Source organism: Salvia hispanica, chromosome 2, assembly GCF_029641045.1.
Source record: "Salvia hispanica isolate PSC_SH4W2 chromosome 2, Shi_PSC_v1, whole genome shotgun sequence".
Classification (NCBI taxonomy): domain Eukaryota; kingdom Viridiplantae; phylum Streptophyta; class Magnoliopsida; order Lamiales; family Lamiaceae; genus Salvia; species Salvia hispanica.
The window spans coordinates 25,496,240-25,608,695 of NC_142693.1; the positions used below are offsets into that span (position 1 = coordinate 25,496,240).

Genomic DNA, 112,456 nt, shown 5'->3' on the forward strand with positions numbered 1-112,456 from the left:
CTCCAACTCACACAATTCCTTTTCTTTCTTTCTATCTAAGAGCTTCGGCTCTTACAAACACTCACTCTTCCTTTCTCTCTACTATGAGCTACGGCTCATTCTCTCTAAATCTCATTCACTACATTTCTTTTTTTTCTCTTATGATTGATCTTACAATGAACACAACTAGACTATTTATAGGAAAATATTTGCTAGCTATGATATACATATGCACTACGTCACCCACTTTCTGTAGAAGATAACAAATGTTAACCACTAAATCCACCTCCTAGTGATCAATATGGTACGTGCCTTTCATGTATCCATGAGGAAACAAAATTTCATCCACATATGATAAGTAGGTGACGCACCTACTTCATCACTTCCACCAAGCCTTTTCTTAATATTGAAGTAATTGAGTTTAATAAACTCAACAATAGTGTCATTAAGTTTCGAATTTATGCATTTCCCCTTATACTTTGTTACAATTCTGTATCTCACCCTCTTCCTTCAAGAATAACGAGTATCAAACTTGAATTTAAAAGCATTACTATTATTTATTTACATCTTTATCATCTCTTACTCCCTCATTCCAATCGAATATGACCGATTTCTTAAAACGAATACAAGATTTTATGCAACATTATTTTAAAGTACGTAGTAATGTTTTCATGTTTATAAATATAAAATATTATTTATGGCATATTAAAATGAAAATGTGACATTTTCACGAGTATCAAATGAGTTTTGTATGAATTTGGGATAGACCTAGGTCGGGTCGAACATGCATCGTCGACTGACTCCACTATCAATCTATGGTATTGGAAACTATATAATTAAACCTCTAACCCTATTTTATCTCTTTGCTCCATTTCTACCATTCTCTGTTGTGCGATTTCATTATTTAACCTAAATGGTGGCAAACGACGTCAGCAAGTAGACAACGACCTTCTTCAACTAGCAAATTCCGATCTCATCATATGTTATGAAACCCTATATAATTCCTTTTATATTATAGACATGTTTGAGTATTGGGTTGATTACATCTCACATCTGGTATCCAAGATATGGTATATATCCATTTTGCGTAGCTCGCAAGTTATTATGTGGAGGCATAATTTACTAAAGGACACTGGAGATAACCGCTGATGTTTTTTGTGAGGAAAAGCACGTTCTTCGTCGTATAGCACGATTTATAGTATTCTTTGAATTTAAAGCTATTATGACATATATTTATTAAGCGTGCGACTTAGATAACGGCTATGAATTCATATGAATAAAACAAAATATTTTGTGATTATAGTATTTTTTTAATTTTTAAAATAAAACTTATATTTTTTATTGATTAGTTCTGTTGATGTGTTAATGCAATAGTTTTTTTATTATAATTAAAGAGAATAATTTAATTGTTCAAAAATTAGGAATAAATATTTTGAAAGTTATATTGTGATTGTACCGCTGCCATAGTCCTACCTGTATTACAATTCAATAAATGTTAAATTATTCGTGAAAAGTCCTCCAGTCTTGTCTTTTTTATGAGTAGTTATTTGGGGATGAGAAGGAATCATCCTCTTTTATACTGTAGCAAGAAACATTTATTACAATTTTCATTTATTGTTCTTAGTTTTCCATTATACTTTATTAGTTGGACTAAATTCAATAGTTTTGGCAGCTTATAATCATTTTCAGTTATTTTTTAAATGCGATTGTCATTTTATAATAGTTGACATTTTTTTTCATTTAATCGACAATTTCCATGAGGGAGAGAAATAAAAATAACATTTACATAACTTTCGAATCAAGGATTATTTTCTATAATTTGTTTGATTAGATTGGCGATAATATATAGAAATTATAAGAATTAAAAAACAAATTTGATAATATACAATGACAATATATAATAACGTATATGGAAATTATAAGAATTTAAAAAGAAACAAATTTGATTATATACAATGGCGAGTTAGGATTTCCACGATGGGAAAGATAAACCAAGGCTTCACAAATTTAATAGACGCGAGGTAAAAAATTAGCGGATGAATAAGGGAGTATCGACAACGTCAAAAAAATCATGAGATAAATACAGATGAAGAGATAAAGTATGATATAGAGAAGCAAGAGCCGACGAAGATTGGCAAATATATATTGTAGGGGGGAGGGGAAAGCATAAACTTAATGATTTGAACCGACTCTAATTTGCTAATAGTGAAATCACGATTGATACAACAAATTATTAAATTTGTAAATAAATAGTGAAATTTCTAATTTATCAAAGTAATTGTTGGATAGGCTGACCTCTTTTACTACAAATTATTTAAGTAATGTTAATATATTTTCTCTTTAGTTTGTTCAAAAAAATTATCTATTTTCAGCAAAATATTATTTCTTCTCTCTTCTAATTAAAATATTAAATTATATTATACTTTCGATTTTAATTTAACAATTTTATTTAGAATCTCATGATACATAAGAAAATGGTCATTTTAAATAGACAGATAAACAAGTCTATATATTAAAAAATAAAATCTTCCATTATGTAAATTATATCAGTATAATAAAGTTCATATAGTAATCATTTGTCATACGCATATCCATTCAATTCAATGAGTACAATAATAATTGCAAAACATTTTAGTAGATTATGTATTTAAATAACGAGTTATATATAATGAAGTAAAACGAGGTTGATTGGACCCAGTGGCAAAGTCACATACCCCATCATTTTTATCTGTTAGTATATTATACATATATATTTAGTACGAAAGAGTAGTGAGCAATTGGTTATTTGTCTACTCTATTGTTAAGTTTTGGTAATTCTCTAGCTTCATAAATTTCTAAATATTTGTATCTTAATATAGTAGTACTATTTAAATTATTGCTTTCTATTTTATTGTGATTGTGAAGTCCTTTCATTATAGATAATAAAAAATTAAGCAAAGTAATATTATACTCCCTCCATCCCATAATAGATGTCACACTTTCATTTTTAGTCTGTCCCACAAAAATTGTCATATTTCTATTTTTTGAAAAAGTTTTCTCTCACATAAATATAAAAATTATATTTTCTTTCTCTATTTAATACACAAAACAAAATCTCCTAAAATCTCATGTTGTCCTACAAGTGTGACATCTTTTGTGGGACCGAGGGAATAAAATTTAGCAAGAAAAAAGTAATTGTTTAGTAGTTAAAGAAGAATGTTATTAATGGATCAGTTTTCCTCACAATACTATTGGCGTTAATGTTATGCTACCGTTTATATCGGAGCGGCTTATAACGATGACGACACCAAAAATATTCACAAAGGTTTAGAATAATTTGGGTCCCCCAATATTATAATCCTAGCTCCGCCACTGATACGACCGAATTAAAAAAATCATATATCTTGAACTAATTAGATTCGTGACAATTAATATACAAATGCATACAGACGATAATTTATTCAATAATATAATTTACATATATTATTTACATAACAATTATTTTGAAATTAGGACTTTCATATAAAAGAAAACAAATCAAAGATTACGTATGGGGGCATGTATATATGAAAGTGACTGTCGCATGTGATGTGAGTCAACATGTCAAAAACAAAAAATGAAAATAATATAATAGTAATAGGAGTAATATATAATGACAAAAAAAAATTGAAGAATAAAATAATTTTTGTGCAGTAAAAGGTTTTGATGAAGTTCGAGCGATGCAATTTAATGCCAATCCGTTACGAAACCTCAGACCTACTTTTATTTTATACTATCAATCATTTAATGTATCAAAATTAACCACAAATTTAACATGCAGGATAAAATAATAATAATAATAATAATAATAATAATAATAATAATAATAATAATAATAATAATAATAATAATAATAATAATAATAATGATGATGATGATGATGATGATGATGTTCGATTTATAATGTTCGATTACCTAGTATATTGTGACGATTTATAATGTTCGATTCTCAATATCCTACTCCCATCGTACCAACTAAGATTGACGTACTTTCATATTTTGTTTGTCTCAACCAAGATGACACGTTTCTATTTTTGGTAACTTTCTCTTTCAAATTAAATACTCAAACTCTCTTTTTCTCTCCATTTAAGACTTACATAGCTCTATCTTATTTTTGGCAAATAAAAAATATTTTTTGTGAACTGAGGAAATATAAAAAAAAAATAAAGATACTATTAGTGTTCATTTGTAAAAATTCAAGAACCATTTATGCATATAATACAATTATTAGATGTTAGAATTGCTCAAGCATGTTTGTCAAAATAGCAATATCGTTGTACACCATTAGATCTTTTATTATTATTATTATTATTATTATTATTATTATTATTATTATTATTATTATTATTATTATTATTATTATTATTATTATTATTATTATTATTATTGTTATTGTTATTGTTGTTGTTGTTATTATTATTATTATTATTATTATTATTATTATTATTATTATAGATAATACTAATTTAAATTATAAAATTTCATTAAATTACGATCAGTAAAATACAATGATAAATTATGAATTTTCATTTCGTTTAATTATCACATCTGAGTACAAATGATAACTATAATGATATTTTAAACATGGTTTCTTAATTAAAATAATAAAAAAATGAAAAGAAAGCAATTTGCAATCATTTCGAGCATCACCAAATGACACGAATTTATATTCAAATGACAAAATTGACAGAGTAAGATACAGTATATAAAACATCATCAAACGGCCAAAATTTGACTAAATTTGTAAAGTGAATAATATTATTATTTAAATAATATACTGTGTTAATATATTGAGATATTATAAAGTGAAATAAACAATTTTTATGATTATATCAAAATAAAAAAAAAATAGATATTTTTGAAAATGAATGAAGTATTATTTGAGAAATAAATAATTCTTGTATTGGATCTTCTTTCTCTTGGATTCCACATAATGCCCTAGTTATTGGGCTGGAAGCATAGGCCTATTTTTTATAATCAAAGCCCAATATATAAAAAAGTACGAATTGATCAATGTAAGAAAAAGTCTAATAATTAGTAGACAATATAAATTAAATATGCTCAAATTTAATATACATTTGATTTATTGACAATTTATTTGCTAATTATTTCTAAATATACCCATTTATAAAAGGTACGTTTATCTAAACAATTTCCTCTAAAAAGTTTGCGAATTGAAAGTCAATCACGTCCCATTGATATATGCATTAAATCGCATACATATTGATTTGTATATGTAATAATTCGTTAATATCCGTCAACTGTTTGTTACACCTAATTGAAAGCTGGGAAGTCTGAAGGAGCAGAAGGTGTTTGACAAATCTTTAAGAGAGGTATGAATTGCCAACAAGAACCACAAATACATTAATCTCATTTATGATTATACTTATATGCACGTGCAATTACACTGCCATCCATTTTCTGATTCAATGATTTATCTGAATTCTTAGCATTGATTATGCTTTATATTTTTATTTAATTATAACTATTATTGTGCATTGCAAAGAAGCATATCTAGTCTTGTAAAATCTCCAAATTCACACATACACCAACATATGGATTGATCTCCTAAGATATACTATTACAAAACACAATCAAAACGATGGAATTTCGAGCACACAAATAGAAACACACATTGCTAAAACCAAAGTTCACACCACACCAACAAATTACACAATCAACCTCACTGATCATGATGATGTCTCCTAAGCCCATTCCTCCTTTCTTCTCTTATTCTTACTCCTTCTTTCATGTCTTCTTCTCCTTCCTCTCTCAAAGAATATCTTGTCAGCAACCTCTTCTATCTTCTCAAAGTATATTTCTCTCAAGTTTATGAAACATAGCAGTGTCCATGCAATGCTTCCGAATCCCACAACGTAACCAAACGCAGCAAACACATATTCCCACTCAATCTCCTCATCTTTTGGTTCTGAATCCCTTGATGGCAATGGACCGGTTTGATGAGGGTTGTTGAAACTTCCGTTGAGTGGGAAACCATATAACCCCGTGTTTCCTTCAAATGAATCTGTCGAAAACATTTGAAACTGAGTGCCAGTTGGGATCAGTCCACTTAGATGATTGTATGACAAGTTCAAAACTGAAAGGAAAGTGAGTGTGGCAAGCTCCTCCGGTATTCTTCCGATGAGCTTGTTTGAAGTAGGGCTGAGCAAAAAAACCGAAAACCAAATATCCGAACCGAACCAAACCGAAATTTTGAAATTCGGTTCGGTTTTTTCGGTTTTTCGGTTCGGGCGAAAAAAATAACCGAAAAACCGAATTATATTTTAAATATAATATTATATATATTTATTCTATTAATTTAATATATTATATCATATATATAATATATATTCTTTTAATATATTTTATATATATTTATATTCTACTAGTATATATAAAATAAAATAAATTATACTCCCTCTGTCCCATTAGAAATGCAACGTTTTCCTTGTTGGGTTGTCCCACTAAAAATGAAGCGTTTCCTAAAATGGAAACATCACTCTCTCTACTTTTTCCTCTCTCTTACTTTACTATCTCTTCATTAACTCACAAAACAACACTTGCATAAAATCTTGTGCCAGAAACCAAATGTTTCATATTTATTGGGACGGAGGGAGTATATATTAATATAGGGATGTAATCAATTGCTAACTAATTATCAATCCCAAATTGAGACCAATTTTCAACCATTAGATTAGAAGATCTTGTGGTTAATATAATGCCAAGTGTAATATATTTTAAATTTAAATAATTATTAATTAAATTAAAATGGTATTAATGTCAAATCCTATATGTAGTAATTATAACTAACTACTTTCTCTCTCCTCAAAATCATCTCAAATCTTTAAATTTACGTAACTCTCTCAATTTAAATTATTTTTTCGCAAAAAATATATCAAATTAAAGATAATTTAATAAGGATTCCAACGAGATCTCAATTGCATATGTTCCGACGATGTTCGGGTGATGAAATTTGATAAATTATATTTCAATTTTCGTACATGTTGATAAGCAGCTATTTTCAACAAATACAACAAAAAATCTCAATATATTGTAGGCAAAATCTCAATATTATGCATGTCCTATCTCAATAAAAATGTGTTGATATTTTCTTGTCCTTATGTTGATATTCTAATGTCATATTGTTGATATTTGTAATACACAATGTTGATATAAAAAAACACTCACGAAAATTATCATATGATAACATAATGACGATATTACCTTTTTGTTGATATTTTGTCTACTATTTATTGAGATTTTGTGAGCTTTAATCTCATCCACTCATTTTAAAATCCAATGGTGGAGATTTAGTCTTGATTTTGGATTAGGGTGCTATAAGCATTAGAATAGGACCCTATTAATATATACTATATTTTTTTGGTTTTTCGGTTTTTTTGAAAATTTCGGTTTTCCGATTTTGTCCGGTTATTAAAGTTTGGTTTTTAGTTTTTCAGTTTTTCGGTTCGGTTCGGTTCGGTTCGGATTTTGAACTAAATTTGGTTTTTTGGGTTTGGTTCGGTTTTGGCGAAAAACCGAACCGAAACTCGAATGCTCACCCCTAGTTTGAAGAGAGGTCGAGCGATCCAAGCTCTGTCAAGGCACCCAATGTTCTTGGGATTGCATCAGTGAGAGAGTTGTGTGATAAGTTGAGAAGATAGAGTGAGCTTAGATTACCAATTGCATTTGGTATTTCTCCTTCAAAACGATTGGAAGACAAATCAATGGATGTAAAGTATGCCAAATCTTCACAAGCTTAAAAAATTATGTCATTTTTGGATACCGAAGTATATAAATTATGAGACATTTTTGGATAAATGTCTCAAAAGACAAAATCGATCATTTATCCTTAAAAATACTAAACTCAAAGTCGACATTCTTGTTATGAATATTTATATTATCAACTAAGTACTATGTATATACTGTGTTGAAAAGTATGAGAAATGAATAAAGTAGGAAAGATAAAGATAGAGTAAAATAGATAATGGAATAAAATAAGAGTGGTTGGATATTTTATTTTTTGTTAAAAAAAAATGACTCAACTTAGTTGAGACATCCCAAAGAGAATACAAGTCAACTTAGTTGAGACGGAGGGAGTATAAGAAATTTAGAAGTATCACATACTCCCTCCGCCCCTGTAACACCCCACTTTTTCGAACCCTAATTTTCGAGACATAAAATTTTTGCATTAAATGCTATGAAGTATGTGGATTAAATTATGAGTGATTTATTGCATGATTCTTTGTGACCTAGTTGCGATATGAAGTTGAGTTTGAGTTGAATAGTCAAACTTGTTGATTATATGACGTGGCTATTGAATAGTCAATAGTGTGGAAAATATGACGTGGAATTTAAAAATGGTGGATTTTGTGTTGCGATTATGTGAATATTTTGATGCGGGGTAGAATATATCGTGGCGAATTATTTCCTAGGGGATGAGTGAGATTAAATAAGATTTTCATAAATATCCTACACATATTATAGGAATTTTCGACCCTCATGATTTATTGGAGAGGAATTCTATTTTTTATGGATTTGATTATTCTCTTGGGATATTTATCAAATTAAATCCAAAGTCCGATTATTCCTTATTTCCTCTATGAAATTTTCGAAACCCACTTTATAATATGGAGATTTTCGAAAATCTCCTATTTATGGGAGAAGGAATTATTTTATTATATTATTTGATTCCTTATTTATTCTCTTCCATAAATAAATATAAATATTCTAGCATATCTAAGAAGATCTTGCCATATCCTATTTTAATTAGGATTTTAATTTGAATCCTTGTGGAGAGATTCAAAAATCACGCCACTTTCCTACTTTTATTAGGAGATTTATTATTTTATTCTACTCCGTGAAATATCTAAATTAAATTATAGGCTAATTAAATAGCCTAAGAATTCGAAATCCTCTTATTTCTCACCAATATTAACGCCAATCCCTCCCCCATATCTTTCCAAATCTTTATTTATTTAATTGTGGGATTATATTCTTGAACTCTATAAATAAGAGTGAAAACCCTAAACCTAAATCAAAGAAAAACCGCCCCCCCCCCCCACTCCCCCAAAATCACGTCTCCCCTCTCTCCCACTCTCTCTCAATTTTTCTTCTACTTTTCTCAAATATTTCTTCATCTTTTGAAAAGAATTGAAGTTGAAACTCAAGAATCTTTGAAGAATCAAGGCTATTACTTTGTTTCTACCCTTCGTTCTATCAAGAAAAAGTATTTTTATATTAATCTTTCTTCATCTAACCGATTAATCGGTGTTCTTGAACCCTCATGCATATAGATTGAGAGAAAGGTGAAACAATTGATAAATATGGGATGCATGGGTGTGTGTGTGAATCGTGTGTGTGCGTGCGTGCCTCGGTGTGCGTGTATGTGTGTTGTGTGTGTGCGTGTGATGTGTGTTGTAAAACACTCATGCGTGATATGTTTTGATGATGGATCTGGAGTTGTGGTGCGAATAGAAAGTGGTATGATAATCATGCCTTGATTTTTGAGTGATAATATAAAGTGAATCGAGGGGAAAAAGGGAAACGTTAGGAACATGCATGAATTTGAGTAGATGATTGAGACTTACTTGTGTTACGCATAAATTAAAGGTGATAATTCGCGCTCTCGGTGTGATAGCAAGAGGAAGAACATACTTGTGATCTAAGGAATCGAGGTGAGCTTTATTCACTAAACTCTTTTATTACCAAAATATTGATTATGGTGTTATAAGGGTGGATTAAAATGTTATGCCATGCCTGTGATTGTTTTGATTATGTTGTGTGCCTGATGCCTAGTTTGTGAGTCCGCTCCATTAGGCTATAGGGCTATAAAAACGAATTCGGGTCTCAGTAGGGCCGCAAACCCTATCAGGCTAGTGTACACAGTTGGGATCGGGAGCCGTCCTTGCTAGTCGGCCGGTCTCGTGGGCGAATAGTGTGGCCACACTTTCGTCGCACTATGGAATTGTTGATTGTTGAGAAAATGGAAGGAATTGTTTGACTGGCCAATCTATTAAATTATTTTGTGATACTCGATGATATTCTTTTATAAATGCAAACTCGAGTTCACTATGGTAAGGATGACATATCTATTAAAATGTTTTGGCACAAGTCCACTGGGTATGTTTAAAATACTCAGCCCTGCATGTGTTTTCCCTATGTGCAGGTTGAGCGGCGACGAGCGGTTGACAGTGTTGAGCAAACTTTAATTGAATAATATGGTCATTTGAAACTTCGAGTGTAGTTGTGTCTTCATACAGGCTCCACCCTTCTCTTGGATGCTTCCGCTGAAACATGAAACTTATTATCGTTTGTTGAGTTTGAAATTATTCCTTTTGGTTTAGATTATTGAGACATAATGCGTTTTGGATTATATTATACCTTTGGCTTTTGAGCATGATTTATGATTTATATTCATCATTGGTTTTTCTTGATTAAGTCGTTGTCTTATTGCTTAAATAGTTCATTAATTACTTTGGACAAATCCCTTTAAAAGAAACCCTAGCCTATGTTCTTGTTGCATTTAAATCCGCCTAGGTAGCGATCGTCGTATTAATTATACCCTAGAAAACCGGGCTGTTACAGCCCCATCACAAGTGATGGATTTCTTTTGGGCATGAGATTTTAAAAAATGATATATATTGAGTTAAAGTGAAGAGAATAAAGTGTAAGAGATGAAAAAGTAAAAGTGATAAAGAGAGAATAAAGTAAGAGAGAGAGTATAAAGTAAGTGATGATTAAAGTTTTGTTTTTTGTTAAAAAAGAAAATTAATCACTTATAACGAGACAGTACAAAATGAAAAGTTGATTACTTGTGATGGGACCGAGGGAGTGTATAAATTCAAAACTCATATAAAGAAAACATATGAATGTACTACCTCCGTTTCTTCATAGTTGAGTCATTTTTCAATTTCGGAAAGTTTCTTCATAGTTGAGTCATTTCCATATATGATAACTTTTTTCTCTTTCTTACTTTAGTGCATCTTACTTTATTCTCTACTTTATTCACTTTATACTTTATTTTATACTTTATTCTCTTTACCTTTTCTAACATTTATTTCTAAAATCCCGTGTTGAAAAGTTCCGTCTCAACTATGAAGAAACGGAGGGAGTAGCAATTTAGTCGGAGGCCCATAGATGGCCTAAAGTATGAATAGGTCTATTGTACTTTATCCCAACAAAATAAATACAATATCCTCCACCGGTCCACCCCAAGATCGCCTCTTGCAATCATCAATCACACCGACTTCACACCATAGCAATACAGATAATAATAGCAAGCAATCATGAATCATACAAATGATAGCAATTAACTTAAATTCAAATTTTAGAACCCTAGTGCTTCAAATTATTCTACAGCCAATCACTGAAATTGAAAAAAAGCATAAGAAGAGAGAGGCTTACTTCTGTAATGGCACACTTGTGATGTTCCTCAATAGCTCAGCAAGATTAGGATTTTTATCAAATTAGAGCAGAAGAGATCAATTCTGCACAAAGAGAGAAAGAATTGACTATCAACAAAGGGATTAAATGATTGTTTGTTAACCTTTAGCTGAAAAGATGCAATTTTTCATCAAAAATACAAGTACTAAATGTTTTCATATTATCCTTTAGCAAATGTGAGCATGGCCCAATTTAGAGAAATGGATAGAGACTGACTAAATCCAATCCAAAAAAAAGGCTTATCCAAAAGCCCATGACACCATGTGCCTAAATCTTGTGAAAACCCCAAATATAGGAGTATTGGGAAACGAAAATATAATATTTTAGAAATAACCTTTTTTTACCATAAAATAAGATCAATTTGTCAACTATTTAACGGCGTATTAGGAAATGCAGTATGCAATGTATGAGGTGATCCTTCCGGACATCAAGAATTTCAAATTCAAATATCATAACTGACTTATTGGCATCACATCGTCAGCAGTTTCAAAGACTATTGTCGAGGATTGCCAAATTACCTATATATGACTTGTGAACATTATCTCGTGAAGAGCTTGAAAGATCGTCGCTAACTTGTAAACACCATCAATCTGATAATTACTAGTAGTACTTTTTAACTTTTGAAAATTATCTAATTTGATGTTTAAAAATATCGGCACTAGCTTTGAGTATATTATCAAGTATCAACCACATTTTATAGAATATACCCATCCACCATTTACTGAATTCAAGTTGCTGGCCTTATTTGATTTCTCAGTAGATCATAATTAACCACCCTTTGTTTCATTCCTAAAGGGAGAGAAATATGAGAAATAAGATTTTAGGAAAATACATAAATGAAATAAGAGATCAAGCAAAAAAATGGAAACGAGAGAAAATTTAAATGAGTATGAGAAAAATAAATAAACCAAAAAAGTGAAAAGAACAAAAAATTCTGAAAATAAAAGTGATAAAAAATCGTACAGTAAATATTGTTAAAGCCCTAAATCATGACAGTAGCCCTTCTCCTATTCACGTCTTTCACGCTCTGCGTTTTCCTTGGTCAAGGGCTCAACCCGAGATTGAAGAATGTCGATCATCGCTTGCGCTCTCATCACTTCAATCTTCAGCCTCTCCCTGTCCATCGAGATGTCGATGATCTCTTTCTCCAAGTTGCTGATGAACTTGAGGTAGCCGGGAGGGACGGATTTTTCCAGTTCTGCCGAGTTAAACGTGGTCGTGCTGCCCGGGAGGTTGCCTTTCGCGCCTAGGGTCTCTAGAAGGGGGATCTCTACAGGCGGGGAGTTGGTTTTCGCCATCATCATTGTTGAGGTGGAGTCCTCGGATCCGTTGACGATGCTGCAGTTTGGATCATCGCGCTTTGGTCTCTTGCCGATGTCCAGCGAGAGGTGCTCCAGTTCGGGTGCAGGATCCCTCTTCGACAGCTGGAGAGGGACGCCGGGGGTATCGGCCAGGGCTACGAGAGGCTGCACATCCTGCAAAACATTTTGAGAGAGATTGTTAGGAATACAGTAATTACAAGATCTCATGCTGCTAAAAAAACTCGAATTCACACGACAAACGTGCTTTTAACCGCGTCTAATTTTCATTTTATCTATTTTCGTTACTTGAAAACATAAATTTCGATGCAATTAATGAACAATCTAAACCATAAGAGAAATTCTTGCACCAAAATGAACAAAACATGCACAAGACCTGTTCGGTGTTTGTGCAATCTTCGCGCACCTCATCTTCCGCGGGGACCACAAGGGGGGCGTCCTCATCCCATTCCTCTTCGATAAACGGGGCATATCGGTCCCCATTAGGTGGTCTGGCGCCACTCTTGTGGAAGATTTTACAGAGCACAAATGCATCCTAATTGACAAAACAAAGACAAGAATTTTATTATTTTTAAAGTTGGCATAAGATCACTGGGAATCGATACATACCTGTAGAACACCGGCCTTTCCCAGTTCTGTGTCACACAGCCGGTACTCGTGCATCACCCAATCAGTCCGCTTTCCATCATGGATACGTCCGCTGTGGAAAACGAGCGTTTTCTTCATTCCAATGGACTCGTTCTTATGTTTCACTGGGCGGTCCTTCCCGGTCGCCTTCCAGTACCCTTGCCCAGTGGTGCGATTGAGCCGGGATCCACTGCCGTACTTCTTATCCACAGGGTTAAAGAAGTACCACTCTAGATCTCTCGTCTTCAGCACCGAATGCTCTATTTAGGCAACAAGATTATCATTAAGATACATAAGCTAGTTAGAAATCGACGAATGTGTGTAACGCACCATGCACACGCAGGCACACGCACACCGCACACTCATTCACAAGTTCAAACTTATACATATAAACAACACTCATTCACAACATCATTTCTTCATCTAAACTTGAAAAACATAACAACCTAAAAACAAACAAAAAAAAAACCTAAAAAAAATCAGGAATCTTCAAAGACTGCAACTTTACATCAATCTAAGCATGAATCTGCAACAATTATTTAAAAAAATATAAAAAGATTGAATCTTTTCATACCATCAAGCTCCCATGGCTCAGATTTGTACACATCAATTTCACTAATAGCTTCAAACCTGAAAGGCATCCCACAAACTTTCCTCCTCAAATAATACCTCACCAACTCCTCGTCCGTTGGATGAAACCTAAACCCGGGCGCCAAAGAAGTCGGCGGAGGAGCCCCCATCGCCGCCACCGGCGCCGCCGCCACAATGTCCTGCCCCGTTTCCATCCCCAAGAATGCTTTTTTTACAAAATTACACCAAACCCACAAACAACACACACGAAATTGGTGGCAAGAAACCCTTTTAACACTTAAATGCACTAAAAATGCACACAAAACAGGAAAAGAAAAGTTGGGGTTTTTTAATGGAAAAAAGAGCAAGAAAAATTGAAGGATGGAAGAGAAATGGTGTGTGTGTAGATGAGTTTTTACTAATTGTAAATATTATATATATAGTGCTTTGTAACAATACTATATCTCACCCTTCTCCCTCGAGAATAACGAGTATCAAACTTTTATTTAAAAGCCCGAATGAGAAAGGTGTACTAAAAAGGCACAAACCAGGAAAAACGAAGTGGTGTTTTTTTAATGGAAAAGAGAGCATGATTTGAGAATGGCTTTCAGGGATTGCACAGAGGAGAAATGAAATATAGAAAGGGATATTGGATTGGTTTTTTTGGAGATTTTTTCAACAAAATTGGGGTGTGGATTTTGGCCAAGAGGCTCAAGAAATGAGAGAGTGTGGTGTGTGGTAAGGACACTTGCTTGACACTGAAATCGATATCAAAGCAAGAAATGTTGAAGGATAGAAGAGAAGAAATGGAGTGTGTGAGTGTGTGTCTGGTTATGTGATATATATAGCGAGTCATTAAGTTTCAAATTTATGCATTTCCCCTTACTTTGTAACAATTCTGTATCTCACCCTCCTCCTTCGTGAATAAAGAGTATCAAACTTGAATTTAAAAGCATTACTATTATTTATTTACATCTTTATACTCTATTACTCCCTCATTCCAATAGAATATGACCAATTTTTAAAACGAACACTAGCATTATTTTAAAGTACGTAATAATATTTTCATTTTTATAAGTATACAATCTTATTTATGGCAATTTAAAATGAAAATGTGACATTTTCACTGGTATTAAATGAGTTTTTTTAAGAATATGGGATAGACCTAGGTCGGGTCGAATATGCATTGTCGATTGAATCCACTATCGGTCTATGGTATTGGAAACTATATAAATAAGTCTCTAACCCTATTTTATCTTTTTTCCTCCATTTCGACCATTTTCTGTTGTGCGATTTCATTATTTAACCTAAATGGCGGCAAACGACGTCAGCAAGTCGGGAACGACCTTCTTCAACCAGCGAATTCCAATCTCATGAGATATATTATGAAGCCCTATATAATTCCTTTTAATAGACGTGTTTGACTATTGGGTTGCTTACATCTCACGTCTGGTATCCAAGATATGGTCTATCCATTTTACGTAGCTCGCAAGTTATTGCGTGGACGCATAGTTTACTAAAGGACACTAAAGATAACGGCTGCAGATTTTTGTGAGGAAAAGCACAGTCTTTGTCGCATAGTGCAATTTATAGTATTCTTTGAATGTTAAACTATTACGGACATATAGTTTATTAAGCGAGCGACTTAGATAACGGTTGTGAATTCATATGAATAAAACAAAATATTTTGTGATTATCGTATTCTAATTTTAAAATAAAACTTATACTTTTTATTGATTAGTTATGTTGATGTGTTAATGTAATAGCTTTTTATTATAATTAAAAGTGAAAAATTTAATCGTTCAAAAATTAGGAATAAATATTTTGAAAGTTATATTGTGATTGTACCGTTGCCATAGTCCTACATGGATTACAATTTTCAATAAATGTTAAATTATTCGTGAAAAGTCTTCCAGTCTTGTCTTTTTTATGAGTAGTTATTTGGGGATGAGAAGGAATCATCCTCTTTTATACTTTAGCAAGAAACATTTATTGCAATTTTCCATTTATTGTTCTTAGTTTTCCATTAATACTTTATTAGTTGGACTAAAATTCAATAGTTTTGGCAGCTTATAATCATTTTCAGTTATTTTTTATAAATACGATTGTCATTTTATAATAGTTGACATTGTTTTTTTTCATTTAATCGACCGTTTCCATGAGGGAGAGAAAATGTCAAAAATAACATTTACATAACTTTTGAATCGAGGATTATTTTCTATAATTTGTTTGATTAGATTGACGTTAATATATAGAAATTATAAGAATTAAAAAAGAAACAAATTTGATCATATACAATGACGATATATAATAAAGTATATGGAAATTATAAGATTTTAAAAAGAAACTAATTTAATTATATACAATGGCGAGTTAGGATTTCAATGATGGGAAAGATAAGACAAGGCTTCACAAATTTAATAGCCGCGAGGTAAAAAATTAGAGGATGAATAAGGGAGTATCGACAACGTCAAAAAATCGGCATCAACGTCGAAAGAGTCGGTAATGGTTACGTGAAAAAGAATTGGAAATAATCACGAGATGATACATATGAAGAGATAAAGTATGATGCAGGGAAGCAAGAGCCGACAAAGATTGGCAAATGTATATTGTAAGGGGGGAAAGCATAAACTTAATGATTTGAATCGACTCTAATTTACTACTAGTGAAATCACGATTGATAACAACAAATTATTAAATTTGTTAATAAATAGGTGAAATTTCTATTTTATCAAAGTTGTTGGATAGGCTGACCTCTTTTACTACGATAATAGATATACTAGGTTTATTATACTTATTTAAGTAATGTTAATGTCTATATTTACCGTTCCAAAAATATGTCTACTTTCGTCAAAAAATTATTTCTTCTCTCTTCTAATTAAAATATTAAAATTATATTATACTTTTGATTTTAATTTAACAACTTTATTTAGAATCTCGTGCTATATAAGAAAATGATCATTTTAAATAGACAGATAAATAAGTCAATATATTGAAAAATAAATCAGTATACTAATATGTCTAAATAAGTCAATTTAGTTACTTTCCTTATTTAGCTTTAATTTTCGATATTTTCAATAATTACCATGTATCTAGTCGAGTATATTAATAAGCTTCATTCTGGGTTTTCTTTGTCGGTTCTTTTTCAGATAGTAAATTCAATATCCTCTGATCACACCGATCACACAGACAATGAAAGGAAGCAATAATGAATCATACAAATGATAGCAATTAACTTAAAATCAAATTTCAGAACCTAGTGCTTCAAAGTATTCTACAGCCAATCACTGAAATTGAAAAAAAGCATAAGAAGAGAAAGGCTTAGCAAGATTAGGATTGTCAAATTAGACTATCAACAAAGGGATAAATGATTGTTCGTTATCCTTCAAAAATATGGAATTTGAATGACACCACCACATCATTTTTAGCAGAAAAGATGGATTTTTTCTTCAAAAATATGGCCCAACCCAAAATAGGTTTATCCAAAAGCCCATGACACCACCACATCATTTATCAGTTTAGGAAATTGGTCCAGATCCATGTGCCTAAATCTTGTGAAACCTCAAAGACATGGCTCGGCCCGATCCAAAAATTAAGCCCACTCATCATACTAAAATATATCACTGGATATTTTTAATTTAAAATTGAAATGTTGTTATTTTTATTTTTTTGAGTAAAGAGTTTTTCTGAAAAGAAGAAAAATTATGATTCATATATTTATTTTTTTGTGGCATCTTTTGAATAGGGTGGGTTTTGTTTTAATAGCAGATGATGGATATTTGTTTCGGTAAGTTAATATATATATATATATATATATATATATATATATATATATATATATATATATATATATATATATAGGGATGTAGGGGCGCATTATAGTCAATAAGTGAAATTCTGTTAAAAATCAAAACAAATCTCAGCCCTTGGATCCTGAGATTGAATGGATGTGATAAGTTACATTATTAGCCCAAAATGCTACATTATCATTATTAGACTAAAATGCTACATTATTGTACTAAAATAGTACATTATTAGCTAAGTTACATTATTTGACTAGTAATCTACATTACTAGATGACACGTGGCAATAATCTAACGGTTACATTACAAGATCCAATGACTGAGATTTGTTTTAATTTTTGACAGAATTTCACTTATTGATCTGAACACGTCCCTAGGGATGTATTCAAATCCTTTTCATATCTTTTGTCCTTTTTCCTTCTTAATCCTAGCCCCACGATTTTGTCATCTGACGGTTAGATTAATGACACGTGTCATTTAATAATGCACATTTTCATTCTAATAATGCACAGCGGCTAATAATGCAACATTATAGACTAATAATGCACATTTTCATTCTAATAATGCACAACGGCTAATAATGCAACATTATAGTCTAATAATGCATTGATCACAACCATCCAATTCAAGGATCCAAGGGCTGAGATTAAGAAGGAAATAGTACACTTAGGGTGCAAAGGAGCCTAACGCACCCCTATATATATATATATATAGGATTGTGATCAATTGAGATTATTTAGGCTAATTGAGAAATGAGATGCAATAACAGCCACTCATTTTTATTAAATGAGTGGTCCAGATTTTGCCACACAATAAATATTTTTAGATTAATTTATTATGAAAGGGTATAATAGTAAATTCAATGAAAACAAATGAAAACAAACATCTTCGCCGCTTCCGTTCTTCAATTCTTCTCCCACCAAATTCTGGCGCATCCGATCTGATGCACCTCTCCAGCGAAGACGAATTCGAGCTCCTCCGCCGCTGCCTCGCTCCAGAACTCCACCCACCGCGCCGTCCTCCCCTCGCCGCTGTCTAGGCTCCTCCAATTATTCAATACAGCCGATTTCTCGATCTCGATCTCTCTGGATTTGTTAATTGAGATTAGAAGCAACTGAATCCATCTAACTATATCACAATTTCATGAGCAACAACTGTTCTCAATTTCAGATCTGTCTCAGTGATCTGTCTCACCGAAATCGGCCTCGAGAGGTAACGAATTGAATTCCGACGTCGATTCGAAATGAATCCCCTCCAATTACTTGATGCAGCCGATCCGCAAAGGCTCGGTATCCTAATCGAAGCGCAGTCGAAACGAGAATGATGGAGATTTGGTGAGAAGAAGTCAGAGATCGAAAATTGAGGAGAAGAAATTTGTTTCCACACAGCCGCACATGCTTACCTGGCTTACAGATGTGTGAGAAAGAAAATTGGAGCTGAGAATTTGGAGAGGGCGATTAAAATTGGGGGAAATTAGGATATTCAAGAGTGATGATAGATAGCATCTCATGGTCTTGGTTGACCGCAGCAACGGCTGCTGCATTTTTATTTTGATAAATTATATACACCGAAATTCCTTTTTATTCTCAGAACTTTTATCTCGATATTTAACATTTAAATCAGTGTTGATTATTGATTGATTACGCCTGCTTTTATTTGTTTCGGTTTGTTTATCAGATGAGAGTATTTGGATGTTCTATGTGGGAATATTAGCAACATTTATCTTTACTCTATTAATTTGGATCTGTAATATAATATGGTTGGAAATCGCTAACTTGGTACAGGTTTTGTGGTTGAATTTGTTCCTTTTTGAAGTTGAATGTGATGCTTTGTTTTGATTAGAGCAATGTGGTTTATGAGCATTTCTTCAAATTTAAGGTTAATTATAATGCACTCCAGGTGTTTGGTGATATTCTCCAAATGCAAATTAGTTGCTAAGAGATAGATTCAAGATTTAGCTATCTTCCTTTTTTAATGCTAACTGCATATATAATCTATGTCAACTACATATATAATGTCAACTATGTGTACAATCCATGTCAACTACATATATAATGTATGTCTAACTACATATACAATTCATGTCAACTACACACGTATAATGTCAACTACACAAGCCTGTCGGATTCTTTGTCAACACCGGGACTCAAGGGGGCGGACAAGAGACCACTGCGTAAGCTTCAATTTTACTCTTGTATTAATTTATTATGATAACGTGGCTTGCTTCAATGATGTTGAAACATGAATTGGAAGATAGTTTGTTGGAGATGAATCGAATTGTTTGTGTGATGCTTTGGATTTTTCAGATTGATGTGGAAATGCGTTGCAATTGTTTGTTTTACTTATGTATACTGCAATTTTGAAAATGTTGCCTTGCTCTAACAAATGCAGATTAATGTGGTGTTTGATTCATTAGAATCTTTGTTCACTTGTAGTTACCGAATTATTGGATGGAACTTTTGGAATGACTTCTTGTATCTGTGTTTGTGAAATTTTGGAACAATAGTACTCACTAGCATCTGACTGAAAATCGACTGAGATATTCTTCTAAGTTTGTTAGAATAGATTTTGTTGCTTCCACAAACGATGGAAAGTCTGGGATCTTGTAAGACACTATATCTGTAGATGCAGCAGTTTTGAAGTTGCAACTGACTAAATTGATGAAAATGTTTATTTTTTACATGAATTATATAACTCGTTGACATAATAACGTTTGTTGTTGACATGAATTTTATAGGACGTTGGCATAAATTTTATGAAAAATGTTGTTGACATAAATTATATGTAAAACATTGTTGTTTACATGAATTATATGTAAAACATTGTTGTTGACATAAATAATATAGGTCGTTGACATGAAAATATTCGTTGTTGACATTAATTATTTGTAAAATGTTGTTGTTGACATAATAGTTGACATAAATAACATTTGCTTTTGACATCGTGGTTCCCATAAATAACATTTGTTGTTGACATCGTAGTTGACATAATGTCTCCGTAGTTGACATCGCAAAAATGACAATTATGCCCCCTAGTTGACATAATGTTTGAGTAGTTGACAGGTGCTATTTTATGAGAATGTGACATTTAACAAGTTTAAAGCAGCTGTGAGGGAGCGTATAGTGGACTTCGCAGCAAAAGCCCTTGGATCGTTGCCGTATTGTTCTGCAGTCAAATCCGGCTTCAACGACATGAATTATATGTAAAACATTGTTGTTGACATGAATTATATGTAAAACGTTGTTGTTGACATAAATAATATAGGCAGTTGACATGAAAATATTCGTTGTTGACATTAATTATTTGTAAAATGTTGTTGTTGACATAATAGTTGACATAAATAACATTTGCTTTTGACATCGTGGTTTCCATAAATAACATTTTTTGTTGACATCGTAGTTGACATAATGTCTCCGTAGTTGACATCACGAAAATGACAATTATGCCCCCTAGTTGACATAATGTTTGAGTAGTTGACATTGCGCGAAAATTGTGAATGAGTGGCTGAAAATGCATCTCAATTCTCAATTAAGCTAAAAAATCTCAACCTAACAAGACCCGTTGTTGATATTTGATTTTGCTCTCTATTGACATCTATTGTATGATTTTGTTTTTTTTAATTTTAAGATTTGTTTTCTGAGTTGTACACTCTTTATACAAGCTGTTGACATTTGGTTATAAGTTGTTGACATTTCAATACAAGTTGGAGTCAGACTTGCCTCCGTGCTACTCGCTGATGAGGGCGTCCAGGCTTGACATTTCAATTACAATTACAATTCATGTTTTTAAGGTTAATTACAATTAAAAATTATGTCAACTATATATACTAGCCATGTCAACAACTAATATAATTATGTCAACTATGGTGCATATCGTGTCAATGGTACATACAAGTCATGTCAACTACGGTACATATCGTGTCTACTACACGTACAAACCATGTCAACTATGTTACATACTATGTCAACTACACGTACAAGCCATGTCAACTATACATAGAAACCATGTCAACAACAATTATAAGTCATGTCATTTACACATACAAGCCATGTCAACAACAATCAGAGTTGTTTCTTAGTTGTTAACATATACTAAAAGTTATTGACATTATCTTAATAGTTGTTGATATTTGATTCTGCTCTCTAATGACATCGATCTTATAATTTTCTTTATTAATTATAATATTTGTTTTCTGAGTTGTTGACACTTTATACAAGCTGTTGACATTTGGTTATAGGTTGTTGACATTTCAATACAATTTGTTGAACTGATTAACATTTGATATAACTGCTAAGTTCAAACTTCAGAATACACAATAATAGTTTTAAAACTCATCCAACTATATAATTTAAGATTACTTACACATGGAGATGTAGTCATATAATTTAAGATTACTTAAACATATAATTTAATTATGCTCAATCATAATTCATGTTTTTAAGGTTAATTACAATTAAAAATCATGTCAACTATATATACTAGTCATGTCAACAACTAATATAATTATGTCAACTATGGTGCATATCGTGTCAACGACACATACAAGTCATGTCAACTACGGAACATATCGTGTCAACTACACGTACAAGCCACGTCAACTATGTTACATACTATGTCAACTACACATAGAACCGTGTTAGCAACAATTATAAGTCATGTTAACAACAATTATAAGCCATGTCAACTACACATAGAACCATGTCAACAATAATTATAAGCCATGTCAACTACACATAGAAACCATGTCAACAACAATTATAAGTCATGTCAACAACACGTACAAATCATGTCAACAACAATTATAACCAAATGTCAACTACACTTTCAAGCCATGTCAACAACAATTCAGTCATTTTATAAAAACAATATACTATTTAATCTTAGTTTTAGTTATTTTATTTTAACAATATTCTCTACTTTCTATTTTCTTTTCTCCTGTTGCATTTCTTTGTTCGCTTCAACTTGTGCGTCATCCATTGGGCTTGCGGTTGGTGGTGAGATAGGAGAGGCTGATTCATTGGCTCACCCCTTTAGGATCATAACCTGGCGATGTAGGGATATTTTCTCTGTTTCTTTCTTCTGCATACTGCTTATAAATTAGTTCTACAATGTTAGTATATAAACTGTAGAAGTAATCTAATGTCAACTCAGAGAAACATATGTAAACAAAATGATGTACTTACTTCATCAAAGAAATGTCCAAATTTAAAAGTTGGAAATTCAGTCAAATCTTCAAGAACTTCCTTTTCTTTTTCAGCAATAACTATTGATTCAGATATTGTTTTCCAGTGATCAAAAGTATCAGACTTGTCTTGAAGGAACGTCTTGGACAAATGAAGAAACTTGTCGGCCATAGATTCAAGTGAAGTCGTTTGGCTTTCAAGTGCAGATCAACTCAAGCAGTTGCATCAAGAAGCAAAACACATATGATGACTGGTGGGAGGGGGTATTGATTGACAAGAGAAACCTCAGATATTTATTCAGGGACAATAAAATTACAAAATCCACTGGATAAAAACAGGCATAAAACACCAAAATATGATTACACATCATCCCTAAGACCCTAATTGTTGGGAACATCCATGAATTGACACTTGAGATTCTAGTAGAGATTGAAAAGACTTACAGCTATGCCACATGCAATGAGTCCAGGCTTCTCCCTGTCATCCATACAGACACATAGCAGTAGAAAAGCTCCTATATACCAAGGGATTGATTGCACCCAGAAAGAAACTGGTAATAAACCTAGCAAAAAAGCAGCAAAATCAGAGAAGTTCCTATTTCACTGAACACGATGGTAAATCATTCAACTATCATGAAACTATCAGTTGCACCGCATACATTATCTCTTAAGAAAAGCAATTTTGAAATAATTAAGTAGACAATGACTGCTAGATAAACTTACAAGAGCCATCCAAGACCAACACCAAAACAGGGGAGCCGTTCCTCCCTAAAAGGTCCATGAGCAACAACATGACCTAGAAACATTTGTATGTTTTCTACAGCCATTCAAACAAGCATACACTATGTCAATATAATTATGTCAACACATATTCAAACAAACATACACTACTACTGTCAACAATATATTATTATAGCTATGTCAATAGCTAGTATATAAAATGTCAATAATCTTAAAATTTTTAAAATCAAGCAGAATAAATCAATATCAATTATACACGATATCATGTCAATAAGAAGTATACCATGTTGACAACAAGTGCATGCATGTTTTTACGATTATGTCAATAGATAAAGTACATAATAAATCTATGTCAATAACAAGTATACCCTATCGACAGCAAGTACATGTATATTCTTAAAATTATGTCAATAGATAAAGTACATAATAAATCAATGTCAATAACAAGTATATCTCATATATAGCAAACATAATTATCTGGTTACTATTATGTCAATTTGACTATGTCAACAGCGATTCTAATAAGTATACACTATGTCAATAACAAGTATATCATGTTTAAAGCAAACATAATTATCTTATTACTTTTATATTAATTGTTAAAGTTTATAATGTCAACAGCAATCCAAACAAGCATACACTATGTCAACAGTATACAATATCATCTCAATGACAAGTATATGTTGTTTATAGAAAACACAAGTCTATTATCATAACTATGTCAATAGATATTGTATGAAATGTCAATAATCTTAAAAATTTAAACAAATCCTTAACTGGAAGCAGATGCATGTTCTCTTTCGTTTTTTCCAGCAGCCTTATTGATTTTCCTCTCTTTCGATTCTACCATCGCTAATCAACAATAAAAAATCAGCAGAAATCGAATTCAGAAGAAAACAAATCCAGATCTGTTTTAATACACTAAAATCGAAGCAATATACTTAAAATTTGAATCAATTTCTTAACCTGAAGAATTCACTTCAACGACCGCCGATTTGGAATGCCTTTTTCTGGCTACAATCGGTGCTTCAACTTCAACTACTTCTTCGATCCTCATTTTTGGAAATTAATTGATGTAGAAAACTGAACGAAGTCTAAGATTAGGAGATGAATTGCGACGAAGGGAAGAGAAGATGCAGAATTGTAGAAGAAATTTGGGAGAGAACTCAGAGAAATGTTCGAGAGTTTTGCCGGCGTGTTTTGAATACAGCTGAAACATTTTAGAGCTGAAATGACAAAAATACCCCCCTGTTGACATAAACCAGAGGTTGTTGACATCGCGCTAAGATTGTGAATGGGTGGCTGAGATTGCATCTCAATTCTCAATTAGGCCCAAAAATCTCAACCTAACAGGACCATATATATATATATATATGTATATATATATATATATATATAGGGGTGCGATCATATCATAACTCATATTTATGTGATAACCTAATAACCCTATCATTTTATGGGTCAAAAGTATCATTTTTACTAAAACTGATATTTATACACGATACAATGATATTTTTTCAGCATGCATAAAAGGATACTTTTATTCCATAAAATGATATTCTGTTCCATAAAAGGGCATGTTAGGGTGCCACCACCCCTTAAAATAACACCATACCACCATTTCTAGCCAATCATTTGTACACATGGACGAATAATAAGCTGCCATGTGGCAAAAAAAAAAAAAAACCCAAAAAAGACGGGCAGCAATGTTGTAGTCTTTAAACAGCAATTTTTCTTGAACAGCAATATCCAACACGTTAGACAGCAATCTATAGATTGTTGTCTAACATGTTGGATATTGCTGTGTAGCTTTTATAATATTGCTGTATAAGCGTTGTCACGTTGTCATTTTAAGAGGGGTTGTCATTTTAACACAAACCTATATATATATGTAGAATTAATGCCACGTGTCATCTAATAATGTAGAATTTTAGATTAATAATGTAGCACGGATAATAATGTAGCATTTTAGTTTAATAATGTAGCATTTTAGTTTAGAAATGTACAGTTTTAGTCTTACGATGTACATTTCTAGTCTAATAATGTACCTCGCCTAATAATGTAGATTTTTAGTATCATAAATATTGCTGTATAAGCGTTGTCACGTAGCATTTTAAGAGGGGTTGTCATTTTAACACAAACCTATATATATATGTAGAATTAATGCCACGTGTCATCTAATAATGTAGAATTTTAGACTAATAATGTAGCTCGGATAATAATGTAGCATTTTAGTTTAATAATGTAGCATTTTAGTTTAGAAATGTACAGTTTTAGTCTTACGATGTACATTTCTAGTCTAATAATGTACCTCGCCTAATAATGTAGATTTTTAGTATCATAATGTAACAAATCACAGCCATCCAATCTAATGATCCAAGGGCTGTGATTTGTGCCGTGTTTTACGCTAAGATGCTGTAAGGACCCTAACACACCCCTATATATATATATATATATATATATATATATTTGTCACCCGAATCCTCCAAACATTTTATTGATTTAATTATGATGAACTTCATCTTTGAGAAGGGGTTTGGGTGCTGAATTTTGTGTTTATTTCATATTGTAGAACTAACAAAAGCATAATTCAACCCAATTCAAAATAAGACTTATCCCAAGCCCATGAGACAACCAAACAATTTATCAAATTAGGAGGGATCGGGCCACAAAGCACAAATATATGGCCCGACCCAGCTGAAAATCAAGCCAACTCATCCAAATACTGAACCTTGAATTTTTGGGTAGCTTTAGCTAATATGGGTATTGGACATATGAATCATTACTTTTGCTTTGATTATGTATTGTTTTTAATTTAATTATAACTACCATTATTGTGCATTATAGAGAGGCCGGTCTAATCTTATAATAACTCCGAACTAACACACGCGAGCTTCCGCTCTATGGTTTATGCTCCTTCTCCGTTCTTGGTTAATCATCATAGAGAGCTTCATGTAATTGTTCATTCAATTATTTCTAACACTCCCTTTGTCCCATCTCACGTGAGACTCTTGTTTTCAACACATAAATTAAAAGTGTTTTGCTACTTGAGTTAAATAAAGGGACAATAATATAAAAGAGAACTGAAGAGAATAACTAAGAGAGTTAAGATGCCGCCTCTTGCTAAAATTGGAAATAACTCACTTACAAGTACCCAATCATAAAATACATTTTATAAATCTGGCATAAGGCGTATTCTAAGAAATTTAATAGCTCTAGTTTGGCTATACTAATAAATTTTGATTTGATCCATTTTCCATATTCGTAGCAATCTAATTAGAAGATATGCAAAGAGTTCACAAATGTCATGTGTTAAATAATGGGCCATGTCTGTAAATTATTTGGGCCCAGCCCAGTTTCTGTTATCCTGTAGTGGGCTTCTTGGCCCATAGAAGTGGATCAAACTATGCTGAATTTGGTGCGCTTCATGTATGTTTTGTATTGTCTTACTTATCTTAAGATTTTTCACATACCATACTATCTCCCGCCGACATCATTTATAATAATACCTGGTTTACGTCTAACAGCAGTTACAGGCCCAGTGTTCTGCCTAGGGCCAGTACGCGTCTTAAAAAATTGATCAATTTTATCATTTTTAACCGTCAATCAAAATTAGTCTAATTCTTAAAATAGAAAGTTTTAAAACAATTCTAACTCTGGCTACCATTCTAAATATGGATCCCACAATCCACTAACACTACTTAAAATCGACTCATTTATTGTCGAGTCGAGCTTGATATTTTTTCCAAGTCCAAAATAAGCCGTTAAGAAAATGATTACTATTTCTAGAATGTATGATCACTTATTTTGATATAGCATATACAGAAAACATATATTTGTAGGAATTTAGTCGGAGAGGCCCAAAGTTGTCAAATGGCCTGCTTTTAAAATTAGTTGGGCACGGCCTCTCGAAGAAAACCTATAAATTGGGCCTTTACTGGGCTTGGTAATGGATCTAAATGGGCTGTATTTGGTGGGCTTCAAGTAGATTTTGTATGTACGCTTCATTAATTTGAAACTTTGTTTGATTGAGCAATTTTGATTGAGGAGATGTATACAAATATCGAGATTGGTAAAAAGACTCTGGAGGGAATTAGGGGTCGATCTCGAATCCATGTGAGAACACAAATATGATTACTGGAACCTCCGGCATGGATGCGTTGAAGATTTTTTCAGGTAGGTGTTTTAAGGCGTAACCTGTTTGACGAAATGTTTGAAAGAGATTATGGTAGAGGAATATATTATTAATATATCTACATGTGAAAAACTAAACCATATCTAATATTGCCACTAAATGTTGTCATTAAGTGTATATTCATTATCACATTATAAATTACCACTATACACCCCAAATCAACAATGCTCTTTCTTATATCACAATAAACACAATTACTATCACTTCCAAAAATTAACTTCTTCAATCATAAGTTTGAAGAAGCAATCAAATGAAACGACAAAGGAAAAGCGTGCATCTCCTAATTACTAACATAGTATACAACTAGAATAGGATATATGATAGGCTTTGGGTTCCTATCGAATGAAAAGAGCACATGTGTTCGAAGGCAAAGCAAGAACACGTGAACCCTAGTTGATGTTATAGGGTTTTCTTCAAACAATTAAGAACCGTGAATGAGGATAACTTTATGCTTTATTTTTCATTGATTAATTATCTAAGGAATTCTAGTATATATAGAATTCCGACCCTTGATGGTTCTACTCTCTTAAATTCGACTCGAGAAAGAACCAACAAGAAAACCCAAAAAGATACACATGGAAAAAATAAACGTAATCTAGACTCGATATCAATCTTGCCAACAAGGAAAGATTGGATTTATTATATCGCTACTCGGTAACATAAACTTCGTTCTCTGCATGCCTCTCTCCCTTTCAGGCTCGTCTCGATCACTCATGTCTTCGTGGTTTGATGTCGTTGAGCCCCTATCAATATATTACACAAACACAATGAAAGTTCACACCACACCATATGCTAATTAAATACAAACCAAATTGCACAACCAACCTGATGATGTCTCCTAAGCCCATTCCTCCTCTCTTCTCTTCTCTTCTCTTCTCTTCTTCTTACTCTTATTTCATGTCTTTTTCTCCTTCCTCTCTCAAAGAATATCTTGTCAGCAACCTCTTCTATCATCTCAAAGTATCTTTCTCTCAAGCTCCTGCAACATAACAATGTCCGTACGAAGCTTCCTATTCCCACAACATACCCATAAGCAACAAACACATATTCCCACTCAATCTCCTCATCTTTTGGTTTTGAATCGTCTGATGGTCGATGAGGGTTGGTGAAACTTCTGTTGAGTGGGAATCCATATAACCCCGCGTTTCCTTCAAATGAATCTGCTGTAAACGTTTGAAAGTGGCTGCTGGTTGGGATGGGTCCAGTGAGATGATTGTAAAACAGATTCAAGAATGAAAAGAAATCGATTTTTGTAAGCTCATCTGGTATTCTCCCAGTGAGCTTGTTTGAGGAGAGGTCGAGCGACCCAAGCTCTGTCAAGGCACCCAATGAACTTGAGATAGCATCGGTGAGAGAATTGTGGGATAAGTTGAGAAGATAGAGTGAGGTGAGATTACCAATTGCATCTGGTATTTCTCCTTCAAAACGATTGGATGACAAATCAATGCATGTAAAGTCAGGCCAAATCTTCACAAGCTCCACCTCAGTCCCTTTGACTGTTAATGGCACCTCATCTTGGTAAAAACTGTGGTAACCCAGAAATTCGTAGGATGAACGGTTAGGCCTTAGATGTCCCTGACTTTTTAGCATCATTCCTCTTAAACTTGAGAAGTTTAATTGGTATAGAGTGCCATTAAAATCATTTGAGGATATATCCAGAATTTGAAGATCGGGCCAACTCTCACCACATTTCAACTCTCCATGGAATCTGTTGGAACGCAACACAACAACCTTCAAGCTCACCGGGAGCGCCTTGCAAGGGAAGTTACCATCAAAGTTGTTATTCCCAACATTCATCACTGCTAATTCATTACAATTTGCCAACGACTTGGGAATCTTTCCTTCTAAATTGTTGTCACTAACATCAAAGGTTTCTAGGGTACAATTCCCTCTCTTTGCATTTGGGATAACACCACTAATATTGTTTCTCCTAATATTGAACACTGTTAGGGAATGACGAATTTTCAACAAGCAAGGAGGTATGCTACCACTTAAGTTATTTAAAGACAAGTCAAGAACAAGAAGTTGAGGGAAACTGCAGATGGAGGATGGAATTACTCCGGTCATGCTATTGTTCGCAAGATACACGTACCTGGCAAGATAATAAACATCTTGGATAGGTTGTGAAAGCAAGTGAAAGTCACCGCGCAAGAGATTAGAGTCTAAGTATAGTGACAGTAGAGAAGGTTGGATATGATAAGGCTTCTGAAAATTTGTCAGAAGATTATGAGAAAGGTCCAAATAACCCAAAGATTCCATCTCCCAAATCCAGCTTGGAATATACCCTCCTAAAAAATTGTTTGAGAGGTCCAAAAATGACAACCTGAATGAATTTCTAAGATCTGGGAAATCGAACAAATTGCAAGATGACAGATCTAGCCTTCTTAAATATGGATATCCATCCGAACTTGGACTCATGTCCGTTGTGTCAACTGACAAGTTGTTGTTAGAAAGTCTAAGTTCCGAAATTTTTTGAATCTTATCCAGTTTGAAAGTGCCATTGAACAAGTTGTCAGAGAGAATGAGACTTGATACGTTTCGAAGCTGGAAGAAGAAGTTCGGAATAGGACCTCCAATCCTATTGCCACTCAAATTTATCTGATAGTGGTTAAAGTCGTCTGAACTGATGGGATATCCTGTGGTTCGAACACCCCTATTACCACTCATATCTAGCTGATAGAGGTTAGAGTGGTCTAATATGGGAAATTCTGTGATTTTTCCACTGAATTGGTTGTTGGATAGATCAAGATCATGAATTGAGGGCAGAACAAAAACATGGTGAGGAATGGTGCCGTTCAATGAATTGTGGCTTAAATCCATACGTTTAAGGTTTTTAAGACCTTGAAAATGCAAGTGAGAAAGTGAGCCCCTAAGATTATTATAACTAAGGTCTATGCATTCAAGATTCTTGCAGTTATGAAATGAAGGAATCGAACCAGTTAGGAAGTTACTTGATAAGTAGAGTTCAACTAGCTGAGTTAGATTAGCCAGCGTGGATGGAATTGGTCCCATGAAACTAGAGTTATACAAAGCTAGGTAATTCAAATTTGGGAGGTGATGGAATTGGTTAGGAATCTCACTTTTGCTGAAATCATTGTTTGAGAGGTCAAGCTTTGACAAGTATGTCAACCGGAAAAGGGTTGATGACTCACCAATTTCGCCAGAGACGCCCGGATTTTGTAGAGGGTTGATGCTCAAACTGGTAACCTGACCGGAGTCATCACATTCTATGCCGAACCATCTGCAGCAATCATCTGTCTCATTCCAATTCACAAAAGTATGTGTAATGGAAGAATTATATTCGAATTCACTCCTGAGATCAAGTAACAACTTTTTTTGTTCATCGAGGCATTGGCCATCGACAAATATTACAAAGAAGAAGAAGAAGAAAAAAAAGAGGCGGAGAAGCAAAGAAAGGTTCATTGCAAGGAAGATGATGTATATTAAGGTGGGAGATGGAATACTTAGTTGAGTCACTTGCTTTAAATATACGCGCTGGGAAGACTAAGTCAAGCTAATTTCAAATTATTATGTTTTTCTAAATTAATTCTCCCTTCGTCCCATAATTAGATAGCACAGTTGGAGAATGGCACGAGATTTTAGGTAATACCCTCTTCGTGCCAGCCTAAGTGAGACGTTTTCCTTTTTGGTACGTCCCAACCTAAGTGAGACGTTTCCTTTTTGGTAACAATCAACCCACTCATCTCTTCTACTTATTCCTCTTATATCTCCTACTTTTTTTCACTCTCTTACTTTATTCTCTCTCTCTCTTTCTTACTTTTTCCTCTCTCTTTCTTTATTTTCTCTTTTTTTTTCTTACTTTATCCTCTCTCTTACTTTTTTCTTTCTCTTTTTTACTGTACTCTCTCTTACTTTACTATTAATAATTTAATTTACTAAACACCAATATCCAAATTCTTGTGCTAAAATAGAAATATTTGGCTTAGGCTGGGACGGAGGGAGCACTGTGGAGAGAGAAAATAGTATATTTATAATTAATGTGAAAGAGAACTTTTTTTCAAAAAGGAAATGTGACATCTTTTGTGGGACAAACTAAAAAGGAAAGTGTGACATCTATTATGGGACGGAGGGAGTACATTTTTTGTTGTTCGTCATTTGCATTATGATGTACTCGAGAAGGAGAAAAAGTAGTTGAAATTGTGTAGTAGATAGTGGAGCCCATAAATAATAAAGTAAAAGAGAATTGGAGAAAAAAGTTGTCACAAATGGATATGAACTATTTGTATGGGATGGACGAAAAAGGAAATATGGCCTATTCTATGGGACGAAGCAAGTACATATTAATTTGATAATAAAATGTGATTGCAATAAGTTGGTGCAACGTGGGGTCTATTTATCATTTATGGTAAAAGTTAAATAGGATTATTATTGTGGGACAGACCGAAATACCAAAACAGGACTCTTATTGTCGTACGAAGGAACTAATTTATAATATCTCGTCTTTGAGAAATAGAAACTTTTGAAATGTCACAAGTTTTAATGCATACTTGGTAAAATAAGAGAGAAATTGGTAAAGTAAAAGAAAAGAAGAGAAAAATAAAATAAGTAAAACACATGAAGAGAAAAAGCAGTGAAAGTTGTATTAGTGGATTGTGGGGTTTCACATCCTAAAATAATTTTTTTTGGAAATTTCTATTTAAATGAACCCATATTATACGCATAAGTCAGTTTGGACCTAGGTCTCCATTGGTCGCCGACCCCACGGCAGCTTTGTGTCTGCCGGTAATGGCGGTGTATAGTTGACGAGCAATATAGGTAAGGCCTAAGAGGGAAAGATAGCCGAAAGTGGTGATTCTCACTTATGGAAGAAGATGATTCTCTCCTACTTTCTTTCCTTTATTATATCTATTTTCTTTACCTTTTATTTATCACATTTAATTCTTGGTTTCTAATTGGCTGCATTTTATTAGTTTAACTAAAAATTAATGCTTATATTATGAGTAAAAATAAAATACTACCTCCGTCCAACTCAAGATGTCCACAATCTTAAATGACACAGAATTTTAGGTAAAAATAATAGTGTAAGAGTAGAGAGAGGAAAGGTAATTTGGTGTTTTAATAAGGACGGACAGTGGGCAACTTAAAATGAGACAAACTAAAAAGGAAATATAGACATCTTGAGTGAGAAGTATGGAGTATATAACTTCTTCAGTCTCATAAAATAAAAAGTCTTTCCATTTTAGTCCATGATGAAAATTACTTCTTCCATCTTATAGAAATACACTAATTGGGATGTCACGTCTTTTAATGCGTAATTGGTAAAGTAAGACAGAAGGAGAAAAAATGATTAAATAATGTAGTGGATGGTGAGACCCATAAATGATAAAGTAAAAAACAAGGTGAAAAAAGTTTTCATAAATGGATATGAACTATTTCTATGAGAATGACGAAAAAAAAATTCGGCCTATTTTTATGGGACGGAGAGAGTATATTATTCAAACAAATTATTTAACCATACTTATTTAACTTTATTAAGTTTCAATTTTCTACAAGTAGAATTTACCCATTTTAGTAATTCTAGTTATGCGATGCGAATATCAAAATCATACTTGTAAGAGCGATTACAAATCCAATAACAACTTAAATAAATCAAATCCTACTACTATTGAACCAAGATGATAATAATTCCTTAAAGCATTGCTTTTGATATGCGTTAATCCGAAAGCTTTTATCCTTTCTAAATGTTTTAGATTGCCAGTTTGAAAGGTGGGAATTCTTAACTGACATGTGAAGTGATTGAAGAGATTAGAGACTGTAATTCAATAGGAAAGCTTTTTCTTTGTTCAAATTTCTACCGTATAAGAAAATTTAATTTGCTTTTGCTTTACCCATGCTACACGCACTAATAAGTTAAAAGTTCACACTTGTTATCCTAACACACATTCAACCCCTTAAAAATAGAGACTTTGGAATCGCAATGCAAAACTGATAAAATAAAAAAGAAAAAGAATAGATAATTAATAATTTTACAGGATAATGGAGCCTTAGAATTTAGTGTAAAAAAGTTTTCAAGCATGGATTGGCAAATATGTCAAAAATAGATTTTTTTTTGGGATGGAAAAATATAACAATAGCCAAATTTATTATTTTAATTAATACTCATTTTTTCCTTTTTCTAAATTCCCTTTTTAATGATTTTTTTTTCATAAATACATCTTCATATATCTGTAATTTTTTTTTGTCAAGGCCCACTATATATATATATATTGGTAATGAGCATTCATTTTATTTTTGTGGTAGTTAAATTATTATGTAATGTTTTATATTTTTTAAGATAAATGACGTGATAAAAAGTGCTTTTTTTTTATTTTATGGTCTTGATTTGACAGTGTAATAAATATGAGTAGTTCGTGCAATGTAGTTTAATAATTTTACCTTAAAGTAATCAATATTTTTTTATAAATACTATTTCAACCCACATTAAATGATTCATTTTTATTAAAACTCGTATAACATTACATTAAATCCATTTATAAAAAATGTTTGATTTAATGTGAAATTAGAAGTAGTTTCATCTTATGGATAATATTCATAATGACAAACAAATAAAATAAGAATAGAGGAAGATATAAAATGGTCGGCTAGCCGAGTGATGTAAATTATAAATAAATTGATACGTTATGGGCGGAACATCTATGAATTGAAATGAAATATTTATGAATATTACTAAAATAAAAAACTAGATTTTTCGAAAAGGGGGAAATATATATTTTTGAGAAACAAATAGTTATAGTTTGGAATTTTTCTCTATGATTTGTCATTTCATACAACAGCCCTCGTTATTAGGCCGATCATATAGGCCCATTGATTATAATTCAAGCCCAATATAAACTAGTTCCGCGCCCAACAAAGTTGAAGAGTCCGAATCCGTAAAAAAAACTATTAACTGATCCATTGATTTATTGTCAATTTGGAGAAAATATTCAGTGGTCCTTCCACACCAAAGTGTCATGATGAGGTGGTGTACTCAACCATTTAATTTTTGATAAATGGAAAAATAAATGACTAGACATGCCAATTAATAGAGTTATTTTTAGAAGATATTCATTAATCTTAAATTCTTAATTCTTAAAATATGAAAATTGTCAATATTTTTTCTTCTTATAGACTTATAGTATATATAAATATATTGACACACTTATATAGTTATAATTTAATTTTTATTTTTACATTAAGTTACTAAGTAAATATATAACCTATTAGATGCATTAAAATCCTACAAAATTTATTAAACCAAATTTACGTAATATTGTATAATTTTAAAATCTAAAAATTGCTAGTAATATTTTTCCTCCTATGTATAAATATATTTACGTACTTAAATAGTTATAAGTTAGTTTTAAATTCATATCAAGTTACTAAGTATATATAACTCTTTACATGCAATTAAAAATAGAAAAATTAAATTATCATCATACTTTTTGTTTGTGTGCATTTTCACTTACATATATATTTTTATGTAAAAACATATAATATAAAGAAAATTATAATCATAAAATTTAAATAATACTAACAAAGTGTTTCACTCCGTCTTTATACTTTTTTTTTTGCCAAAAGATGATGAATACATATAAAATATTATTATTATACATATAAGTATGCAGTGTATACGTAGGAGGCAAAAAAAATATTGATAATTTTAATATTAAGAATTATGCATTATTCTATAAAAGTGATTTAATGCATATCTTCTATAAATGTGTTTTAATGAATATCTTTCTTAAATAACTCTATTAGTTGGCATGTCTAGTCATTTATTTTTCCATTTGTCAAAAATTAAATGATTGAGTACACCACCACATTATGACACTTTGGTGTGGAAGGACCACTGAATATTTTCTCGTCAATTTGTTGAAAAGGGCGCTTTGCTCAATTTTTTAGGACTCCTTCCTACCTTGATAATTCATTCTTGAAAAGGTACGTTTATCTAAAAACTCGTGGAATAAAAATTGATCACATCCCATAGGAATATGCAATAATTTGCAAGCACATTGATTTTACAATGCATTAATTCGTTGAAATGTCATCTTTTTTTAAATGTGTTGATAGTATCCACCAACTGTTTGTTAGATTGCCTGATTGAAAGCTGGGGAATCTGGAAGAGCAGAAGGTGATTGTCGATATTTTTAAGAAAGGTATGAATTGCCTACAAGAACCTCAAATTACTAGCTTTGGTTACGTTTTATTATTTATTTAGTTATAACTATTACTATGTCTTACTAAAACTCCAAATTAACACATACACCAACAAATTGATTGATCTAATTATAAATAAGATATATCACAAAATATAATCATACAACAGAATTTCGAGCACACAAATAAAAACACAATATGCTAATCAAACACAAGCCAAATTACACAATGAACCATTAGTGATGAAGTCTCCTAAGCCCATTCCTCCACTCTTCTCTTATTCTTACTCTTCTTTGGTGTCTTCTTCTTCATCCTCTCTCGTAGAATATCTTGTCTGCAATCTCCTCTATCTTCTCGAAGTATCTTTCTCTCAAGCTTCTGCAACATAACAGTGTCCATGCGACGCTTGCTATTCCCACAACATAACCAGAAGCAACAAACACATATCCCCACTCAATCCTGTGATGGTGATGGACCAGGTGGATGAGGGTTGTTGAAACTTCCGTTGAGTGGGTAGCCAGATAACCCCGCGTTTCCTTCAAATGAATCTGCTGAAAACGTTTGAAAGTGGCTGCTGGTTGGGATCGGTCCAGTGAGATGATTGTAAGACACATTCGAGAATGATAGGAAATCGAGTTTTGTGAGCTCTTCTGGTATTCTTCCGGTGAGCTTGTTTGAAGAGAGGTCGAGCAACCCAAGCTCTGCCAAGGCACCCAATGATCTTGGGATTGCATCAGTGAGAGAGTTGTGGGATAAGTTGAGAAGATAGAGTGAGGTGAGATTACCAATTGCATCTGGTATTGTCCTCGAAAATGATTGGACGACAAATCAATGGATGTAAAGTCGGGCCAAATCTTCACAAGCTTCACCTCAACTCCTTTGACAGTTAATACCACCTCATCCCGGTAGTAATAAGCGATTCCTAGAAAATCAGAGTTTGAACGCCTAGGCCTTGAATGTGCTTGACTCTGTAGCATCATTCCGCTCCAGCTTGAGAAGTTTAGTGAATCCAAATTGCCACTGAAATCATTTGAAGATATATCCAAAATCTGAAGATTTGGCCAACTTTTATTGCATGTCAATTCCCCATGAAATCTGTTCGAGCGCAACACAAGAACCTTCAAGCTCACTGGCAGCGCCCATGCAAGGAAAACTATCACTGGAATCGTTGCTTCCTACATTCATGACCTCTAATTTTTCTTAATTTGCCAATGTCTTTGGAATCTTCCCACCTAATTTGTTGTCACTAACATCAAAGGTTTTCAGGACACACCGTTGGAAATTTGCATCAGGGATAACACCATTGATGTTGTTTCCCCTAAAATTTAGCACCTCAAGGTAATAACTTTCTTCCAATAGGCAGTGAGGTATGCTACCAGTTAAGTTACTGAAAGACAAGTCGAGAACCACAAGTTGAGGTATAATGCAGATGGAAATTGGAATTACTCCGGTTAGGCTATTTTCCGAAAGAGAAAAGAATCTCCGTACGGAATAATCAGATAGGTTTAATAGTGAAAGAAAGCGAAACTCAAAGCTCAACGCGTTAGAGTGCAAGTCAAGGGTTGTAACTGTATGAGGTATATGGTAAGGCTTTTGCAAACCAGTCAGAAGATTAAGCGAAAGGTTCATGATCATAATTTGTTTCTCCCATATCCACCTAGGAATATTCCCTCCTATATAATTGTTTGAGAGGTCAAAAATTGTCAAATATGATCCATTCCTAAGATCTGGAAAATTGTACAGATTGCAGGAAGAGAGGCCTAACCCATTTAAATCGGGATATCGATGCAAACTTGAACTCATGTTGGTTATGTCAACTGACAAGTTGTTGTTAGAAAGAGTAAGATCCCAAAGACGAGGAAAACTTCGAATCTTATGCAGTTTGAAAGTGCCATTGAACAAGTTGTTAGAAAGAGTGAGCCATGATATGTTTTGAAAGTGGAAGAAGCAGTTAGGAATAGGACCTCCTATCCTATTACCACTCAAATCGAGCCAATCAAGGCTAGGCTGGTTTTCAATTGGAAATTCTTCAATTTGTCCATTGAATTGGTTGTTGTATAGAAGAAGCGTACGAATTGAAGGCAGGACAAAAAGATGGTGAGGAATGGTGCCGTTCAATGAATTGTGGCTTATGTTTTGAAAGTGGAAGAAGCAGTTAGGAATAGGACCTCCTATCCTATTACCACTCAAATCGAGCCAATCAAGGCTAGGTTGGTTTTCAATTGGAAATTCTTCAATTTGTCCATTGAATTGGTTGTTGTATAGAAGAAGCGTACGAATTGAAGGCAGGACAAAAAGATGGTGAGGAATGGTGCCGTTCATTGAATTGTGGCTTAAACGTAAATAAAAGAGGTTTGTGAGACCTTGAAAATGCAAGTGAGATAGTGAGCCCATTAGATTATTATCACTAAGGTCTATTGATTCAAGATTCTTGCATTTATGAAATGAAGGAATTGAACCAGTGAGAAAGTTTCCTGATAAGTAGAGTTCATCTAGCTCTGTTAGATTGGCCAGTGTCGATGGAATCGGTCCCATGAAACTAGAGCTTGTCAAATCAAGGTATGCCAAATATGGGAGGCGGTGGAATTGGTTAGGAATCTCACCTGTGGTGAAGTCATTGTATGTGAGCTGAAGCCTCGACAAGTATGTCAACCAGAAGAGGCTTGATGACTCACTTATTCGGCCGGTGATGCCCTCACGGTAGAAGTACAAACTGATAACGCGGCCAGAGTCATCACATCCCACGCAGGCCCATTTGCAACAATCATCTGTCTCATTCCACATCACCAAACATGTCGACATGAAAGGAGGCTGGAATACTAATTCTGTAACAGCCCGCTCTCCTAGGGTACAATAAATGCGGCAACTGCTACCAAACAGACTCGAAGAAATGAACAAAGCTAGGGTTTCATTTAAAGAATTTTGACCAAGAGATTTAAAAGAACTATCAGAGTATTTAAAGCGACAACTTAGCCTAAAAGCTTGAATGAGAAAGAGAAAGGGGTATCATAAATAACGATCAAATTCTCAAGAGTACGACATAATATTTAAGATAAAATCACAAGAAAAAGTCTAAGGCCTCAAATCGAAGGAAAGATGTAAATATCCAAAAACGACGAACTCTAAGGTACATCAAAACTCAGCGGAAAACGACCAAGAGAAAGAATAGCCATGTATGAAGACACAACTACGCTTGAAGTTCATAACATCCATCTTAATTAATTATCATGCTCAACACCCGCCACCGCTCGTCGTCATTCAACCTGCACATAAGGAAAACACATGCAGGGCTGAGTATTTTGAAATACTCAGTGAGCTCGTTGCCAAAACATTTTATAAGTTATGCCACCCTTACCAAGTGAACTCGAGTTTTACAATTTATCAAATCAAATATCATCGAGTGTCACAAAATATTTACATAAATTGGCCAATCAAATATCTCCCATTTTCTCATCAAAATCCACAATCATATCCATGGTGCGACGAAAGTGTGGCCACACTTTTCGCTCACGAGACCGGCCGACTAGCAAGGACGGCTCACGATCCCCTCGTGTACACAGCCTGGTAGGGTTTGCGGCCCGTACTCAGACCCGAATTCGTATAACATATCCAAAACCTTGGCCCAATGGAGAGAACTCACAAACTAGGCTTTAGGCACAATATCACAATAAAACAAATATATGCATGACATAACAGTTAAACCACCCTTATAACACCAATCAATATTTTGCAAGAAGTAAAAGAGTTTAATAATAAAGCCCACCTCGACTGCTTAGATTTCAAGTAAGTTTCTCTTTTCCTTTATCTGACTTTGCAACCGGGGTTTCACCTTTTAAATCACATAGGTACATACAAATCAAATTCACAATTCAAAACCTAATTCATGCATGTCTCGACGTTTTTCCCTTTTCCCAACGACTTAACTTAATATGACCAAACATAAACATGTTCACTATATATAATTTACTCGCATATCAACTCTAGATCTAACATCAACATATATCGCACATGAGTATTTTGCCAACACACAACACACACACACACTCGACACACACACACACACGCCACACACTCACGGTACACACACACATACACATGTTCCCACATCCCTTTTTATCCCTCTTTCACTCAACCAAGATGCATGAGGGTTCAAGAAGACCGATTAATCGGTTAGAAGAAGAAAAAGAACAAGCATAACTCTTAAACAAAAATACCTTTTTAGCAAAAACAATCGATAGAAACAAGGTAGAGACTTGTTTCATCAAAGTTCATGGATTAAACTTCATTTTCTTCTCAAAGGATGCAAGATTTATGGAGTAAAGTAGAAGAAAATTGAGAGAGAGTTGAGAGGGAGGGGGGGACGAAAGTATGGGGGCTAGGGTTTAGGAGTCCTCTTATTTATAGTGCTCAACAAGATCTTTAGGTAATTAGGATAGAATATTTGGTAAGATTTCATTCTCCACAATTAAATAAATAAAAATATTGTGAAGTAGGGAAGAAGAATTAACAAAAATAGAATAAGGCAAGGATCCATGATTTTCGAAAATTAGGCCTTCCAAATAGCCAAGATTTTGTTTTGGTATTTTTCCGGAGTAGAACAAAATATCATGGAGCAAAATTAAATAAATAAAAATTTCTCCCCCATTAGCCTAGAAATAGGCGTGTATTTTGAGCCTAATTAAGGCATGGATTTTTTTTTAATATTAATTAAAATAAGGTATGGTAAGGATCTCTTGAAGTATGGAAAGATTTGGTAGAATATTTAAATTCTAGGTATGGAAAGAAATCAAATAAGGGATCAATTAAAATAAAAATAATTCTTTCCTTCCCACAATAGGTGATTTTTGAAAATCACCAAGGAATAAGGGGGCTCGATTTTTTTCTCAACAAAAATAAGGAGCAATTGGGTCTTGGATTTAATTTGGATAAATATCCCAAGAATTAAATTAAATCCGGAAATATAGAATTTCCTTCTCCAAAATCATAGGGGTCGAAAATTCCAACTATGAGGAATAGTGTTATAGTATTTATGGAAATTTTCTCTAACATTCTCACTCACCCTTAAACAAATAATTCACCTTATAAATTAATTAATCACATAAATCTCATAATTCAATAAATCACATGCCACATCATAAAATCAATAAGTTTGACTTTTCAAACTTTCAACGCAACCCTAGACTCAACTCGGCCATAGCATCACATGCAATAAATGCATTCACGACTCCACGTTATCACTAGTAATTAAAAGGGCTCTAAAATTAGGGTTCGGAAATTCGGGATGTTACATCCTACCACACTTAAAAGAAATTTCGTCCCGAAATTTGGTACCTTTTACGGAAAGAGTTCCGGGTATAGCTCTATCATGTTATCCTCACGCTCCCACGTGGCTTTCTCGGGCCCGTGGTTTCTCCATTGAATTTTCACGAAGGCAGTGGTTTTATTCCTCAAGGTTTGGACCTTTCGATCTAAGACTAACTGGGGTTGCTCCTCGTAGCTCAGATCCGGGCTTATAGCAATATCCTCGTAACGAATCACATGCTTCGGATCGAACACGTATCTTCGCAGTTGCGCCACATGAAAAAAAACGTTGTGCACGTTCCCAAGGCTGGGCGGCAACGCTAAACGATAAGCTATGGGTCCTACTCCTTCTAGAATCTCGTACGACCCGATAAAACGTGGCTTCAGCTTGCCCTTGACTCCAAAACGCGCTATCCCTTTCGACGGGGATACTTTGAGGAAAAACTTTATCAGCAGCGTGGAACTGTAGGTTCGTCCGTCGAACGTCGGCGTACGACTTCTGTCTGTCCTGAGCTTCCTTCATTCGCGCGCGGATTTGTCGAACGATTTCGACCATTTCTTCGACTGCATCGAGTCCAAGCGCTCTTCGTTCGCCAACTTCATCCCAGTAGAGCGGAGATCTACACTTTCTCCCATAAAGTGCTTCGTATGGCGCCATGCCGATCATTCCTTGAAAGCTGTTGTTGTAGGCGAACTCGATCAAAGGGAGTGCGGTCTCCCAACTTCCGCCTCGGTCGAGCACCACGGCTCCTAACATATCCTCGAGAGTTAGTATCGTCCTCTCGGATTGTCCATCGGACTGTGGGTGAAAAGCGGTGCTAAAGTTTAAGCGTGTTCCAAGCTCGCGTTGTAGACTAATCCAAAATTTCGAGGTAAACTTCGGGTCACGATCAGACGTAATCGTCACTGGGACTCCATGTAATCGCACGATCTCTTGAACGTAGATCCGAGCTAACCTATCCGATCCATGGGTTACGGGGATGGGTATGAAATGCGCACTCTTGGTAAGTCGATCGATGATCACCCAAAACGCGGTGTTCCCTTTAAGGGTTTTCGGCAACGCAGTCACGAAGTCCATAGCGATGTGCTCCCACTTCCACTCGGGTATCTCAAGCGGTTGTAAGGCTTTCACCTGTTGGCAGGCTAAGCAACGCTCCACGAAAGCTGCGACGTCTCTCTTCATGCCGTTCCACCAAAAGGACTTTTTCAGATCCTGGTACATCTTCGTGCTCCCGGGGTGAGCAGTGTATGGGGTTTCGTGCGCTTCGCTCAAGATTTCATTCCTAAGACCTTCGTCGTTCGACACACACAGTCTCCCTTTAAAGGTAAAAGCGTTATCGGAAGCCTCACTAAAATTTCCGGATTCACCGGTTCTCACTTCGACTCGAATCTCCTCTAACCTCACATCTAGTCGTTGTGCTGCCACGATCCTCGTTCTTAGATCAGGTTCTACTACTAACGCGGCGATTCGACCTTTCACGGTATCGGGTGTTCTAACTACTTCTGTCTGCAACTTACTCAACTCTCGCACTAAACTTTCCTCTCCTGTTAGAAAAACAGCGAGTTGTGAATGGTCTCTACGGCTTAAAGCGTCTGCTACTACGTTTGCCTTGCCGGGGTGGTAGTTGATACCACAATCGTAATCCTTCACTAGCTCGAGCCATCTCCGTTGTCGCATGTTCAGGTCCTTCTGTTCGGAAAAGTACTTCAAACTCTTATGGTTCGTAAAGATTTCACACCTAACTCCGTAGAGATGGTGCCTCCAAATCTTTAGGGCGCGCACTACTGCGGCTAACTCTAAATCATGGGTGGGGTAGTTCAACTCGTGCGGTTTTAATTGTCGTGACGCGTAGGCGATCACCTTGTCGATCTTCATCAATACGCATCCTAATCCGACCTTCGCGGCGTCGGTGTAAACTACGTAGTTCCCTCCAAGCTCTAGCACAGCTAACACTGGTGTGGTGGTCAGCTTTTTCTTCCTTAGCGTCTCCAGCGCGATTCGTAGGTGCTCCGCGTGCTCCTCCTCGTCCTTCGAGTAGACTAAGATGTCATCTATGAACACTAAGACGAACGTATCTAGGTACGGGTGGAAAAACTCGGTTCATCAGGTCCATAAATACGGCTGGGGCGTTGGCTAGACCGAACGGCATCACGACGAACTTATAGTGACCATATCTCGTGCGAAAAGCGGTTTTGGGTATCTCCTCCTTGGGAACCTTCAGCTGGTGGTATCCGGATTTTAAATCCATCTTTGAAAACACGACGGCTCCTCGGAGTTGATCAACAGGTCGTCTTTCCTCGGCAGTGGGTAGTTATTCTTAAAGGTTAATTTGTTCAATGGCGCCTAAGGACACAGGTGCGGCTCCTGGTTCGAGATCGGTCGTGAACTCCAGTTGTCGATCTGGCGGCGGTCTTGATAACGCTTCGGGGAAAAAGTCTGGATAAATTTCGTATGACAGCGACGTCTTCGATCCTTCTCTCCTCCTTCTCCTCTCCGTGGAAGATAGACAAGGTAGACGGGGCGTCCTTTCTTTATCATCGCGGTGGCTTGTAACACGGAGATTATGGCGGTTCGCCGGTTCATCGAGATTCTGTGGTATACGATGGGTTCCTTATTCGGGGCGTGTAGGGATATTCGCCTCTCGTCACAGCGATTCGTCGCAAAGTTAGCGGTCAACCCGTCCATTCCTAAGATTACGTCGACATCTCTCATTGCCATAACTCGCAGATCGTGAGCAACTAACCTAGGTTCTCCTAGTACGATTCCTACGTTCGAGCAAGTTCGGGAAATTCTATAACACGACATTCGATTTCCTAGCAGCTCGATATAAGCAATTCGTAAATGCGAAATATTTCTCGTCTCGTTCTATTGGTCATGCCTACCCCTCCTGTTGGTGTATCACTTCAGCGCGTGTCTGTCTGTAGAACTTATTTCCCACGTGTATCTTAAAAGATTTAAGCTTTCGCCTTCCCTTGCCGTGTCGCATCAAGGACTAGAGTATGTATTAAGACTTAAATGTTAATCAAACGGTCTTAACTTGGATATGGACCGATTTCATTTCGAGGAAGCACCACAAAATGTCTTTCATCGGAAAGGCTCCAAACTTTATTAAGGAAACAAGAATAACATTTCTAGCTTCACACTTTCAAATCTCATCATTGACAATTGGTTTGAAACAAGGCAAGGACTAAGTTTCATTGAACATAACTCGTTCATTCTGAGAATTAAATAGTTTAGAGGTATCAAGGAAAGACCCATAGAGCTTGAGAATTTAATTCTGATGAGAGCTCGAAAGAACATGAGATGGGTCACGAAAAACAGGGTGAAACATATTCTGATGTACTGGAAAAATTATGATTCTCCCTATAAGTAGGGTTCAAGGAATGATCACGCAGTAATATTGAAAGAATGCAGTTGTGCAAGAAAAGACATGGGACAGTTGCACAACAAGATGAAATATACTTGGAAGAAAACAAAATGGGCAAGTACATTCACGAAATAAGGTAGTAAAGAGTGGAAACCACTCATTGCAAGATAAGGTAGTAGAAAAGTGTGAATTTCAATTTCGCGCAACGAGGTAGAAAAGAGTAGAAACAACTCATTGCAAGATAAGATATTAAGAAGGTGCGAATTCCTCATAGAATCTCAAAATGTGGTCTCGAAGGGGTCTCAGTACAATGAACGAAAAGGAGTAACGCAAATGCGAAAGTAAAATGGTAAGGTGAATAAAAGTTTTAGAAATCTTAAATCCCATACCAGACTGCCCGATAAAATTTGCAAAAATTTCGGACAACGGTTTTTTGATCGAAACATGTCAAGGCCTAAAACGATTAGTCGCGTCAAAATTTAGAAATATAAACAAATGTCATGAAGTAGCACCGATAATGGTTCAACGGTTTTGTTGAGGGCAACTCGAAGTGATTGGAACTTTTCGGAACCGTTAAGGAAGAAGAGAACATGATAGCCTTAACTTGGTGCTGAAGAAAGAAAAGTCATTGAGGGTGAAACAATACATGTAGTGAAACCGAGCTAAAAGAATTTCACTTCTACCAAAGAGAGCTTGCAACAAACATGGTTATAAGATAAAGGGGTGAACCAAAGTTTCAGGAAGAATATTCCATCCTTTGAAGAAAAGCAGGTCTGGAGATTTGATTACACTGAAGGTCATAACTACAGACAACTTTAGGAATGAAGTTCAATGACGGAAGCTCACAAAACCAAATATCGTTCTTATGAATTTGAAGAATACCACTCAAATGTGAGGTCCAAAGTTAAAAAGGGCAAACACAAATTTCACGCCAAGTGAGTCGTGACTCGATATAGGAAAAGAAATAATGGGTATCACTTGCAAATTGTGATTCAAACGAGGTGTTTAAATAGATAAGGGCTCATGGTTATTCAAAACTTCCCGAAAAGAACTTAGGATCCAAGTAGGTACTGTTGATTTTAAAAATCGGTCATTCTAACTACGATGGTCGCACTTCCTCGCACATCTCTCCCGAGCCTAATCATGGTAACGTCGTTCTATGAAACCGTGGATTCCAAGTCGAGATTCATCGTATCGTCGTAAATAACTAAATTTGATGGTCGCATCTTCAAAGCCTTCTTCTTGTCGTGTCACATAGTCCTTTCGATTGCCATTATACACGTGGTCCTAATGTGTCGTAAACGTCGTCGTATTTGTGTCGCGTCGCCACTTTGGCATGGTATGCAAGACTGCATAGTTTTATTAGATCTTGGTATGATCTCGCCATTGTAAGGGTACACTAAGGCTCGAAGTATACTTATTTTCGTTGGTTCTATCACTCAGGGAAGTGATACTGCAGTTGTCAACCTACAACTAAGTTCTAGCACGTTCAGTCTGGCCTACTTCTTAGGCACTCTATAATTTCAAGCATAGCTTGGAGTCTCATACTAGTCATTTCACGTTCCTATTGTTGATATAAGCGTTGTGATCGTATAACTAAGTCATGCTAGGTTCCAAGTAGTCCAGATCTAAGCATCTCAACATTTCAACATAAATCTCACGTAATCACATTCGCAACAAAGTTCCAAAGTTCCCCATTACCACACAAACTTCATCCATATATTGCACAATTAATAAGTTTATTTGAATAGCATATTTCACCACATAAATCATTTGATGTTCCATAGCATATCAAGCATCGTATATTAATATATGTAAAGATTAGCACTTAGTCGATGCATCATCTACAAAATCGCATTTCCAACTTCATGCAGTTCATGTCCATCTATTTCACAATCACATAATTGCAACTACACATGCGTCATACTTCGCCTTCACAATTTCAAAATCATATATTTTCAACCAAATATGCATTAAAATTTTTGTCTTCCAAGTAATCAACATGTACGTCCTTCAAGTTAAATTTGCAGTTTGAATATGTAATGACAAGTCTCAACATTAAGCAACACGTGTTCACAATCATACCTCAATATGTGATACATCATGCCTCATTATTAAACAAAAGCAATCATACATTTGCATGGTGTCTCCCATTTCATAACTTCACCACTTTTTTTTCCAAAAGCCATAGTATTTACTTCATATTTCACATAGGAGTTGCTTCGTAGCAGCTAAGTAATCACATTTCACATTTCACAAACTCGCATACTATACTTGACAGATCACCATTCGGGAAGCATCGCTTCACATTCATAACAATATTCTCAACAATTAAGGCATGCTTCTCACAGAAAATAACACCTTCCACCAAAATTTCCAAGAGCATAAAGTTTCAATCATAAGTCATAGTAATACATTGTACCTCTTTCTTCATGGTTGAACGGGACGAGGTGCGGTGTTGAGCCTCTCGTGTTCAGTTTATTAATATTAGAGTACAAGAACAAACTCCTATGTTTTGAACAAAGACTCTTGGGTCCAGAGCGGAAAGAACTGAGGCTCTGATACCAACTGTAACAGTCGCTCTCCTAGGGTACAATAAATGCGGCAACTGCTACCAAACAGACTCGAAGAAATGAACAAGGCTGGGGTTTCATTTAAAGAATTTTGACCAAGAGATTTAAAAGAACTATCAGAGTATTTAAAGCGACAACTTAGCCTAAAAGCTTGAATGAGAAAGAGAAAGGGGTATCATAAATAACGATCAAATTCTCAAGAGTACGACATAATATTTAAGAGAAAATCACAAGAAAAAGTCTAAGGCCTCAAATCGAAGGAAAGATGTAAATATCCAAAAACGACGAACTCTAAGGTGCATCAAAACTCAGCGGAAAACGACCAAGAGAAAGAATAGCCATGTATGAAGACACAACTACGCTTGAAGTTCATAACATCCATCTTAATTAATTATCATGCTCAACACCCGCCACCGCTCGTCGTCATTCAACCTGCACATAAGGAAAACACATGCAGGGCTGAGTATTTTGAAATACTCAGTGAGCTCGTTGCCAAAACATTTTATAAGTTATGCCACCCTTACCAAGTGAACTCGAGTTTTACAATTTATCAAATCAAATATCATCGAGTGTCACAAAGTATTTACATAGATTGGCCAATCAAATATCTCCCATTTTCTCATCAAAATCCACAATCATATCCATGGTGCGACGAAAGTGTGGCCACACTTTTCGCCCACAAGACCGGCCGACTAGCAAGGACGGCTCACGATCCCCTTGTGTACACAGCCTGGTAGGGTTTGCGGCCAGTACTCAGACCCGAATTCGTATAACATATCCAAAACCTTGGCCCAATGGAGCGAACTCACAAACTAGGCTTCAGGCACAATATCACAATAAAACGAATATAGGCATGGCATAACAGTTAAACCACCCTTATAACACCAATCAATATTTTGCAAGAAGTAAAAGAGTTTAAGAATAAAGCCCACTTCGACTGCTTAGATTTCAAGTAAGTTTCTCATTTCCTTTATCTGACTTTGCAACCGGGGTTTCACCTTTTAAATCACATAGGTACATACAAATCAAATTCACAATTCAAAACCTAATTCATGCATGTCTCGACGTTTTTCCCTTTTCCCAACGACTTAACTTAATATGACCAAACATAAACATGTTCACTATATATAATTTACTCGCATATCAACTCTAGATCTAACATCAACATATATCGCACATGAGTATTTTGCCAACACACAACACACACACACACTCGACACACACACACACGTCACACACTCACGGTACACACACACATACACATGTTCCCACATCCCTTTTTATCCCTCTTTCACTCAACCAAGATGCATGAGGGTTCAAGAAGACCGATTAATCGGTTAGAAGAAGAAAAAGAAGAAGTAGAAGAAGAACAAGCATAACTCTTAAACAAAAATACCTTTTTAGCAAAAACAATCGGTAGAAACAAGGTAGAGACTTGATTCATCAAAGTTCATGGATTAAACTTCAATTTCTTCTCAAAGGATGCAAGATTTATGGAGTAAAGTAGAAGAAAATTGAGAGAGAGTTGAGAGGGAGGGGGGGACGAAAATATGGGGGCTAGGGTTTAGGAGTCCTCTTATTTATAGTGCTCAACAAGATCTTTAGGTAATTAGGATAGAATATTTGGTAAGATTTCATTCTCCACAATTAAATAAATAAATATTGTGAAGTAGGGAAGAAGAATTAACAAAAATAGAATAAGGCAAGGATCCATGATTTTCGAAAATTAGGCCTTCCAAATAGCCAAGATTTTGTTTTGGTATTTTTCCGGAGTAGAATAAAATATCATGGAGCAAAATTAAATAAATAAAAATTTCTCCCCCATTGGCCTAGAAATAGGCGTGTATTTTGAGCCTAATTAAGGCATGGATTTTTTTTTAATATTAATTAAAAGTAAGGTATGGTAAGGATCTCTTGAAGTATGGAAAGATTTGGTAGAATATTTAAATTCTAGGTATGGAAAGAAATCAAATAAGGGATCAATTAAAATAAAAATAATTCTTTCCTTCCCACAATAGGTGATTTTCGAAAATCACCAAGGAATAAGGGGGCTCGATTTTTTTCTCAACAAAAATAAGGAGCAATTGGGTCTTGGATTTAATTTGGATAAATATCCCAAGAATTAAATTAAATCCGGAAAAATAGAATTTCCTTCTCCAAAATCATAGGGGTCGAAAATTCCAACTATGAGGAATAGGGTTATAGTATTTATGGAAATTTTCTCTAACATTCTCACTCACCCTTAAACAAATAATTCACCTTATAAATTAATTAATCACATAAATATCATAATTCAATAAATCACATGCCACATCATAAAATCAATAAGTTTGACTTTTCAAACTTTCAACGCAACCCTAGACTCAACTCGGCCATAGCATCACATGCAATAAATGCATTCACGACTCCACGTCATCACTAGTAATTAAAAGGGCTCTAAAATTAGGGTTCGGAAATTCGGGATGTTACAAATTCGCTCTTGAGATCAAGTAACAATTTTTTTTTATCATCAAGGCATTTCCCATCGACAAATATTACAAAGAAGAAGAAAAAGAGGTGGAGAAGAAATGAAAGAGACATTGCAAAGAATAGAGGTTTTGTACTATTATGGTATGAAATTCTTGAGTTGAGACGCTTGCTTTAAATATGCATTTGGGAAGACTTAGTCAGCTGATTTTTGGAGAATTGCACTTGCTTTTTAAAAGCAAATATATATTATATGTTGGTATAATCTTTATAATTAGTAGTGTGTCACTTTGTTCACTTGTTTTACTATGATGGAGCAACGGAAGCTGCTATGACGGAGCCTCGTCGGTTCATATGATTCTAGCTTTTTTGTAAATGCACTTTAAAAAAGAATGAGAGACAACTTTTTCTTTTTTTAATGTTTCAACTTAAAAGTTACTAAAATATTTTAATTTCTCTACCCAACTTTCACACTCACTGAAAAAAGTCATAATTCCACACTTATGTCTATCCAAAAATTCCAAATTAGAATGATTCAATAATTACTTTCTATAAATAAATAATTTAAAACTCAATATTGCAATTTGTATCAATTCATCATCTTCAATTTTTTTGTGACCGAACAGGACGAAGTTAGATGAGAGATTTAAATCTTGAGGTCTTTAAGAAACTCTATACATAAATTCAATTAGATATTGTTATAATTTAGAGTGAATAATATCACTTAAATAAATGATTAATGTACATTCAACATTCTTATCATACCAATATTGCACATACTTTTCGGGAATATGGTACCAAATTTCAGTAAATTACAAGTTTTAATAGAAATGATTATTGATTTATTGTAAGTGTAGAAATGATTATTAATAAATGTACTATAGATAGAGAAAGTGGTATGGCAAGTAGTATAAATTATAAATAGCTAATAGATTGATATATTATGGATAAATATGTTGCAAAATAATATCTATAAATTGAAATGAATTACTAATGTTTATGAATGTATTAAAATAAATAGATTATTTTTAGAAAATAGGAAGTATTATTTGAGAAACAAACAATTAGAGTTTTGGAATTTTTATGATATGACACTACACATAATGGCAGGGCCAGTCATATAGGCCAATTTATTTTAATCAAAACCCATTTAGTGTCAAATATGGTTAGACCATAACTGCACAACAAGATAAAGGATAAAACAAAGGAATCACTTTGGTCACATTTACTGGAGCGATGTTTCAATAGAATTTCAAAGTCGCTCCATTTTATATAAAATATAAAAAAGATACTCCACTTTTAACATAAAATTAAGAAGAAATAACACTAAGTCCGGCGTATTGAAAGGATTAAAGATATTTTATAAAGCTTATAGACCTTTTTAGATTGCATATATTTAAAGTGGTATATTCAAATGGTAATTATTATTAAACGTTGGATTTTAAGATCTAAGGGATATGCAGTAATTAAACTGTAGGGTAAATATGTAATCCTTTTTCTGTTATATCATATTAAGCGAGATTTAAGTTAATATGATTATGTTACCTTAATTACCTCTAACATAATTTAAACTTGCTAAAAAAGTGTAATGAGATGTTTTAAGATGGAAAACATATTTATTACTCCCTCCGTCAAGTTTGCCAGAGATTTTATATAGGAAAAATGGTGAAAATATATAGCATAATGTGATATTTATTTTATATTAATCTATACAATATATAAAAGGGGAGTTTTGGGAATATTCACAAAATTGCCATTATGAAATTTTTGTAATATTAATGAAAAAAAATTAAATGTGGGACATTATCTCAATATTTTTAAAAAATTAAATTAAAAATGTATAAACATTAGATTAAAAGCTAAAATAAATAAATCTGTTCATAATTCCCACGTCTTCTTCATTTTCTTTACCATTACTTCATTCCAACTCCACTCACTCCACTCTGCACGTTCAACGCGTGGGGTTGTATACACTTTGTAGACCAATTTCTTTAACACTTATTGTAAACTGTATCAGGAGATCATGACTCTCTGTGGCATACACGATGCAGAAGTAAAACCTATTCTTCTTTGCTCATTTAGTGACTGCACAGTCCGCCTCTACGACCTGCCTTCGTGAGTATCAGAAACCAAAATTCATAAAAGAAAATCTCTTATCTCGTCCTTTTACAGCCATCTAATTTTTTCTGTGTTTCGTGCTTCAAGACTCACGGAGAGGGGAAGGATATTTTCAAAACGGCCAGTTGAAGTGATTCGGATTGGCGTTGACGGACTATTTTTCACTTGTGATGGGACTGGAGAGGTGTCCATCTCTCATGCATGGATTAGTGGAGTGGATGTCATAGATGGAACTACCTAATTATTTGACATGTCTTATGTAGTAATGCATCGTGAATTTTAATCGTGTGGCTATTTTTATTTCTCCAAATGATTTTGTTGTATCTTACCTATATTCTAACATTAGTATTTAAATTTTACAGTTGGGTGGCAAATGGTGTCGTCGGTTCTCCTGCTTTTGCAGTCTTTGATCAAGGTTTGTACAATATCCAAAAGCTAAACTCGGTTCTCGAACATATATAGCAAGTATAGTTTGTTATATTGATTTTCTTTCCCGCTCATACGAAGGTTATGATGTTTTTCTTGGAAACTTTCGTGGATTAGTTTCGAGAGAACACATCAACACGAAAATCTCATCTTGGACAAGTTTGATACGAGCATATTCTAGGATTATCCTCATATCTATTACTACCTCCGTCCCCCAAAATTTGCTACACTTTGACCCGACACGGGTTTTAAGAAATGTAATAGAAAGTGAGTTGAAAAAGTTGGTGGGATGTGGGTCCTACTTTTAAAGTATTAGTTTTATAATAAAATGTGAGTAGGAATGAGTTAGTGGAATATGGGGTCCACTACCAAAAATGGTAAAAGTGAAGTGTATCAAATTTTTAGGGACGGATCAAAATAGTAAACTGTATCAAATTTTCAGGGACGGAGGTAGTATTTATTTAGTTATTGATTTCCATATCTTTTCATATATTATTAGGATCTCTATTTTCTTGTTCTCTAAGTCAGGGTAGTCCTATTTATAGGAGAGACATTGTATTCTTCTCAATCATTCAAGAAATATCAATTCAGTTTATCTTTTATCGTTTCTTTATCTTTTATTGTTCTTTATCTTTCTTGCAAGTTTTCTTATAAAAAACCCTAGAACGATAATTGGCTGCTCGACGGGAATTTCCCCGCGAACGAACCAATATCTTCATCGCGAACTCTCGCAGTTATCCCTCGATACGAGTCCCCTCGTATCAACTTGTGCTTTCATCCAGTCCTCAACCTCTCTGTCTCTATTTACCACCTTCAATCATCTTCATCCTTCATCCATGAATTCCTACAACTACGCCGACTATCACCATCGCCAATTTGACAGACAGTTCCCCTTGCCGCTGCCCATGCCGAGCCCCACATCGTGTTGGTACCCCCAAGAGACAAGACGTGCAATTTGGGTACTCCTATCCAGATATGGCGGCTGTCTCAAATCTGGAGACTCGGCTTGACAACAAAGATCGGTTCGTTGAAGTACTTCGACCTCCAGCACAGCCGCAACCGGATCCAGACCCCGCATATAATCAGTCGCACTATTCTGGTGCAGCGATGACAACTACTCCACACTACCCATGGATGCAGCCCTACCAGTACAACCTACCGACCATCGACTACTACCAACCATTGTCGTTATATCGGCAACCTCTCGATCCCCCAGTTTGGCAAGATCATTCAACGACCAATGATATCGGCCATACGGAGCCTCTCGACATGCCACGTGATCCGGTGACGCAGGAGTTGGAACCGAACCTATCGTTGGCTGCCTTGGTTTCACAGCTTGAGCGCTTGACCGCAGATGTCGAGCAATTGGTGTCACGGATGGATGCAAATGAACGTCTCTTAGGTGATCTATACGGACAGTCGCCGGGAGATCCACACGCTGCGAGGAGCCTTTGCCGCACAGCCGCCCCGCTTCCCGCTGCAGCTGCTGCCGCGACCTTGAATCTTCCCCCACCAGCTCCTCCGTGCAGCCCCTGTATCAATGGTGATGAGAGTGAATTGTTAGACGATGACCCACTCCCACCAGCTTTGATCTCTCAGTCGGGCGACCACGATACTAGTCGTCCAATAACAATGGAGATATCAAAGTGTGTGAATTCTTCTATCGGCAATAGAATAGATAAGGAGGAATTTCACAAGTTTGAGGACGTAAGTTCTAATGATGAAGCAAATCCAAATGATGGTGATGTTGCAAGAATTAATCAGCGACCATCTAACATGAAGACGGTGAAAGTGAACAGCCTGAAGCAAGAGCTTGAGACAGTTATACCCCAACTGGAAGATGAGAGAGAAAAAGGAAGTGATAGGAAGAGCCATTTTTAAACTGGAGAATTGGTTATAAAGGAGAATACAATCTTTCATCCGTTGGAAATATTGAAAAAGAAGGGGCAGAGGCAGATTTGTGTGTTTGACCCAGGAGGATACATTATTTGGTGTGTCGTGTTCCACCTTGAGGGCAAGGTGAATTTTAACTGTGGGGGAGTTGATACGAGCATATTCTAGGATTATCCCCATATCTATTATTTATTTAGTTATTGATTTCCATATCTTTTCATATATTATTAGGATCTCTATTTTCTTGTTCTCTAAGTCAGGGTAGTCCTATTTATAGGAGAGACATTGTATTCTTCTCAATCATTCAAGAAATATCAATTCAGTTTATCTTTTATCGTTTCTTTATCTTTTATTGTTCTTTATCTTTCTTGCAAGTTTTCTTATAAAAAACCCTAGAACGATAATTGGCTGCTCGACGGGAATTTCCGCGCGAACGAACCAATATCTTCATCGCGAACTCTCGCAGTTATCCCTCGATACGAGTCCCCTCGTATCAAAGTTGCTGCATTTTTCATGTTCCTATTTGACCCCATCAGGTTCACATACATTCTTATCATTGAACGTGCGATTAAGTGGAGTGAGTGAGAGGTTTTACTATGTCACGTGTGATTAAGTGGAGTAAGTGGAAGGTTTTACTATGTCATTTAAATTTGGTTTAAACGTTTGATTAGAATTCTAAATACAAATATTTTTGGTCCTTTCATCGTATGCATGAGGTGTGAATTGTTCGATTGTGTACTTTCATGAGTCTCATCTTATGTTTTGATATTGATTATTGATTTTGTGTATTGCAAATTGATTTTGTTCCTTATTTTATTGTAGGTTTAGGTGAGGCGGACGGATTTAAAGATGACAAACAAGTTATTTTACCTATCAGTTTTGTTGAAGAGTGACAAATTGTGAAGAATTGAAGGTTTTAGTTTATAATGATTGAGATTGATTTTTAACTTTAAAGTTAATGTAGTGTATAAAGAAGTTTTTGTTTATTTTAATATTGATTCTAATTTTGTTTAATTTATTTAAAGTTAAATATTAATGTATCAAAAATATACTGTATTAATTTGTGCATAGCACAGACGTGATACTAGTTTTATAATAAAATGCGAGTGAAATGAATTAGTGGTCGTAGGCCTATTTACCATTTACTCCCTCCGGTACTCATTAAATGTCTCATATATCCTTATTTGGATGGTTCCCAATAAATGCCTTAATTCACCAACTCATTCTATCCACAATTACTATAAAGCTAATATATAAAAGTGGATTCACGTTCCATTAAGTTTTTCCACTCACTTTCTTTTACAAAATCAAACAATTTATTAAAAACACGCATCAATTGAATATGGGACATTTAATGGAGTCAGAGGGAGTATTATATAAGTGGTCAGGGACTTCAAATTGCGGAAGGACTGAAATGGCAAACCAAAACTTCTAATAGTGGACAAAGAGAGTACAATTTGTTTGTATGACCAATGAATAGTTCATTGAAACACACACAGAAAAACATATTGCTAAAAGGAAAGTTCACACCACACCATATGCTAATTAAACATAAACCAAATCGCACATCACCTCACTGGTGGTGACTGGTGATGACGTCTCCTAAGCCCATTCCTCCTCTCTTCGCTCATTCTTATGCTTCTTTCATGTCTTCTTCTCCTTCCTCGATCAAAGAACATCTTGTCAGCAACCTCTTCTATTTTCTCAAAGTATCTTTCTCTCAGCCTTCTGCAACATAACAATGTCCATGCGACGCTTGCTATTCCCACAACATAACCAAATGCAGCAAACACATATTCCCACTCAGTCTCCTCATCTTTTGGTTCCGAATCCTGTGATGGTGATGGACCAGGGGGACGATGGTTCTTGAAACTTCCGTTGAGTGGGAATCCAGATAACCCCGCGTTTCCTTCAAATGAATCTGCTGAAAACGTTTGAAAGTGGCTACTGGTTGGGATCGGTCCGGTGAGATGATTGAAAGACAGATTCAAGAATGAAAGGAAATCGAGTTTTGTGAGCTCGTCCGGTATTCTCCCGGTGAGCTTGTTTGTAGAGAGGTCAAGCGACCCAAGATCTGCCAAGGCACCCAATGAACTTGGGATTGCATTAGTGAGAGAGTTGTGGGATAAGTTGAGAAGATAGAGTGAGCTAAGATTACCAATTGCGTCTGGTATATCTCCATGAAAATGATTGGAAGACAAATCAATGCATGTAAAGTCAGGCCAAATCTTCACGAGCTTCACCTCAACTCCTTTGACGGTTAATGTCACCTCATTGTGATAGTAACCATTGGCACCTAAAAAGGTAGAGTTAGAGCGGTCGAGCCTGAGATGTGTAGGACTCTGTAGCATCATTCCTCTCAAACTTGACAAGTTTAGAAAATTCAGACGACCACTGAAATGATTTGAAGATATATCCAGAATTTGAAGATTCGGCCAACTCTTACTACATCTCAAGTCTCCTCGGAATCTATTGGAGCGCAAGATAAGGATGCGCAACCTCAACGGCAGCATACAAGGGAAACTACCCTCAAGGTTGTTGTTTCCAACATTCATCACCCGTAGATTCTTACAATTTGACAGAGACTTAGGAACCTTTCCGCCTAAGTTGTTGTAACTAACATCTATGGTTTTTAGGCGGCACTTCCTAGAAAATTGATCCGGGATAACACCACTAATTTTGTTTCCCCTAAGATTGAGCACTTCATGCACAATTTTGATTAGGCAAGGAGGTATGGTACCACTCAAGTTATTGTAAGACAAGTCGAGAACACTAAATGAAGATGCATTGCAGATGAACGTTGGAAGGACTCCGGTTAGTCTATTGTTTGCGAGCAAGATAGCGGAATACTTTGAAGAGGTTGGGATCAAGGAAGAGAAGGCACAATGCAACTTGTTAGACTGCAAGTTTAGTCTTGTAACATATGAAGCATTATTAACATAGTGAGACTTTTCAGCACATGTAAGAAGATTAAAAGAAAGGTCCAAATTGGACATTTCAGTTCCCCAAATCCAACTAGGAATATCCCCTGTCAAATAATTGTTTGAGAGGTTTAAACTAGACAAAGAGGATAGATTTCTAAGGTCTGGGAAATCGTACAAATTGCAAGATGACAGATGCAACCACTTTAAGCAAATATGTCCATGTGAACTTGAACTCATGTTGGTTGTGTCAATTGACAAGTTGTTGTTAGAAAGAATAAGTTTCCAAGGGCAACTTTGAATCTTACTCATCTTAAAAGTGCCATTGAACAAGTTGTCTGAAAGGTCGAGACTGTCCATGCTTCGAAGCTCGAAGATGAAGTTAGGAATAGGACCTTCTATCCTATTTCTCTTCAAATCTAGCGTAGAAATGTTATAATTAACAATTGGAAACTCTTCGAGCTGGCCACTGAATTGGTTGTTGGACAGACTAAGATAATAAACGGGCAAGGCAAAAAGATGGGGAGGGATGGAGCCGTTCAATGAATTGTGGCTTAAATTTAAAATGGTGAGGTTTGTAAGACCTCGAAAATGCAAGTGAGAAAGTGAGCCCGTCAAATTATTATGGTTCAGATGTACGTATTCAAGACCCTTGCAAGTATGAAATGAAGGAATTGGTCCCATGAAACCACAATGTGACAAATCAAGGTTACTCAAATTTGTGAGATGATGGAACTGGTTAGGAATGGCGCCATTCAATGAATTCATGCTTAAATCCAAAAAAGAGAGCCCTTTGGAATGCAAGGGAGATAGCGAGCCGGTGAGGAAGTTGATCGAAAGATCCAGGTTAACTAGCTCTGTTAGGTTGGCCAACGTCGATGGAATCGATCCCATGAAACCACAAAATGACAAATCAAGGTCTCTTAAATTTGGGAGGAGATGGAATTGGTTAGGAATCTTACTTGTGGCTAAGTAATTGGAGGAGAGGTCAAGCCTCAACAAGTATGTCAACCGGAAGAGGCTTGATGACTCACCAATTCCGCCGGAGATGCCCTCATTAAAGAGGCCCAAACTGATAATGCGACCAGAGTCATCACATCGCACACCTTTCCATTCGCAACAATCATTTGTCGCATTCCACTTCACCAACCGTTCCGAATTGGAAGATTTGAATACTAATTCGGTTTTGAGCTGAAGCAACAATTATTTTTGATCATCGAGGCACTGGCCATCGACAAATATTATGAAGACGAAGAAGAAAATGAGGCGGAAAAGCAAAGAAACTACCATTGCAATGAAGAGGATATATATTATGGTTGAGACATTGCTTTAAATAGGGGAGCTATGGGAAGACTAAGCCATTTGATTTCAAATGATCATATTGGATTTTTGTCTATTTGAAATGTGGAAGCATAAAATAGAAAATAAATAACTAAAATTACAATTCACTTTTTTTTAGTTGGCATTCCACTCAAACCCCATGCCATCTTTGTTTAAGTACATTCAAATTCCATATTTTTCTTTTAAATTTTGTTATTTACAAAATGAAAATAAATAACTAAAATTACATTAATTATATATCGGAAATTACTTAATTTAAAAATCCTAAAATTACACTACGAACGATAAAATGAACTTCAATATGTACTTGTTCATGACTAAAGTTCTTCAATAAGATTTTATCGGAAGCTTGTTGTTTGCGTAGAGAAGCATATCAATAAGAACTTCTCAAAATTATTTGATATTGTACTTATATAGATGAAATTGAATAGAAAAAGTATCGTAAAATAAATGTTTTATATTTAATGGGATGGAGGCAGCATGTTTTTTAAAAAAATTCTTTCATTCTAATTTTGTATGTTTTAGTATGAATTCTTTATTAACTAACAATGGATTATTAACATTGATAAAGTTATAAGTAGGGTAGCTTGGTTCTCACAATCTATCTTACCATTACTTCATCCATGTTCAAGTAATGTTCAACTTTGAAAACAGTTGTCGTCCAATATAATATCTTATTACAAAATTGAATAAAAGAGTCATAGTAAAGTACTACTACCAAATTTTACTTTATTTTCATATTTCACCATAATAAATAAGGTAATTTTGAAATAAATTTGCATGTGTACAATCACTTGTTTTCCTCGTGTCGTTGTTGTGCAGATCCGAGTCATCCGACAGGCGTGAATTATATCTCTAGTGGATCACTATGACATTGGTTTACATTCAAAGTTTGAATTATTTATGTTACCTTTTTTATATATTAATGGTGTTTTTCCACATCACTTTCATCATTTTTAATGATATTTCCAAGTCTTTATTGTTTGCCACCTAAATCCCAAGTCTTTTTCTTTTTTTTAGAGAAGGCAGACCACCGTCAAATTAAAAAAATAAATCAGTGAGCATAAGAAATACCAAGTCTATCGTGCAACATTCAAATACTAAGCCATATGGATGGTAAATCCCTAAGTCTTTATTGTTTGCCACACAAACAGTTGATGTATGACTATTTTAATGGTTTAGTAAAATAGTACTACTCCCTCCATCCGGGCTAAGATGATACATTTTTTGGTCGATGCGAAATTTTAGGAGTTATTGGTTAAAGTATTTAATTGCAAGGAGAAAAAGTGGGTGTAAGTATTAAAATAGAAAGAGAAATAAAGATGGATATTTTAATAGGAGTGGGAAAAAGTGGTTGGGTGTATAAATTAGAGAGATAAAGTTTCCAAAAAAAGAAATGTGTCATTTTAGTTATGACAAACTAAAAAGGAAAACATGTCATCTTAAGCAAGACGGAGGGAGTAACCTAACTTTGAAGTATGAATGCAATATGTCACCCGACTTGAAAATAAATGATACTCCATAAATGTTTAAATCCTCGTGTTAAAAATTACTCTGTCAGTCTCAAGTTAATTGATTTGTAATCTTTAAGATATTTCCAAGCCAAATTAGTCATTTCCTTATTTTATTTTTTTTGTTAAGAATTACTCACTCAGTCTCAAAAGTTAGTTAATTTTTATTTCTTTACGAGATTTTCATGCTAAATGTGTCATATCCTCTTTAAGAAAAATTTAAAGGTCGTGTCACGCTAGACTTAAACCAAAAACCTTTGAGTTCGAATATCAACTATTCTACCACTAACTACACAAACAATTTTGCTATCACTTTATTATGTCATATTTTATTCTCTATTACTTTAATCTTAATCTACTTTGACACACTGCACACCACTTTCTTAAACCTTCCAAATGAAAAAAAACGTTTTGATTAGTTTGGGACTAGTGGATATACTCCCTCCGTCCACTTTCCAGTTATCATATATATTTGATTTTTGGATGATTGCTATTTTGAATGAACAAGCACAAAATGTGAATCACAATTTGATGGAAGCTGCTATCATGGAGCCTCGTCGGTTCACTTGACCTTAGCTTTTGTTAATCCACTTTATAGAAGATTGAGAGACAACCTTTTCTATGTTCATATTTGCACTTTAAAAAAGTCAAACATATTTTTATTTGCTCTTCATAGATGTTAATATCCAAAATTTTCCAAATTTGAATGATTTAATGATTACCATTGCTCCGCCGCCAACTATATATAAATTAAAACTCAATATTGATATTTGTATCAAATTCAGAATATCGCATAAATAAATGATTATTGTGTATTCTATAATTATTAGTTACTCCATACGTACCAATTGGTAATTTCACATATTGAACTTTTGTAATTGGGCCTCTAACATAGGCCCATTGATTATAATCAAAGCCCTGAATATTATATGCAATCAATCACATCCCATAAACTATTGATATTTATATGTAATAGTGATTCGTTAAAATATAGATATTATTATTATTATTCCATCTCGAAATATATTGACTGAGATGACATAAATTTTAATAAAGATTGTCAATTTAATGTGAGCAGAAATAATTTTATGTAATGGATAGTTCTACATGTAGAGAAATTGGTCAGCTAAAATACTGGAGTATAAATGATAAATAAAGTATATATTGTGTCTATAAATTAAAATAAATTTTATGAGTATATCAAAACAAATAAAAGTAGAATATTTTTTAAATTGTATTGGACTTTCCCTAAAGCCTTTGTTATTGGGCTAGTTCTATAGGCCCATTTATTATAATCAAAGCCCAATATATAAAAGGTGCATGCACAAGCCCAAAATGTTGAGAAGGCCCAACCCTTAAAAAAACTAAAATTGATCAATGTAAAAGAATAATTATGCTCAAAATTTATACTGTATTCATTTGCTCATTTGCTGCAATGAGAATTTGTTGCTAATACATTCTTGAAAAGGTACGTTTATCGAAATAATTTTCTGTAAAAGAATTTGTGGATTAAAAATCGATCACATCCCATGATAGATGCAATAATAGGTAAACATATTGAATTTTATATGCAATAATTCGTAAAAAGGTTATCTTTTTGTAAATGTGTTGATAGTATCTGTCAATTGTTTGTTAGATTGCCTGTTGAAAACCGGGAAGTCTGAAGGAGTAGAAGCTGTTTGAGGAAATTCCTGAGAGAGGTATGAATTACCTACATTACAACAACCTCAAATTCAGTACTAACATTTTATCCCAACTATGATTCCACTTTTACTGCATCCTTATGATGAATAAATTAATTAACAGAAGATATGTGATTAATCCTCTTTCCAAATACTCCACCAATACTAAGCCCATTCCTCCTCTTTTCTCTTTATTCTTATTACTTGAAAACAGTAGAATTCACGGTGTTCTCCAATTGCTTGGTAGTAGTTCGTCTCCGAGATGATGGAGTTTGGATCGTCGATATCTCAAGCCCAAATTGGCCAAAATCATTGTTTAGTGTCTAAACATATAGTAATAGATAATTCAAGCAGAACGATTACAATAGAAGCTATTGCTTCACACAATCAGAACGATTACAATAGAAGTTAAGACCCCACAAAGGAAAGTCACAACACACCATATGCTAATTAAATCACAAACCATAATCAACCTCACTGACGATGATGATGTCTCCTAAGCCCATTCCTCCTCTCTTCTCTTAGTCTTATTCTTCTTTTATGTCTTCTTCTCCTTCCTCTCTCGTAGAATATCTTGTCAGCTATCTCTTCTATCTTCTCAAAGTATCTTTCTCTCAACCTTCTGCAACATAACAGTGTCCACGCGACACATCCTAATCCCACAACATAACCAGACGCAACAAACACATATTCCCACTCAATCTCCTCATCTTTTGATTCTGAATCCTCTGATGGAGATGGAGCAGGTGGTCGACGGTTGTTGAAACTTCCGTTGAGTGGGAAACCAGATAACCCCGAGTTTCCTACATATGAATCTGCCGTAAATGTTTGAAACTGACGACCAGTTGGAATCATCCCTTTCAGATCATTGTAAGACACATTCAAGATTGAAAGAAATGTGAGTTTTGTGAGCTCATCTGGTATTCTCCCGGTGAGCTTGTTGTCAGAGAGGTCGAGCGACCCAAGCTCTGTCAAGGCACCCAATGATCTCGGGATTGCATCAGTGAGAGAGTTGTGGGATAAGTTGAGAAGATAGAGTAAGCTAAGATTGCCAATTGCATCTGGTATTTCTCCTTCAAAATGATTGGAAGACAAATCAATGCATGTAAAGTCAGGCCAAATCTTCACAAGCTTCACCTCAATCCCTTTGACGGTTAATGTCACGTCATTTTGGTAGTAACTACCGTCACCTAAAAATTTGGAGTTAGAATGGTTGAGTCTGGCATGTGTTCGACTCTGTAGCATCATTCCTCTCAAACTTAAGAAGTTTAGCACATTCAGACGACCACTGAAATCATTTGAAGATATATCCAAAATTTGAAGATTCGGCCAACTCTTCCGACAATGCAAGTCTCCATGGAATCTGTTGGAGCGCAAAAGAAGGATGCGCAAGCTCAACGGGAGCATGCAAGGGAAACTACCCTCGAGGTTGTTGTTTCCAACATTCACTACCACTAAGTTCACACAATTCGCCAGAGACTTAGGAACCTTACCGACTAAGTTGTTGTTACTAACATCAAAGGTTTGTAGGTCACAGTCACGAGAAAATTGACTAGGGATAACACCACTGATTTTGTTTCCCCTAAGATTGAGCACTCCGATCCTAAAACTTGCGTTGAACAGGCAAGGAGGGATGCTACCACTGATGTTATTGTAAGACAAGTCGAGAGCACTGAGAAATGCATTGCAGATGTAGGTTGGAAGGACTCCGGTTAGTCTATTGTTTGCGAGCAAGATAGCGGCACAGTTCTGAGAGTTTGGGATCAAGGAAGAGAACGCACAACACAACTTGTTAGACTGTAAGTTTAGATCTTGAATTGAAGAAACATTACTATAGTGAGACTTTTCAACACATGTCAGAAGATTAAAAGAAAGGTCCAAAAAGACCATTCTAGGTCCCCAAACCCAACTAGGAATCTCCCCTTGCAAAAGATTGTTTGAGAGGTCCAAATTGAACAAATTGGATGCATTTCTAAGATCTGGGAAATCATGTTGGTTGCAGGATGACATGTACAACATATCTAAGCACGGATATGCGTGCGAACTTGAACTAATGTTCGTTGTGTCAATTGATATGTTGTTGTTAGAAAGATAAAGTTGCGAAATGCAACTTTTAATCTTACTCAATTTAAAAGTGCCATTGAACAAGTTGTCAGAAAGGTTGACTATATCCAAGCCTTGAAGCTCGAAAAAGAAGTTTGGAATAGGACCTTCTATCCTATTTCCACTCAAATCTAGCATAGAAAGGCTAGAGTTATTAACAACGGGAAATTCTTCGAGCTGACCACTGAATTGGTTGTTGGACAGATGAAGATAATATACAGGCAAGGAAAAAAGATGGTGAGGAATTGAGCCGTTGAATGAATTGTAGCTTAAATCTAAAAGGGAGAGGTTTTTAAGACCTCGAAAATTCAAGTGAGAAAGTGAGCCTGTCAAATTATTATAGTGCAGACTTATGGATTTAAGACCCTTGCAATTATGAAGTGATGGAATCGGTCCCATAAAACCACAACCTGACAAATCAAGGTCTCTTAAATTTGGGAGACGATGGAATTGGTTAGGAATCTCACTTGTGGTGAAGTCATTGTACGAGAGGTCAAGCTTTGACAAGTGTGTCAACCGGAAGAGGCTTGATGACTCACCGAATCCGCCGTAGATGCCATCATCAGTGAGGTCCAAACTAATAACGTGCCCAGAGTCATCACATCCCACGCCTCGCCATATGCAACAATCATCTATCTCATACCACTTCACCAACCAGTCAGAAATGGAAGAGTTGAATACTAATTCGCTTTTGAGCTGAAGCAACAATTTTTTTTGATCATCGAGGCATAGGCCATCGACAAATATTATGAAGACGAAAAAGAAAAGGAGGCGGGAAAGCGAAGAAACCGCCATTGCAATGAAGATGATATAGTATGGTTGAGGCATTGCTTTAAATAGGGAAGCTGGGAAGACTAAGCCCTTTGATATTTCAAATTATCATATTGGATTTTTTCCTATTTGAAATGTAGAAGCATAAAATAGAAATAAATAACTAAAATTACAATTCACTTTTATCAATTGGCATGCCACTCAAACCCCCAACCATCTTTGTTTAGGTACATTCAAATTCAATATTATTATATATCGAAAATTACGGAAAATTCCAAAAATTACATTTTGAACGTAAAAATAACTTCAATGTTGAAATGTTCTTGTGCATGACTAAATTTCTTCAATGAGATTTTATTGGAAGCTTGTTCTTCGTGTAGAGAATTGAAGCATATGATAAGAAAACTTCTCAAAATTGTGTTTGATATTGCACTTATAGATGAAAATTGGATAGAAAAAAATAAGAATATTGAATTTTTAAATAAAAAGGTTGCAGTGCGGTTCCATGCCCGGAAATGCCGCCTCTACCATGGCCGGACCAGTCTCCCACATCCACCGTGAAAAATTATGTTAAGTAAGTTAAGTAAATGAAGAATAAAGTATGAAATGAAAAACGCAGAGAGATGAAGAGAGAATAAAGTAAGAGATGGTAGAGTAAATGAGAAGAAATGTGTTGACTTTTACTAAAAAAAAGAAAGGACTTCACTACTGTACGACGTATTAAAATGGCAAAATAACTCTAGTAATATGGAACGGAGGTAATACTAATATACTATGAAATGCTCCCTCCGTCCACGAATAAGAGTCTCGTTCACTTTTTCGCACTTGTTTTGTAAAAATGATAATAAATAGTTAAAGTGAACAAATGATAGAGTAAGAGAGAAGACAATAGTCTTGTCTACGTTATTCTCTCTTACTTTATCATTTGTCCATTTTAACTATTTATTATCATTTTTACAAAATAAGTGCGAAAAAGTTAATGAGACTCTTATTCGTGGACGGATGGAGTATTTGTTTTTCGACACAAGTAGCGTTATTTTGTGTGTTAAGTAGAGTGATAGTATTGTTTTGTGTTCTTTTACTATGTTTTATTTTGACAAAACTATTTTTCACTTGTTTTTCCTATATTTCTTTTGAATTGACAGCTTTTTCTATGTTGATGTCGTATCGTGTAGATCCGAGTCATCCGACAGGCGTGAATTATAATCTCTATTGAATCACTATGGCCAACATGTAAACTGGGTCATTGTTTTACATTCAAAGTTTGAATTATTTATGCTACCTTTTATATGTATTAATGGTGTTATTCCACACTTCATCATAATTTAATGAAATTGCAAGTCTTTATTGCTTGCCACCTAAATCCCAATTCGGATCATCACAATTGATATATGACTATTTTAATGGTTTAGTAAAAATAGTAGTACTATAATCCTAATTTTGAAGTATGCATTGCAATATGTCACACGACTTGACAATAAATGATACTCCATAATTGTTTAAATCCTCGTGTTATTCTTTTTTGTTAAAAATTACTCTCTCAATCTCAAATTAATTGATTTGTGTTCTTTAAGAGATTCTCAAGCTAAATTTGTCATTTCCTCTCTTCTTTTTTTTTTTTGTTAAGAATTACTCTCAGTCTTAAGTTAGTTGAATCCCATGCTAAATGTGTCATATCCTCTTTTAGAAATATTATTTAAAGGCCGTGTCATGATGGACTCGACCTAAGACCTTTGAGTTTGAACTTCAACTACTATTTATGTATTGACTGAGAGTAGAAATTATTTTATTTAATGGACCTTACATGTAGAGAAATTGGCCAGCTAAATACTGGAGTATAAATGATAAATAAAGTATATTGTGGTAATATATTTTCAGATAAAATCTATAAATTAAAATAAATAAATTTTATGAATATATCAATTCAAATAAAAGTATAATATTTTCTAAATTGTATTGGACTTCCCTAAAGCCCTTGTTATTGGGCTGTTCTATAGGCCCATTTATTATAATCAGAGCCCAATATATGAAAGTGCATGCACAACCCGATAAAGTTGAGAAGGACCCAAACATTTAATCTCTACCCATCTTATTTTGGAATATCAACAACAAAATAATTTTATTTAAATTGGAAAATTTTACTCATAGTTTATTAATTTTTCTCCAAGATTCTCTATCTTACTTCTTCTGTTCCCCTCTCATACTTTATAAAGTTTTTCTCTTAATCCTCTTATTTTATCAATTTATCACTAAAAAGTAGTGACGTCCATTAATTAGATTATTGGATATCGATCATATGGAATTAAATGTTGAGATATATTTTGGAGGGAAAAAAAGTAATTAGCTTTCCTTAAAGACCTCCAACATTTTCCGTTTTACTTTTAACAATATACTGGTATAAAAGTGCAACTATACTGATATTCGTGAAATATAAATATATAATTTTATGATAGTGATAAAATGCAAACTTATATATTGTACAAACTCAAAACTCCTCAACACAGTTTCAATACTGTTTCAATACAATATCAACACGGTGTAAAATTTCAAGATTTTAATATCAACACAGCATCAATCATTGACTATCGTTGAAATTCTATTGACATTTTCCTGTCGATACTTTTTTGTGATCTGTTGACATTTTTCAATGGTGCAGATCATAATTTTGAGTTTGTATAATATTTGTAGTTTTCATTAGATCACATTCCTATAATTAAATGCTTCCATTTTGTAATCCAATGGTTTATACTCCCTCCGTCCCACATAATTTGACCCAGTATTCCATTTTAGGCCGTCCCACATAATTTGACACACTTCACTTTTACCATTTTTTTGTAGTGGACCTCATATTCCACTAACTCATTCCTACTCACATTTTATTATAAAACTAATACTTTAAAAGTAGGACCTACATCCCACCAACTTTTACAACTCATTTACCATTAGATTTCTTAAAATCCGTGCCGGGTTAAAGTGTCCCAAATTATGTAGGACGGAGGAAGTATGATTTATTAGTTATGCACTAGTGGATGGTTTCTTATTTACTTATAATTCTTATATTGTGCATTCCAAAAAGGCAGATCTAGTACACAATCAAACTGTTTGATATATTTGTAAAATAAGATATATTACAAAAACACAATCACAAAAAAAAAAAAAAAAAGTTTTACATCACATTTCATATGCTAATTAAACACAAACCACATTGCTCAACCTCACTGATGATGCCTTCTAACTGCTTTCCTCTCTTCTCTTAATCTTACTCTTCTTTCATGTCTTCTTATCCTTCCTCTCTCATAGAATATCTTGTCAACAACCTCTTCTATCTTTTCAAAGTATCTTTCTCTCAAGCTTTTGCAACATAACAGTGTCCACGTGACGCTTCCTATTCCCACAACATAACCAGACGCAGCAAACACATATTCCTACTCAATCTCCCCAACTTTCGATTCCGATGGCATTGAATCATCTTCTGGCTCCGATGGTGCACGAGGAGGCCTGCTGCAACTTCTGTCAAGTGGGAAACCACATAACCCCGCGTTTCCTTCAAACAAATCCGCAGAGAGCGTTTGGAACTGCCGGCCAATTGGGATCATCCCTGTCAGATCATTGTAAGATACATTCAAAATTGAAAGGAAACCGAGTTCTGTGAGCTCGTGTGGTATTCTCCCGGTGAGCTTGTTTGAAGAGAGATCGAGCGACCCAAGCTCTGTCAACCCACCCAATGATTCTGGGATGCCGCCAGTGAAAACATTCCTGGATAAGTTGAGAAGGTAAAGTGAGCTAAGATTACCAATTGCATCCGGTATTCCCCCTTCAAAACGATTCGAAGACAAATCAATGGATGTAAAGTCAGGCCAAGCTCCGGATCATTTCCTTTTACTATTAACACCACCTGGTCCTGGTACAAATAGTCGGGGCGTAGATAATCAGAGCTTGATCGGTTAGGCCTTCGCCATTCTAGCATCATACCACTCCAGCTCGAGAAGTTTAGCGGTTCCACATTCCCGCTGAAATTATTCAAAGATATATCTAGAATTTGAAGATTCGGCCAACTCTTGCTACATCTCAAGTCTCCATGGAATCTGTTGGAGCGCAAAACAAGTATGCGCAAGCTCAACGGTAGCATGCAAGGAAAACTACCCTCAAAGTCGTCGTTTCTAACATTCAGCAATGCTAAGCTCTTACAATTTCCCAAAGACTTAGGAAGCTTCCCAGTTAAGTTGTTGTTACTAACATCAAATGTTTCTAGGCCACACTCACTATAAAATTGATCCGGGATAACACAACTGATTTGATTCCTCTTAGATTGAGCACTGTACTATTTTGGAATAGGCACGGAGGTATGCTACCGCTCCAGTTATTGAAAGACAAGTCGAGAACACTGAACGAAGACGCACTGCAGAAGGAGGTTAGAATCGCTCCAGATAGTCTATTGTTGGCAAGCAAGAGAGCAGAGTAACTAAACAGATGAGAAGAATGCAAATAGTGATGCTTTTCCAAACCTGTAAGAAGATTAAAAGACAGATTCAAATAGTCCTTTTCAGTTTCCCAAATCCAACCAGGAATTTCCCTACCAATGCGATTGCTCGAGAGGTCCAAATGCCTCACGTTTCTAAGATACGGAAACTCGTGGAGATTACAGGATGCTAGATGCAATACACCAACGCTGTGGATTCCATCGAAATTTGAGGCGAAATTGGTCGTGTAGACTGGCAATTTGTTGTGTGAAAGAGACAACTCTACGAGCTTCGAAAGACTTAAGATCTTTCGCAGATGAAAAGTGCCATTGACAAATTGTTGGAAAGTTGGATGGAAAAAATGTTTGGAAAGTGGAAGAATGAGCTAGGAAGAGGTCCTTTGATCATGTTATTACTCAAATCTAGCAATTCAAGATCGTTTACAATAGGAAATTCTTCGATTTCTCCGCTGAATCGGTTGTTGGCTAGCATGAGTAGGCTTAGCGAAGGCAGGAGGAAGAGACTACGAGGAATGCTGCCATTTATTGAGTTTTGCTCTAAAGCTAAGTAAGAGAGGTTCGTGAGGCTCCCGAAGTCCAAGCGAGAGAGAGATCTGGTTAGATGATTATCTCGAAGGTCAATGGTGTCGAGCCTGTGGCACGAACGAAAGGAAGGAAGTGAGCCAGTGAGGGAGTTTAGATGAACTAATTTTGTCAGATTTGAAAGTGTGTGTGGGATTGTTCCGGTGAAGCCGGAACGTGACAAATCAAGGTGTCTCAAATTCCTAAGACGATGAATCGTCTTAGGAATATGAGTTGAGGTTAAGTGATTTCCGGCGAGGCTGAGCTTCGACAAGTGTGTTAAACGGAGAAGGGATGATGACTCACCTATTCGGGCGGAGATGCTCTCGTAGTCCAGGAGGAGACTGACGACGCGGCCGTTGTTGCCGCATTCCACGCTGCCCCATTCGCAGCAATCGTATGTTTGATTCGATGTCACTAGCTTTTGGGATAGAGAAGAGTTGAATACTAGCTCGGTCTTGAGGTCGAGTAACAAGTTTTTTTGATGGTCGAGGCATTGGCCGTCGACGAATGCTACGAAGAAGAGGAAGAAGGAGAGAAGCGAAGAAATTGCCATTGCAAATAGGAGTAATGCATTCTGAACTTCAGTTGATGCAGTTTAAATACGAGACGGGAAGTCCAATTAGGATGCGACTTAAAGTATCCCATCCAATTAGGATGCGACATAAAGTCTCACTTTGATTTGTACAGAATTACAAAAGTACCAAGGAAGGTGAATTTGTACAGAATTACAAAAGTACCAAGGAAGGTGAATGGAAAAAGTTATTTGAATGAATCTCATTTTTATATTACATTCTTTTATCGGAAAATTTAGATCCATTTATCAAAAAAAGATTAATGAGATTTTAAATTGTGGACAACCCAAAACAGTAAATATAAATATTTTTTCATGGGCAGAAAGTGAGTGAAAATGCGACCCTTTTCAAATCCGTGACTTTGACCCAACTACCTTAATATATGTCACATCTTTTTCTTAAATAAATTTTTGTATAGATTATTGTTAATATGTCTAAAAGTGGAGATTCCCACTTAAAAAAAAAACAAAGATAAAATAGTACCAACTTGTATTAGAATATAAAAAATAAAAATAAAAAATAAAAATAAAAAATAAAAAACTATATTACCAAATTGCCCTTCCTCCACATGACCACATGCAATGGCTCCAAATTGTTCTTCCATCAACAGCCTCCGTTGACGGTATTGTCGTCGTTCATCGTTCTTTGTATACGCATCGCAGTTTTAGAATGCACGAAAACATGACGGATGCTTGAATACTCTAATGCAAAAAACATGAAAATAATATTCGAATTTGTGCATCTGATACTATTTATATTAAAGGATAATTATCATTGAAACCATAACTTTTCATTGATTTCTGGCCGGTATATAAAATCATAACTATTCAATTTTTCGTATTATCTCACAATGATCAAAATTTAAAATGATGTGACACAAAACAACATCGTTTGAGATAAATTAATGCCATTTTAATCAACAATCAAAATAGAGTTACATCATTTTAAGTGATACAAAATGTTTATTTTCTGAGGAAGTGGTTGTATATGAAAAGACTAAAATTTTATAAACAACTTTGCTAAAGGTCAATAGGTCATTGTTTATATAGAATTTTTTTGTCTGGGCCTGGTAAATTAAATGTCTCAGTTCCTATTGTCATTTTTTATAGTAGAGAGTAATAACTTTTTTATGAAATATTCCACATCCAGTCATTATTTTAATGATTTAAAGTCTGACTTATGTCAGGACTAGTAGTGCAAGGATCTGAGGTTTTCCTGCAAATTCCTAATTTCTTATGGGTGGATTTGTTATAGAATTTGGCCAAATTGTCGATAGAAATGTATGACAAATAAACCGAAATAGTTTATCTAGAATTTGGTGATACACATTTGAATTCAACCATAATATGCTATTTTTTTCTTTTGAATCATTTTTCAAAAGGTATTATGGAATTGGGATTAGTATATTGCTTACACATTTACTTATTTCTCATTTCTCCACATGGGATGGTTTGCACCTCCAACATATATCAGGGAGTCAACAACAAATGCCCTCTAGATTATGAAGCTGCTCTATAAATTTAAATAAATAAATTTTATCAATATATTAAAATAAAATAAAAATAGACTACATTTTAAAACGGGTGTTATTTGAGAAACATATATAATTATTATAGTAGAATTTCGGAATATCCCTCGATAGCCCTGGTTATTGGGCTGGTTCTAAAGACCATTTAGTACCATCAAAACCCAATATAAATTGCGTGCACAAGCCCAGTAAGGTTGAGAAGGACCCAAACCTTGAAAAAGTCTACTAATTAATCCAAATTATTAGAATAGAAGTTAATTATGCCAAAAATCAATATTCATTTGATTCATTGATCATTTTAGTTTGTCCACAACTAGGAATTTAGGAGTATAAATGTTAAATTTCTGTGTTATTCTTTTTTGTTAAAAATTACTTTGTCAATCTCAAGTTAATTGATTTGTCTTCTTTTCGAGATTCCCAAGCTAAAATAGTCATTTTCATTTTTTTTTTAAGAATTACTCCTTTAGTGTCAAGTTAATTGATTCTTATTCTATTGCTAATTATGTCATATCCTTTCCAAGAAATTTAAGAACTTGGACCCAAGATTTTTGGATTCAAGCATAATAACTCTACCACTAGACTACACACGCAATTTTGCTCACTTTAATCTGTATCATATTTTATACTCTTTACTTTAATTTATATCTACTTTAAGTCATTCAATACCACTTTCTTTAAACCCTCGTACTTAAAAAACTTTTGATTAATTTGGGGTTAGGGAGTAGTATTGACCTAAAATATACTCCCTCCACCCGCGAATAAGAGTCTCATTCCATTCCGGCACGGGTTTTAATAAATGTTAAGAAAAGTGGGTGGAAGAAAGTTAGTGGAATAGGGATCCCACTTATATATATTAGTTTTAAATGATATGTGAGCACTGGCGGAGGCAATTCAAAACAAGGGGGGACGATGGTTCCCCCAAATTTTTTTCTTTTTCACTACTATTATTATATATATAAATTTATTAGTAATGTATTTTATAAGATTTTCAAAAAATAGCTATGAATATTGAAGGAAGAATTATCTAAGGAAATAAAATAAAATATAAGCTTGCTTCCTAGAGATGGTTTCTCTTCTTTTGACAAAGAAAGTGTACTCAAACTTGCAAGTTTTTATCCTTCCAATTTTTCAAGCATTGATTTGAGGTCTCTTGATTGTCAACTTGTTATACTCATGGAGGATATGAGAAGAGATAATGGCTTTCAGAATTTGCAAGATCTTAGTTTTTTTTCAATGAAGCTTGTTGATACAGAGAGGGATGTGGCTTACCCCTTTGTCTTTTTGCTTATCAAGTTGATTTTGATTCTTCCAGTTGCTACCGCAAGTGTAGAGAGAGTATTTTCTGGAATGACGTTTGTAAGAATAAGTTGCGAAATAGAATTGGTGATCAACCTGATGATTGTTTGGTGATTTACATTGAGAAAAAAAATGTTTCTACAAGTCTTTGATGATGATATAGCCCATCGCTTTGAGAAAATGAAGACTCGTAGAAAAATAAATTAGATGTTATGTATAGTTTTTGATTTATTTTATTTTAAAATACACGAGTTAAAATTGAATAATATTTCAAATATTATTTAACCACTATTTTCTATATTTTTAGTGTTATTTAATTATTTATCATACGACTCGTACCCCCAGATGACAAATCCTGGATCCGCCACTGTATGTGAGTGGAATGAGTTGGTGGGATGTGGGGCCTTTTTACCATTTATGGCATATATGAACCGGGACTCCTATTCGCGGACGGACCAAAATGAAAAAACGGGACTCCTATTCGCGGATGGAGGGAGTAGTCTCTTTGTCCCAAAAGAAGAAAATAGTGTCATCCATTTAAATTAGTGTCATACTCCTCCTTGAAAGTGTCTTTATAACACAACACTATCCGTACCTGAAAGTTTCTTATTTTTCCATTTTTGTCCGTCCTACAAAATTTGTCTCATTTGACTTTTTATCATTTTTGATAGTGGACCTCATATTCCACTGACTCATTCCTACTCACATTTTATTATAAAATAATATATAAAAGTAAAACTCATATTCCATTAACTGTTTCAACTCATTTTTCATTAAATTTCTTAAAACCCGTGTCGGGTCAAAGTGAGACAATATTTGGAGGGCGGAGGTAGTACTAATTATGTAGGAGCTTCTGTTTTTGCAGTTATTCGCCAACTGTTTTGTCAATTGCACGAGTGAAGTCTGCTACTAAACAGAAAGGTCAGAAGTGTGAATTTCCTTCAAGAACTTCAAATTTCTTCTGGCTACACGTAAACTAATTGTTATTCCACAATGCTTATAGTAATAATTAGTTTCCGACCATCCCAACATTTAAATACTGAAGTGATCAACTGTTTTTCGCAATGCCATATCTACTAAATTCATCAACTTTTAATCAAAATCACATTTTGTTTTGACAGAAACAGATGTGGATTAAAAATCGATCCACATCCCATGGATAGTTTCAATATTCGTAAACTTATTGATATATGCACTAATCGAAAGAAAATTATTTTTAATGGCTGAATAATATTCGCCAACTGTTTGTTATATTGCCAACTGAAAGCTGGGAACCAGAAGGAGCAAAAGGTATTTGACGAAATTCTTAAGTGAGTTGTGAATTGACTGAAGAGAAATTGTAACTCCTACAATATACTATTCCACTACACTATTTCCAAAAAGCCCAATATTTACGTTTCATAATGTAAATATCATTTTGATATTAGCTACGATTAGATGTTACTTTTTATTTAATTATTAAGTACTTCCTCCGTCCCAGATAATTCGTCCCAGTTTTCCATTTCGGTCCGTCCCACATAATTTGTCTCACTCCACTTTTACCATTTTTGGTAGTGGACCCCATATTCCACTAACTCATTCCTACTCATATTTTATTATAAAATTTATATAAAGGTAGGACCCACATTCCACTAACTTTTTCAACCCACTTTACATTACAATTCTTAAAATCCGTGCCCGGTCAAAGTGACCCGAATTATCCATGACGGAGGGAGTATTATTTTACATTCATACATGACAAAGAGAAACACATTACTAAGTACCAAATTCGCAACACACCATATGCTAATTAAACACAAGCCAAGTTACACCAATGAACCTTTAGTGATGATGTTTTCTAAGCCCATTCCTCCTCTCTTCTCTTAGTCTTACTCTTCTTTCGTGTCTTTTTCTCCTTCCTCTCTCATAGAATATCTTGTCAGCAACCTCTTCTATCTTCTAAAAAGTATCTTTCTCTCAACCTTCTGCAAAATAACAGTGTCCATGCGACGCTTCCTATTCCCACAACATAAACAGAAGCAACAAACACATATTCCCACTCAATCTCCTCATCTTTCGATTCATATGGTGTTGAGCCAGGTTCATGAGGGCTGCTGAAACTTTTGTTGAGTGGGAAACCACATAACCCTGCGTTTCCTTCAAACAAATCAGCCGAAAACGTTTGGAACTGACGACCAGTTGGGATCATCCCTTTCAGATCATTGTAAGATACATTCAAGATTGACAGAAAAGATAGTTTCGTGAGCTCCCAAGGTATTGTCCCGGTGAGCATGTTTTCAGAGAGGTCGAGCGACCCAAGCTCTGTCAAGGCACCCAATGATCTCGGGATTGCATCACTGAGAGAGTTGTGGGATAAATTGAGAAGATAGAGTGAGCTAAGATTACCAATTGCGCCCTGTATTTCTACTTCAAAACGATTGGAAGACATATCAACGGACGTGAAGTCGGGCCAAACCTCAATCCCTTTAACCGTTAATGTCACCTCATTTGTAGGACTTTGTAGCATCATTCCTCTCAAACTCGAGAAGTTTAGCAAATTCAAACGACCACCGAAATCATTTGAAGATATATCCAGAATTTGAAGATTCGGCCAACTCTTACTACATCTTAAGTCTCCATAGAATCTGTTGGAGCGCAAAACAAGGATGCGCAAGCTCAACGACAACATGCAAGGGAAACTACCCTCAAGGTTGTTGTTTCCAACATCCATCACCAGTAGATTCTTACAATTCGCGAAAGACTTAGGAACCTTCCCGCCTAAATTGTTGCTACTAACATCAAAGGTTTGTAGGCCACACTTACTAGAAAATTGATCCGGGATAACACCACTGATTTTGTTCCCCCTAAGACTGAGCACTTTACTCACACGATTAGTTGTAATTAGGCAAGGAGGTATGCTACCACTCAAGTTATTGAAAGACAGGTCAAGAGCACGGAGTGATGGTGCATTGCAGAGGAAGGTTGGAATCACTCCAGTTAGTTGATTGTTCGCGAGCAAGATAATAGAATCACTAAAATTTGGAGAGATGGGAAGCTTTTTCAAACCTGTCAGAAGATTAAAAGAAAGATCCAAATATATCTCTTTGATTTCCCAAATCCAACTAGGAATATCCCCTCGCAAACGATTGTTTGAGAGGTCCAAATTCGACAAATAGGATGCATTTCTAAGGTCTGGGAAATCGTACAAATTGCATAATGACATTTGTAACACCTGTAAATTGGGATATCCATGCGAACTTGAACTCACGTTGGTTGTGTCAACTGACAAGTTGTTGTTAGAAAGACTAAGCATTGAAAGAATTGTAAGAGTTCGAATCTTATTCAGTTGAAAAGTGTCATTGAACAAGTTGTCAGAAAGCCAGAGAAAGAACAAGTTTGGAAGTTGGAAGAAGAAGTTAGGAATAGGACCTCCAATCCTATTACCACTCAAATCTAGCCAAAAAAGGGTAGACTGGTTTTCAATGGGGAATTCTTTTATTTGACCATTGAATTGGTTGTTGGATAGATCAAGATACTCCATTGAAGGGAGGGCAAAAAGATGGTGAGGAATGGTGATGTTCAATGAATTGTCTCGTTAATTTAAACGGGAAAGGTTTGTAAGACCTTGAAAATGCAATTGAGAAAGTGAGCCATTTAGATTATTATAACTAAGGTCCATCCATTCAAGATTCTTGCAGTTATGAAATGAAGGAATTGAACCAGTGAATGAGTTATTGGAGGAGAAGAATTGTACTAGCCGTGTTAGGTTAGCCAACGTGGATGGAATTGGTCCCGTGAAACCGGATTCTGTGATATAAAGGTATTCCAAATTCGGGAGGCGATGGAATTGGTTAGGAAACTCACTGGTGAAGTCATTGAAGGAAAGGTCAAGGCTCGACGAGTCTGTCAACCGGAAAAGGGCAGATGACTCATCAATTTCTCCGGAGATGCCCTCGCTGTCGAGGCTCAAACTGGTGACCCGACCTGAGTCATCACATGCCACGCCGAAATATTTAGGACATAGTCCTTATTTAAAACACAAAATATGGCAAGACAAACATTTTTCACCTCCTTTCACATAACAAAATATTTAGGACAGTCCTTATTTAAAACGAAAGCCCACCTCACAAGCTTAGCTCATCCACAAACTTGTCCCACCCTCAACAACGTGCACAATTTCACCCTTTTTGAAATAACATGATATGCAAAATCAGACTTTGCAAAATAAATTAATTAACAATGCGCTCAATTTATCCTTCGTTCTCATACAATAAAATAGGTTTATCAATTAAACACCAAAATTCCCAACATAGAAAAACTCTCAATCAACACTGACATTCGGCAGTATGTAAATTTCTAACATAAATAAATCTGATTACATAATAAACTATACCAAACCAATTAAGCAAAAATTGAAGAACCGTAACATAATATACTCCCAAACTTCACGTAAGTACTCCTAATGTAACGCCCCGCCCTCCTAGGGTATAATAAATTCGGCGGTCGTTAACTAGGCGGACTTAAATGCAATAAGAACAAGGCTAGGGTTTCATTTAAAGAGATTTGACCTAGGTATTTAACAAGCTAACGAAGCAATAAGACAATGTTTTAATCAAGTCTAATCAATGAAGAGTAGATAACATAAATGACGATCAAAGTCAAGGGTTGGAATGAATTCAACAAAGCACAATATGTCTCAATCTTCTAATCCGAAAAGAAATAAGTTCAAAACGACTAAGTGATAATAATGAGTTTCAAAATTTGGCGGAAGCATCCAAGAGAAAGTGGAGCTATGTATGAAGACACGACTACACTCGAAGTTCAAATTATCCATCTTATTAATTAACTTTGCTCAACACCCGCCAACGCTCGTCGCCATTCAACCTGCACATAAGGAAAACACATGCATGCCTGAGTATTTTGAAATACTCAGTGGACTCGTGCCAAAACATTTTATTTAACAAGTTATGCCACCCTTACCATAGTGAACTCGAGTTTTAAGCAGTTATAAAAGAATGTCACGAGTATCACAAAAATAATTTCTTAGACTGGCCAGTCAAACAACTTCCCCACTTTTCTCATCAATAATCACAATCTCAATCACAATCTTTCCATGGTGCAACGAAAGTGTGGCCACACTTTTTGCCCACGAGACCGGCCGGCTAGCAAGGACGACTCCCGATCCCACTGTGTACACGGCCTGGTAGGGTTTGCGGCCCATACTCAGACCCGAATTCGTTTACTCATAGCCACTGTAGCCTAATGGAGCGTACTCACAAACTAGGCATCAGGCACATCATATCATCAAAACAATCACAGGCATGGCATAACGTTTCAAACCACCCTTATAACACCAATTAATATTTTGACAAAATAAAAGAGTTTAGTGAATAAAGCCCACCTCGACTGCTTAGATTTCAAGTACTTTTCCCTCTTTCGTTATCCGGCTTCGCAACCGAGGTTTCACCTTTTAGTCACATATGCACATATCAAGTATTAGTCCTAACATAAATTCCTAAATCATGCATGCCTCACGTTTCTCTTTTCCCATCGATTTACCTTAATATCACCTATCAAAATCAAGCCATGTTCATCATATAATTTCATTCGTATCTTAACTCTAGATCTATCATCAACATATATCACACAAGAGTATTTTTCCAACATGCACACACCACACAACACACACACGCGCGGCACGCGCACACACACGCAACACACGACGCACACACACCCACACACGGCTTCACACATGCACACATATATTCCATATTCCCTTTATCCCACTTTCACTCAATCAAGATGCACGAGGGTTCAAGAATACCGATTAATCGGTTAGAAGAAGAAGAATTAATGTAAGAATACCTTTTTGAGAAAAATGAACGGTAGAAACAAAGTAGAGACTTGGTTCTTCAAAAATCTTGAGGCTCAAACTCTAATTCTTCTCAAAGGATGAAGGATTATTGGAGAAAAGTAGAAGAAAATTGAGAGAGTGAGAAGAGAGGGAGAGGCGTGTATAATGGGGTGGGGTCGAAAATTTTGAGATGGCTAGGGTTAGGTTTTTGGCTTCTTATTTATAGAGTTCAAATAAAATCCTTAGGTAATTAAATAGAATATTTGGGAAGATTTATTCTACACAATTATGTAAAATAAATATTGTGAAGTAGAGAAGAAGAAAAAAAAATGGGCTAGGGTCTTAAGGCATGGAAATTTCGAAATATATGGCTTTTATTTAGCCAAAATTTTGTTTTTGGTATTTTTCCGGAGTAGAATAAAATATCACGGAGCAAAATAAAAATAAAAATCCTCCCCATTGGAAATGGAGATAGGCGTGTAATATGCCTTTTAAATAAGGAAGGGATTTTGAATATTAACTAAAATAAGATATGGCAAGACCTTCTTGAGGTATGGTAAGATGTACTAGAATATTTTATTTTAGGTATGGAAGGAAATCAATAAGGAATCAATTAAACAAGTAAAATAAATTCTTCCTTCCAATTATAGGTGATTTTCGAAAATCACCTAGAATAAAGGGGGTGTCGATTTTTCTCATTGAGGAATAAAGAATAATTGGGTTTTGGATTTAATTTGGATAAATATCCCAAGAATTAAATTAAATCCGGAAAAATAGGATTTTCTCCAATAAAATGAAGGGGTTCGAAAATTTCAAAAATGAATAAAAGTGGTTATAGTATTTATGGAAATATCCTAATAATCTCACTCACCCTTAAACAAATAATTCACCACATAATTCACCTTTAATTCAAATATTCATAAGCCACGTCACATACTCAACGAGTTGACTATTCAAACCAAAACTCAACTCCAAATCGCAATTAGGTCACAAAGAATCATGCAATAATCACTCATAATTAATTCCACGTTTTCCTAGCATTTAATGCAAAATATTTTAGGTCGCAAAAATTAGGATTCGAAAAAAGTGGGGTGTTACACCTAATCACCTCCGTGTACATACCCCTTTCACAACACATGTATATATATAAATATCAATTCCCCACTTTAAAACTGTTACACACTAAAACCAATTAGCATAACATAATATACTAATAAACTCCCACATCACAGTCTATACTTAAAAAGGAAGAGAAATTATTTAAATAGTATACTCCCATCAATCAACACATAAATACTCCCTTCCCAACACTAAATGAATAAAGATAACAATTCAAAGAAATTGTACTACATAAATACTCCCAGCCAAGCCAAAATTCTCTCTCTCCAGCTTTCGAATTTTCGCCCAAAACAGAAACACAACCATAGCTCTCTCTCTCTAAAACTCACTCCTTTCCTCTACAAAAGTTCACACGGTCTCAGTCTCTAAATCTCAAATTTTCGCATGCAACAATATATACACAGGAGGTACCTTCCCCTCTCTACATCTTTTATTAAGTTTTTCTAATAGGTTCGATTCAAACAGTTTTGGGCAGACATTGGAACTTTAAGAATTGAGCTCGAAGGTAAAATAGAAGGCTACTAAAAGTATTAAAGATCAAATCTTTATCAAAACACATCATTCAACAGTTTCAAGATAATTTAAGGATGAACTAAATTCCCATGGATGTACTACCGTGAGTGCTACGCAGTGGAATTAATTAGGAAAAGAAATATACCTTTGTTGCAGAGAGTTGCAGGAAAACAATTTGAAGGACTCTCGGCTCTCTTACCCTAACTATTTCTTCTCAACTGTGATTTCAAGAATTTATATTATGGAATCAAAATATGGAAGTTTTAGTATTCATCGAGTTGAGGAGAATTTACCTTTTGATGAAGAAGAAAAAAATAACTGTAGATTAGAAGAATGATGAAGTTGTGGTGTGGGAAATATATGAGAAGAAGGGATTTTTAGTTGGAGATTTTTAAGGATGGTGGAGATATGGGAAAAACCGTGTATTATGAAATTAGGAGTAGAAATTTGATTTGCAGGTTTTTATTTTAAATATGGATTGATAAAAGTAGCCCAATTGATATAAGGTAAAAGTGATCGACCCAAATATTTGATTTAAAGCATTGATTAAATTGTGGTGTTTTATTTTTTAGTACCTTGGTGTTATTCCAAGTACTTATAAACAATCGCCTAATATTTCCCATCAATGAATCACGCGTCATTATCATCGACTATTTACACCACACTAATTATCCAACATTTGGACAACAATTCAAGCATTCACTACTTCCCTTCGCAACCAATCAAAATAAAGACGGTATTTTTATTCACGGTCTATCACTCTCTCGTTCTCAAAACAAAATCTTAATATAAAAATGTAATAATAAAGGCGGGTGTTACAAATCATCCCTGTCATGATACGAACTCACGTGGCGGACCCACGACGAGAGCCATGACGAGGCGGCTTCGGGATGGGCTCGCAACTTTCATTCAAAAGTCCAAGCGGGAGGAGCCTAGGATGACGGAGGAGCCAAAGTTGAGGATCGTGCTGAAAAACGAGGGCCGACCGAGGTTTCCAGAAAAAACGCCCGGCGGGCGTTTTTTACATGCGAAAATCGCCCGACCGGGCAATTCGGCTAACACACTCAGAAGAACGCCCGGGCCGGGCATTTCGTGCGCCCGGCTCGCTGTTGAAATTAGCCCGGGAATAGGGAAAACGCCCGGGCTGGGCGTTTTGGCCTGTGAAAAACGCCCGGCCGGGCGAAATATCCAATGCCCGGCCGGGCGAAATATCCAATACTTAGATTTTGTGGGCCAACTTTCTATTTTTGGACACATAGTATAAATACCTCTTGATGTCATTTCTTTTTCTTAGTTTTTGTTGAAATTATATGCTTGAGAGATTTGTTCCTCTTGAAGAGGGTTTCCTATCCAATTCCTAGATTTAGGTTGCTTGTTTCATCAATTCCTAGTGAAGTATGGATCAAGTAGAGGTGTGCCTTGAGGTTTGTGGTTCCCTTGAAGATCTATCCATGGATGCATGTTACTTATGTTGTAAGTGTCTTAGTTTGCTTCATCAATGACTATGTATCTCAATTTCCACCATATCCAATGTTATTTCCTTCTTTGTTGATCTTAGTTTCCTTATTTTTTGTTGGGTTGCTCTTATTGATGAAATAGAAAATCAATTCTCACAAAAAAATACCTAGATCAAACATCACAATTGGGTAAATCCTTGGGAAATGGATCATAAATACATGGATCCTTATCATTTGGTATCTAGAGCCTAGTACCCACTAGGTGAGAATCTCTCTCACCTTGTGCCGTACCCGTTAAGTATAGACACCCTATACCTAGGCTAGATGATATATGCTTGAGGATCTATGTGGCTCTAATTGTTTCTCCAAAATTGATTTAACAAGTGGGTACCACCAAATTCGCATGAAAGAAGGGGATGAATGGAAAACCGCTTTTAAAACCAAATTTGGTTTATATGAATGGCTTGTTATGCCTTTTGGGTTGATTAATGCTCCTTCCACTTCATGCGTTTGATGAATCATGTGCTTCGTCCTTTCATTGGAAAATTTGTGGTGGTGTATTTTGATGATATCTTGATTTATGGGAGAATTCTTCTTTTGTTCTAGACTAGTAATTGCATTCCATTTTAATGAAGAAGAATAGAATTGTTCCCACTCAGGGGAGTGACGCATAAGCATTCCCTGTAAGTAAAACGCATAACCCAGATGCGTCTTTATTGAAAGACGCATAACATTGATGCGTCTTTAAAGTGGAAACGCATAAAATACTGCGTTTTATAATGACGCATAATAGTTATGCGTCTTTCAGAGATGACGCATATAGGTTGTGCGTCTTTGGGTAATGACGCATATAGGTTGTGCGTCTTTGGGTAATGACGCATAAGCTTTATGCGTCTTTGGTCGTGTTTTAAAATCGGGCAGAAGGCAGCAGAACACACCAGACGCGAAGCAGCTCACGAATTGACGCGATTTCCACCGTTTTTCAACCGGCAACCGGCCATTTGAGGCTTCTCCGGTGAATTTTAACCGGCTGCAAACATCTTCAAGTAATTGTTCTTCAATTTCATCCTTTATTGCTTAATTTGTATAGGTTTTCCCTAATTTAGCAAAATTAGGGTTTATGATGAAATTGATGAATTTATGATGAAATTGATGAATTTAGGGTCGATTTTTGTTGTTTTGTTGCTTGTTTGTGGGTTTCACATGTATATAATGCAATGGGTAGAAGTAATTGATTCAATTTTTGTAATTGTGCCCCTTTTTACAAAGCTAAAAATTGAATCTTGGTTATATGTTTTCAAATTGGAATATAGTTTTTTGCTTTTCAATTGAAGTTGCAATTTAGGTTGGATTGTTGAGTTTTTTGTGATAAAATTTGAATCTTGGTTGTGTTTTACAATAATTTTTAAATTTTGTTTAAGTGATTACTTATTGAGGTATTTGAGTGTTATGTAGATATTAATTTGTTGATGAATATGTTAGTTTTGTTTGTGACATCTTAGATTGGTATGTTGGAGGTTATTGGATATGTAGATTTTCAACTTATGCTATGTTGTATGATTGATGATATTAAACAGATGACATCTACAAGTTCCGAAAGACAGTTATGCTATGGACCTGAGGATCCATCACTACTCTTTCATCAAGACGAACACATCTCAGCCTCATTGATGGCTGATGGCACATCAAATGTTTTCAGAGTTCGTCGGACGGAAACTAAAGTTTGGGCAGTGCCAATACATGAAAATGTGAAGTATTGGCTTGATGTATGGGGTTTCAAAGGCGTGCTGGAATGTAATAGGCCAATGAGGATGGACAATGAGCTTATCACTGCCCTTGTCGAGCACTGGAGGCCTGAGACTCACTCTTTCCACCTACCAGTTGGAGAAGCTACCGTAACCTTACAGGATGTGCAAAGCCTGTGGGGTTTGAGAGCAGACGGGCGTGTTTTCACTGGCTATGACTACCCTATCGGATATAAAGATTGGTCCAGCAAGTGTCGAGATATGTTGGGATGGATACCTGACGTGGACACAGAAACGAAGCAGGGCAGATTGCTAATGACATCTCTGATCCACCAAGCGACACTACCTTTGGATGATGGGCTGCATGCTTATGCATACGTCCAAAGGGCACGTATACATGCCCTGATCTTGTTAGGAGGGCTTATTTTACCGGACACCACAAGGTGCAAGGTCCCCTTTATGTGGTTAAATGCCTTTGACGATCCGAACCAAGTGGCTAATATCAGTTGGGGTAGTGCTGCTTTGGCGTATCTGTATCATTATTTATGCGAGGCTTCTGTAGGCAGGCAGAAGAGGGATTTGGGTGGACCTATGGTTCTTTTGCAGCTATGGGCGTGGGAAAGAATGCCCACATTGAGGCCATCCTTTGTGATACCGCCTATGCACACGCCGTATACCCCGTGTGGAGCCAAGTAATGTATTTTTTACATTAACTCACTTAATTATTTTTCTTTGGTAACTTTTGACATTAATTTTATGTATAGGTGGCACGGAGTGACTGAAATAGGAAATGCTCCCCGATATTCAGTTGTTATTATCGTGATCAATTATCACTTATTCGTCCCGGCCAGGTGAAATTTATTTCCATTGTCTTAGTTAATGAATTTACTATAACTATGATTTTTATATTATATGTTTTTTATTATATCCTAATCAATTATCACTGATTCATCCCGGCCAGTTGTTAATTTGATTTTTATATTATATGTTTGTAGTTTCTGTGGACACCGTACGTAGATTGCATCTTGCCCGATCACTGCATTGATTCGACCGCATCCTTCTTGTGCGACACTTACTTGGTGTGCTGGTCATTTGTCAAGGCACACGAGGCTGGACGGGTTTGCCGACAATTTAACCGCTACCAGCGTATTCCTGAGTATCATGATAGGATGCTAAAGAATGCCGGACATTTGTGTAAAAGTCACCGTCGTGGGATGAAGGGCGCTGATTGGGCAAAGAAACATAAATTGTACATTGATGAGTGGGATATGAGACACGAGAGGTTCCAATCAACTTTTGACCATGCAACGGCGGGCATGGAAGGTCGCATTAATCCGGGCTATATGGCGTGGTACAATAAGATCACGGTGTCATACCTAACTCAACCTGGGACACCGTCAACGACTGGGATGAACGAGTCAGCCTCTTCTATGAAAGTGTTGGTATGTTTTTGTATATAAAAATGTATTCAGTTTTAAATTTGTATATGTTGGTTTTAATGATTTTGTATTATCTAGGTTGAGATGGCTCAGGGGATATGGCATTTGACCTCTAAACATGACACCGATCCTCGGTTACGGCATATTCGAGAAATGGTTGCTGAGGGTCTTCGTGCGACAGGTAATACTGATGTGATGGAGTATCCCACGTCGCAACGGCGAGATGTGGTCATGGCGACACGCCCACCGACTTCTATTCGTCATGGAGTGCTGGGTGTTCGGGTAGGTGGACACCGGTATACACGACAGTATAGGTTGTCGCAGCCGCAACAGCCGCAGCCTGATTATGCGGAACCAGAGCCACTGAGTCCAGAGTACGATCCCCCCAGTTGGTCTGTCTACCCAGGGTCACAGTCCCAGATGAGTGGTTCAAACCACGACTACTCGCAATGGGGAACAAGATTATCATGTGATTCATTCTTCGACGCTGGTACTGATTGGGATGCAGCTAGAGCGCGACGTGATTCATATTTCCAGAACAAAAATGTTTTAGAGACATAATGTCAATGTGACAATGGGGTTTAAATAGTAATTGTACATTGAATTTTATTTTTGAAGAAATTTATATTTTGTGTATATACTTTATTACCCTTAAAGTAATTAGCTTATTAAATACACTTATTTAAGGACATAGAACTAATCATGCCTGTATAGTTTTGTTTTGACAATGTGGGACCTACACATTTTGACGCATGATTTTTTTAATAGTATTTCTCATTTTTGTTACATTTATTTAAAGACATGTTTTTATAATTTTATTAAATTAATAGTATATTTTATTGGTGAATAAAATGCATATCAATCTAGACTTTATGGACTTTATGTGAGATAATGGAATAATTACTAAAAAATAATAAGCACAATGAAGCATTAAATTGTTTTTGTCTCATTTTAGTAAACTAATAATTAATCAAAATATTGATAAACTTACTGATGGTTGCTTTACAATTAAATTGAAATAATCTTCAATATTGATAAATTTATTCTTTTTTGTTACGTTTTATTCACAATAATTTCTTTATACAAATTTAAATTTACTATAGATGCAAAAAGTTTACTTGAATTCTTAATTATTAACTTTTGGAACATTACATTGAAGCTCGATTAAAAAAACAATTAGTGTTATTGACTCAATTCACTATATTTTGTAACAAATTAGAATTTGATATATGATACTCCCTCCGTCCCTGATTAAGAGTCACACTTTTTCATTTCGGTCCGTCCCGAATTAAGAGTCACACTTCATTTTTACCATAAATGGTACTAGGTCTCACATTCCACTAACTTACTTCACTCACATTTTATTATAAAACCAATATAAAAAAGTGGGTCCCACATCCCACTAACTTTTCAACCAACTTTTCTTTACATTTCTTAAAACCTAAAACCCGTACCCGGTCAAACTGTGACTGCTAATGGGGGACGGAGGGAGTATATAGTTATATATTCTTAATTCATGTAATATTTAATATTCTAAAGATATATAGTTAATGATATATGATATATAGTTACATATTCTCTCTTTTAAGTTCTTAATTTGTGAAACTTTGTGTTGATCTCAATTAAAAAATAATTACATATTTTTAATTCATGTAATATTTAATATTCTAAAGATATATAGTTAATGTTTTCTCTTTTTTTTTTAAAAAAAAATATTAGAGTTGTTGTATATTCACTATATTAACAATAAATTAAATTTTGATATATAATGGAGTAGTATAATTTATACTGATTGGGTTTGTGATTTTGATTTTAATTATTTGTTCCATAATTTAATTTTTTTTTAAATTCTTAATTTGAGTGACAGAGTCTTACTAGTACTAGTCAATTAAAATAAAAATATTATTTGATGTAACAAAGGCTATAGAAAATAACACAAAAATAGGAGAACACACGAAAATACGATAACACAAAAAAAAATACTTCATCATAATAACTATATTATTTTATTATAAATTAAAATTTGAAAAAGAAAAATGTTTTAATTTTTAGTAATTTTTATTTTTTTCATATATTAAAATAAGTGATTTCATTGTTGTATATTTTACGATATTAAAAAAAAGCTATAAATGAATAGTAATTCTATATTAAGTTTTCAAATTATTTTATAATTAAATATAATATTTTAGTTATATGGTGTTTAAATTAATACTACTATAATGATAAATTTGTAATCTAAATTAATATTTTTTAAAATACGTATTAATTAACATGGCAAAAAGATATATATACATATGAATTTTTATGAAATCCATTTATAACTTTTATGCATGATTCAAGTTTATCTCTAATTAATGAACATGCATATAGAATTATAGATAAATGTATTTAATTTGATTTGATTTTCCTTAACTAGATACATATTCATTTAATATGATATTAGGGTAAATTAGTCACAATATAAAATATAGCTATGTCAAAGTGACATAGGGGTATTATGGCTTGGAGACATTATGTCTCTAAATCACTACTCTTTCCAGAATTACCAATTTGTGGCTCCTGTGAGGGAAGAAGAGGGCCAGCAAGACAGGAACAGGAAGAAGAGGACAACGAAGAAGAAGACAGGGAAGAAGAGGACGCGGAATCAGGGAGTGTGGAAGGGGATGAAGTAGTAATATCTCGACCACCTACCGAGGGATCGTCACGACCAACTGTGAAGAGTTCATCAAGTAAGATTGGGAAGGCAATGCACAATGTATTAAGGGGATTTTCAACAAGGAAGAACAAAGGGAAAGCTGCAACAAAATACACTCCTTCGGGGAAATAGGTTTTTGATATGAGTTGGTTTCATATGTATCTTTCAGTTGAACTTATATGTTTTAATGGTCTTTGGTGGAATTTTGTTTATAAATATGTTGGTATTTGTTTATTTTTAAACAGGTTTTGGTCACATAATTAAGGTAAATTCTTGCAGATTTTTTTAAAAAATTGACAATACAAAGTATCGATTGTCAAACACTCATTCCACCTGGTTGAAAAAAATGACAACAGAATTCATCTGACATAATAACTGACAACTAAAGTCAATATAAATCATAATAATTGTCAACAACATCTACCACAAAATGTTGATAAACAAACATAGTAAATGTCAAATAAGATCCATCACATATGCCCAAAAACAAACATAGTAAATGTCAAATAAGATCCATCACATATGCTCAAAAACAAACATCAACAATATTCAGCCTCGAAGCCATGCCCTCTCTTGTCAGCCGTTCCTGCAAATCAACAAAAATTGTCAATAAAAAACCTAACAGCTCTCAAATACACAAATCAAATATATACCATGAAATTACTGAACAGCACCGTCTGTGCAATTTCTTCGGTCATGCCCCTCTTTCCCGCAATTTCTACAACGGCGGGGAGCTCTCGGTTCATCTTCCTCGCGGACATCCATTTGATTACGTATCCTCCTTCTTCTAATTCGGCCACGCCTTCTAGGAATCAACTGCTGAGGGGTGATGCAAAATTTCCAAGTGCATCAAATGAATTTTGACCATAGTACTGTGATCTCTATGTACTTAGGTAGTAGGACTTATCTATGAGGTCAATCATGACGTGACCTCTGTCTCTAGCAACTGCACAACCATGTGAACAAGGGATTCTCCACGTCTGCCACTTACCACAACTGCACATCGAATCAAGATACCTGACTTTTTGTACATTGTTGCCCTTTGACACTCCATTTTCTATTCTTCCTCGAGTTCGGACATGATACTTCCCTGTATCTCGGTCAACTACAGTAATGTAATGTTTTCGCCCCTTTGAGTCATTCTTAGCAAGCATGTCCCTCGCCCATATGTGGTAGTTGAACTACTATACCACCCCAATACAAACTCACAAATACTTGCATGATTTCTGCATCAATTATTTTTTCCAAAAACAATAATTAGGAACATTTTTCCTATAAGCCCTAATTTAAAAAATTGGGTAAAACTAACAAATGAAGCAAAATAAACATGAATAATGATGAATGTAGCTAAATTGAAGTACAATTACCGGAACTTATGGAGAAAATGTTGGAAATCGACCGAAATCGTCGGACATCAGTGGAAATCGCGTCAATTCATGAGCTGCTTCGCGTCTGGTGTGTTCTGCTGCCTTCTGCCCGATTTTAAAACACGACCAAAGACTCACAACCTATATGCGTCATTACCCAAAGACGCACAACCTATATGCGTCATCTCTGAAAGACGCATAACTATTATGCGTCATTATAAAACGCAGTATTTTATGCGTTTCCACTTTAAAGACGCATCAGTGTTATGCGTCTTTCAATAAAGACGCATCTGGGTTATGCGTTTTACTTACAGTGACGCATAATGCTTATGCGTCACTCCCTGAGTGGGAACAATTCTATTCTTCTTCATTAAAATGGAATGCAATTACTAGTCTAGAACAAAAGAAGAATTCTCCCCTTGATTTATAGTAAGAGTGTAGAAGAGCATGCTAATCACCTTAGGGTTGTGCTTGAAGTGTTGAGAATGCATGCCTTATATGCCAAGTTATCCAAATGCACTTTTTGTGTTGATGAGGTTGTGTTTCTTGGATTTGTTGTGGGGAAGGATGGTGTGAAAGTAGATGAGAAGAAAGTGAAGGCGATTAGGGAGTGGCCTACACCCAAGAGTGTGAGTGAAGTTCGATCTTTCCATGGTCTCGCAAGCTTCTATAGGAGGTTTGTGAGGCATCTCCCCTTAATCACATTGTGAAAAAGAATGTAGAGTTTAAGTGGGGAGAGGAGCAAAAAGGGCCTTTAACACCTTGAAAAATGACCTTACTCATGCCCCTTTGTTAGCCCTTCCCAATTTTGACAAGACTTTTAAGCTAGAGTGTGATGCTAGTGGAGTGGGGATAGGAGGAGTGCTCATGCAAGAGGGGAAACCCATAGCCTATTTCTCCGAAAAGCTTGGCCAAGCCCAATCAAACTACCCTACATATGACAAGAAGTTGTATGCTATAGTGAGGTGCTTAGAGAATTGACAACATTACCTCATGCATAGGGAGTTTGTAATTCACACCGATCATGAATCCATTAAGTTCCTAGGGGGACAACATAAGCTTGACAAAAGACATGTTAAGTGGAGTGCTTTTCTAGAAACTTTCCCTGATGTGATCAAATATAAAAAGGGGAAGGAAAATGTTGTTGCCGATGCCCTTTCTAGGAAGCCTCATGCACTTCCAAGTGATGATGTCTTAATTGATAACCGTGTGATGCATGTGAGAAAACAAGTGCTTGTTGTGTGTGCTTCAAAGTATGTTGGTTTTGAGTTCATAAAAGACTTATATAAGCATGACCACGATTTTGCCACTACTTTGAAGCATGTGAAAAAGGATCTTTTGATAAATATTATAGGATGGATGGTTACTTGTATAAAGAGAATAAGCTTTGCATTCCTAATTGCTCTCTTCGTGACTTGTTGATTAAGGAGTCTCATTTGGGAGGCTTGATGGGGCACTTTGGGGTGTCAAAAACTTTTGATATTTTGAGTGAACATTTCTCTTGGCCTTGTATGAAGAAACATGTTGAGACATTTTGTGGTCAATGCATAGAGTGTAGGCAAGCCAAGTCTAAATCTAGTAACTTTGGGCTTTATACTCCTTTACCTATACCTACACACCCTTGGGTGGACATCTCCATGGATTTAGTGCTATGCCTACCCATGTCTTCTAGAAAGAATGATAGTATTTTGGTAGTGATAGATAGGTTCTTCAGGATGGCTCATTTCATTCCATGTAGGAAGACGAATGATGCTAAATTCATTGCAAATTTGTTTTTCAAAGAGGTGGTCAAATTGCATGGGATTCCAAAAACAATTGTGAGTGATAAGGATGTCAAATTCTTGAGTTTCTTTTGAAAGACCCTTTGGGCAAGTCTTGGAACCAAACTTCTCTTTTCTACTACCGATCATCCCCAAACGGATGGACAAACGGAAGTAGTGAATAGGTCCTTAGGTGCCCTCCTTCGTGCTCTAGTTTTTTAGAATAAGATGTCTTGGGAGGAGTGTTTACCTATTGCCGAATTTGCCTACAATAGGACTTTTCATTCCACTACTAAGTTGTCTCCTTTTGAAGTTGTGTATGGATTTAACCCCCTCACCCCGTTGGATTTGTCCACGGAGGACTTGCCTTTGCAAATTATGCTTGATGTAGGGGGAGAGGAGAAGGTTAAGTTTGTGGAAGAGATGCATACCCATGTGCAAGAGAGGATTCGAGAGAAGGAAGAGCAAGTAGCGCGCCACGTGAACAAGGGGCGCAAGAAGGTGGTTTTTGAACACGGTGATTGGGTGTGGGTTCATCTTAGGAGGATACGCTTCCCTGACAAGACCAAGGGAAAGCTAGCCCCAAGGTGGTTCTCGTGTTGGAACGCGTCAACGACAATGTCTATGTGATCGACTTGCCCGGTGAGTATAATGTTAGTTGCACGTTCAACGTCACTGATTTGAGTCCGATTGATTTTGTAGGGAACCCGGATTTGAGGACAATTCATTTCCAAGAAGAGGAGGATGATACGAACTCACGTGGTGGACCCACGACGAGAGCCATGACGAGGCGGCTTTGGGATGTACTGGCAACTTTCATTCAGAAGTCCAAGCGGGAGGAGCCTAAGATGACGGAGGAGCCAAAGTTGAGGATCGTGCTGAAAAACGAGGGTCGACCGAAGTTTCCAGAGAAAATGCCAGGGTCAGGCGTTTTTACATGCGAAAATCGCCCGACTGGGCGATTTGGCTAACACACTCAGAAGAACGCCCGGGCCGAGCATTTCGTGCGCCCGGCTTGCTCTTGAAATTCGCCCGGGAATAGGGAAAATGCCAGAGCCAGGCATTTTCGCCTGTGAAAAACGCCCGGTCGGGCGAAATATCCGATACTTAGATTTTGTGGGCCAACTTTCTATTTTTGGACTCATAGTATAAATACCTCTTGATGTCATTTATTTTCCTTAGTTTTTGTTGAAATTATATGCTTGAGAGATTTGTTCCTCTTGAAGAGGGTTTCCTATCCAATTCCCTGATTTAGGTTGCTTGTTTCATCAATTCCTAGTGAAGCATGGATCAAGTAAAGGTATGCTTTGAGGTTTGTGGTTCCCTTGAAGATCTAGCCATGGATGTATGTTAGTTATGTTGTAAGTGTCTTAGCTTGCTTCATCAATGACTATGTATCTCAATTTCCACCCTATCCAATATTATTTCCTTCTTTGTTGATCTTAATTTCTGTATTTCTTGTTTGGTTGCTCTTATTGATGAAATAGAAAATCAATTCTCACAAAAAAATACCTAGATCAAACATCACAATTGGGTAAATCCTTGGGAAATGGATCATAAATGCATGGATCCTTATCATGTCAGCTCATTGTAATTGTATGATACATTCAAGATTGAAAGAAATAGTTTCGTGATATCCTCTGGTATTCTCCCGGTGAGCTTGTTTTCAGAGAGGTCGAGCGACCCAAGCTCTGTCAATTCACCCAATGAATTTGGGATGCTGCCAGTGAAAGCATTCCTGGATAAGTTGAGAAGATAGAGTGAGCTAAGACTACCAATTGCATCTGGTATTTCTCCTTCAAAATGATTGGAGGACAAATCAATGCATGTAAAGTCAGGTCAAATCTTCACAAGCTTCACTTCAATCCCTTTGACGGTTAAATTCACTTCATTGTGGTAGTAACTACTGACACTTAAAAAATTAGAGTTTGAGCGGTTGAGCCTACCATGTGTAGGACTCTTGTAGCATTATTCCTCTCAAACTCGAGAAGTTTAGCAGACTCACATTCCCACTGAAATTATTTGAAGATATATACAGAATTTGAAGATTCGGCCAACTTCTCCTACATCTCAAGTCTCCATGGAATTTGTTGGAGCGCAAAACAAGTATGTGCAACTTCAACGGCAGCATGCAAGGGAATCTACCGTCAAGGTTGTTGTTTCCAACATTCAACACCTCCAAGTTCTTACAATTTATCAGAGACTTAGGAACCTTCCCACCTAAGTTGTTATTACTAACATCAAAGGTTTCTAGGCTACACTTACTAGGAAATTGATCAGGTATAACACCACTGATTTTGTTTCCCCTAAGATTGAGCACTTCACTCACAAAGCTTTTGTTGATCAGGCAAGAAGGTATGCTACCACTCAAGTTATTGAAAGACAAGTCGAGAACTCGGATTAAAAATGCATTGCATATGGAGGTTGGAATCACTCCGGTTAGTTGATTGTTTCCAAGAAAGATGACAGAATCACTACTATTTGGAGAGGTTATAATTGAAAAAAGCAACACAGGCCGTAACAACTTGTTCGACTGCAAGTCAAGGTACTCAACAATTGCAACAAAGTGAGGCTTTTCTAAACCTGTCAGAAGATTAAAAGAAAGGTTCAAATAGCCCCTTCCAGTTTCCCAAATCCAACTAGGAATGTCCCCTCCGATGTGATTGTTCGAGAGGTCCAAAGTTAGTAGAGAGGATTGATCTCCAAGATATGGAAACTCGTACATATTGCAGGATGCCAAATTTAAAATAACAAGCTGGGGGAATCCATCGAAATTCGAGCTTAAGTTGGTTGTGTTGATTGACAAGTTGTTGTAAGAAAGGTCTAACCGCTTAAGCTTTGACAGGCTTTGAATCTTTTGCAGATGAAAAGTGCCATCGAACAAGTTGCCAAAAAGCGAGAGTGAGGAAATATTTTGAAACTGGAAGGAGCTAGGAACGGGACCTTTTATCATATTGTTACTCAGGTCTAGCAATTCAAGATCGTTTACAACGGGAAATTCTTCGATGTGTCCACTGAATTGATTGTCGGCTAGCATAAGAAAACGAAGCTGAAGGCAGGAGAAAGAGATGGTGAGGAATGCTACCATTCAATGAGTTTCGGTCTAACAATAAAGAAGAGAGGTTCGTGAGACTTCCGAAATCCAAGTTAGAAAGATCTATGCCTTCGAGTTTGCCACACAACTGAAAAGAAGGAAGTGAGCCGGTGAGGGAGTTTCTTGATAAATCTAGGCTAACGAAGTTTGATAGGTTAGAGAGCGTGGATGGGATTGATCCCACGAAACCAGAACCCGACAAATCAAGGTGTCTCAAATTTGTGAGACGATGGAATTGGTTAGGAATCTCACTCGTGGTGAAGTCATTGAACGAAAGGTCAAGGCTCCACAAGTATGTTAACCGGAAAAGGGTTGATGACTCACCCATTCCGCCAGAGATGCCTTCGCCGATGAGGACCAAAGCGACAACACGGCCGGCTCTATCGCATTCCACGCCGCCCCATTTGCAACAATCATATGTTCGATTCCATGTTACTAAACCTGTAGACAGAGATGAATTGACTACTAATTCGATCTTGAGGTCAAGTAGCAATTGTTTTGATGATCAAGGCACCGGCCTTCGACAAACATTATGAAGAAGAAGAAGGATAGAAGCGAAGAAATTGCCATTCCAAAGCCAAGAGAAAGAAAATAATGCACTCTGAACTTGAGCTTATGCAGTTAAAGATTCTAAATAGTGAGTGAATACTACTGAATCATTAGCCGGCCAATGTGGTGCTTACACGTCATTCTTGCAAAACTGAATAAGACAAATTTGGGCGGCAAAAATGTTGGTTGAATCTTGCAAATATGATGCTTTCATCAACTATTGTAGCCGGCAATTAACCAAATTAACAACTCAAAATGAAAGCCTTTTAGCAATATAATTATACAACAAACAAACATCATACTACTATATATGGAAAACAAAAAAAATAAAAAATAAAAGAGGCAACTGCTACGATCCGACGATTTCATTTTTTTATTACTTGATTTTCAAAAAATTAAATGTTCCGGACCAAAAACTTTGTATTTCAGTCATATGTTTATTACCAAAATAATACTTTACTTTTCCTCGTTCCATCACTTTGTTATGTTACAGATTCTAGTTTTAAATAAAATGTGAGCAGAATGGGTTAGTGGAAGGTGGGACTCTATTACCATTTATAGTAAAAGTGAACCGGGACTCCTATTCGCGGATGAACTAAAATGGAAAAACGGAACTCCTATTCGCAGATGGAGAGAGTATATGAGAAAATGTGGTGTTCATAGATCAAATAGATTCTCTCTCCTGATAGACTAGTTTTTGGGAATAGTTTTCTTGTTGTTTGGTATGTAACACACAAGTTTATTTGTATCATGTTTTTAAAGAATAGTTCACACACATCATATGCTAATTAAACACAAACCAAAATGCTTAATAGATAATAATCCTCACTGATGTTGTTTCCTAACACAATTCCTCCTCTCTGCTCTTCTTCTTATTCCTCTTTCATGCCATCTTCTTCTTCCTCTCTCGTAGTATATCTCATCAACAACCACCTCTATCTTCTCGAAATATCTTTCTCTAAAGCTTCTGTGGCATAAAAGTGTCCATACAACGCTTCCAAATCCCACAACATAACCAAATGCAGCAAACACATATTCCCACTCAATCTCCTCATCTTTTAGTTCTGATGGTGTTGAACCGGGTCCACGAGACCTGCTGCAACTTCTGTCTAGTGGGAAACCACATAACCTTGTGTTTCCTTCAAACAAATCAGCCGAAAACGTTTGGAACTGACGACCAGTTGGGATCATCCCTGTCAGCTCATTGTAAGACACATTCAAGATTGAAAGAAATGTGAGTTTCGTTAGCTCCCAAGGTATTCTCCCGGTGAGCTTGTTTTCTGAAAGGTCGAGTGACCCAAGCTCTGCCAAATCGCCCAATGAACATGGGATGCCGCCAGTGAAAGCATTCCTAGATAAGTTGAGAAGATAAAGTGAGCTAAGATTACCAATTGTGCCCGGTATGTCTCCTTCAAAACGATTGGAAGACAAATCAATGGATGTAAAATCAGGCCAAATCTTCATGAGCTTCACCTCAATCCCTTTGACAGTTAATGTCACCTCATTGTGGTAGAAACTATAGTAACCTAAAAAATTAGAGTCCGACCGGTTGAGCCTCAGATGTGTAGGACTTTGAAGCATCATTCCTGTCAAACTCGAAAAGTTTAGCAAATTCAGACAACCACTGAAATCATTTGAAGATGAATCCAGAATTTGAAGATCCGGCCAACTTCTGCAACATCTCAAGTCTCCATGGAATCTGTTGCAGCGCAAAAAGAAGGACACGCAAGCTCAACGGGAGCATACAAGGAAACTACCCTCAAGGTTGTTGTCTGCAACATTCATCACCAGTAACTTTTTACAATTCCCAGCGACATAGGAACCTCCCCGACTAAGCTGTTGCTACTAACATCAAAGGTTTGTAGGCTACACTCACGAGAAAATTGATCGGGGATAACACCACTGATTTTGTTTCCCCTAAGACTGGGCACTGCTCGCACGAGATCTTATTCGATTAGGCAAGGAGGTATGCTACCACTCAAGTTATTGAAAGACAAGTCGAGAACTATGAGTGAATATGCATTGCAGATGGAGGTTGGAATCACTCTGGTTAGTTGATTGTTTGCAAGCAAGATAACAGCATCACTAATATTTGGAGAGGTTAGAATCGAGGAAAGCAACATAGAACGCAACAACTTGTTCGACTGCAAGTATAGGTAAGCAACGGATGCAACAAAGCGAGGCCTTTCTAGACCGGTCAGAATTTAAAAGAAAGGTTCAAATAGTCCTTTCCACCTTCCCAAATCCAACTAGGAATTTCCCCTCCGATTTGATTGTTCGAGAGGTCCAAAGTCGTCAACGAGGATTGTTCCCCGAGATATGGAAACTCGTAAATATTACATGATGCCAAATACAACAAACTAAACTTGGGAAATCCATCAGAATTTGAGGTTAAGATGGTTGTGTTGACTGACAAGTTGTTGTTAGAAAGGTCCAACACCTTATGCTTTGAAAGACTTTGAATCTTTCGTGGTTGAAAAGCGCCATTGAACAAGTTGACAGAAAGCGAGAGAACGGATATGTTTTGAAACCGGAAGAAGGAGCTAGGAAGAGGACCTTGTAACCTATTATGGCTCAAATCTAGCTCACGAAGATAGTTTACAACGGGAAATTCTTCGATTTCTCCACTAAATTCATTGTAAGTTAGACTAAGATAACTCGGAGAAGGCAAGAGAAAGAGATTCCTCGCTACCACTCAATGAGTTTTGGTCTAATATTAGATCAGAGAGGTTTGTAAGACTTCCAAAGTCCAAGCGAGAAAGTGAGCCCGTTAGATAGTTCTCGCGAAGGTCTATGCTTTCGAGTTTGCTGCACACATGAAAATAAGGAAGTGAACCAGTGAGGGAGTTTGTTGATAAGTCTAGATACACAAGGTTTGATAGGTTAGAGAGCTGATAAACTCGTAGTTTAGCAAGTGTTTTGGATGTTTGAAAGTGCATAATTGAGTATTTTGTAGCACATTACTTGAGTTTTCATCTATGATCCACTATTTTAGTGTTTTGATGAGTTTGTCGAGTTTTTGTAGTCATAAGAGGTGGAAACGGACGAAAATGGTACCAAAACCAGCGGTCGGGCGATTTACTGCAGCTGGTTGAGCGTTTTTACACTCAAGACCGGGCATTTGGCCTCCCAGACCCGGCATTCCCACTGTCCCCGGGCGTTTTCCGATGAAGAATCGCCCGGGCCGGGTGTTTTGCGCTATCTAACGACATAAGAAGAACGCCCGGTCGGGCGTTTCTTTACTTAAAAATCGCCCGGCCGGGCGATTTGCTCGTATTGCTGATTTTTCTTCTATTTTCGCCCCGGGTATAAATAGGACCTGGGGTTCGACCTCAGCATACTTTCCAGACGCCCCAGAAGCAGTTTCCACCTTTGAGAGCCAATTGAAGTGACGAAGAGTCTAGTTCATCAACAAGTTTGAAGACGAAGACGATTTTCCCATTCAATTCACCCTTGGGAGTATCTTCTATGGATTTCTCTTGTGAATTTGCATTGAATATGAGTAGCTAAATCTTTAGTAGAGTTTTGGTGAAGACTGCAATGAATGCTTTTGATTAATTCAAGGACTTTTGATTACCTTTGCTCTTGTGATTTCTTTGTTTCGTTCTTGTGCTTTTTCAATTCAATTGCTTAGCTACCAATTGGGTTTGTTGACCTAGTTTTGAGTAATCAAGAGATACCTAATTAGGATTGATGAAAGAATGAACAACACCTAGGTAATTTGCATTCGAGAGAAGGAATTCTAGAGTGAGGGCTTGAGCCTTTTGTTTTAAGGAGTTAATTGTGAAATATTAGAAGGAGACTTCAATATTAATGGTTAATCAACTGGTTAAGTGCACTCGAGAGAGGGCTTAGTCTAGACTAGCGGCTTTCCTAGTAATCCTAGAGACTTCATATGGGTAATCGAAGTTGTTGAGTTGTTCACATCGTGTTCATTGTAGTTGGATCCAAAGCTCTACCTCATTCTCTTATTTGAAACTCGTCTTTTGTTGCGTGCTTTTAGCTTGTTTATGTTTAATTGTTTTTCAAAATCAAAACCAACCTTTCCGGATTTTCTAGATAGTAGTCAAAATCGGTTCGTGGTACTTGAGTTGCACAATTTGTCGCCGTGGATACGATACTCGTACTTGTTTATTACTACACTAGCCCCGTACACTTGCGGGTAATTCTCGTGTTTAAAAATAAATCGAGTTATAAAGTGAGCTGAGATTACCAATTGCATATGGTATTTCTCCTTGGAAACGATTGGAAGACAAATCAATGGATGTGAAGTCAGGCCAAATCTTCACAAGCCCAACCTCTACAATTTTCACAGTTATTGTCACCTCATCCCGATAAAAAATGTTTGCACTTAATATATCAGAGGCCGACCAGTAACGCTTACATGTACCTGACTTTGGAGCATCATTCCTCTCAAACATGAGAAGTTTAGCAGATTCAGAGTGCCACTGAAATTATTTGAAGACATATCCAGAATTTGAAGATCAGGCCAACTCTTACCGCATCTCAACTCTCCATGGAATCTGTTGGAGCGCAAGACAAGAACCTTGAAGCTCTCCGGCTGCGATTTGCAAGGGAAATTACCATCAAAGTTGTTGTTTCCAACATTCACGGCTAAATCATTACAATTTGACAAAGACTTTGGAATCATCCCACCTAAGTTGTTGTCACTGACATCAATGGTTTTTAGGCCACACTTCCAATTAATTGTATCAGAGATAACACCATCAATGTTGTTTCTACTGAAAAGCATGTTTCGAGCAGTTTCGCGCGAATAGAATCCTGCTTGTATATGGAAAACTCTACAATCCACTTTTAACCAGATTCAGTATTATTCGAGTAGTTCGCACGAATAGAATCAGTATATTATTATATTGTGTTTGCTTGTGCATTTATAAGATGTTTTATAGACATTTAAATGTATATGAAGCAAACAAACTCTAAGTCTTTTGCTTAGTAGACCGGTTGTGGGCGACGTACACTTTAAGGTAACATGGTCAGTTCTATGCAATGCTTTGCAAAAGAAAAAGAAGAATTTCACAACCCAGATAGGCTTAGACTACCTATCGTGAAAGGTTGCAATGTCAATCCGATTATTTCTAAGCCTTTCTAAAATAAGATGATGTTGGTGTGGTATAGCACTAAATGGATCTAGCAGCAAGACGCGTCTTTATGCTATCTACTGAAAGACTAGGTCTTGATAAAATATCATTTCTTAATCTACATACGTTAGCAATGAGCATACGATATTGATTATGCACTACTTTGACTTATCAAATGGTGCGGGTTTTTCGCAACCCAATAATCCTGATATATTGGGCAGTGGTGATTAATATCTAGCGATACTAGGATTGCTATTATGTTGAATCGTGCGCGAAGTGAGTCTTGTTTTATAATGTCCTCAAGAGGAACTTGAACAAGGTTTTATTATTCAGAAAACTGGCCATTTGAAGTTTTATTACTCTATGAATAATAAATAAGTGTTTCTTGCAAAGTCCACTCTTGGAATTAATAAGATGTTAATTAATTAAGTACATAGCAAATATTAATTGATTAATGGGCATTTATATCTTAAGCGCGGGAAATAAATAATATAAATAATGGAAACCCAGATTACTTGTAATTTCGGATTTGGATGGGGAGTGCAATATTACTTTTGTAGTGGCTGCTCGTAATATTCCAATTAAAAGCTTATATTAAATTGGGGTTCAATTTAATTAGTAAAAAGCTAATTGGAGGAGCTCATATTCAAAACCTTCTATAGATCCCTGACTTGGCCCAATATGAACTTAATATAAATAGGAGAATAAAGGAGACAGAACACAACTTTTTCTTGAAAATCACGCCAGTCCCAAAATGTGAGAGGGAACGATATTCTCTATTATTCTCCTCCGTGAGATTTCCAGCCCCTCCTCCGTGAGGAATTTTTTGTCTTCTTTATTCGAGTCCTAGTATTTTGATAAGATCAGCCCACCCTGATATCGAGATACAGTTTGGTCAGAAGATCTATGGTCTAGTATTGAAGATCATCGTGGAGAAGGTGCAAGCAATCGACGATTCTTTGATGAATTAAATCGGTAACTCTAAACCGTAGAATTCATGTTTTAAGATTTACTTTCTTTGAGCATGAATTATTTGCGTTCTAGCATGCAATTATCTGTTTAACATGTGAATTGATTAATCGTATAATCGGTCAAATATATCTGTGTCTGATTTATTTGTTTTGTACAAGTCTTCCATTGCGCAAGGGGCACCAAACCCCATCAATTGGTATCAGAGCCAACTTTTGGCTTTGATTATGTGATTAATTTCATGGTATGTGAATTGCTTGAATGAATGTTTTTCTTCGTTGCGTGGCTGTTAATTTTCGTATGGATGAACATAACGTATGAACGAAGAAAAGAAAAGCTGCGACTTCTATGCTACGTGTTTTTTTGGGATGTTTTGTGCATGAATATGTGTTTAGATTAATCATTTCATTGATAAGTAATCATTACACATATATGAGAATTGTTTGTTTATTCCCAAAATTCATATGAGATTCAATTTATATCCCTTGTCGCATTACGCACGGAACGAGATTTTAATTGACTTGGCGGCGGTGGCTTTTGGTGGCTATTCGAGAGCCTGTTGACGTGATCCAGCGGCTCCAGCGAGAGCAGCGACGCAGCTGCACCGATAGCGGCGATCTGCAACCGCGGAGACGAGCGTTGCAGCAGCGGCGAGCGGGCAGCGGTGGGTGCGGTGACGCTGCGATAGCAGCGACGGCATCCCACAGCGCAACGGCGGTGGAGGTACGGGAAGCAGCGGTGATCCGGCTCGGGGGCGATGGCGCAGCAGTGTTGTCAACGTTCAGACGACGCAGCGCCAGGTGCGTCCACGCGAGCAGACGGACAGCAATGGCTGCGTTTCAGTGGAAGTACGACGATGCAAGATTAGGGTTTCCTAACTCTTGGGATTAATTTTGGAAATAATTCAAGATTAATTTAGAATTAAGATTTGACTATATCTTGTGGATTTTATATATTATATAAGATTTGATTTTGTATTAAATCATGGATTAATTATAGATTTTATGCTTATTTTATGGATTTGTAGGAATTTAATTCCTAGATGAAACCTAGTTAAATTTGGATAATGACAATCTAATATTTATCCATATCTTATGGATTAATGTGGATTTATCCATAGACAAATCATAGTTGGATTTAGATGATGATAATATTATTTTATTCTTATCCTATGAGTTTATATGAATTTATTCATAGATAAATTCTATAAGGATTTGGATAGTTATAGTATAACATTTTATTCTTATCTTATAGATTTATATGGATTTGTTCCTAGAAAAATCTTGGACAGATTTGAATAATTATAATATAATATTATCTTATTCTATGGGTTTATACAGATTTATTCCAAGATAAATCCTAGATGAATTAGGATAAACATTTATATTAATTTATTTATTCCTAGAGATTTGAATAGATTTAATTCTATTAAGACAAATCTTAGATGGATTAAAATAAGAATTAATCCAAGTTATCTTTATCTTCTGGATTTATGTCCTAGATAGATTAGGATGTTAATGATATATAAGAAAATCCTTATTTAATTGGATTTAGATAAATTTATTTATCTAAGAAATCCTAAGTAATGTTTGATATATTCTGGATGTCTATTCTAAATAGAATTAAGATTTGTATAAATATTTGTTGATAGGATTTTATTTTTATCTTATTGATTATGATAGGAATGTTTCTATCTAGTAATATCCTAGTACGATTTAAATGATGATAATCCTAGATCAACGTTATCTTGAATCGTAAGATTTGATTTTATCGAAATAAAATTTAGAATAATCCTAAATGGATTTAGATAGTGTACACTATCTTGATAAATCCTAAATGAATTTGAATAAAGATTATCCAAGATAAAACCTTATTATTTAATTGATTCTCCCTTGACTAGATTATATAATTTTCGATAATTATCATGTGTGTTTAAATGTCATGCATTAAATGGATTTATCTGTTTATTTGATATTTATCTATTTTAAGTGGATTATCTGCTTATGTAATAATTATGCAAAAACCATATAAAAATATCTAAGTGATGATTCCAACAAGTTTGTTGTATACGGTCTCCATCGATTGGTTTGCAAATTTATGAAGCCTTTTTCTAATATTATCGCCACCAATACTGTGGGGACAATAATCCTAAGAAATAGCGAGTTCACAAGGGCAGACTTCTCAAATATAAATAGTATGAACTAGAAAGTAGTTTCTAATATTATCGCCACCCATGCTGTGGGGACAATAATCCTAAGAAATTACAAGTTTCAGAAGTTCAAACAGAATTTATGAGATAGCTTGGTTTTGTTATCAGCACATGAGCATTGTTATGGGAGTGTGTTGTAGAAACAAGATTCTGTAATGCTAAATCTGATGGTCGTGCTTAGGCAACATTTGGCGGCCATGCCGTGCTGTGGTCTCTGGACTATTCGTCGGTGTTGTGACCAGTAAAAATGCTAAAATTTTAATGTGTATTGACCTCTGCTTGAGAGTACAAAATTTTAATTTTACAGTTGCAAGATACATAATTGTTTTGTGATTATTTGCGATTATGTATTGAGCATAAGTATGTGATAGTAAATTTATTTGTCAAATCTTCATTATGTCATTCAATATTTGTCTACGATCCTTAAAGAAAGTAAACTCGAATGCCTAAATTATGTAGACCGAAAACGAAAATGGATAAGATTCTCATCGCCAAAAGATTGGAGTTTATACTCAATGATTCATGTCCTTCGTTTCCTCGACATAATTCCACGATGAATGTTCGAGAATGCAATATGCATGTACTTGACAAGCTATTTGAGGAATAAGGTCAAGCTATTTTCCTTTAAGTAGCTCGACAAGTCTTGGTTAATGAAGATGAAAGATGGATATCAATAGAATCTGTCAAGATGATTCGATTGGAATATTCTAGAGTGACAGAATGTTTTGAGGATCTTTTGATCACTCAAATAGTTTCTGACACAAGTCATCGCCTAAAGTAATAAGAAATTACCTCAAGAAGGTTTAACTGAAAAGTAGAAAATCTTCATAATAATAGTCGTTATATTACTGTCAGAGGAAAGTAACATGATAGATGAAGCATTCATAAATGCTGTTTTTTTCTTAAGTCCTAGTTCATTTGAACAAAAGACTAGACATGGAAAAGGGAGAGCCTGAATTGTCATCAAAGTTTGTTTAAAGCGAGAAAAGATGCTTTGTGAGTTGGATTAACCTATTTTATAGAAGGACAATGACTTACATGACAATGCAACTTCTAAGTAAGAGATTTTGATCCAGTTAGGTTTTTGTTGCAGTGGGAGCTATTAATGCTTAACTATCATTTTATGGTTGATGCTTAAGGCATCATAGTATTAAAATAATATAAGTGCGACAAGGTTGAGTATTCAACAACACATCAACTTCTTAATCATTGAATGATAAAGTATTTATGGCTCTTAGTCTTAAGGCCAAGAAAATACTTAGCAGTTGTTCGAACTGATCTAGACTATCAAGAGTTGAGAAAGTCTATTTGATGCACTATGAATTAGAATCATTTTATTTTTCAAGAGATTCAGTATACTTATAGAAGTGCAACATAGAAAGACTAGCAAGTCTCAATGGTTTACACCATAAGGAGATGAGCAAAGGGTTGTCCAATCTCCATTAACGAATCCAAGCATTCATCTAATGAATGGGATAGTTATGTAAGAAAGAATCGAAGTCTTTCTAAGACAAGTTTGATTAAGTGATGAGTTGTACTCATTAAAATCTTATCATTGATGGGATAAACATTAAAGAAACTACCAACATCAGTACCTTCTACAAACATGAGTTGTGGACTAGAGCGACTCTAGTCTAGCACATCTCAAGGTGTAATGTTGTTCCAACACGTGTTGGAAAAGTGTCCAAGAAATTGGAGTTGAGTACTGAGGCATGTTTTAAGGTTTGTCCCAGATGATGTAAGGTTATAAGTTCTATAATATTCAAAGATATAATTCTTGTATGAAGATCAAGAGATCAACTACAAGCCTAACAGCGTGATAGCTCTCAAAATAAAGAGAGAGATATTGGATTTTCCACATTACCAAGAAGTCATACCATTAGAAACTTTTGCACTAATAAAATCAACTTCAGTACCTAAGATTGTAAGAACCATATCGTAGTGGGAGCGTTCCACTGGAACACAATAAGTTCATGGGTCTAAGAGTGTCGTAAGACTCAGTCTTAGATTAACTTGAACATAATCCCTTTAACTACAATGTAGTATTGGTTAATTTGGATAATCATCTTTGAAGAGGTGATAGATTCCATATTACAATCTAAGATAGACAACATGTTTTACAAGACTTGCAATATTACCTACAGACTGTGTCAGTCGGTGGGAGCAAGTATCTTTGCAAGTGTAAATGTGGATCTCAAATGGCTAGACAATGACAATGGGTTATGCCCAAAGAGAATTATCTTCTCGCTATCATTGTGTCAGGATTTATTCGATCATATTGTCTATTAGAACTTACATAAATTAGAATGCATGTATTATGATTATCAAGACAGCCTTCTATAAATAGAAGTCTTGAGGAAATCATCTACTAGAACATTCTAATGGATATGTAATTAAGGACAAGAAACGCATGATTGGAAGCTTATATAGATCTTCGTGGTCTTAAGCAAGCATCTAAATCAGAGTATATGTGTTTTATCAAAATTGTCAAATATTTAGAATGTGACTTGTGTCCTTAACAGTGTTGTAAGCACAAGGAAGATGAAAGTGCATTACATATGGTATTATTGGTACTCTACAATGATGAAATCTACAAAAGTTGCAAACAACAAAGATTTGCATCTGGCGTACGAAAACTGGTTGTCTACCCAGATTTTAGGATAAAGGATTAAAGAGAAACTAATTACATTCTTAGAATTTTAAGTCCTTTTAAGATTGCTAGAAAGAATGATGAGATTCTCTTAGGATCCTATATTTATACATTGCTTGGAACATTTCAACATTAGAAATTCCATGAAAAAGTTTATACCTTTCAAGATAGAATTGTCGTGTCTCTAGTTAAGTGTCGTTTGACACTTAGTGAGATCAATAATTATGAGATTGGTTTCGGAGATAGTTGTCTCATGTATGCTATAATGTGTACTAAGTTGGATATTAGTTGTGCTTATGCATGAAAAGCGTATATCATATTAACCATGGCAATGGACTTTGATTGAGGTAAAGAGTATACCATAGTGCTTGAGAAAGACTAATTGTTATATTCTAGTTTACCAGTCATTCATGTAATATCCTTGGGGTTACACTGACTTAGTTTTATGACTAATCAATAATCGAGTAAGTCATCCTCCGAATATGTGTTTACCTTAAGAGTATCTTCCCAATAGCTTTAATCATACGTTTGAGTATTCCTATGAGTATTACATTTGGAGTATAACTCTAGTGAAGGCTAACTCAAGGGACACACGAGCTAATAAAGCTAAGCAATCACATAGAGAGATGAAATTAATTAAAGATCAAGTACCGCAACAAAGACATTATGGTGGAAAAGATATGATCAGAGAACAACCAGGCAGATTTTTCACATGCCTTTGTGGCAACATTGATGTGGATCCATGTATTTTATGATCCATTTCGCAAGGATTACCCAATTAATGATGTTTGATCTAACTATTTTTGGGAGATTGATTTTCAATTTATCAACACAAGACACAAGATAATAAAGATCCAACCAACAAAAATTGAATCTAAACAAGAATGGATGGAAGATTTGGAATGGAAAGCATGTGTATAAAGATGAGATAAGAGAGCTACAACCATAGGACCTTAACAAAAAAGATGGAGACAACCCTAGGCAACTTTCATTAGCTCTATCACCCCTTGGCTCCACTACTCAATGGATACACTCCATTGATGCATACCTTTACTTGAATCAATCAAAGATGGAAACAAGCAACCTTCAAGGAAGGAATTGGATACAATCCTCAAAGAGGAAACTCTCTAGGGTAGAAACTTTAATTCAGCAAAAATCCCAGCAAAATGGAATAACATCAAGAGGTTTTTATACTAAGGGTCCAAAAATAGAAAGTTGGCCCACAAAATCTAAAAACGGCAGAATCGCCCGGTCGGGCGTTTTTCACAGGCCAAAACGCCCGGCCCGGGCGTTTTCCCTGTTCCCGGGCGAATTTCCACACTGAGCCGGGCGCGCGAAACGCCCGGCCGGGAGTCCTCCTCGCGTCCTCAGGCAATTCGCCCGGTCGGGCGATTTTCACATGTGAAAACGCCCGACCCGGGCGTTTCTTCTGAAATCTCCGGCCGGCCCTCGTTCTTCAGCACGATCCTCAACTTTGGCTCATCCGTCCTCCTAGGCTCCTCCCGCTTGGACTTTTGAATGAAAGTTGTGAGTCCATCCCGAAGCCGCCTCGTCATGGCTCTCGTCATAGGTCCACCAAGTGAGGTCGTATCATCCTCCCCTTCTTGGAAAGGATTTGTCCTCAAATCCGGACTCCCTACAACATCAAACGGACTTAAATCAGTGACGTTGAACGTGCAACTAACATTATACTCACCGGGCAAGTCGATCACGTATGCATTGTCGTTGACGCGTTCCAATACGAGAAAAGGCCCATCTCCTCTAGGGGCTAGCTTGCCCTTGGTCTTACCGGGGAAACGTATCTTCCTAAGATGTACCCACACCCAATCGCCGGGTTCAAAAACCACCTTCTTGCGCCCCTTGTTCACATGGCGGGCCACTTGCTCCCCTCTCTCTCGGATCCTCTCTTGCACTTGAGTATGCATCTCCTTCACGAACTTAGCCTTTTCCTCTCCCCCTACATCAAGCATAATCGACAAGGGCAAATCCACCGCGGACAAATCCAACGGGGTGTGGGGGTTAAATCCATATACAACTTCAAAAGGAGACAATTTAGTAGTGGAATGAAAAGTCCTATTGTATGCAAATTCGGCAATAGGTAGACACTCCTCCCAAGACATATTATTACCAAATACTAGAGTACGAAGGAGGGCTCCTAAGGACCTATTCACTACTTCCGTTTGTCCATCCGTTTGGGGATGAGCGGTAGTAGAAAAAAGAAGCTTGGTTCCAAGACTTCCCCAAAGGGTCTTCCAAAAGAAACTCAAGAATTTGACATCCCTATCACTCACAATTGTTTTTGGAATCCCATGCAATTTGACCACCTCCTTAAAAAACAAATTTGCAATGAATTTAGCATCATTCGTCTTCCTACATGGAATGAAATGCGCCATCTTGGAGAACCTATCTACTACTACCAAAATACTATCATTCTTTCGAGAAGACATGGGTAGGCCTAGCACGAAATCCATGGAAATGTCCACCCAAGGTTGTGTAGGTATAGGTAAAGGAGTATAAAGCCCAAAGTTACTAGACTTAGACTTGGCTTGCCTACACTCTATGCATTGACCACAAAATTTCTCAACATGTCTCTTCATACAAGGTCAAGAGAAATGTTCACTCAAAATATCAAAAGTTTTTGACACCCCAAAGTGTCCCATCAAGCCTCCCAAATGAGATTCCTTAATCAACAAGTCACGAAGAGAGCAATTAGGAATGCAAAGCTTATTCTCCTTGTACAAGTAACCATCCATCCTATAATATTTATCAAAAGACCCTTTTTCACATGCTTCAAAAATAGTGGCAAATTCGTGATCATGCTTATATAAGTCCTTAATGAACTCAAAGCCAACATACTTGGAAGCACACACAACAAGCACTTGTTTTCTCACATGCATCACATAATTATCAATTAAGACATCATCACTTGAAAGAGCATGAGGCTTCCTAGAAAGGGCGTCGGCAACAACATTTTCCTTCCCCTTTTTATATTTGATCACATAAGGGAAAGTTTCTAGAAAAGCACTCCACTTAGCATGTCTTTTATCAAGTTTATGTTGTCCCCCTAGGAACTTAATGGATTCATGGTCGGTGTGAATTACAAACTCCCTATGCATGAGATAATGTTGTCAATTCTCTAAACACCGCACTATAGCATACAACTCCTTGTCATATGTGGGGTAGTTTAATTGGGCTTGGCCAAGCTTTTCTGAGAAAAAGGCTATGGGTTTCCCCTCTTGCATGAGCACTCCTCCTACCCCCACTTCACTAGCATCACACTCAAGCTCAAAAGTCTTGTCAAAATTAGGAAGGGCTAACAACGGAGCATGAGTAAGGTCATTTTTCAAGGTGTTAAAAGCTCTTTCTTGCTCCTCTCCCCACTTAAACTCGACATTCTTTTTCACAAGGTGATTAAGGGGAGATGCCTTAGTAGAAAAATCCCTCACAAACCTCCTATAGAAGCTTGCAAGACCATGGAAAGATCGAACTTCACTCACACTCTTGGGTGTAGGCCACTCCCTAATCGCCTTCACTTTCTCCTCATCTACTTTCACACCATCCCTCCCCACAACGAATCCAAGAAAAACAACCTCATCAACACAAAAAGTGCATTTGGATAACTTGGCATATAAGGCATGCATTCTCAACACTTCAAGCACATCCCTAAGATGATTAGCATGCTCTTCTACACTCTTACTATAAATGATATCGTCAAAATACACCACCACAAATTTTCCAATGAAAGGACGAAGCACATGATTCATCAAACGCATGAAAGTGGAAGGAGCATTAGTCAATCCAAAAGGCATAACAAGCCATTCATATAAGCCAAATTTGGTTTTAAAAGCGGTTTTCCATTCATCCCCTTCTTTCATGCGAATTTGGTGGTACCCACTTGCTAAATCAATTTTGGAGAAACAATAAGATCCACATAGATCCTCAAGCATATCATCTAACCTAGGTATAGGGTGCCTATACTTAATGGTGATCTTATTGATGGCTCTACAATCCACGCACATTCTCCAAGTCCCATCCTTCTTAGGTACCAAAATAACGGGGACGGCACAAGGTGAGAGAGATTCTCGAATCAAACCTTTGGCAAGGAGCCCCTCGACTTGCCTTTGAAGTTCTTGAGTCTCCTTTGGGTTTGCTTTATATGCCGCCCGGTTGGGAAGAGAGGATCCCGGTACAAAATCGATTTGGTGCTCAATCCCTCTCACGGGTGGGAGCTTGTTTGGAAGCTCGTCCGGGAAGACATCCTTGAAACCTTGCAAAACACTTTCAATCAACAAAGGACAAGAATTAGTGTTAGTATTTAAACATAAATCGTTTCGGACCATGAGGAGAATGGTTGAACGGCTTTTTAGTGCCCACCCAAGGTCGGGAGTCCTAGCTAACAAGCAACCTTTTCCCTCTCTTGCTTGTGGTTTTTCTTGTTTAGGTACTTTATTTTTACTCTCACCACCCCCACTCTCACTTGGCTTTTTTAGCTCACCCTCACTCACAAGCCTTTTCTCTCTATCCCTTTCCCTTTCCCTTTGTAGATGTTGATGTGCCTCAAACACATCCTTAGGTAAGAGGGGCTTCAACCTAACCTTCAAACCATTCACCATGTAGAAATATTCATTGGTGAAACCATTCTTATACACCCTCCTATCAAACTCCCAAGGCCTTCCCAACAACACATGACAAGCCGTCATTGGAATGATATCACACATCACCTCATCCTCAAAGACACCATTCTTCAAGGGAACTAAGCATTGAGCCTTCACCTTTAGCTCTCCGGACTCCCCTAGCCATTGAAGCTTGTAAGGATTGGGATGTTTGTCAACTTTCAACTCCAACTTGGCCACCAATTGTTCACTTACCACATTAGCACAACTACCTCCATCAATAATCACCAAACAAGTTTTAGTTCGTACCTTGTAATTCATATGGAAGATGTTGCACCTTTGCTCCTTATGCTCTTCAAGGTCGGGTTGTACATTGAGCATCCTTAGCATCACTAGTGTCTTCAATCCCTCATCCTTTTCTTCCCCACTAGAATATGACATACACGGCTCCACACTTGCCTCCTTGCCTTCTACCACTCCATCATCCTCATCCTCACTATGCACGCTACCATCTTACCCAATAACCATCACCCTTTGGTTAGGGCACTCACGTGCATAATGACCATAGCCCTTACACTTGAAACATTGCACCTTGCTATTTTCCGTTGAAGAAGGATTTTTGTTAGCTTGTGGGCTCGGGTTTGGCGATGCCTTGTATGGTGTCTTGCCTTGAGTAATAGGTGAACTCTCCATCTTCTTGGAAGGGGTACTCCACTTGTTTCCTCCCATCCCGGTTTGGTTAGAGGCCACCCTCGCCTTGCTAAGAGCCACTTCTTTTCCTTGCCTCTCAAAGGTTTCGGCAAAACTTAGTACTTCCCCCAATGTGATTCCCCTTAAAGCCTCAATTTGGACTTTATGCTTCAACGAAGTGTTGAGACCATGGATGAATCGGTCTTGAGTGGATTCCTCCGATTCATTCACTCCAATCTTGTTCATCAAGGCAAGAAGTTCATAGTAGTAATCCATCACACTCATGGATCCTTGCCTTAGGTCTTGAAGTTCCCCACGAAGCCTGTGATAATAGGACCTAGGCACAAAGGACTCCTTCATGATTCGGCACAACTCATTCCATGAAGGCACATCTCCCATCCTAGCTATCCTCCTTTTCCTCAACACATCATTCCACCAAGTATTAGCATTACCCCTAAATTCGGCCAATGCAATCTTTACCTTGTAACCCTCGGAATAGTTGTGGAGGGAGAAGATTTTCTCCACTTGAGATTCCCACTCCAAGTAGGCCTCGGGGTCAAACTTGCCATGGAATTCGGGTAGGTTGTGTTTCAAGGTCTTGGACGGATCGTCAAACCTCGGTCGGGGCTCCTCCTCATAGTACCTATCCCTCCTAAATCTATCCCCATAAGGCTCCATCCCTCCATGTTGGTTTCCTACCCCAAAACGACCATATCCCCCATTTCCTCCTCCAAACCGCCTATTGACTCCATTACCCCCCCCCCCCCCCCCCCAAACCTTCCATTCTCCAAATTGTTAACCCTATCCCGTACATTCCCTCCTTGCCACCCCTCATACTCCTCCTCTTCCACATTTTCCTCCGTACCCTCATTGGGCACGACGTTGCCCATAGGAGTGGGAGGCCTCGTCCCCCGTTCTTCCTTCCAAGTGTTGAACTCTTCAAATAGAGTGTTTTGGGTGGCAAGCATGCGAGCTTCAGATTCTTTTGCCCGAACATCCATTTGGGTCATCAACTCTTGCTTGAATTCCTTCATCATTTGTGCCATCATGCTCACAAGATCACCTTCGGGTTTGGAACTACTTGAACCCGCCCCCTTCCTTACTTCCTCCTCATGGACGTCCCCCATCTTGTTAGATCGAGTAATAGGAGGCATCCAAGTTACCTACAAACACAAGAAACAAAGACTAGAAACTAGCCTTAGATATTAGCAAAATAAGAAAAGAGATTTAAGAAGCTAACTCACCCCAATGTAATATCCCAACACCCCCCAAGTCACTCACCAATGTCACTCGGTAGGTTTAGAATATAGTGGGGCTAGTATCACACACTCTCGATCCAATTCCCACTCGTTGGCGCCCGGACAACTCAATCAAGGTATACACCTCAAGAATATATGGACACCAAGTAGTAAATACCAAAGTAATAATGATTAAACATATGAAAGCAAAGAAAACTAGGCCTAGAGCAAACACACACACTAAAGAACACAAGACATGGGATGAAGCTTTATGCTGAAATCTGGCTGATCTTTATGAATTTTTTTGGTATTGATCCCCGCGCCCAATTTGGATGAATTTTAGTGGATAGATTCCCAAACAACTCTAGATCAAGGGAAAAATAGCCATATATAGTCAGATTTGATGATTGGATATGTTTTGTATGGTTTTCCCCAACTATGCCAAAACAGGGCAATGATGTTAATCT

At 35.9% G+C, this 112,456-nt stretch overlaps 7 protein-coding genes, 1 long non-coding RNA gene and 5 pseudogenes across 9 annotated transcripts; 3 read left to right on the top strand and 10 right to left on the bottom strand.

The window, feature by feature from the left end:
- Nucleotides 1-12,446: 12,446 nt before the first annotated feature.
- Nucleotides 12,447-14,188, bottom strand: LOC125190389 (NAC domain-containing protein 78-like). Its single transcript, XM_089066234.1, has 4 exons — nt 13,960-14,188; nt 13,368-13,645; nt 13,135-13,293; nt 12,447-12,914 (listed from the first exon to the last, which is right to left on the bottom strand). The coding sequence occupies exons 1-4, from the start codon at nt 14,168-14,170 to the stop codon at nt 12,447-12,449; spliced, it is 1,116 nt and encodes a 371-aa protein (XP_088922360.1). The 5' UTR covers nt 14,171-14,188.
- Nucleotides 14,189-23,360: 9,172 nt separating this feature from the next.
- Nucleotides 23,361-31,299, bottom strand: LOC125190394 (receptor like protein 27-like). The gene is made up of 5 exons (XM_089064951.1): nt 30,528-31,299; nt 30,053-30,446; nt 28,702-29,968; nt 23,664-23,736; nt 23,361-23,503 (listed from the first exon to the last, which is right to left on the bottom strand). The coding sequence occupies exons 1-5, from the start codon at nt 31,297-31,299 to the stop codon at nt 23,361-23,363; spliced, it is 2,649 nt and encodes an 882-aa protein (XP_088921077.1).
- Nucleotides 31,300-36,341: 5,042 nt separating this feature from the next.
- LOC125190404 (receptor-like protein 33) lies at nt 36,342-38,810 on the bottom strand (annotated as a pseudogene).
- A 16,775-nt stretch (nt 38,811-55,585) lies between these two features.
- Nucleotides 55,586-58,299, bottom strand: LOC125202426 (receptor-like protein 41; the record flags this gene model as incomplete). The annotated part of the gene is made up of 1 exon (XM_089064953.1): nt 55,586-58,299. A coding segment is annotated over one exon (2,553 nt), but the record flags the coding sequence as incomplete, so codon positions are not given.
- Nucleotides 58,300-61,385: 3,086 nt separating this feature from the next.
- LOC125220144 (uncharacterized) lies at nt 61,386-65,837 on the top strand. Its single transcript, XR_007176299.2, has 3 exons — nt 61,386-61,419; nt 61,588-61,651; nt 65,653-65,837. It is a non-coding gene; the product is annotated as an uncharacterized LOC125220144 (long non-coding RNA).
- On the bottom strand, nt 61,946-64,560 carry LOC125220135 (receptor-like protein 53). Of its 2 annotated transcripts, XM_048122276.2 has the most exons (2): nt 64,204-64,345; nt 61,946-63,382 (listed from the first exon to the last, which is right to left on the bottom strand). In XM_048122276.2, the coding sequence occupies exons 1-2, from the start codon at nt 64,216-64,218 to the stop codon at nt 62,108-62,110; spliced, it is 1,290 nt and encodes a 429-aa protein (XP_047978233.1). In that variant the 5' UTR covers nt 64,219-64,345; the 3' UTR covers nt 61,946-62,107. The 2 variants fall into 2 exon arrangements, with proteins under 2 accessions (XP_047978233.1, XP_088920299.1); XM_089064173.1 differs by having other exon boundaries at nt 61,946-64,560.
- Nucleotides 65,838-67,644: 1,807 nt separating the features above from the next.
- On the bottom strand, nt 67,645-70,083 carry LOC125202735 (receptor like protein 27-like; annotated as a pseudogene).
- A 4,685-nt stretch (nt 70,084-74,768) lies between these two features.
- LOC125190429 (receptor-like protein 34) lies at nt 74,769-78,147 on the bottom strand (annotated as a pseudogene).
- Nucleotides 78,148-84,704: 6,557 nt separating this feature from the next.
- Nucleotides 84,705-85,614, top strand: LOC148931924 (uncharacterized). The gene is made up of 2 exons (XM_089064954.1): nt 84,705-85,056; nt 85,132-85,614. The coding sequence occupies exons 1-2, from the start codon at nt 84,784-84,786 to the stop codon at nt 85,612-85,614; spliced, it is 756 nt and encodes a 251-aa protein (XP_088921080.1). The 5' UTR covers nt 84,705-84,783.
- A 5,489-nt stretch (nt 85,615-91,103) lies between these two features.
- LOC148931925 (uncharacterized) lies at nt 91,104-91,846 on the top strand. The gene is made up of 2 exons (XM_089064955.1): nt 91,104-91,462; nt 91,534-91,846. Exons 1-2 carry the CDS (start codon nt 91,104-91,106, stop codon nt 91,844-91,846), a joined length of 672 nt encoding a protein of 223 aa, XP_088921081.1.
- Nucleotides 91,847-92,450: 604 nt separating this feature from the next.
- On the bottom strand, nt 92,451-94,386 carry LOC125190450 (receptor-like protein 54; annotated as a pseudogene).
- Nucleotides 94,387-95,343: 957 nt separating this feature from the next.
- Nucleotides 95,344-107,841, bottom strand: LOC148931926 (receptor-like protein 41; annotated as a pseudogene).
- Nucleotides 107,842-108,051: 210 nt separating this feature from the next.
- On the bottom strand, nt 108,052-111,429 carry LOC148931927 (uncharacterized). The gene is made up of 3 exons (XM_089064956.1): nt 110,637-111,429; nt 108,608-110,573; nt 108,052-108,556 (listed from the first exon to the last, which is right to left on the bottom strand). The coding sequence occupies exons 1-3, from the start codon at nt 111,427-111,429 to the stop codon at nt 108,052-108,054; spliced, it is 3,264 nt and encodes a 1,087-aa protein (XP_088921082.1).
- Between the last annotated feature and the right edge of the window lie 1,027 nt (nt 111,430-112,456).

What these genes read in the sequence shown, in the direction of transcription:
- LOC125190389 (XM_089066234.1), bottom strand. Translation starts at nt 14,170, where the DNA reads ATGGAAACGGGGCAGGACATTGTGGCGGCGGCGCCGGTGGCGGCGATG. An exon ending in GAAAGGCCGGTGTTCTACAG is followed by an intron (nt 13,294 to 13,367) that starts GTATGTATCGAT and finishes TTTGTCAATTAG; the next exon opens with GATGCATTTGTGCTCTGTAA. An exon ending in ATTGCACAAACACCGAACAG is followed by an intron (nt 12,915 to 13,134) that starts GTCTTGTGCATG and finishes AATGTTTTGCAG; the next exon opens with GATGTGCAGCCTCTCGTAGC.
- LOC125190394 (XM_089064951.1), bottom strand. Translation starts at nt 31,299, where the DNA reads ATGAACCTTTCTTTGCTTCTCCGCCTCTTTTTTTTCTTCTTCTTCTTC. An exon ending in GGCTTAGGAGACATCATCAG is followed by an intron (nt 23,737 to 28,701) that starts GTTGGTTGTGCA and finishes AAATGTTTCTAG; the next exon opens with GTCATGTTGTTGCTCATGGA. An exon ending in GTTGGTCTTGGATGGCTCTT is followed by an intron (nt 23,504 to 23,663) that starts GTAAGTTTATCT and finishes CTTTTTTGCTAG; the next exon opens with GTTTATTACCAGTTTCTTTC.
- LOC125220135 (XM_089064173.1), bottom strand. Translation starts at nt 64,531, where the DNA reads ATGGCGGTTTCTTCGCTTTCCCGCCTCCTTTTCTTTTTCGTCTTCATA.
- LOC148931924 (XM_089064954.1), top strand. Translation starts at nt 84,784, where the DNA reads ATGCTAAAGAATGCCGGACATTTGTGTAAAAGTCACCGTCGTGGGATG. An exon ending in CCTCTTCTATGAAAGTGTTG is followed by an intron (nt 85,057 to 85,131) that starts GTATGTTTTTGT and finishes TGTATTATCTAG; the next exon opens with GTTGAGATGGCTCAGGGGAT.
- LOC148931925 (XM_089064955.1), top strand. Translation starts at nt 91,104, where the DNA reads ATGTCTTGGGAGGAGTGTTTACCTATTGCCGAATTTGCCTACAATAGG. An exon ending in AAGGGAAAGCTAGCCCCAAG is followed by an intron (nt 91,463 to 91,533) that starts GTGGTTCTCGTG and finishes GTATAATGTTAG; the next exon opens with TTGCACGTTCAACGTCACTG.
- LOC148931927 (XM_089064956.1), bottom strand. Translation starts at nt 111,429, where the DNA reads ATGGAGCCTTATGGGGATAGATTTAGGAGGGATAGGTACTATGAGGAG. An exon ending in CAAGGTGCAATGTTTCAAGT is followed by an intron (nt 110,574 to 110,636) that starts GTAAGGGCTATG and finishes TTATTGGGTAAG; the next exon opens with ATGGTAGCGTGCATAGTGAG. An exon ending in CCCACATATGACAAGGAGTT is followed by an intron (nt 108,557 to 108,607) that starts GTATGCTATAGT and finishes TCTCATGCATAG; the next exon opens with GGAGTTTGTAATTCACACCG.